The sequence below is a fragment of the Molossus molossus genome, unplaced genomic scaffold, assembly GCF_014108415.1.
Source record: "Molossus molossus isolate mMolMol1 unplaced genomic scaffold, mMolMol1.p scaffold_m16_p_1, whole genome shotgun sequence".
NCBI classification, from domain to species: domain Eukaryota; kingdom Metazoa; phylum Chordata; class Mammalia; order Chiroptera; family Molossidae; genus Molossus; species Molossus molossus.
Genome location: NW_023425344.1, coordinates 187,379,989 through 187,493,721, shown reverse-complemented (window position 1 = coordinate 187,493,721; position 113,733 = coordinate 187,379,989). Strand labels below are relative to the sequence as shown.

At 39.1% G+C, this 113,733-nt stretch overlaps 1 protein-coding gene and 1 long non-coding RNA gene across 3 annotated transcripts; one reads left to right on the top strand and one right to left on the bottom strand.

Moving 5' to 3' along the window:
* Window positions 1-13,217: 13,217 nt before the first annotated feature.
* LOC118626178 lies at window positions 13,218-46,910 on the bottom strand. The gene is made up of 3 exons (XR_004958872.1): window positions 46,870-46,910; window positions 14,487-14,558; window positions 13,218-13,231 (listed from the first exon to the last, which is right to left on the bottom strand). It is a non-coding gene; the product is annotated as an uncharacterized LOC118626178 (long non-coding RNA).
* A 700-nt stretch (window positions 46,911-47,610) lies between these two features.
* SECISBP2L (SECIS binding protein 2 like) lies at window positions 47,611-112,978 on the top strand. Of its 2 annotated transcripts, XM_036262615.1 has the most exons (18): window positions 47,611-47,790; window positions 56,850-57,028; window positions 58,976-59,300; window positions 60,746-60,875; window positions 66,749-66,978; window positions 67,267-67,291; window positions 67,636-67,751; window positions 80,294-80,428; window positions 82,917-82,997; window positions 83,940-84,107; window positions 84,282-84,423; window positions 88,096-88,265; window positions 89,066-89,198; window positions 90,823-90,985; window positions 93,062-93,282; window positions 94,471-94,625; window positions 101,610-101,829; window positions 108,819-112,978. In XM_036262615.1, the coding sequence occupies exons 1-18, from the start codon at window positions 47,767-47,769 to the stop codon at window positions 109,496-109,498; spliced, it is 3,297 nt and encodes a 1,098-aa protein (XP_036118508.1). In that variant the 5' UTR covers window positions 47,611-47,766; the 3' UTR covers window positions 109,499-112,978. The 2 variants fall into 2 exon arrangements, with proteins under 2 accessions (XP_036118508.1, XP_036118516.1); XM_036262623.1 differs by lacking the exon at window positions 80,294-80,428.
* Window positions 112,979-113,733: the final 755 nt, after the last annotated feature.

Here is a 113,733-nt window from a genome sequence, read left to right as displayed (position 1 = left end):
CCTTAGAGCCCAGATGGGTCTATTACTCAGAAAAGAAAATATATTTTGAGAACAAACAAAGGACAGGACACACTTTGACTTGGATTGCTATGCCTGGATCCTGCCCCCTCCAGGAGTTTGCTTCAGGAATGCTGACCATTCTCCAGCCCCAGGAGTGGGCAGAGCTGTTTTAGCATCATAGAAAATTAACTACCTGATATCAGACTTCAAGATCCTGGAAGGAGACACATGGACCACTGACCCTGTAGCCCTTACCCTGCCCCGTTTCCCCCTTGCACGCAGCCCCTTTCCTATGTATCTTTATATAATCAGCCAACTAATAGAAGAGGTTAGAGCAGAATTTATAGGATGGCCTGCTGTTCTCTACATACTGCCAGCATTATTAGAATAAATGCTCATATATGATTCAACCCTGTCTCTGCTTAATTTGGCTCAAGTAGTAACAGGTGGCCTTGGACCAATTGTGTATGATTTCACAAAGAAAGAAAATTATAGGCCAATATACCTGATGAACTTAGATGCTAAATACTCAACAAAATATTAGCAAACCAGATCCAACAATACAGTGAAAAGGACCATACACCATGATCAAATGGGATTTATTTCAGAGATGCAAGGTTGGTACAATATCTGCAAATCAATAAACATGTTACACCACATTAAAAAAAAGGATAAAAACCACATCATCATATCAATATATGCAGAAAAACCATTTGATAAAATCTAGCACCCATTTTTTATTTAAAAAATAAAAACACCTCTCAGCAAAATGGGAATTTTGTATGTTGACAAACCCACACCCAACATCATACTCAATGGGCAAAAACTGCAAGTGTTTACCTGAAGATCAGGAATAAGACAGGGAGGTCCACTTTTACCACTTATTCAACATAGTACTGGAAGTCCTAGCCACAGCAGTCAGAAAAAGAAGAAACAAAAGGCATCCAAATTAGAAGTAAAACTATCATTATTTGAAGATGACACGATACAGTATATTGAGAACTCTAAAGAAGCCACCAAAAAAACTAGAACTGATAAATGAATTCAGTAAAGTAGGAAGATGTAAGTATTCTGAAATCAATTGCATTTTTATACACCAATAATGAACTATCAGAAAGGGAAACAAAAAAACAGCCCCAGTTACAATTGCACTAAAAACAACAACCTGGGAATAAATGTAACCAAGGATGTGAAAGACCTCTACTCAGAAAATTATAAGACACTGAAGAAAGAAATTGAAGAGGATACAAATAAGTGGAAGCATATACCTTGTTCATGGATAGGAAGAATTAACATCATTAAAATGTCCATACTATCCAAAGCAATTTATAGATTCAGTGCAATTCCTAGCAAGATACCAATAATGTGTTTCACAGAACTAGAACAAATAATCCAAACCAATAAATGGAACCACAAAACACCCCAAGCAGCCACAGCAATATTAAGAGAGAAAAATAAAGTTGGAGGAATCACCCTACCTGTTACCTAACTATACTACAAGTATAGTAATCAAAACAGCATGATACTGGCATAAAAACAGACATACAGATCAATGGAATAGAATAGAGAGCCCCAAATAAACCCACATTGCTATGGTCAATTAATATTTGACAAAGGAGGCAAAAACATACAATGTGAGAGAAACACATCAATTGGTTGCCTCCTGCATTTGCCCTGACCAGGGCCAGGGATGAACCTGCAACCCAGGTCTGTGCCCTTGACTGGGAATCAAATCTGAAACCTTTTGGTGCACAGGCTGAGGCTGTAACCACTGAAAAACGCCAGCCAGAGCAAGTTTCCTATTTCTGTTCTAAGAGGTGCATGGGTTTATTTATTTATTTATTTTTATCATAAATAGGTTTTGAGCCTTATCAAATGTTTCTGGACCTAGTAAGATGAACATGTGATTTTTCTCTTTTTGTTTATTCATGTAGTGAATTATACTTATAGGTCTTCTAAAGTTAACTCATTCCTACCTTCTAGAATTAACTCACACTGATGATTATATATTCTTTTTCAATACAATGTGAGATTTATTAGCCAACATTTTATTTGGAGGTTTTTCCATCTATGTTCTTAAGTGAAACTGACCTATAATTTTCTCTTCTTGGGCTACCTTTAATCAGTTTAATTATCAAGGTTAGATTACATCAAAGAACAAGTAGGGACCTTTCACTCTATTTCTGTTTTTTAGAACAGTATGCATAATATGAAGATAATCTGTTATCTGGAAGAACTTGTAATGTTTGAACTGAAGTTGTTTCATTTGATTTCTTAGAAATAGATTTTTAAGTTACTATTTTAATATTCCCAGTGATTATTCAACCTTTCAAATATGATTAGTCATCTATTCAAGAGTTCTTTATTTTATTTGTTTTCAAAAATGTATCTATTTAGACTAGGTCTTCAAATTTATAAAGATATAGTTTATAACATTTTTCTTTTTAAATATCCATTATATTTATGATCATTTCTCCATTTTTGTTCTGTACTTGTTTATGTTGTCTATGATGAAAAAAAATTAACACACCAAGCAAACCACCAGACATATTTCTGAAAAGAGTGACCCCTCCTCAAGAAGAGGCTGAGGCAGGTCCTTCAGGAGGTGCTCCAGAAGACATTGTCGTCATAGTTGACAGCTTCCTGCATGTGACTATCTAAAGACTCTAGTGGGACGATGTGGAAGTAGAAGGCAGTAATATTGATGATTCTGACTCTGTGTAGGCCTAGGCTAATATGTGTGTTTGTGTTCGTTTTTAGCAAAAAAAAAAATTAAAGTGAAAAGAGAATTAATAAAAAAAAAAAAAATCTATGGCCTTGGCTGGTGTGACTCAGTTGGTTGGGCATCGTCCTATGCACCAAAGGTTGCTAGCTTGATTCCCAGTCAGGGCTCCATCCACGGTGGGAAGCATGCAGGAGGCAGCTGATCGATGTTGTGCTCTCACATTGATGTTTCTTTCTTCTCCCGTCCTTTCTCTCTAAAAGTCAATAAACTATTTTTTTTTTAAAGTTTATAAAATAGCTCTGGCCGGTTTGGCTCAGTGGTTAGTCAGCCCGCGAACCAAAGAGTCCCTGGTTCGATTCCAGCCAAGGGCATGTACCTCAGTTGCGGTTTATCCCCAACCCCAAATGGGGCCGAGTGGGAGGCAACCAGTCAATGTGTCTCTTTCACATCAATGTTTCTCTCTCTGTCTCTCCCTCCCACTCTGCCTGAAGATAAAAATGTAAAAAGATATCCTCAGTTGAGGATTTTTTTAAAAGTTTATAAAATAAGGATATAAAGAAAGAAAATATTGCCCTGGCCAGTTTTGCTCAGTGGTTAGAGCATTGGCCTGTGGTCCAGAGAGACCCGGGTTGCGTTCCCACTAAGGGCACGTACCTCGGTTGCAGTTTGTCCCCGGCCCTGGTTGGGTTGTGCGGGTGGCAGCCACTCGATGTGTCTCTTTCACGTCGATGCTTCTCTCTCTCCCTCCCTCCTACTCTATCTGAATAAAATATGGAAAAATGTCCTCGGGTGAGGATTAAAAAAAAGAAAGAAAAAAAATATTTTTATACACTGTCCAATGTGTTTGTGTTTTAAGCTTAGTGTTGTTACAAAAAAGCTGAAACTTCAAAATTTTTAAAAGTTTATCAGGTAAGCCCTGGCCGGTTTGGCTCAGCGGTTAGAGTGTCGGCCCGCGGACCAGAGAGACCAGGGTTAGTTTCCCGCTAAGGGCACATGCCTCGGTTGCAGTTCGTCCCCGGCCTCGGTTGGGGTCTTGTGGGTGGCAAAAACTCAATGTATCTCTCTCATGTTGATGTTTCTCTTTCTTTCTTCCTCTCTACCTCCCACTCTTTCTGAAGATAAGAGAGAAAAAAAAAAAAGTTTATCAAGTAAAAAAACGACAGTAAGCTAAGGGTAATTTATTACTGAAGAAAGAAAAAATTTTCATTTGGTGTGGCCTAAGTGTACAGTGTATATAGAGTCGTGTACACAGTGGGGCACCGTCATGCCCCAGCCTTTCCCTTCACTCACCACCCACTCTGCAGGCTCCTCATGGTGTACCATTTGTTATCTTTTACACCTTATTTTCACTGTACCTTTCGATGTTTAGAAACAAATACTTGCCACTGTGTTATCATTGCCTAAGTGTTCAGTACAGTAATATGCTGCACAGCTTTTCAGCCGAGGAGTAACGGACTATACCATATAGCCTAGGTGTGTAGGAGGCTGCACCATTTAGGTTTCTGTAAGTGTACGCTATAATGTTCACACGGTGATGAAATTGTCCAGCAATGCATTTCTCAGAACATGTCTCCGTCGTTAAGCCATGCATGACTAGTTAAAGATCTCAGCAAAAATGGGTGTCTTTATAAATAGCGAAAGATGAAGGCAATGTGAAGACAGAGGCAGACCCTGGGATGCTGCTGCTGCACTCCCAGAAATGCCAGGAGCCACCAGAAGCTGGAGAAGGGCAAAGAAGCATTTCCCCTAAAGCTGTTGGAGAAAGTGTGGCCCCACCAATACCTGGATTTTGGACTCCTGGCTCCAGAACCAAGAGAATACATTTCTGTTGTGGTAAGCCACCAGGTTTGTGGTAATTCGGTAAAACAATCCTACGAAACTAATATACACACCCATGAAATTATTCTTTAGGGCCCTGGCCAGTTTGGCCTAGCGGTTAGAACGTTGGCCCACAGACCAAAGAGTCATGGGTTCCATTCCGGTCAAGGGCACGTACCTCCACTGCGGTTCATCCCCAGCCCTGCTTGGGTTCGTGCAGGAGGCAACTGGTCAATGTGTCACTTTCACATCAATGTTTCTCTCTCTCTCTCTCTCTCTCTCTCTCTCTCTCTCTCTCTCTCTCTCTCCCCCCTCCTACTCTGTCTGAAAATAAATGGAAAAATATCCTTGGGTAAGGATTTTTTAAAAAAGAATAACTTGGTGTAATACAGGGCTAGGTTTCTGTGAACCAGTTCATCATCTGATCAAAACATAATCTTGTATTATTTGTGGTTTTGTTTAAATATACCTTATTTAATACATATTATTGATTACTTAACACTAACCCATCTCCAGTAACACTACCTCATGCCTGAACAAAGCTTTCCTAACATACATGATTTCTAACAAGCCTCGTGGCAGCCTTCTCACTCTTAGGAACACTAGACAGTACTTCAATACTGTGTTGAGGGCCATTTTAAGCAGCAAAGTCACCAAAAAAAAAAAAAAAAAAAAAGGCACAACAATATGGAAAATGTGGCACTAACTAGACCTTGAAAAGGACAGTTGTTTACAGTGTGAGCGCTGGAACAAGAAGGCAGAGTCATTTGTTTAACCTCAGCTGGAAACATGAACCCTGGTGACTCAAGTTTTGCATCATCCTGCACACAGACATGTCCATGAATGGCCACAAGCACACTGGGAGTGATGACTTTCAGGTTACAAATAAATTGTAGCAAGTAGCTGAATTCATACCGATGGACCCTTCCAAGAATGAGAACTGGCTGTAGAACTAGATCCAGGCATGCTTTCACCTTCCCGTGGGAAACTCAAGGTGAGAAGAGATGTTTATGTAACTTCAGATACAAAGTGGCAGGGTTATGTAGCATTCCCCCTCATCTGCAGTTCCAGTTATCCACTATCAACTGTGGTCCGAAAGATTAAATTTCCCCAACTATTGACATGGTCTACTCCTTACATTCAGCCATGGACATCATCATGGTTAGATGATTCAGGACCACCCAAAACAGATGATCCTTCTTCTGATGTATCCTAACATCCAAGCGTTGAGGCAAGGTTGCAGGATAAAAAGCAAAGTACGGAGCTAATGCAGGTCAGGGGATCCATTCCCCTCAGGATACAGCTACAGCCCTGGGAATCATTCTTCTGACTCGGTGAAGAAAAAGCGTGCAGCAGATTGGGACAGGCAGCAAAGACATGTCCAGGTGGACAACTAGGTAGGAGATCCAGGCTGTGGTCCCTGTGAGTCTAAAGAGTTTCTTCTGGCTTGAACTCCTCATTTTTGTGAAAATGCTGGGGCTCAACATCCCAGGTATACAGAGTAAGTCTGGGAGCGTTTGGAGGAAATCTTTAATGGGAAGGCTTTGTTCTCTACATGACTTAGGCTACAAGTAACCGACATATGTTAAAACAGTTTTGCATGCACATGTTCACGCATGCACAAACACACACATTTAGCTCTATGTTTGTCTTTTTTTTTTAATTGATTATAGAAAGAGAGGAAGAGAGAGGGAGAGAGAGATAGAAACACCGATGAGAGAGAACATTGATTGGCCACCTCTTGCATGCCCCCCACTCTGGGGATTTGGTCCACAACCTGGGCATGTGTCCTGACTGGGAAATGAACCAGCAACCTCTTGGTACATGGGTCAATGCTCAACCACTGAGCCACACTGGCCGGACTATGTTTGTCTTTTATCTTGAAAGATTAACATTTTAAAAACACAATTTTTATCCCTTCTTCCTAAATTATATCTAGGACATTCAGATCTACTTTTAACCCAGCAGAGTGGTTTTTTCCTGTATGCATTTTTATATGGCTTAAAAAATTATTCTGCAAATACTATATGTTCATTGTTTAAGAATTAAACTCAAGAGTGCACGGGGGTATATAATGAAAAGTAAAAGTATCCTGACCTTTGATATAATCACTATCAAAAGATTATTGTCTGTTCTTCCAGAAATTATCTGTGCATATAAAGGCATATAATTTTTGCATAAATGGTGTCCTTCTGCTTGCTCTGTTCCTAATGTCTATTTTAAGTCAATATAAAAAGGCACAGCAAGATAGTATCCACCATGCTACATACAATATGACATTACACAGCATTGTATTATTTTTTTCTTCTTGACTGTAACATAAATTGCCTGTAAAGTGACCTTTTGTTTTGCTATCTATGGCAGAAACACAAGAGTTCTACAATAGTATCTCACAATAATGACTCATTATCTGGAGAAAAAAACTCCAGCAAATATCTTGGGAAAATGTCACCATGCATCTGATGGTCAGCAATCTTGGAGTGGGATTCCCGTCTACTTCTACTGCATTCCATATTCGGAGTCACAAAGACTGGGATTGTGAAAAAACTCATTTTACCAGTGGGTTGTTTGATGACATTTTTTGACTAAGATACTCCCACCATTCAAGACCTATAAGCTAGTTTAAATGAGCTCCACAGAAAGCTTAACACATATTTTTAGCTCAAGAGATGTTTTCTCTTTTTGGATTTTAGAAAGACAACTTCCACCAGTTAATTATTTTTTCTTTATTGATATTAGAGAGAGAGAGGAAGAGGGAGGGAGAGAGAGAGAAACATCGATGAGAGAGAACATCGACTGGCTGCCTCCTGCATGTCCCCCAGTGGGATTTGGCCCACAACCTGGGCATGTGCCCTGACCAGGAACCAAATTGGTGACCTCTTGGTGCATGGGTCGACGCCAGTCAATGAGCCATACCAGCCGGGCACCAGCTAATTATTTTAATCCTACTATGTGCCAAACTTTGCTGAATGCTTTATGTGCATTATCTCATTTGATCCTCACAGCAACTCTTCTGTCTCAGGTTCCTTTTATTTAACGAAAGAGAGTACATGACGGCTGAATAATGTGTTCTCAAACTGCTGAGTGGGGAAGCTGAGGTTTAAATTAGGTCAGCCTGACTCCAAAGGCCAAAGCTAACCTTTGTGCTACCTAATTTCTACTGCTAGGCAAGACCTGTCCCTTCCCTTCCCACCTATTACCCTTGCGCTATTTATTGGTGCACCCCAATCAGCGTATCTGTAGTGTTAGCTTAAATAACGTAGTGTCTGTTTTACCTTTTACTTCTTTCTTTTGAATCTCCCTTCCAGAAAGCCCTGCCCTCACTCAGCCCAGACCACTCTTCTAGAAGAGGAGCCAGCCCTCACTGCCCATCCAAGTAAAAGCCAGGAGTTCACCCGGGCCAGGTGGCCTCTCGTGTAAACCTGAACAAAGACGATGCATCAACTCTCTATGCCACATATGCTTGTTTATGAAACACTAGTTTTTATTTGTTATTTTTTCTTTATTGATTTTAGAGAGAGAGGAAGGGAGAGGGAGAGAGAGAAAGAAACATCAATGAGAGAGAACATCGATTGGCTGCCTCCTGCATGCCCCCCGCCCCCGGGGATCGGGCCCACAACCTGGATATGTGTCCTGACCGGGAATCAAACTGACGTCTCTTGGTGCATGGGTCAACGCTCAACTGCTGAGCCAAACTGGCCAGGGCAGAGATCGTTCTTTATACACAATTTTTAATCCTGAATTTTCTGACCAAACATTCTACTATCAGCATTTAAGCTCATCATTCAAGCCTCTTAATAAATATCAGCATCAATAGCTGAGTAATATTTCATAGAGCTGTATTATAAATAACGTGCTAACCAGCTTTGTAAGCAAAAAATTAAAAACCAGTAAGGCTTGTTTTTCAATCTGGTTTATTCCTGGTCTTAGTATCTTACGAGTTTTGAATTTGGAAATATGGTCTTTGAAATATGGGCTTCTTTATCTTCAGTTGGTAAAGATAGCCCTGCTTAAGTACAGAGAGTCACTCATGATTTCAAAATAGGGCTTGGATGACAGCAGAATGAGGCTGAGCAGCTGGACCTGCTTGCAGCGGGGGACTGAGCCAAGCAGGTGTCAGGGTCTTGGATTCGTGCCCAGAGGGAGAGGACTCCAGTGCAGCAAGAGGTCAGCAGCAAGGCCAAGAGCTCCAGCCTGGAGCCAAGGCGGGGCACAGCCCCCCAGGTGTCAGTGGTTACCTGGAGTCAGGAATGAGCTTGAGGGGGAAGGGAAGAGAGGTCCAGAACCTGACAGGGATCCAAGTTGTAAGAAATCATCAGCTTTCCCAACTCATGACAGGATTTTAGGTAGGTAGATCAAAACAAAGCACCAACAATAGGAACCCAGAAGTGAGCCTGGCCCTGGGGCAAGGTCAGTTTGCTATCCGTGACCAAAAGAGAACCACCTGTGCCAGCAGCTGGGCACCACCGATAATCCCTGCACCTGCACCAGGGTTCAGGAATTAACGTTACAGGGCGTTACCAATCCAATGTCTTGTTTTGAGAGATATTATTTTAAATAAGTAATTGTAAAACTAGTAACAAATGAAAACACTGTTTACAATTTTTTTTTTTTTTTTTTATCCTCACCCGAGGACATTTTTTTTTTTTTTTTTGATATTTGGTTCAGATAGAGTGAGAGGGAGAGAGAGAGAGAGAAACATCGATGTGAAAGCGACACATCGAGTGGTTGCCACCCACACGACCCAACCAGGGCTGGGGACAAACTGCAACCAAGGTACATGCCCTTAGCGGCAACCGAACCCGGGTCTCTCCGGACCGCAGGCCGACGCTCTAACCGCTGAGCCAAACCGGCCAGGGCTACAATTTTTTTTAAAAGAAGGAGATTGACCACGAGGGGTTTCTCTTTCACATCCAGAACAGCGGTTTTCAACCTTTCTCATCCCACAGCACAACTACTTACTAAAATTCTGCAGCACACCAAAGAATATATTCTATTTTTTGCCGATCTGACAAAAATAGGTATAATTTTGATTCGTTCACACTGGACTGCTATTGTTGTGTTGCCTGTTGTCATTTTTTATTTGACAGTCTAAGGGAAAAGAGGTCAGTGCCCCTGACTAAACAGTCAGGTATCGCACGTTTGAAAAATTCTCGCAGCACACCGGTTGAACATCACTCATCTAGACAACGGAGCCATGAACTTCTACCCATGTTCATAATCTCTACCCCATCTGCTTCCCAGCACACCCGCGGTTTTGACACTGATGACTAATCCCTCTGTGCCATCCCATTTCTTCATCCAACCCTCAAAGCACCTGAGGAGACCCAGCTTACAGAAATGATGGTTGAGAAAACGCTGCCACTATCCCTGGGGATTAGCACACAGCTATTCAAGGTCCTGTGGAAACAAGAAAGAACAAGACGTGCGATCCGCACGCTCTCCCATTACAACCGGGGAGGGAAAACCTCTGCAAAGTAAACAAGTGTAATTAAAACGGAGTGAGAAGACAGTGAGAGTGAAAAGTCGTGCTTCTCTCACAGTTTGCTTTCCGGTGCTCCCTTGCCTGCCAGGGGAAACAGTCTGGTTTCTCGTGATGAATTGCCCTGGGAAAGACAACGCCACCTCCATGTCTGCTCAGAGAACTGGCTCTGCGAGGCCTGCTTCTTCTCTGTGACACGAGGAGTCGGGGAAATGTGGAAACTCAGAGCGTCGTGAGGGCTGTGGGAGGGGAGAGGACATACTAGAGGGAAGGGGAGCAAATCCGGTTCTCTGTCCGCAGGCCGTTGCTCTAACCGCTGAGCCAAACTGGCCAGGGCAAATTTTTTTTTTTTTTTTTTTTTTGGTACGTGCCCCTAGAGGGAACCGAACCAAGGACTGTCTGGTTCACAGGCCAATGCTCCAAACACTGAGCCAAACCGGCCAGGGCAATCCGGTTCTCTTTTCTGTTCTTGTTTGAAGTTTGTGTTTGTTTTAACCATAGGCAAAAAGAAATCGATTTGAGATTGTAACGATGCAGGATGGCCTGATTTATCTTTTCTCAAAATATTTTCTCTGTGAAGATGTCAAATACTGGCTGCTAACTTTTTTCGCCTTAAAACCAAATACCAGCTACTACTCTCTTTTTTTTTTTTTCAAGGATATCTTGTACCGTGTGATCTAGAGTGCATTCAAATGTCTTATCTGCAATGGGAATAGCAAGGCCATACAAATACTACTAATAAAACACAAATGGAAGCCTTTATCCAGACACCATCACTAGCTTGATGGGGAGACAGGTGTCACTAGCTCCCTGGACATTTGATCCACTCTGGGACAGGTATGGTGTGGTGTGAGGTGAATTATCTGGTTCTGCGGCTGACAGGCAGTTTCAAGTCTGCTGAAAATGAGCAGGTGGTACAGTGGAAGGGGTCTCAACATTTACTTTTATTTTGCGAATGAGCCAGCTAATGCCCAGAGAAACAAGGTCCTATCAAAGAGCAGGTGGGTTGCAGAGTTGAGATCAAATGTCAGATCTCCCGCCTTGTGACCCAAGGCCAGGCCTTTCTAGAGAGGACCTGAAGCGCCCTCTCTCCTCTTGATTCCTTTGAAACAAACCTGATCCAAATCTGGATGTACCAGCCCAGGGCTGTCTGGCTTCAGAGGGAGCCAGGCCAGACCCGAGCCTCTGGGGAGGAAGGCCCTGGTGGGTTCAGTGCCTGGGCAGATCGGGCTAGCTAAGTCGTCACGGGATCATCCCGCATTTCAGTTTTCGGGGGTCAACAGCACCAACTCCCCTCGAAAGTAGTAAACATGAAATGCTGGGTCGTAAGCATAACACTAGCAGTCCCAAGAATCGTTGTCAGGTTTATTGATGGAACCAGACTGTTCATTTGAGAGACAGGGCTCGGGAAGACCCTGGCCCAGTCTCACAGCTTTGTGTCAGGGTGTGACCCAAAGAAGGGAAGACAAGGGGGCCTGCGTGGTAGCCGGAGGTGGAGGCGAAGGGCAGTGTGCCTGAGAGCCAGACTGGCAGCATGCAGCCGGGGTGCACTAGTGAGGGGGCCTTCAGAAGGAAAAGGGGCCGATGCTTTGGTAGTCCCTGCTCAATACCTCCTGTTGTTCATCAGGCCCAGAGCTGCAACATGTTCTACAAGTTCAAACATATTTTCCCAGCAAATGAGGTGCATCCTACAGTACAAAATCCAAATCCAAAAGCAGTAACAAAACACATCGAAGTGTTTTTATCTGTTTTCTTTCTGAGGATCAGCAAGGCTGTGTGTTCCCCTAGAGAGTGTTAGCTATTCTGATCTTTTGCTAAGGTTTAACTAAGGGTTAAGAGATAACTGATGTATTATTCGTGTCTAAAGAGAATTGCCTTCCTGTGAAAATTAAGGAGTCATCATTTAAAAGCATTTTGTTGAAATAGGATACATCAACTCTCTTCCAAAGGTATAATTCAGTGAGTAAAAGAATAGTTCTCCACTGGGTTAAAAAAAAAACAAAACAAAAAAAAACAGAAATAATCTTTAGAGATTACTTAACCTAACCACCTTATTTTTTTTTTTTTTTTTAAATAGGAATATTCAGCCTAAACTATTTCTGCAAAAAGTATATTAGAATTGTTTGGTAAAACTCTAAAACATACTCTTCAGAACTTAAAGATAGATGAAGATCTTATTTTAAAGCCATGAATATAGCCATGATAATTAAATATGTATCACTAGAAAATTTAATTCCTTTTATTATTCTGAATTACCAAAGTAGTGTTTATAAAATTACAAGAAAATATATCATCTCTAATTCATGAGCCTAATATGATTATTCAAGAAATATTTTTGTACAGTACGTCTGTCATTTTGTCTTATGAGAATGAAAATGAGTGTTTCAAATATTTTAAAAACATATACATACATACCTATGTATATATATGACTATTTTATGTATCATTTTAAAATTAAATACTTTTAGTGGATCCACATGAGAAATTTTAAAGATGGTTTCAATAATTTTATCTTCACTGTCCTTTGTTAATTACTCAAAAATTGGAAAATAAAGATGACTTCTGCTTTTATAATTCTTAAATGTTTTCTCAGTATATTTCAAAGGCAGGAAGACATAAACTTGGGAGCAGTGTTTAATGCACTGTATCCCAAAATAAATATTTAGATATCTTCATAGAGTAAATTAATTAATTAAAGTTATAAAGTAGAATTTAGCAGGGATTTATATAAAATCTTGTATTTGAGTTTTTAAAAAGTTGCATCACTTAAGATTTTTAGCTTAGACAAGAAGACTTAGGGAGGATAAAATAGCTACTTTTAAATACTTAACGCATATTTCGAGAGGGAAGAATTAGGATTGTTCCAGAAGTTAGAACTAGGAGAACAGTGGGGGGTAAATATTGGTCATAATGAGAAATATTTTTTTCAATACGTTTTTATTGATTTTTTTTACAGAGAGAAGGAATGAGAGGGAGAGAGAGATAGAAACATGAATGAGAGAGAACATCGATCGGCCACCTCCTACACGCTCCCCACTGGGGACATGGCACACAACCTGGGCATGTGTCCTGACCAGGAATTGAATCAGGGACGTCTTGGTGCATGGGTTGACATTCAACCGCTGAGCCACACCAGCCAGACTGTTTGAATTCCTTTTTTTTTAATCCTCACCCGAGGATACTTTATTCCCATTTATCTTCAGATACTGTGGGAGGGAAGAGGGGAGGAGGGGAGGAGAGAGAGAGAGAGAGAGAGAGAGAGAGAGAGAGAGAGAGAGAGAGAGAGAAACATCAATATGAGAGAGACACATCGCCTGGCAGCCTTCTGCACGACCCCAACCAGGGCTGAAGACGAACCGCAACCAAGGTACATGCCCTTGACCAGAATCGAACCCAAGACTCTTTGGTCTGCGGGCTGAAGTTCTAACTGCTAAGCCAAACCAGCCAGGGCTGAATACAGCAGAAAAATGTAATACAGGTTTACTAATAAATACATGCATATATACTACTCGAAGTATAAATATAGAAAAAATTACGTAAAATAAGAAAAAATACAACGTAGTGAAGTTCTAGAACCCTTCCATCTAGATTCTAAAGCATTCTGAGAGCATCACCATGTATTTGTATATTATGCAAAACAAGTAAGCAAAATAGAACTTTTGTTGTGTATTCAACTGCTCTCTTTTTCACCTAATGTTACAATGATTATATATACTTATTTTATTTAAAAACCATTCTTTCTTGTTCCTTGAGTTCTTTATCCTATGGCAGTGACTTTTAACCCTTCTCATCTCATTCTTTGGCACACCAAAATATATATATTTTTTGTCCATGTGACAAAAAAAATAGTTATAATTTTAATTCATTCATACTGGATGGCTATTGTTGTGTTGGCTATTGTCATTTTTTTAAAATTTGACAATCTAAGGGAAAAGAGGTCAATGCCTGTGACTACATAGTCAGGTAATGTAGGTTTTAAAAATTATTTCGGCACACCAGTTGGAAATCGCAGCCCTGTGTTATTTGGGTCCTTCCCATTTGCCACCACTTCAAATGCGTGTGTCCATCCTATTTGAATGCATTGTTTAAAATTATAGAGGGAAGATTTTGTAAATTTCTTAAAGTGACATTTAAGAAAATCTTCAACGTTGCATAAGTCATATCCTATCTAATGTCCTATTTTCAGTCTTTTTTTTTTTTTCAGAGCAGACAAATTCCCCAGAGTTATGCAGCGTTCCAGAGCATCCTCGTTTTTATTCAATTATTTTGGAGGATGAAAAGCTTTTTCATAGCACCCCCACAAAATCTGTTCCACCAAGCACCACGCAGTCACACAGAGCATTGAGCCCAACACAATGCCCGTGATTGTGACTTTCCTCCTCAGCTTCGTGGCTCTCCATTCTTCAGGCCTGCACTTTGTACACATTATCTCTTCTAAAGGCAGGTTTAACACTAACATACCCGGAAACCACACGCGTCCTCCTGTACCCGTATCGCAGAGTTGGGAGGGTTATTCCTTCAGCAGCAGTGGAACTGGGGAAGACAGAAGATGAAGTCTTCTTTAATACCATATGAACTGGTTGTTGTGAGATGATGGGGGGAGGGGCATATCAGCATATCACCATCCCAAAGCCAAAGCCATCCATTTTGATAACTACCTCTCAAAATATAACTGGCTTAAACTTACTACCCATTCAGCAAGTGATTTCATTCAGAGACCTACCTCCTTATATACCTTTGGCAAACAACTTTATCCAGAAGGCACTGCTCAAAGTTAGACTTCTATGGGTGCTTATGGAGAATTGTTTCTTGTGTTTGTTTTTGTGTTTTTAGTGAAACCTGTTTTTAAATGTTCCCCATAATGTTACTTCAGCTGCATTCCATGGCATGAAACATTTGGCCTTTGATCATCAATGTGTCCCATTGTTGACTATGATACCCTCAGTCAACCTATCACATCTGTCTAAAGTGAGATGACAGCCTCCCAGGCAGGTCTGACTGCCTATGTGTCACGTGAATACAAGCCCAGTTTCTCTCTCATAGATCCTATGAATCCTCTTACTGACCATGGCTCATCACTACCAAAAAGCGCAGAACCACATTTAGGGCCCACCTCTAGCAAGTATGTAGGACTTCAAAGTATGTGCACCAATCTCATGAGTGGCCTTGTATTATTTCCACTTATTTTGTTTTTAACTTCTTTTTTTTCCCCCCACATATGTCTTTGTTACAGTTCTCTCTTGGGTATTTTATACATTTTGTAAGTTGCCTAAAATTCTTTCCAAAGGTGTAAGTCAATAGGTAATTTTAAATTAATTTATCTTTCCATATTGAGTAGAAAGGATTCTAACTGATCTCACCTTGAAGAACTATTCTTATTCATGGGCATTTATTTCAGAGTTATAATGGCTGCTGCTTTCTAGGGACTGACAATACTTAATGTTCTGCTCCTGGTGCCTACACCATCCCTGACTTTTTGTAGAAGGAAGATTGAAAGGTGATTAGAAAGAAAATAGAGTATTAGACATATAAAATTGAACTCATTTAAAAATAAAGAATATAGAAAATAAAGAAAAGAAATATAAAAAAGGAAAAGAAAAGAGAATATTAGACATACAAGCTCAGACTTATTTGAGTTTATTCATAAATATGTCATGTATATTTAAAACACTCTTTCACTGAGGTAGGATTCTTATTCTGTCAAATTGCTAAAATTCTTATATAAATTGAAAGGAACTAAAGACTAAATGGACTTGACACTTTACTTGACAATATCTAGTAAATAAATTAAAATCTTGGCCCTGGCCAAGTAGCTCAGTTGGTTAGAGTGTCGTCCCGATACATCAAGGTTGCAGATTCAATCTCTGGTGAGGACACATGTAAGAATCAACCAATGAATGCATAAATAAGTTTTAAAAAATTGATGTTTTTCTCTCTCTCTCCCTTCCTCTCTAAAAAATCGATAAATTCAAAATTTTTTAAATTAAATTATCTTAAACACACAAAGAAAAGTAGGTTATATCCTATATAAAATTTAATATTAAATCATTTCCTCCTTTAATTGTCTGGACTTTTTAGAATATTATTTTGATTGGTGGGTGGTTTAAGAGTTTGGATTTGTGTTTGCTTAGAAAGTGACTGAGATGTTTAGTAGAGGAAGAGGGGAGAATAACCAACTGGTCATTACTACTTAGTGGTAGAATAGAGAATAGTGAAGAGCCCAGCTGCTGTGGCTCAGTGGTTGAGCGTTGACTCATGCATGAAGAGGTTGCCAGCTCGATTCCCGGTCAGGGCGCATGCCCAGGTTGTGGGCCTAAACCCCAGTGGGGGACATGCAGGAGGTAGCTGATAAATGTTCTCTCTCATCAATGTTTCTACCTCTCCCTCTCCCTTCCTCTCTCTCTAAAACCAATAAAGGAAAAATAATTTAAAACAAAAAAAATGGTGAAGAGTTCATTAAGATCAAACATGTTGATTATAGAAAAAGAATGCTGTTGTCCAGCCGGTGTGGCTCAGTGGTTGAGCACTGACCCATTTACCAAGAGGTTGCTGGTTCGATTCCCGGTCAGGACAAATGCCCAGGTTGTGGGCCTGATCCCCAATGGGGGCATGCAGGAGGAAGCCAGTTGATGTTCTCTCTCATCAGTGTTTCTATCTCTCTCTCCCTTCCTCTCTCTCTAAAATGAATAAAGAAAAAAACAATTTTTTTAAAGAAAAAGAATGCTGTTGTAAGATAACTGCTACTAAAATTATCATTGAAGAGAATGTTGTATAACCAGATCAACAGAATAGTATTGTTGAATATTATCTATAATTTTTATAATATATAACATATATTTTTGATATAGTAGGCAGTTAGACAGACATGAGCAGAGCAGGAATGATAGGCCAGGGTGGAAAGCCCCGGGTACCTAGCAATGAACAAAACTGCAAACATGAGTATAGTAGGGTGGCACCTTATCCCCAGGGTGACCTTTCTTTCCCTAGCATATCACTGGTCATAGGGTTTAGACTCCCTGACTTTTCATATCACTGGTCACACAGTTTAGATATGTCCCTGACCATTCCCTCCCTGGCATGTTGCTAGTCAAGTGGTAGACACTTTTAGAGGAAGAACAAGGAGGGTGGAGAAAAGCCTCCTATAATTCCATATAAACCTTCAAACAACTTCTTCCTTAAGCTTTAAGCCTGAAAGACAATGAGGTTCTGACTCACATCAAATAATCTTAGGAACAAAGCCTTGGGTCTGTTGACCACAGAGACAGAGTTTTTGTCAAACTAGAGATGACATTTAGGACTTAGTGGTGTTTCAGTTCCAGCCCCCAAAAAGCAGCAAGGCCAGGCAGGGCAACATCATGGCTGAAATCAGGACCAGCTGTGATGATTAATGGTGCCCTGCCCTGGCACTGCCCAATCAGTAGAGACCACAACCCTGAGAAGACACACCTGGAAATCTGATGAATATTCATTCTATTGAGATCCTCCCCTGAGACCTCCAGACAAAGGACCCAATGCATCTCTCTCCCTCTCTCTCTCCCCTCCTCCCTACTTTCCTCTCTCTCTTTCTCTCTCCCTCTCTCTCTCCCATGACTGAACCTTTCCCCTCTTCTTCCCCAGGTGCATTTTCTTTTTCTTTTTTAATTCTCACAGAGGATATCTTTCCACTGATTTTTAGATAGAGTGGGAAAGAGGTAGGAAGGGAGGGAGAGAGAGAGAAATATCGATGTGAGAGAGACACATTGATTGGTTGTTTCCAGCGCAGGGCCAAGGATCAAACTTGCAACCAAGGTGTGAGCCCTTGACCAGGGAATCAAACCCACCACTCTTTGGGCTGAGGGCCAATGCTCTAACCACTTAGCAAAACCAGTCAGGGCTTCTTTGCCTTTCTTTTTCCTAAGCTCCAATGGCCCTCCTTTTGCCTCTGTGACTTGTTACCTGAGCCCACGCAGCTCAGTTGGCTCACTTCTTCCATGACTCACTTCTACCTCTGTGACTTTCTAAGTAAAATCGGCTTGCCGTTGAGTCTTTCTTAGCCAACACTCAAGTACCAAAGTTTTACATTGGGTGCCATTCACCACTAACATTTCCATGCACATATATAATCTTTATAATGTCCTTACTTGCATTGATAAGTGGACTGCAAATGAAATAAACAGGGTGAGAGTTTGATGGAGAATAAAAACTCAGGAGATTCCAAAATTGCGGCAGAGTGAATGGAAGCTACACAGATCATCTCCCAGGACCAAACTGACATTATAACTAAAATCAAGACAAATCATCATGTAAAACCAACAGGAAACAGCTAGAGAGGACCTGTATGACCACCAACAGAAAGAGGACACTAAATGAGCCTGGTAGGAACTGTGGAGGCATGAGAGGGTGGGCTAGGAGCCCACGGACAACAGCTGTTTTAGCTGTGAGCAGCTCCCTAGGGATTAAGATCCCAAGCTGGTTCCACAGTGCAGAGGGCTGGGACAGAGCACTAAATTAACTACAGCCACTCACCTTGGGCTCCAGCAGAGGGAGGACAGACTGGACTGAAACTGTGGGGAGAGACTCAGGATTTGGAGGGCACTGGGAGTTTTGTGCTGAGTCACTCCCTCATAGGACAGTAGCCATCTTACTCAAAGAGCACCTTCCCAGAGCCCCTGAGAGAAGCAAGAGACCCTCCCTCGGGAATTTAAAACCATCTGGCCAGACCAGAGAAATGCAAATTCAGGCTCATTAACAGCCAGCACGAGTCTGTCCCACCCACTGAAAATCCTCTTACCCTAAACACCAGAAGAATTTTTTTTATTTAGTTGAGGACTACAAACCAAGGCTCATCAAGCAACTGAGACTAATAGCCTCCAAGCAAAAAGCTAGAAGATAACTGAACCTTTCCTGGCTTTCAAATCTACCCAGAAAAGAAACACTTGACAGTGGTGTTTAACTTGGGTCTTCCCACACTCATCCAAACCCAGTAGAAAGAGCCAAAATCAGTGGAACAGCAACACCCACAGGAAAAATTTGGCAGGCTCCAACACCCACTGAGACAGCCAAAATGGTGAAACAAAAAAAACATTCCAAATGAAAGAACAAGGTAATTCGACAGAAGATGAAATAACTGAAAGGGAACTGAGCAAGATATCAGAGGGAGAGTTCAGAGTAATAATCATGAGGAAACTCAACAGCATGAGTAAAGATATAGAAGCATTGACACAGCAGAAATAAAGAGCACATCAGAAGAAATAACCAGCAGAGTAGAGTAGGCCAAGGATTGGATCAGTGAATTAGAAGACAGGGTAGAAAAAAATCACCCAGAGAACCAAAAAGAAAAAACAATTAAAAAACAGAAAGCCAGCCTGAGAGAAGTGTGGGACAATATAAAACATAACAACATCTGCATCATAGGAGTTCCAGAAGAAGAAGAAAATGAGCAAGGGTTAGAGAATATATTTGAAGAAATAGTGACAGAAAACTTCCCTAACTTGGTGAAGGAAAGAGGTATACAAGTATAAGAAGCACAGAGAACCCCATATAAGAAGAACCCAAATAGGCACACACCAAGACACATAATAATTAAAATACCAAAAATTAAAGACAAAGAGAGAATCTAAAGGCAGCAAGAGATAAGCAACAGGTTACCTACAAAGGAACCCCTGTAAGGCTATCAGCTGACTTCTCAACAGAAACACTACAGGCCAGAACGGAATGGCACAAAGTAATCAAGGGCATGAAAAACAAGGATATGAATCCAAGACTACTCTACCCAGCAAGGCTGTCATTCAAAATAGAAGGTCAAATTAAGAGCTTCCCAGACACACAAAAAAAGGCTAAGGAAATATATTAGCACCAAACCAGCACTGCAAGAAATGTTTAAAGAACTACTGTAATTAGTAGAAGAAATATGAAGAAAAATAGAACCACACTAAACAAAAATGGCAGTAAATTAGTACGTGTCAATAATAACCTTAAATGTGAATAGATTAAACACTCCAATCAAAAGACACAGAGCAGCTGATTGGATAAGAAAGCATAACTCATCTATATGTTGTTTACAAGTGACCCCCCTCACAACAAAAGATTCACATAGTTTGAAACTGGAGGGATTAAAAAAATCTTCCAAGCAAATGGAAAGGAAAAAAGAGCTGGAGTAGCAATACTCATATTCGATAAAATAGACTTCAAAATGAAGGCCATAACTAGAGACAAAGAAGGTCACTACATAACATTGAAAGGATTTATCCAACAGGAAGATATAACCTTGGTAAACATATATGCACCCAATATAGGAGCACCAAAACATATTTTAAAACTTCTAGAGGACTTCAAAGGAGAAATTGACAGCAATACAATCATAGCAGGGGACTTCAACACCCACTGACATCTCTGGATAAAGCCTGTAAACAAAAAATTAACAAGGCTACAGAAACTCTAAATCAGCGGTTCTCGACCTGTGTATCACGACCCCTTTGGGGGTCAAACGACCCTTTCAAAGGGGTCACCTAAGACCATAGGAAAACACATATTTCCGATGGTCTTAGGAACTGAGACACTGCTCCTCTATCCATCTCCAGGCGGGTCCGCCCACATGCAGATATGCCCACATACAACATGAGGAAAGGTATTAAAGGGTCTCAGCATTAGGAAGGTTGAGAACCACTGCTCTAAATGATGCACTAGATCAAATGGATTTAACAGATACCTACAGAGAATTACACCCAAAACTGCAGAATTAGCATTCATTACAAGTGCACATGGGATATTTTCAAAGATAGACCACATTTTAGGACACAAAGTAAGTCTCTACAAGTTCAAGAAGATCAAAATCATATAAAGCATCTTCTCAGATCACAATGGCATGAAACTAGAAACCAATTACAACAAAAACATGCAAAAAAATGTAAACACATGGAGGCTAAATAGCATGTTATTAAACAATGAATGGGTTACCAGCAAACAAAAGCCCAGACCTGGATGGCTTCATGGGGGAGTTTTATGGAACATTCAAAGAAGAACTAACACCTATTCTCCTCAAACTATACCAAAAAAAAAAAAAAAAACAAGAGAAAGGAAGACTTTCAAACACATTTTTTGAGGCCAGCATAATTCTCATTCCAAAACCAGGTGAAGACACTACAAAGAAAGAAAACTACAAGCTAATATCCCTGATGAACATACAGGCCAAAATCCTTAACAAAATACTAGCAAATCGGATCCAGAAATACACCAAAAAATCTATCCACCATGACCAAGTGGGATTCATCTTAGGGATGCAAGGATAGTAGAATATTCACAAATCAGTAAATGTGATACACCACATAAACAAAATGAAAGATAAAAACCATATGATCATATCAATAGACACTGAAAAAGCATTCGACAAAATCCAGCACCCATTTCTAATAAAAGCGTCAGCAATGTGGGAATAGAGAGATCTTATCTTGACATAATAAAGGCCATATATGAAAAACCTACAGCCAACATCATACTCCATGGGCAAAAACTAGGAGCATTTTCCCTTAAGAACAGAAACAAGACAGGGATGCCTACTTTTGCCACTCTTATTTAACAGAGTACTGGAAGTCTTAGCCATAGCAATTAGACATGAAGAAAAAAATAAAAGGGATCCAAATTGGAAAGGAGGAAATGAAACTGTCATTATTTGCAGATGACATAATATTGTACATAGAAGACTCTAAAGAATCCATCAAAAATTGACATTTAACGTAGCAGGACACAAAATTAGCATCAAGAAATCCATGGCATTCTTATAGAGCAATAATGAACTCACAAAAAGAGAAACTAAAAAACAATCACATTTACCAATGCACCAAAAAAATTAAGATACCTAAGAATAAACTTAACCAAAGAAGTAAAGGATCTATTTGAAGAAAACTAAAGGTGATTGAAAAAAGAAATAGAGGAAGATATAAAAAAGTGGAAGCACATACCTTGTTCATGGATTGGAAGAATTAACATCATTAAAATGTCCATACTACCCAAAGCAATTTATAGATTCAATGCAATCCCCATCAAAATACCAGTGACATATTTCACAAAACTAGAACAAATACTTCTAAAGTTCATACAGAACCAAAAAAGACCCCAAATAGCCACAGCAATCTTGAAAAAGAAGGACAAAGTAGGTGAGGTCATAGTACCGGATATCAGGTTATACTACAAAGCAACTGTAATCAAAACAGCCTGGTACTGGTACAAGAACAGGCATATAGACCAGTGGAACAGAACAGAGAACCCAGAAATGGACCCAAGGCAATATGCTCAATTAATATTTGACAAAGGTGGCAAGAGCATACAGTGGAGTAAGGACAGCCTTTTTAATAAATGGCGTTGGGAAAATTGGACAGCTACATGCCAAAAAAGAAAACTAGACCACCAACTTACACTAGACATAAGAATAAACTCAAAATGGATAAAAGACTTAAATGTGACTTATGAATCCATAAAAGTCCTAGAAGAGACTGTAGGCAACAACATTTCAGACATCATACACAACAGAATTTTCACTGATACTACGCCTAAGCTAAGAGAAACAAAGGGAAAGAAATAAACACATGGGACTACATCAAACTCAAAAGCTTCTGCACAGCAAAAGAAACAACCATCAAAATGGAAAGGGAACCCACTATATGGGACAGCATAATTGCCAAAGATACATCAGATAAGGCGTTAATTTCCAAAATATATAGAGTGCTCATACAACTCAACAAAAGGAAGACAAAGAACCCAATTCAAATATGGGCAGAGAACCTAACTAGACACCTCTCTGAAAAGGATACAAATGGCCAAGAGACATATGAAAAAATGCTGAATGTCACTAATCATCAGAGAGATGCAACTCAGAATGACTATGAGGTATCACCTCACACCTGTCAGAATGGCTGCCATCAACAAATCATCAAACAACAAGTGTTGGTGAGGGTGTGGAGAAAAGGGGACTCTAGTACACTGCTGGTGGGAATGCAGACTGGTGCAGCCACTATGGAAAACACTATGGTATTTCCTCAAAAAATTAAAAATTGATCTGCCATTTGACTCAGTGATCCCACTTCTAGGAATATACCCTAAGAAGCCTGAAACACCAATCAGAAAGAATATATGCACCCCTATGTTCAAAGCAGCACTATTTACAATTGCTAAGATTTGGAAACAACCCAAATGTCCATAAATAGATGAGTGAATAAAAAAGCTGTGGTACATATACATAATGGAATACTATGCAGCGGTAAGAAAAAAGATCTCTTATCCTTGAGATGACATGGAGGGACCTGGAGAGTATTATGCTAAGTGAAATAAGCCAATCAGAGAAAGACAAATACCACATGATCTCACTTATTTGTGGAATATAATAAACACAAAAAGCTGATGAATGAAATAGACCCAGAGACATAGAAAGGAGTATGTTCAGATTGGCAAACTTCATTGGACGAGGCGGGGGGCGGGGGGTGGGGAGATAAACCAAAGAACTTATAAGCATGTTTGTGTAACGAGTGGACATAGATAACAATGCTGGGGGGGGGGGGGGGCACAGAACGGGATAGGGAGGAGGGTGTCAATGGGGGGAAAAGGAGAAACATCTGTAACAAAAATAAATGAATTGATTAAAAACAAAAAAAACCTCAAGATAAACCTCAATCTCCACCGCAGCCCTTAGCTCTGGTCTCCTACCTTCCCACCTTCTTGCTGGCCATCTCAGATGCCGAGGCCCCAGCAGGTCTGAATTTAGAATGAATTATGTGTTCACTCTCACCAGCTGCTTTGGGACTTTAATAAAATTTTCAGACTCTTTTGAATAGCTGTCATCTGGACCTCATTGAGCAGATATAGCAAAATTAAGACTAGAATTAACTGATATTGATGATTGTCATTACATTCTATTCTCAACAGATGATTCTTGTGGAGGAAGCAAATCTTGATTTTCCATATTACTGCTTGTTGGCAAGTCTTAACTCTGGTTTTCTATGATACCTTTGATCCAATTGCTTTAACTCTTTTCTTCACCTCTTGCTTAGAACAAAAAGCTTTAAGTCATTGTGTAAATCCACATTGTGCAATTATTTTCCTATTTCACTTAAGTTCTCTGTAATCTTACCTTGTTATCTATTACAAACTTTGCTAAAGTTGACATTTTAGCACTTTTTTTAGCAAAAAGTGCTCCAAATGCAATGTTCAGTCTCTCTCGTGCATTTTAGTGCGATCTCATTTTATTACAAACTATATTTCACACAAAATCTCAACTGCTATTTCTTTCTCAAGAACCTCCATTTGTTCTTTCGTCTACAGACCCTGCATTTACTTTGACAAAAAGACAGCATTTTGTTGGCTCTAATTACTTTGGCTCAACCCATTAGCTGCTCTAACAATAGACTCATTGTCAGTAAAATTAGCCTTTTATCTGTCACCCTGTCCCTTCCTCCACTTCCTAGCTAAGTGCAGTGGCAAGGACAGAGTCTGCTGACTTGAAACAAATTATCTCATCTATCCACGCCTGGGTTCTCTCCTTTGCAAGAGGAACACAGCAACACGCATCTTGGATTGTTGGGCAAGATGGGTCCAATTCCTCTGACAGAGTCCACACTCAATAAATGTGAATTTCGTTGCCCTCAAAAATGGAGCTTTTAGGAAATTACAAACATATATTGGCACATGAAACGTGTTTTTAAAAATCTCACTCCCAAACAACTCCCCAAATTTTGAAGCAAGAAGTAAATCCAAACTGAACCTTGGGAAAAAAAGTCTTTAAATGTGTCCCCTCTTTTAAGGTTAGCCTCAACTTGATATTCAAATGATCAATTCATTCATCGCAATTGTGATTAAGTGCCTTGGGTCCTGGTGGTTTTAGACCTCTGTCGTAAAGGGAGAGATTGTGCCTGTCTCAGCCATCTCTTAATCCCCAAGTGACACAATGTAGGGGATCTCAATAAATATTTGAGGAGTCAGTGTTTGTATTTCTTTCTTAGCAGAGCTTCTGAAAGACTGTAGGTAAATCCACCTTAACTTTATTTTTTTCTCTTTCTGGTGACTTACAGTGAAATCATCACTAATACTTTCTTCCCACACAGGACAGCTCTTCACTTAGCACTGTCTCATTAAAATATCCATTTCGCCCAGCCAATGTGGCTCAGTGATTGAGCATTGACCCATGAACCGAGAGGTCACCAGTTCGATTCCCAGTCAGGGCACATGCCCAGATTGTGGGCCCAGTCCCCAGTGGGGAGCATGCAGGAGGTGGCCAGCTGATGTTCTCTCTCATTGATGTTTCCATCACTCTTCCTCTCCCTTTCTCTCTCTCTTAAATCAATAAAGAAAAAAAAATCCATTTCTCATTGACCTTCCATCTGTTCTGTAAATCAATACTTGCATAGTTGGGGGGAGATAGGCTAAAAGGCAAAGGCTTCTATTCAAAGAAATGCTATAGCAAAATTATTTTGTTAAAGCAAGAATTTTTTTTTCCATTTTTTGCTCAGATAGAGTGGGAGTGCGAGAGGGGAAGAGAGAGAGAGAGAGAGAGAGAGAGAGAGAGAGAGAGAGAGAGAGAGAAACGTTGACATGAAAGGGACACATCGAGTGGCTGCCACCCGCATGACCCAACCAGGGCCGGGGGCAAACTGCAACCAAGGTACGTGCCCTTAGCGGGAACCAAACCTGGGTCTTTCTGGACCACAGGCCAACGCTCTAACCACGGAGCCAAACTGGCCAGGGCACGTGAAAAATTTGCCCTTATGTTTTTGTGCAGTAATGTAAGATTTTCACCTGCTACAACTTCATTTTTTTTTTTTAAAGTGCACTAATTTTTCCTCAGGGCACTCCATAGTGTTCTTAAAACATTGCTTAAAGGAGCAAAAATCATTTTTAGATAAATTCCATTTTAGTTTCTTGCTTATTCTAAGCACACAAGAAAATGTGTACTACAACTAAACATGACATTTCCATTCATTATTTAATTAAAAACTTATTGGAAATCTATCTTAAAATCTTATCAGTAGAGAAGAAGAAAGAACTGAATATTTCAGTCAAGTTGGGGACAGGGAATGGAAAGAATGTATAATGGGCTTGAATTCTTCAACTGCTTTTTTGCTGGAGGTGGGGCGGGGGGTAGGAGGCCTTTCTGTAAGAGTTATTGTAATAGGATCTTTTGACAAAGGCAGCTCTTTTTCATTGTTTTTCAGGCCCTTACGGGTCGGGTTAAGGACCTATGGGGATGGAATGCATGCAGACTAATCATTTGATCTGGAACCTTTCATATTTCAAAGAAATTTCTGAAGAACATGGGATTCTTTAGCTTTGTGAAACAGTTTGAAAAACATTCTTCTAAATATGAATATGAGCAGTTCTCGTCTTACCCCAGCCCTTAAGACAAGGTGTTCTGTGAAATTAAGCATGACCTTGGAGTTCCTGAAGAATGCACATCCAGTAGGGGTGAGGCTGAGCCCAGAGACCGCATGTTCACAGCAGGATCTGAGATTCTTCTGAAGATCGATAAACTATGCTTTGAGAAACACTAAGATAGGACTGGGCAACTGAGTCTCAACTGAGTTCTCCACTTCTCCTGTTTTTCCTTCTCCATTTCCAATCAGCCATTGCCTCAGATTACCTTCCCAGATGTTCTCCATCTGCTTCTCACCACGATCGGCCTATCCAGGGAAGGTCCATCATAGGGTGTAGTCCCCCACTCCTGCCTCATGTCCTCACCCTTCAGTCCTGTGCTGCATTTCCTTTTGTTCCCACTTGCTTATGTTGGTCTCGGAATAGTTTTCTATCCCACTGCATCCCTTTGTGTTCACAGGCTCACCAGTAATATTTCTCCAGGCATCTTGTCTTTTATCTCAAAAAAAACCACAGGGCTATCTAAGAATGAATCAAGAGTGAGGTAACTATGAAAACCAAATCCACAAAGAACAATGATAGGAACTGAGGTTTTGAGTTCAGAGAGTATGTAGATGTGATTTGATAGTTACCAGTGAGGGGATGGATGTCTAATTGAAGTTAGCTTAGGCTCATTCTGTGCAGTTCTACAAGTCCTAATGAGAACCACTGAGAAAAGCTTCCATAAAAGTAGATTTTGGCTAAAGATAAAGAAAAACTTCCTAATAAAGTTGTAGCCTTGCAAAGCTATAAAAATCCAGTCACTAGGAGTGTTCAAACGGGATGGATAGTTCCTATGAGGACTTGGTAAAGAAAAATATTTTATCAGTGAGGATCAGAATTCATTCATTTGTTCATTATGTAATGAATTTTATAGAGGAGTCACCGTGTGGATGATGCCCCAGACAGAGGGGATACAAAGATAAGAAAGATACGTTTTATATTTTGGAGGAGCACCAAGTCCAACAGACATATAAGCAAATACCCTGCAATACAGTACGAGTGCAATAGCAGAAGAGTAGACAGAGTTGCAGCCCACAGCTGGCATCAGTCACAGGCATGCCAGAGAGCAAGCTTCAGAGATTCTAGCTATCACATTTTATTATGTATTTTATTATATATATACATACATATGCTTTTATTTTTTTATTTAAATTTTTTTTCTTTATTATTGATTTTTTAGAGAGAGCGAAAGGGAGAAGAAGAGAGAGATAGAAACATTGATGAGAGAGAACATCAATTGGCCACCTCCTGCATGCCCTCCAGTGGGGATCGGGCCCACAACCTGGGCCTGTGCCCTGACTGGGAATGGAACCAGCGACCTCTTGGTGCATGGGTTGACGCTCAACCACTGAGCCACACTGGCCGGGTCATATGCTTTTATTTTTAAGAGCAATTTTAGGTTCACAACACAATTGAGCAGAAAGTACATAGAGTCCGCATATATCTCCTTCCCCCACAGATGTATAGGTTCCCCAACTCGGCACCAGAATGGTATATTTGCCACAAGTGATGAACCTGACTGACACAGCATAATCACCCAAGTCCATATTTTGCATTAAGGTCATTCTTGGCATTGTACATTCTATGGCTTTTGACAAATGTATAATAATATGTATCCATTCGTACACTATGCACTGGTGCATGGGTCAACCCTCAACCACTGAGCCGCAATGGTCAGGCCAGACTCCTAGTTTTAACTAACACTTATCTCCTTCTGGGACTTCATAACAATAAGCTTTTTTTCAGTGCTTAAAGAGACCATCCTTGCCTTCAAAGAGTTCATCATTAAATAGTGCAAAATTCAGAAACATCATCATCATCATCTTCTTCATAGACATCAAGTGTGATACACGCTATGATAGATGCTTCAGCAAGGTGAAGTAGCTATTCCCTGGCAGGGAAATAAAAGAGTAAATTGATCAAGAAACCCTTCCTGAAGCAGAGGGCACTTCAACTGAGATTGAAATTCAAGACGGATGTAACAAGTTGGAGATGTCTGGGGAAAATTTCCCAAATAATACAAGCAATTACCTGGATGTTAGAAAAAAAAAATAATAACAGGCATTCTTTTCAAAAACCAGAAACTGTGCTAAATGCTCTACATATTTTATTGCATTTATCTCTCACAACAATCTTGGCAGTGACGTTCTTTTAACCGAGGCACAGAGAAGTCACTAAGCTGGTAGGGAGCAAGCTGGGATTCCACGCCAGCGACTGCAGGAAACATGTACTTAGCTGCTGCACCAAGAGCAGAACCTTCAGAATTTACAGTAATCAGATATCAGTGCCCTGCCCTACGACAGCGGCAGCTCAGTTGAGACAGAGAACAGATTTGAGTCAAGTATTTTGTGATCGACTGAAAGAAATGAGGGAGAAGGGAAGAGGAGAATATCAGTCAGGATGCACTGAGCCATAAGGAACAGAATAAATGAACTCAATTAAAAGTAATGTAAACCATGCCTGGCCAGTGTGGCTCAGTGGCTGAGCGTCGAGCCATGCACCAAGAGGTTGCTGGTTCGATTCCCCGTCAGGGCACATGCCCAGGTTATGGCTCTGATCCCCAGTGGGGGGCATGCAGGATGCGGCCAGTCGATGTTCTCTCTTATCGGTGTTTCTATCTCTCTCACTCTCCCTTTCTCTCTCTCTCTAACATCAATAAAGAGGGGGGAAAAGTGATGCAAACCAGAGGTCAAGTGTCTGGGGGAATGTTTGGGGCTCCAGGGTGCCTTTAAGGACCATCCTCAGCATTCTGGTGCTGTAGCCATCACAGCCGCAGAACATCTTCTGCACTTTCTGGTGTCACAGGCAGAGCTGACTGCTCCACCCCTAACCTTTCTGGGCAAGAGTGCAAACAGAGCCTTCGCAACTCTTCCCATGCCTGCTGCCTCCTGTACATTTAGAGACCTTAACACATCTAGAGACTTAACATGCATGTGTGTGGATACCCTACAGCATTTCCCTCTGCAAATGATCACCCCTGGGGTCTCAGGATGAGCAGGCCAACAAAAGAGGCTCACTCAGGCCCTAGAGGCGGTTAGGATAGGGAATTTGGGGTCTTGGATATCCAGAGACTACTGCAGAAGGGGGCTGCAGGCTCTGACAGGGGTGGACGCCTCCTTGGTTCCCCAGATACTATTCTCTCAGGGGAGGGTGTCTTCAGAGGAGCACCAAAGGATCTTCTGTTACATTGTTTGGTAGTTTCCCAGAATCTTCCTCCAACCCCCACTCCCAGCCAACTTCCGTTCAGATTGCTGTAGCCAGGTGAAGCCACATGGCCAGGCTGCAGCTGCAAAGGTTGCTGGGAAAACAAATGTCACCTTTTATCCTTTGCTGTAGAAGAGGAAATGAAAGTAGAAAGTGGAGGTGGTTGTGAGGAAGGTAGCCAACCACATCTGCTACAGAAAGTCAAATAAAAACCTAGCTATTTCTTTAAAGATTAAAATTAAAACACACCTACCATACTATCCAAACATTGCCCTCTTAGAGACTGAACCAAGAGAAATGAAAGCATATGTCCATACAAAGTCTTGTACATGAATGTTGATACCAGTTTTACTTAAAATAGCCCCAAATTGGAAGCAACAAAATTGGCCATTCTTAGGGGAGTAATAAACAAATTATGATATATCCATACAATGGCATGCTCACCAAATAAAAAGGAATGAACTGCCCTGGCCGGTTTGGTTCAGCGGTAGGGCGTAGGCCTGCGGACAAAAGAGTCTCGGGTTTAATTCTGACCAGGGGCATGTACCTCGGTTGCAGTTCATCCCCAGCCCTGGTCGGACCCTGCAGGAGGCAGCCAGTAGATGTGTCCCTTTCACATTGACGTTTCTCTCTCTCCCTCTCTCTCTCTCTCAACCGTGAAGATAAATAGAAAAATATCCTCAGGTGAGGATTAAAAATAACAATAATAAAAATAAAATAAATAAATAAAAAGGAATGAATTATTAATACACACAACATGGATACATCTCAAAAGAATTTCGCCGTGTAAAAGAAGCCAGATAAAAGAAGAATATATACTATATGATTCCATTTATATAACATTCTAAAAACTGAAAAATAATCAATAGTAACAGGAGAGCAGATCGGTTATTTGCAGTTTATGGAGGTATGTCTATTACACCTCAAAAAGTGGTTTTGCAAATATAAAGACATTGCCCAGGTGCTTCTTGTTTTGGTGATTATTGATGGTTCATCAAAATGGAGGACCACAGGTCTGGAGGAAGACAGTAAGTTCTGTTTGGGACATACTGAGTTTGGGGCAATCATGGAATATCCAAATAAAGATGTCAGTAAGTTTTTGGATATGAGATGTCAGTAAGTTTTTGGATAAGTATCTGGGATGAAGCTTTTATTTTAACAGCTGAAATGTGCACATTGAATTTGGTGACATTAGCCATTAAGGTTGAATGATGACAGAAGCTAGGCTGGAGTAGACTGACAGAGAAGCAAAAAAATGTAGAGAGAAAAATATTTTGGCTGTTCTGGAAAAGAGGAAAAATAGGGCAATTACTGGAGGTGGTGTCTAAGCTGGGGAGAGGGTGTGTTTGTTTGAGTTTTGATATGGGAGATTTTGAATCATGTTTAAACACTGAAAGTAAATATCCAGAGAAGAGATGGAAATTGAAGATACAAGAGAGAAGAGACACTTGAAGGCCCTAAGAGCATTAAAATGTAAGAAGGCCTCGGACCCAGAGCGCTCTCTGCTGCACGTGACCTGTGCCCAGCACCTGGTGTGCAGGTGATAGCCACGCTGTGGTCACTGGGAGAGCACCTGCTAATGACTTTTCAAAAAGAGAATAATATAATCATTATAGTCTTCTTTAAAAATATATCTAACATATTCATTATGAGTCCACATGTACTTATCACATAACTTCAGCAATTATCAACTGATGGAAACATTTTGTTTCACCTATACCCCCCACTCTTCAACTCTCCTAACCTAATGATTTTGCCATATATATACAGTAAAAATTGATACCTTTTTAAAATACATATACTTACTATACCATTCTTAAAATTAATAACAATTCCTTAATATCTTCCAGTATTCAGTTGGCATAGAACCAGACTGCTGACCCTAGGAAGGGTCTTTTGGAAGAAAGGAGCGAACAAGGATCTGTGCTGACATGCGCACCTGGCTCTTCACTGCCATACTGTTATGAACACCTTCCCAAAGCAGACAAGCCCTGGGCACAAAGCAGGGCCACAGTTACAGTCCTGGCTGGTCCTGAAGTTCAAGTCCCAGAGCTTGACCTGTGGCAAATGCAGACTCAGCAGCACTTAATTAATCGTTAAATATTTACTAAGCACCTATTCTGCATCAGGCACTGTCCAAGGCACTGGGTTTATAGACATAAACAAACCAGACACGACCCTTGGCCTCATGGAGCTCCTAGGCTACTAGAGTGTTCTCCCTCTACCCTCTATGAATAATTCACCATTGTTCTCTTTCCAATTTGCATTTGTTGTTAAACAGTATTATGACACTGAAGGAATTTTTTTTTTTTATCCTCACCCAGGACATTTTTCCATTTTCTGCTCAGATAGAGTGGAAGGGAGAGAGAGGAAGAGAGAGAGAGAAACATCGACGTGAAAAGGACACATCGAGTGGCTGCCACCCGCAGGACCAACCAGGGCCGGGGACAAACTGCAACCGAGGCACGTGCCCTTAGTGGGAACTGAACCCCGGTCTCTCTGGACCGTAGGCCAACGCTCTAAGCGCTGAGCCAAACCCGCCAGGGCTGATGGAATTTTTAAGGGAAAAAAAGGTCATCTAAAATAGTTTGATCTTTTAATAGTGTATGTTTACATATTAAAATTGGAGGCAACCTAAATATCTAACACAACTATTAAAAGTGATGAATTACTCCTGGCAGGTTTGGTTCAGTGGTTAGTGTGTCGGCCTGCAGACCAGAGAGACCCGGGTTCAGTTTCTGCTAAAGGCATGTACCTCGTACCTCGGTTGCAGTTTGTCCCTGGCCCGGGTTGGGATCATGTGGGTGGCAAGCAGTCCATGGGTCTCTCTCCTGTTGATGTCTCTCTCTCTCTCTTCCTCCCTCTCTCCCTCCCCCTCTATCTGAAGATAAATGCAAAAATGTCCTCGGGTGAGGATAAAAACAAAAACACACAAATGATGAATTAGATCTACATATGTGTGCATATTATAAATACATAGTCAAAGTTTGCTTAAATCAAGGCTTCTCAAACTTTAGCTTGCATAAGAATGACCTAGAGGGCTCTCCAGAATAATAAAGTGTGAGAAAACAGGGAAATTGGGGGGGAGAGAAAAAGAGGCGGGGGTGGGGAAGTAGGGGGTGGGGGATAGCTAGAGAGAAATGGCCAAAGGGACTTTGGAACAAACTGAAATACTCCATTTTAGTTCTTTGCTCTCGTCTATTGCATTAGGACCCTTTCAACTGTCTCTAAACATTTTGGTATTGCTTTGGTCAATAGTATTTTGAGGGGGGAGGGAGCAGATGTGTGCAGTAGGCAGTGATGTGGTGCAGAACAGGGACAGCACACCCAGAGGGCGAGCCCCAGGACAAGAACTGAGAATTCAGTAAAAGCAGGACATCAGAGCCAGAAGTGACTCACAGAGATGGAAAACCAAGAATCCCTGCAGAGGGAGCGAGACAAGTGCTCAGAGCCATTTTTCTTTAAATATTATGAAAGTGGTTGTGCCCATATGCTGGTGATAACCATCAGCTGGCATCCAGCTACGGACCCGTATTGAGCATAGACAACAAGGCCAAGTGTGACAACACTTGAACGTTGCAAATAATGGGGGCAGAGGCATGACTGTAACAGAGGGTTGAGACAGAACATAATTAAGAGAATATACTTACTCTTAGCATAGAGGCTCTCCAAAACCTGTGATGAATTTGAATTGTTAAATGATTTAAGGAGAAAATACCTCCCTCAATATGAGCAAAGATGTCCTAGTCAATACACATCTGTTCCAAATAATAAGGAACATTATCCTTAGGTTGCAATCTGTACCTTAGTGCCACCTGGCATCAGTGGCCAAACAGAAAACCAGTCAAGTAAGAAGAAGCACCTATGGTAATAGTGCTCTTTTGTTATGATGATAAATTAGCACAGGCCCCAAAGTCAAAAACCATTTAATATTCTAAAATGTATTGCCTCATAATGCATAAAATTTACTTTCCCACTTGCATTACAATGACTCAGCCTTTTGTGAGAGAGAAAGATAAGAGTCTAAGGATTACCCCTTCCAATGCCTCCTGTAGGGTTAGGTTAGGTCCTTCCAAATGTGCTGCCAAGGCACCCTGTGCTTAATTCAGTTACAGACAGCACTTATTATATTGTATGTCGATGTCTGACCATTTGTCTTTTTTCTCCGTGGACTATGAGCAGCTTGAAGTCAGAGACTATGTCTTTCATTAGGCCCTAGCACATTATGCACTCTCCTTAGAGAAACTGTTTTTAAATATGTGCATCAGGGATTGTGTGTGTCTTATAGTAGCCAAAGAAAATACTAGGCCTTAGAGTCCTGCTCTATAAAGTGACGAGGTTGAACTGCACCATTGCCAAAATCTCCAGATGTACAAGGCATCATTTGTTTAAGATACTTGGTTTGTTGAAATGATTTAATTTTCTTAAGTTTTCCCAAGAATCTATCCACTACTGTTGACTCAAGCATTTCTTGAGAGAGGACAGAATCTGCAGTCCTAGAGAACAGGGTCTCCATTAAGCAATAGAAAATTCCGAGGATATCAGAGATAATGGGATGATAGAATGGTGATTCTTTGGGGATCTGCAGTTTCATCTTCAACAATAAGTCACTCTAAGTGAAAGAAGCTAGACAAATAGGTCACATGTTGTAGGATTCCATTTATTTGAAAATCCAGAAGAGGTAAATTCATAGAGACAGGAAGCAGTTTAACGCTTACCAGGAACTGGGGGGACAAGGAAATGGGGAATGATTGCTAAATGGGTAGGGCTCTCCTTTGGGTGTGACAGAAATGTTCGGAATTAAATAGAGGTGATTGTTGCACAATATTGTGAGTTTACTAAATGCCACTAAATTGTATACTTTATGTTATATGAATTTCACCTCAAATAAAAAAAAAAAATAAGTCACTGCTAAGGCGGTGTGGCTCAGTTGGCTGGAGCACCGTCCTGTATACCCAAAGTGGCAGATTTGATTCCTGGTCAGGGCACATACCTAAGTTGTGGGTTCAATCCCCAGTTGGGATTCGAGTACAGGAGGCAACCGAACAATGTTCCTCTCTCACACATCAATGTTTCTCTCTGTCTCTGTCTCCCTCTCTCTCTCTTTCCCTTCCTCTGTCTAAAAATCAATTTTTAAAACGTCACTGACAACCTTGAAGATTTATGTCAAACTTTAGTCCCTTAAGTTACCAATAACATGGTGTTAACTAACTCCCGAAACTTAATAAATGTCTACTCAAGTATCTAATTTGTATTGGGTCTATAGTTCCAAAGAATCTCTTTGATGATAGGCTTTAAAAAAAAATGATCTTATTGCCCTGGCCGGTTTGGCTCAGCGGTTAGAGCGTCGGCCTGTGGTCCGGAGAGACCCGGGTTCAGTTCCCGCTAAGGGCATGTACTTCGGTTGCAGTTTGTCCCTGGCCCTGGTTGGTCGTGTGGGTGGCAGCCACTCGATGTGTTCCTTTCACGTCGATGTTTCTGTCTCTCTCTCCCTTCCTCTCTTTCCCTCCCACTCTATCTGTACAAAAAATGGAAAAATATCCTCGGGTGAGGATAAAAAAAAAAAAAAATGATCTTATTGTGTGCTTACTATATTCTAGGCACTCTTTTAATGCTCACAGTGACCTTATAAGGTAGGCATTATCATTATTCCAATTTTACACTTGCTCAAGGTCGCTCGCCAGAGGTAGTAAGCGGCAGAGGTGAACTCAAAACTCTGACCTGGCTCACGCAAAGCCTCTGCCCATTGTTAATAACCCTACACCATTGATATAGTCCAGGATGGTACATGCAACTGATTTGAAGAGACCTATTTGGTAAGATAACCAAAATCTTTATATGTTTTTCTAATAGCAAAAATATACCTGTCTAGTCTTCAAGTGAATGAGTATAATAATGGGATCTAGTTGGTGAGTAACTCGCTTGAAGGAGGAGATGACAAACAGAGTTGACCCAATTAAAGGGAACAGGGCCAGAATGAACCTTATACGCTCCCAGTCTCTTGGGGAATACTTTGAGAATTCTGCTGACACCTTTTGCAATCAGACTTTCTAATAGTACCGATGTTCTGCACCTAGGTCCCTGTTTTTCATCCTAGAAACTTCTCTAGAAAGGACGTGATACCCTCTCCACAAAGAAGTCCTTGGCAAGATCAGCTGTGTGAACATTGTTATATTGAAGAAGTCCTGGCTTATTGAGTAATTGTGGCAAAACACCTTATGAGATAATATTATTTGTGTACAGCGATTTACTAACCCTGTTAAATACTCTGATGTATCCTGAAACATATTTCCTCCACTTACTGAATATGATGGAATCCTTAGGCCTCAGTGTTCTGTGAATAACGCAGATCACCTGATGTCAGGTGATGTGATCCTATGGCATGAACTCTGGGCTTCCCTCCAGCAGCATTTAAACAGTATGCTCTGTCAAGGTGCCCTTTTCTCAACCAAACTCCATTCTCCACATCTTTAATCTGTGATTCACTACATCCTCCAAAAGTGGTTAGTCTGTCTGAAAATCATCTGCAGATACTATGGGGCATGCATTCTTTGTGCTCAGTCTCTGCCTAGGTTATGGACAATATTTAAAGGAGCACACAGTCTCACTAGCTGGGGCCCTTTTGAAATGTTAAATATCAATTGCTCAAGAAGCACAATTGGAGGATTTGATTGGGAACTCCATAAGCCAAGTGATCTCTTCACATCTCATTTAGTATCCCCCCACCACCACACCCCACCCCACCCCCAGCAGCACAGAATCAGAGAGCAGGCTCTAACTATTGAGTAATAGTGGTGGTAAGATGTGTGTCTTAGTGAACATCACACTAAACAGCACCCCTCAATGAGCTCCAGACTTGCTTTACAACCACCTACTTGGTGTCTCCATTTGGGTGTCTGAGGCAATCTCAAATTCACTATGTGCAAAACTGAACATTGGATTTACCACCTTCCTCCCACACATTCCCAGTCTCAGCAAATGGCTCCATCATTCACCCATTGCTCAGGGTGAAAACCTAAAGGTGATCTTGAATTTTCTTTCCCTCACAACCCATATCCAAATCCATCACCAAGTCCTCTTATTTCTATTTACAAATATATCCAAACCTGAGCACCCTCATCCTCTTACTTTGGCTACTCTAAGAGCCTTCTCCTTTGCTTTCCTGCCCCCAACCCTGCTCTCCTGTGCCTATTCTGTACCTAGAGGCCAGAGTGATCTTTCTAAAACAAATTTAAAAAATAATAATTAGAAAAATCAGATCTTGTCATCTCTTGCTCAGATCCTTCCAATGATTTCTCATCACATTTACAATCCAATAAAGATTATTTACGATGGCCTAGCAGGCTCTGAACACCTCTGCGAACTTCCTGAGACAATTCTGACTGGCCTTCTCACTGTTCCCGAGCTCGCCAAGCACACTTTCGTCTCAGGATCACTGCATATGTTGTCCTTTCTGTCTGGAACATTTCCTCCAGGTGCGTGCCTGGCTCACTCCTTATTTATTTCAGAGCTCTGCTTACATGTCACTTTTTCAGTGAGGCCTCTCCTACATTTTTTTATCCCTTTACCAAACTTTAATTTTATTTCTAGCATTGATCACTTCGGACATATTTAAATATGTGTTGAATGAAAGAATGAATGGTCTAGCTCTCTTACCAACAGCACTAGAGAGTGATTTTCACCACCTGACATTGTCGAACTTTCTATAGCATTGCATTGTTTCCCTCTGCATACTTTCCCTGGCAGTAAAAAGAACACCTTAATGCTTTGGAAACTAAGTTCAAACTAATCACACTAACATATAATTTCAAGAACATAAAGGTACTGAGCCACCAACCCCATGATCTCAGAAGGATTAAGAATAAGAGCACTGAGTCATAGATTCCCTTAGCATGCAAACATCTTTCCTCTGCTGCAGCGGAATTCCAAGATGTTACCTGTGATGTAGTCCAAAGGCTGCCACAGGGTCCTGGGTGGAGTAGGCAAAGACTCAGAATTGAGTGACACCTTTGAAAGTGCTGCGATGCTGCTAACTGCTCCCCACAGCACCTGACCGCAGTGGGAGCAGGGACACTGAATGCTGTAGACTTAATGTGTCACTCAGTTCATAGCAAGCGCGGAATGAGTCACACTCCAGAGCCAGGGCTAGCGGCTTTCAGGGCTGCATGCTTCTGAGTAGAGCATTTACAGGGTGAGAAAACAGGCAGAGAAGGAAAAAGTAAAGAATGGAGAGATGGAAAAGAAGAAAGGAGTGGCAGAATGGAGAAGGAAGAGCAGGAGAGAAATAAAGGGAGACTTGATGCGGTGGGTAGAGATGAGGGATGGTAGGTGTGTGTGGGATTATGTCAGAGCTCCCCTCCACCTCCAATCTCCCCAACCCCTTCCCTTGTCCTGTTGATGGTCTCAGGGGCTGGCTCTGCAGCCAGATGTTGGTAATGGGCAGGTTGAGAAGCAGAAGAGCTTCAGGCCATGCCCATGATGACCATGGTACTTCCTGAGGCCTCTTTTGACTTCACTCTTATTGTTCTTATTTCTTCTCCTCTTTTTTGGTTTTCTCATTGCATATTCCTTGTCCCCTTACCCTTTCCCCCTCACAAGCGCACTGGTTTTCTATTATTTGTAATGGACACATTTATTGCCTGTAAAGGAGACAACAGATTTTTCTTGCACCCTGGGGAAATGTATTAACACGCAGATGGACATCTGAGTCCCTGGAGCAGCTCTGTGGCAGCAGCCACCCCTTTTCTTTAATCCCGGGTGGTTGGGACATCCAAAACCATTTCCCTGTGACAGGTGCGTGAACTTGCCAGAAGGACCTTGTGCCCACAGACCCTTCGTTCCTCTTTCTGTCTCAGTCTGATCACTAGGTTTGAGTTTATTTTCTACTCCAGGGCATTTTGGGCGGGAAGGAGGAGCAAACAGTAGGACTAGAGTTATGGGCAGGGCCAGGGCACAGGTGAGGAGATGCAGCATTTGAGGCCTTGCCCACTTCAGCACCAAACAGGGCTGAGATCCAAGGCAAACTGTTAAGGGTCTCCTGCCTCGTCTCAGCATCAGGAAGGGGTGAGATCTTTAAGTACAAGCTCCTTTGCTTGCTGTATTCAAATTCTTTATGCCATTTCTCGCTGGACTGGATCTTAGTTTCCTCTTTTGGGGAAAAAAAAAGACAATGATTCCTACCAAGGATTGTTGTAAAGATTACTTGAGATACTTTCTGTAAAGGGCTCAACACTGTTTCCGCACAATAAATGTCAGCTACTATTACTACTCAGTAGAGGATCACTGTGAAACACCTTTACAATCAGTATTCTTGGCCGCTGGTGGGTGGGGGTAGTTTTTACTGTTTCTCTTCCAGAGACCTTGACCAGTGCAAAGCTCCTGAAGTGTAACACGTTAGGACTCAGCTGGGACTCTAGAGACCCAAAGGTCAGCTGGCAGGTGCAGGGCTGGCCTGTCACTAGTCAGAAGCAACAAGCCTAGGATTGCTACAGTTGTTTCCCTTACGAGTTCCACCAGCTCAGACTGTGAAAGAACTGGGTGAGGGGGTGGGGTTTAACGAGCAGGTGAAACAATAAAAACAGTTTCTTGTTGACTTTGGTGTTGATGGGTCTTCAGGGATGAAATCACTCCAGGGAAATATTAATGCCTTCTCTACCTCCAACACAATTTTAAGATTTTATATATCCTAAAATGTAATATATTATATATTATCTTTTTTCTGTCAATATTTATCTAGTACTACCTTCTACCCACAGGCTGAGATAACACAGGGCCTAGATAGTTTGGCGAGAGAGTATGGATTTGATATAATCATCAACATGAAGATTCCAGTTATTGTTTAAAGAGGTGGAAATGGTTTGTGACGTCTTGTGGAGAAACCCTGATGCGTTCTAGGGTCATGATGGGTCTCTGGGCCACTTGGGTCATGCATCAGGCTGACAGGCATCAGAGGCATACCTTGGGATCAGTAGTCATGGTGGGGTCTCATCTCTCAGACCCCACCCCCCTCTGCTTCAGGTTCCTCCCAAGCTCCCAGACCTCATTCATAGGGGTAGGAGGTGGGGGATGGAGGGGAATGGAAAGCAGTGATTTCTTCCTACCTCATTTCTAAGAGTGGGCTGGCACTTCAGAGCCTCCAGGGTACCTGAATACAAACTATGCCACATAGAAATCTATGCATACAGATGAACAAAGACTAGGAAAAAAAAAAATCTTTCATATGTTAGAAAGGTCATTTTGTGGGTGATTTTCTTTTTTCTTTTGCTCCTATTGATATGATCTTATTTATGCAAAAACATTTAAAACTCAAGAAAAGGGATAAAACCAAATTCTCTCATCTGCAATGTACTCTTCTTTGGATGGTGTTGTGTGGAACAGGGATTTTTTCCAGAGGCTTTATTTCTGCCAGCTTTAGTCAGTTAACTAGCACTTCTCATTTTCCCTTCTGAGGCTGGTGGTCCATGTCTTGCTTAGTCAAGCTGCTTGGAAGCCTTAGGAAATTTGGTAATAAGAGTTACACAGGTTGAACTTCATAACCCCCTGGCTCCAAAATGCAGGCCCTGTTGATAAAGTGAGTTCCTGGAGGTTCAGAAAGGACATTTCAGAAAACACCTAGGTTTGGGGAACTGAGGATATGAGTCACTAACTTGGAAAAGCTAGACAGCTCATTAACAAAAAAAATTTTTTAAAGCAGGACAGAAAAACATTGAGTTGAAGGAGATTTTTATATTTCAGATTATATAGCATTTCCGAATGGAGAGGAAGTATCAAAGATTTATTGTTTTTCCTATCATAAGATAGTGTCCTCCAAAAAAGACCAAGAATTGGAATAGTTCATGAAAATAATCTGAAGGACATCATAATAAATCTGGGAAGTTATTTCCTGTTTTTAGCTGGCTTGGCCGGAAGACCTCACTGCCATAAAAATAAATGCCATGTCTGACTTTTTATCTGGCTCTCGGAATCCGTTTATGCAATAAACTCATTAATCTCCAACTCACTCTTACCTAAACCAGATTATTCATAAGGCAGTTTGTAGTTGTTGATCTTTCATGTGGTTGATCTTACCATCCACAAATTATTTTTGGATGTTATCATCTTCTAATTTTATTTTACTCACATGCAGCCTGTATTCTCACTGGCGCTGAGGGTTTGCTATTTAAATCTACCATTTAATTACCTCTCTTCTACCCTGGCCAGTGAGGCTCAGTTGATTGGAGCATCATCCCATACACCAAAAGGTTTCGGGTTCCATTCCTGGTCAGACCACGTATCCAGGTTTGGGGTTTGATCCCTAATTGGGCCACAAACAGGAGGCAACCGATCAAAGTTTCTCTCTCATATTGATGCTTCTCTTTCACATTGATGTTTCTCTCCTTCTCCCTTCATCTCTCTAGAATCAAAACAAAACATATCCTCTGGTGAGGATTGAATTACTTGGGAGCTATTAAACATCTTTAAAATAACAATAATAATGATAATAATTACCTCTCTTCCTTCTTCTGGTGACTGTCTCTGTCAGCGACAATGGCAAGCTCATTCATGTTCTCGAGGAGTGTACACTCAGGGAAATAATTACATAAATAATTATACCCAGCACACAAACAATTTAAGGCAGGATGTGGCACAACAAGCTAGAGGAATTCTGAGAAGAATTCTTTTCATCCAGGAAATGAGTTGCAGGATGGGAAGGGTATACTAAAAAAGAAGAACCTTATGAGCAAAGTCAGGGAAGGAAGAAAGCACAAAATACATTTGAAGTAGGTAGTGAGCCATCACTAAAGTTGTTGGGCTGAATAAGGTGCATGCTCAGAGTGTCCATTGGGAATAACAATAACTATTAGGGCTTGCTATATGCTAGGTAGTGTTCTAAGCACTGGAATTACCCAGAAGTAGATAAAACAACAAACAAAATCCCTGCCCTCATGGAGCATTCATTCGAGTGGAAAATGACAGTCAACAAACATGGACAATATATAGCATTTTAGATAGTGATCAGTAAAATGGAGGGGAAGGGAAAAGGAATTGTGTATATGCATGATATATTAAAGAGGGTAGTCAGGAATCAAACCTCACCCAAAGGTCACATTCCAGCAAAGGCCTGAAACAAGGGCATCAGCCACATTGGAAAACCAGGGAAGGGGGTTCCAGGTAGTGGCAGCAGCTAGGACAAAGGCTCCCAGGTAGAATGTTAGGGGAACAGCAAAATGACCTGTGTGGCTAGAGATGAGTGAGTGAGGGTAAAGAGTAGGAAATGAGACCAGAAGTAGGGGCCTGCTCATGGGGCCTCAATCACTACTCTAAGGACTTTGGTTTTTACTCTAAGATGGGAAATTTTATTGGAGGGTTTGAAAAGACAAGTGATATGATCTGATGTAAGATTTTATGGCAACTCTGGCTGGCTGTACAATGATTTACTCTAAAGATTCTGACTTAATTGTTCTAAGGAGGGGCCTTAGTTGTTTTTTTATTCCTCACCCGAGGATATTTTCCCATTTATCATCAGATAGAGTGGGAGGGAGGGAGAAAGAGAGAGAGAGAGAGAGACAGAGAGAAACATTGATGTGATAATGCCACATCGACTGGTTGCCTCCCGCATGACCCTGACCAGGGCCGGGAACAAACCACAACTGAGGTACATGGCCTTGACCGGAATCGAACCCACAACTCATTGGTCTGCGGGCTGATGCTCTAACTGCTGACCCAAACTGGCCAGGGTGGGGCCTTAGTTTTTAAAGTGCCCCAGACCGTGAACCACTCCTCTAGAGCGCGCAATGTGTTCTCACATTTATTACCTTAACTTGAGTCTCTCACTGACTCGGTGCAATGTATAGATGAAGAAACTGAGTCTCAGAGGCTGAAGGGACTTTCAAAGACACGTGGCCTAGAGGGGGTATTGCTAAGATATGCTAAGAAATGATGATTCAGTATTATTTATCACTCATCTCCCGCTCGTACAGGGTGGGGGTGGGGAACTAACGACTCAATAAGAGTATTGCTTTGGAGATACCTGATACCTATCTACATCTCCAATGGGGAAAAGGGAGATGCTTACTTCAAGCTATAGTGAGAGGAGCTTGCAGGGAAGCACTTGGAAAACTTGATACAAGTCATCTGGGGTCTGGAGGAATACAGGGACCTGGGATATGATACTTTCCTGAGAAAACCAAAGGCAAACTAGAGAGAGACAGAGTTGCATTTGAAACAAGTTGCATTTTTACCAAATGTGGATACATAAAATTTTCCCAGGGGAAAGTGTGCTGTTATGCACCAAAAATAAGATGGTTTAATGGGCTGATAGAGGGATGGATGGATGGATGGATGGGTAGATGGATAGATATGTGATAAATCAAGTGTAGCAAAATGTTCTCAGGGATGGTGGGAGAGAATTATTTCTGAAGCCAGTTTAAAAGGGAGTCTAGCTAAGAAGACAGCTGGCCACACAAGGGATCAAGCAGAGGACTGAAACCTCAGAAGCTCAAGGGCTGAGGGTTAGGGTCATAAGTGGTTGTCTGGAAGTGACTTCCTGCATGTCATGCATCTAAGGCATCTGAAAAGCTCCACCACCCTTCCCACCACAACCCCAAAGTGGAGGAATCTAAAAGCATAACCAGTGAGTAGTGAAGGTGGAGGAGGTAGAGATGAAAGAGGAAGAAAGCAAAAATAAAAGTGGCCTGTGCCACATGCCCCCACTGCAACCTTTTAGCCTGAAGCAAAACTGAGCTTGGGAAAAGGAAAAGCTTTAACTTGGAATGAAGTTTGCAGGACCTTCATGAGACTTCATCCAGGCCAGTAGAAGAAGTAGCCCTCAGAGTACTTGAAGAGACAGTGGAGTAAAATATACAAGGGTTTAGTTCTTGCATCCTATGCAATCCTGCTAATTCAGTAACATGCACATACCTGACAAAACCCAACCCTGAAAGAATCCTGATTTAATATCACATCACATGTTCATTTTGTCAACAAATATTTATTGAGCACTTGCTATGTGCAAGGCATTGGCATAGGTAGTGAGGATACAACAATGAATTAGATAAAAATTTGATATAAGTAGTGAAGTTTAAAAAGCCACAGGTAGTAATGGTAACATTCTATATCTCGATAGAAATTTGGGTTACATAGGTAGTTCAATATTTATTTACAGGTTTTTTTCTTTTGATGTAAAATGTATATATAAGTACCTGCATAAGTCTTAAATATATATTTGCTGAGTTTTGACAAAGGTATAATCACAACTCTGCCTCCTTACACTGTCAGCAGATAACCTTGCCTCCTGCTTCAGGGAAAATACAAGCCATTAGACAGGCCTTCCCTCAACTTATAAATCTCCCTGCAGCCATATCTATCCTTTCTTCCTTTCCTTCTGTTATTGGGGACAACATGTGTCTACTGCTATCTGAGCCCATTACTGCCCCTAAGTTTTATAGCCTCCGCCCTTCGACCTTCTCAGAGGCCCTGCTCTGTTGGATTATCTATCTCATCGTGAACTCTCATTTCAAGGAATAACCTTCTTAAATATAATGCTGGATTCTCTCTCTTACCTCAGAGTCCTCACACATGTCATTTCTTTTTCTCGGAACTACTTTCCTACTTCTTCACTATCATAATTCTTACTCACCCTTCAGGTCATTGCTAGGATGCTATTTACTTAGATATGACTTCCCTGACCTTCTACCCCACAACATGATAGAACCTACTGAACTCTTTAAAAAAAAATTTTTTTTCATTTATTGATTTTAGAGAGAGAGGAAGGGAGAGGGAGAGAGAAATAGAAACATCGATGAGAGAGAACAGCAATGGGTCGCCTCCTGCATGTCCCCCACTGGGGATCGAGCCCACAACCTGAGCATATGTCCTGACCAGGAATCGAACTGGTGACCTTTGGTGCATGGGTCAACGCTCAACCACTGAGCCGAACTTTGAACTTTCTTTTTCATGGCACTCAGCTCACCTGTAATTTCTTGTTCTGTGCATGACTTACCCAGAAGACAAACATGTTCTCTGCTCTCACAGTGTCTTGTTAACTGATATACCTTCAGTACTTAGCATAGCACCTGTCACATTAAATAATTAAAGTATAGTCATATCATCTATAACATGTAGTAATTTTTTTTATGTCTTCTTCTTCAGCGATTTTATTTTATTTTTGGTTAATCCTTACCTAAGAATATTTTTCCATTGATTTTTAGACAGAGAAGAAGAGAGGGAGAGAGAAAGAGAGAGAAACATTGATGTGAGAGAGACACATCAATTGGTTGCCTCCTGCACGACTCTGACCAGGGCCAGGGTACAACCTGCAACCCAGGCACGTGCCCTGGACCAAGAACCAAACCTGAGACCCTTCGGTCCACTGATGGATGCTCTAACCATTGAGCAGAACGGGTCAGGGCTAATTTTTTTATTTACTTTTTTGGTACGTGCCCTAGCGGGAACTGAACCCAGGACTCTCTGGTCCGCAGGCTGACGCTCCAACCACTGAGCCAAACCGGCCAGGGCCAGGGCTAATTTTTTATTCTAATAGCTATTGCAGTCTTTTCCGGGATTGTGTTTAAAAAGAAGGGCACTATCACATTTTGTTCTTATAATTTTGTTCTTAAAAATTAGCCCTGGCCGATTTTGCTTAGCGGTTAGAGCTTTGGCCTGCGGTCTGGAGAGAACCGGGTTTTGTTCCCACTAAGGGCACGTACCTCGGTTGCAGTTTGTCCCTGGCCCTGGTTGGGTCGTGTGGGTGGCAACCACTCGATGTGTCCTTTTCACATCGATATTTCTCTCTCTCTCTCCCTCCCACTCTAGCTGAACAAAATATCGAAAAATGTCCTCGGGTGAGGATAAAAAAAAAAAAATTAAATAAATGTTCTGTATATAGAAGATTCTCAACAAGAACTATTTCATAGACATAAATATACTATATATGGAAAGATCCTTAGAGATCCTATATTTTAATTTCCTCAGGAAGCAAACCTAAGTACTGTAGTATATTTATGACTGAATTATTACTGCATTATTATTATCTTTTTACTCAGACGGAGTTGTCTTATGGCTAGAGACCACCAGTGGGGAGACATTCTAAAAATCCAGAGTTCTTTCTATCTGAAAATTGTGAAGGAGGATGATCATCTGTTAGTTTACATAACTACATCTTATAAATAGCTTAGTTTTTCTGAGCAAACCTAAAATCATTTAGTATTCATTGATAGACACGAGGGACCTAACATTACATGAATTGCTCTTGTATGTAACATTCATACATACATGTGCCATTTAAACACATAAATACATATACACACACATACACATAACTTAAAGAAGCAGAAGAGTTAATAAAAATTAAAAAAATTAAAAATGAGAGATCTCCTTACAAAGGGTTTCTACTGCCAACCTTGCTGTAAGTCTTTTTCTTCAAAAATTAAAAAAAAGGTTTTTTTCTTTATTGATTTTTAGAGAGAGGAAGTGAGAAGGAGAGAGAGATAGAAACATCAATGAGAGAGAACATCTATTGGCCGCCTCCTGCATGCCTCGCACTGGGGATTGGGCCCACAACCTGGGCATGTGTCCTGACCAGGAATGGAACCAGCAACCTCTTAGTGCATGTGTCAATGTTCAACCATTGAGCTACACTGGCCGGACTTAAAAAAAATTTTAATTGATTTTTAGAGAGAGAGAAAGGGAGAGGGAGAAAGAGAAAGAAACATTAACATAAGACTGAAACGTTGACTTGAGAGCCAAACACTGATCGGCTGCCTCCTGCAGGATCCCCTGACCTTGCAAGAAACCCAGCAACCTTTTGGTACACCAGGGTACCTGGGGACAACGCCCAACCAACTGAACCACACCGGCCAGGACATTGATGCAAGTCTTGTTAACCCAATATGGTATCTGTGACCAGGTCAAAATACACTATCGACTTAAGTACAATACAGTTAGGGACTTCACAGACCAGCCTCTTCTTGGAATCCTAACCCAGTAAAACCAGACCAACAACCTAGACTAACTGAAAAGGCAATTCAACTCTTTACTGATGTCCCCTGAAGCAAGACAAAGCAAACTTCTTAAATTCTCTTTCCCAGCTTGAATCTCCACGTCCATCAGTCCCCCAAACAGGAGTAACCTCTACTCTCTTCTTTCACTTCAGTATAACTTAGCTTATTTAGGTTTGTATTTTTCTTCCTCACCCTGCAGCTGGCCAGCAAGCAAGAACTTTTCTGGGAAGGGGTGTGTGTTGAGGGTGTGCCTGCCGAGATGCCCAGAGGGGCCCTGCCATGCTCACCAAGTGTCCAGTTACAGCGCAGTCTCTCTCCTCAAGGAGCTAATGAACTGGAGAGGAAAGGAAGGATCAGTAAGGGCAGTGGAATACATCATTATCTGGTGGGCGGTGTGCTAGCGGCTGGCAGGAAGGTCAGGAATTCTGAGACAGGCGGAGGCCTGGAGGGGAGCCCGGGGCCTGCACCTGGACGCTGCATTCTGTAATCTGTAATCCGTATGTGTGGAGACTTCTGACTCGGTTTCTGTCTGGTGGCTGTTCTTGGTATTTCCCTTTGCAGTCATGACTCCCTTTGGCTGGGTAACATAAGAAAGAATCATATGTCCAATGAGCAGAAAAAACTCTTACGACTTCACTAAGAAGTGGTTTGGATAATGACATTGTCTCTGAGGTCCCTGAAGATGGGAACCCGCGAGTCCCGAGTCCCAAGTGACTCGGTACCCCTCCAGTTTAACTGTCCAGAGGCATGGCTAAGTCCCATGGGAAGCGCAGGGTGGCTGGGGCACCTGTTCCTAGCACTGCCCACCTGGCCTCAGCCTCCAGGTGAGCCAACCCAGGTTCCCCTGATGGCCGGCGCGGGCCGTCGGCCCTCGCTCCGCCCGCTGCACCGCCAACCCCGCCCGGCCCCCGCGCGCCGCCATTTTCGACTACGCCTCCCGCGCATTTCGGCTCTTCTCGGCTTCCGTCCCAGATGATCCCTCCCCGAAGGTGCCACCGCCTCCTCCATCGCCCGGAGCTGGAGCCTCCTCCTCCGCCAGTGGCGTAGCCGGACTCTGTGTCGGGGCCAGACCGAGAGGGGCGGAGGTCTGGAGCCCGGTCTAGACCCGAGCGGGGGGCCATGGAGAAAGCGGCCCGAGGCGCTCTCCACACCGACTAAGCGGGCCCGTAGCGACTGCAGGCGCCATGGACCGAGCCCCAGCAGACCAGGTACGCGGGCTCGGGCCGGGCCGGCCGGGCCGGGGGCTAGGGGCTCGCAGCTTCCTCCCAGGCGGGCCCTGCCCTCGGATCGTGGGCCTCGGCGGCCGGAGCGCTCGGGTTCGCCCTCGGGCTCCTGAGGCCGCAGACCTACCCAGCCCGGGAGCCTGGCGGCGCCCCGCTCTCCTGCATTGTTCCAGATGCTGCCTCGGGCAGGGGGACTTTTTCCGCCCTGTTGACGGTCTCGCTTGTGCCCCTCCTCCCGGGTCTGGTGGAAGCGGCCAGAAGACTCCCAAGTTGTCCGTGCTCTGCCGACTGGAGGGTTTATAACTTACGGCGAATGTGCACCCCACTTCCCTGCAGTTCTGGAATGTGTTTTCAAGGTGGAAAGGCTTTTGAAGGCTTCTCACCCAGAAACACTGTCGGAGAACGTGTGATAAGTGCAGAAGGAGGGGGGGTGCTGGGCTACGTTCCATGGAGCGGAGCTTTGTTTTTACAGTGGTTTCACGGGGGTGCTCCCTTTAAGATAGGAAATACTACGGTTTCCCCTGGCCCTTCTGCCTAATTATTTTGCAAAAATTAGTGTTTTCTATAGATTAAGCTTATATCTTAAGGGTGTGGGACCCGAAGCATTGAATTCATTCTCGAGATTCATAAAGTAGTCCCATTAGTGTCTGTTTTGTTTTTAATTGCACCGAATCCTTGATTATCCATGCTAGTAGGTGCTGAGAGGCAGGGATTTTACGATGTCATCGCAACGTAGAAAATACCGTTTTATATCCCCCCCAAAGTTTCAGTGTTTTCCATTCTTGAGACCTCTGTGAAATGACGTAAATTCCATCAAGTCGAAGTTTATTCACTATCCATTCCCCTCTTCAATTGAAGGCCTTGCCCAGTGATGAACTAGGCTAACAGATGAAGGAAAAGGAGAGATTAGTGATTTACCTAATTATTTTATAAGTGGATAATTAGCACCTTAATAAATGAGACAGGATTTTCCAAATTCCTCTGTGTGATTGATTATGTGTAGCTAGTGAGAACCAGTTTAGATTTAGGAATTGGGCTCTTTCAGGAGGCAAAGCACAGTTTCCTCGTTGTGTATATTTCTTTTTACAAAACCTTTAATTGTTTTTTTAAAAAAACTTTATGTGACTATGACTCTGAAAACACAAATAAATTTATGAAAAAATACGTGGATTTACCAAAGCAAAATTGATTGGAGCTTCTTGGCAGACACATATGGGCTTTCCTGTTACCCAGAGTATTCTATATAAGGCCTGTATCCAGTTTAATGAAAAACTGTTTTAAGGTATCTATTAAAAATACCTGAGATTTCAAAGTCTGACAAATTAATAGAAAATTTTCTTGAATGACTTTCTTGTTTGTGTGTTACTAATGAAAGGGTTAAACATTTTGGTCCTATTCCATGATGCCAGAACTATAACCAGCAAAGCTACCACATGTATACTTAGGGTTCCTTTCATCCTAGAGGAAATGTAATTAACTGTTTAGATAACTTTTATGTGATTATCTTTTTTTTTAGTCTTCACCCGAGGATATTTTTCCCACTTATCTTAAGATAGACTGGGAGGGAAGGAGGGAGGAGGGGAGAGAGAGAAACATTGATGTGAGAGAGACATTGATTGGTTGCCTCCTGCATGACCCTAACCACAGCCCTGGGCAAACTGCAACCGAGGTACATGCCCTTGACCAGAATCGAACCCTCAACTCTTTAGTCTCCGGAGTGCCAGTGCTCTAACCACTGAGCCAAAAGGGCCAGGGCTGGATGTGATTATCCTAACAGCAAGTGCTATGAGCAAATTATTTGAACTAGAGAGCCTCTTCTTTCATCTTACATTTTTCCAAAGTTCACAGCCTATTTAAAAGTCTTGTAGAAATTTAAGAATTAGAGAAAACTCAGGAATGTAGTTTTTCCTTTGAAGAATTTTTTCCATTTTTTTCCCTCCAGTACCTCCTGCCTCCTCCCCAGGCTAATCTTAAATAAAGAGAAAAATTTCAACTGTCCCCACATAGAAATTGAGATCCCCAAAAAAGTGATGCTATTTTGCCTAGTTCATGCAATAGGCAGTTAATTCAGGGGTCCCTGGATGATCTGGAAGGCGGGTGCTTCATTTTATATTAGCATTTTTCTTGGGTGAGACTCTGTTATTTTCATAATATTCTCAAAGGGATCCATCATTGAAAAAAGGCTAAGAACCATGGTAGATTGGGGCTAGAACTGAGATTTCTCAACTTTGTGGAGTTCTCGATAATTTCTACTATACCATAGTAATGTAATGGCTTTTCCAAGTTATTGGGAATATAGTTTTATATTTTTACTAATGAAGTGAATTTAGGTAGGTAAAAGTCATGAAAAATATATGTGATAATGTGCTGAATTTCCATTTTTCCTCAGAACATTTGTTTTTTCACTTTTATTTTATTTTTTGGTATGTGGCCCTAGTGGGAACCGAACCCGGGTCTCTTTGGTCCACAGGCCAACGCTCCGACCGATGAGCCAAACCGGCCAGGGCTGTTTTTTTATTTTAAACCAGTGTTGGTTTATATTCAGAATTCCTGGCAATGCCTAAGGCATTATAACTTATTATAATATTGAAGTGGTTAGCAATTAATAAAAGTTAGATTTTTTAAAAGTATTTAATACAAATTTTCTACATTTCATGTTAATTGAAATCCCTGGAGTATTGCACAGTGTAACTGTTTTAAACTGTGTTTTGCCTAAAGGTATTCATATTGCTGTTCTTGGAGTACCTCTTTTTAAAAAAAACGTATAAAATCTTTGATTAAAAGGATAAATTGTGTATGTTTGGTCAAGATTATAAAAAGTGAGTTAATAGGAATACGTGCTAGATAATAGTCTTAATTGCAATAATGATTATGTGAAAAAATATGAAAGAATTTCAGGAATATTATTTTTTAGCAAGACTGTTTTAAATAAAAACAAATAGCTTAATTTTAACTGCCAGAATTAGATGTTCTAAGAACAGATATGGCTTGGTATAATACATTTTATTCGTCCTTAAAGAAAAGAAAAAAAGCTGGTGTAAAGCGATGTGAAGAATAAATCATGGAGTTCATTTGTTTATAAAGGCTTTAGTGTTTCTATTTCTTAGGAAATTTAGGACAGTGTTTTGAGATTTCATTTTTTAAAAAAATATTTTTTCTTTATTGACTTTAAAGCAAGAGGAAGGGAGAGGGAGAGATAGAAACATCGATGAGAGAGAACATCGATTGGCCACCTCCTGCGTGCCCCCCACTGGGGATCGGGCCCACAACCTGGGCATGTGCCCTGGTGGGGAATTAGAACCAGCGACCTCTTGGTGCATGGGTCCACGCACAATCAGGGAGCCACACCAGCCGGCTGTTTTGAGATTTAAGAAAAAATAAACAATGGCCTTAGAAGTGACAGAACATTTGAGGTTTACATTCTCTTTTGTATCATCAAGTAATTTAAACATTGGCTGTATTTTTAGTATATTAACATTAGATAGGTGTTTAAAAAATAATTTATAAAATTATTGATCAATAGTGTCTCTAATTTTTAGAAAAGCAAATATATAACAAATAGACATGAGTTCATACAGAGTTGTTATTCAATAAATATACAAATTATCTGGCTTAAAATTTTCTCCTTTAAATAATGTATAAACTTCAAATAATATCAGCACTGTAACTAAATGTATTCTAAATAAATTACTATAAATAGTTATACATAATACTTACAGTTTGCCTTTATGGATATAAGCTAGTGATCTGTCTTAACAGATTATTAAATAATATTTTCATAGTCCGGCCGGAGTGGCTCAGTGGTTGAGCGTCGACCCATGCACCAAGAGGATGCTGGTTCATTTCCTGGTCAGTACACATGCCCAGGTTGTGGGCCCAATCCCCAGTGCGGGGCATGCAGGAGGACGCCAATCGATGTTTTCTCTCATCGATGTTTCTTTTTCTTTCTCTCACTTCCTCTCTCTGAAATCAATAAAGGAAAAAAAAAAATTAAAAAAAAAATTTTATAATCAAAAAAGAAAGTAAACAATGCTCATTTAGTGAAAATGCCATTTGGAAATTTTAAATGGCTTTTTTCCCTAAGCCTTTAAATCAAAGAGGAAGTAAAGTAGAATTACATGTTATTGAGAAAGTAATAACATACTACATGTGAAAACCTATGGATGTGGCTATGCTCTGAGGAAAATGCATAGTCATAAATGCTTTCATTGTTAAACATTTTAAAAGGAAAATAAAAATTAAGCATCCAAGGCAAGGAGCTAGGGGGAAAACCCCAGAAAAGCAAGGGAGAAAATAAATGTAAAAACAAATTAATAAAGTAGGTAACTGGTTTTAGAAAATACCATCAGATTTTAGCAGGATTAAATGCAGTTCTTTTTAAGAAAAGGGGGAAATGTTTGGATAGCAAAGCAAGTGGGCAGAGTAGAGTCTAAGTTAAATGTTCTGATTTTTTTCCACCTCAATGTTTTCTGAAGTTTTGCAAAACTTATATGTGTAACTGCAGCTTGTTGTGGCAAATGGTTCACTTTCAGTGTAAGCCATTCCAATCAGAAAACAATTTAGCCAGCAGGTATTCTTAAACACTAACTTTTTTTTTATTATTCAGAAGACATTTATTTATTTTAATTCTCACTGGAGGATACTTCTTTGATTTCTCAGACAGTGGAAGGGAAGGAGTGGGGGTGGGGGAGAGAGAAACATCGATATGAGAGACAGCGACCGGTTGGTTGCCTTCTGCTTGACCCAACCAGAGCCAGGAATCAAACTGCAACTGGGGTACGTGCCCCTGACCGGAATCGAACCTGAGATCCTTTGGTTTGTGGGCAGACACTCTAACCTCTGAGCCAAACCAGCCAGGGCCAGAAGATATTTATTTTATCTTTGGCCATAACATATAAAATATCTTAATATTTTGATATATCATATTTCTGCCTTCACATAGAACATGGAGGCTTTCCACGATCATATTTTTTGTGTAGGAGTGTGGTACATACTGAAATTTCACTGTGGGAGAATTCCTTATTTTAGTCCCATTCAGTTTTGATATTAAGTGGGTGACATTTTTCTGTTGCTTAATCTGGGAAGATTATTTATACTGTTCTGGAGATTCTGTCTTGGAGGGATTTAGTGTACATTTCCTACTGATGGGTGCTTAGTAGTAATGTTTACCTATTTTCCCTAAACTTGTCTATACAGTGCTCTTTCCAGAATATGTGCTCAATACATATTTATTGAATTATATGTAGGCTTTCAGTGATCTAAATGCTTTTAATAAAAATCTTATTTTAAAGAGTTTTTAACAAGGTTATTATAGTTTTATGTTTTGATAAATTCTTGGGTTTTCTAGATTATTCACATCAAAGAGGTTTTATTATTGACATTTGTTTTAACGTGCAAAATTTTAAATGAATGTGGAACTCTTTCTTTCAAATACATGCTTCTGGACATGTAAAAATTATGATTTTTCAATAATTTGGAAAATTCTGAATTAATTTCTGAAAGAGACAATTTTACTGTGTAGTTCTTTTTGCTTTTTTTAGGCAAATAGTACAGAAATTTGTTGTTTGTAGTTTATAGATTATACCATATTTATATTTTCTTTTAAGAGATAACTCCTTGCTATAAAATTTCTGATTTCTAAAAAAATAGATTTTGGCAAAGGTAGAGACTAAAGACCAAAATTCAGACTGAAAAATGTTATATGAAGTAACTAGTCTAATTTTCTCATAATGTTTTTGTGCTGTACTGTATAAGACATTTTTTATTTCTATGCTAATATAATTGAAATATTGATAGACTCTGTTGCTTACTTAACATATTATCTATATGGATTTTGTTATGTGGAATTTTAAGAATAGTTCAGAACCTTAACATTACATTTCAGGTCTGAAAACAGCAGATGCTGCATTTTGATGTATGATACTGTAGGCCTCAAAGTCACAATAAACAACTTTTAAAATAGTACAGAATTGTAACTATAGGGGAAAGTTTGCCAGTCTGTTCCTACTAGTGACATCTTCTGTTTGTGCAGCTGTTGACTACAGCAGCTTCTCTTTTTTGCTGAACACAAAGGATCATTTTAGTGTTTGTGAATTTTATTGTTGAACTCTGATATCTAGAATTGCACTTATCGTAGAAACTAATACAAACTTTAATATTTACGGGTATACAGGGGTGGGTAAAAGTAGGTTTACAGTTGTGAGTATGCAAAACAGTTTTTGTATTATTTATATATTAATTGCTGTATTATTTATTATTAACCTATTTTGTCCACTCCTGCATACTGTATATGTGACGACATGAGTTATAATTTATGCATGACACTTTAAAGAAATGTTTTTCTTTATTGATTTTAGAGAGATAGGAAGGGTGAGGGAGAGAGAGAAATATCCACGAGAGAGAACATCCATCAGCTGCCTCCTACACGCCCCCTACTGGGGATCAGCCTGAAACCTGGGCATGTGCCCTGAAGGGAATGGAACCAGTGACCTAGCCACACCGGCTGGGCTGTGCATGACACTTTTTAAACAGTGACTTCCCTAAGTTCATAAAATTCTTAAAAGTATAGATGAAACTAGGTATAAAAAACTTACAAATTTTGACTTGAGCAAGAATTTGAATTTGTTGTTACCAAAGTAATTTATGACATTTTTTTTGAGGGGGATATTAAGAAAACTGTTATTTAAAAATGTTATTTCTTTATACTTATATTAATATTGCTTCTTTTTTTATATTAGACTGAGAATTTGATGTAACCATGTTCCTTGTTTTTTTCAGAGTGCCATGATATAATTTAATTTATTTATATTTTTATTGTTGAAAGTGTTACAGATGTCCCTCTTTTTTTCCCCATTGACCCCCCCTCCTTCCCGCTTCCACCCCAGTCCTTCCTTCCCCAGCCTAACGTCCATGTGGATTTGTTGTGTATATGTGCATATAAGTTCTTTGGTTTATCTCTTCCCTCCCCTCCCACATCCCACTTCTCTGTGGTTTGTCTGTCTGTTCCGTACTTCCATGATTCTGGATCTCTTTTGGTCGACAGCTTATTTTGTTCATTATGTTCCACAAATAAGTGAGATCATGTGGTACTTGTCTTTCTCTGACTGGCTTATTTTGCTTAGCATGATACTCTCTAGGTCCCCCTATGTCGTCTCTAAGGGTAAGAGAGGTCTCTTTCTTCATATTCCTTGTTTTAAAAGAAATCCTAATGTCTTCTAGTTTAGATTTATAAAGCTGTTCAGAGTTCTTATATATTCAAAAGGACTTTTTGATTTTAAAAGTCCTAAAAGTTACATTTTTAGTATAGTTAAAATCTGATATGTTTTCCTTCTTATGCATATGTATGAACTATATAAAGCAAGTTTCCATTATCTGTGCATTATTGTTGAAAAACCAGCTTTTTTCTCTAATTGGGAAAACATTTATTAGGTTGATTATTTTATGCCTTAAATAAATAAGTTTGGAGTTCTAGTGACTATCACAGTGAAAATTACTGACTTATTCTATTAGCATTTGAAGGAGTTTTTGCCTCGTGTTGAAATTCAAGAAACTGAGTTTAGTTCACAGATACTTGTAAGTGCAGTAACTATATCTACTTCAGATTTGGTTAACAGTATAAAGGTAGACTTCAAAGTTAAATCAGATTTGAGGAAAGATAGGGAGTTAATACTGCTATATAATAGTTCAGATTATCTTCTCCCTCTCTCTTTTTTTTTTACATGTACTTCTGAATGTCCAGTAGAATCTTTTTAGAGGAAAATTTTTTTAAAGACTATATATTGAGCATGTCAAGTCTTGTCTTTAGCTTTTCTTGGATTTGTTACTGATTACTTTTCTGAGAAACATGCCTGAAATTTATTCTGAGAACTCTACCTTGGTGAGAGCTTCTAATAAATGCAATCCTTGTGTGTTTGTTGAGGGAAAATTCTGGTTAGGATTGTTGGTTTGAGGTAATTGATTTGAGTGGTTGAAACATTGGATTGCATTTCACCTACTGTAGGTTTATATTTATGTGGTTTTTAACGTCTGCTTTTCTAGAATGTGCCTATAGATTTTTCTTTTTATAATTAAAATTTTAAAAATTTGTTGTTAAATATAACAGATGCAGAAAGGAAACTGCCTAAAACCAATGTACAGCTAATTGAATTATAAGGTGAATACCTTGGATCACTAAAGTTAGGATACAGAACTTTGCCAGGCTCTGCAGTATCTCCTCCCAATCACAGCTCCTTCTTTCCTAACAGTAATTCCTATCCTGACTTACGGATCTTACTTTTCTTTATAGTTTTGTCACCCATATGTACATTCTTAAATACTTTAGTTTTTTTTTTAATCTGTCTTTTAAATTTCTAGATTTTTTATAAGAAAAAATATGAAATAAACTAAATCAGAGTACATATTCTGAATTACTTTAGGTTGTTCAGCTTGTCTTCAGGGAAACTGAAGTACTTATTTTTTTCCTAGTTTAAGCATGAACCAGAAGTTTTCTCCCTCTTATATCTTTTTTTTTTTTATTCATCTTAGACATTTTCCTTCCTTTTAATTTAACCATACTAATCTAATTTCCGGAAATGGACAGAAATAGACTATTTTTTTATACTATTCAAACAAACATAATTATTCTTCAGAGTGTGGTTTAATGATGTTTTTTTTCCTGTAACAAAATAAGTTAAAAACATATTGTTATATGTGAAGAGTTAGATTTCTTACTACTCCCAGCTTTATTTTTGGACTCTGAGATATGACTTGACTTCCTTGTACTCTTGATTGTTTTAACAGCTTTGGTTACGTTAAGACATGATTTCATGGAAATGTAGTAGCCTTAGATAAGTTTTTCCCATTTTATTTAATGACTTTGTTTAAATAACTTAATCGTATTTAATTATTTTTATTTGTCATTGTGTTCCTTTGGCTGTTTTGTGAATACTGAAAAGAGACCTACCCAATTACTGTTTGTAAAAATTGACTCATTGTTAAATTGTGACTTTAAATTATTTAAGTTTTTTGCTTATTTGTTAATAATATGTTTTACCTTTTCTTTGAAGAATGTCAAACTGTCAGCTGAGGTAGAGCCATTTATTCCCCAGAAGAAGAATCCCGATACATTTATGATCCCTATGGCACTCCCAAATGATAATGGAAATGTTTCTGGTATAGAACCAACTCCAATTCCCAGCTACTTGATTACTTGTTATCCATTTGTGCAGGAAAATCAGTCCAATAGGTAATGTGCTTATTATTTTCTTTTTTTAGTGGTGGTGGGGGGGTGGGAAATACAGAAATTCACAAAGCACGCTTCTTAATTGTTTCCTTTTACAACTTGTAAACATGAACCATTTTTCTATTTTTTAAGAGGAGTTAATAAAACCAAATGATGTGGAAAATTGAAAATTATTAACATGAATTATTTTCTCATTCTTTCTAAAAGGATATGGAGTTCTTTGGATATGTCTCTTATAATAAGTAACAAAAATTTGTTTGAAATAAATTGACATAAATGGAGGATTAAATTACTCAGATAAATAGAAACCTTTTTTGAGATTAGGCATCTAATCATAATTGCCAAGATAGTCTGGCATAAGAAAATGTCAAGGGATAGTCCTTAACTTTGAACATTTTTTGGTTAGTTAGCATATAACTCTAGACTCTGATTCTAGTTCTGAATTTAGCTTCTGTGCTATTGTCTACAAAATGATTTAACCAAATGCTTGCAATTCAGATAATGTGTGATAGTAACCACTAGGTTGTAACCTATAGTCATGGTAGCCTTTCTAATCCTGCTTAGATGGTCTGGATGATAAGCACTTCATTGGTGCAGTTTATTGTATTGCTGTATACAAGTAATTTTAGACTCTCTCAAGTTATATCACACACAGAAAATTATAGTTCTCTAGTACTGTGGAATGAATAGATGAGGCAGCTGGGCTCTAGCCTCAGCCCAGCTGCCCTCCAGGGCTAAGGCAATCAATATCTCTATACATCTATAACCCATTGTGATACACTAGTGTGCCAAGGCACATTCTTTGAGAAATTCTGGATTTATGAGATATGAGACCACTAAACAACTCTCAGAAATCAAATGTTCAAGTTAATAATCTGAAACTCTTAATAGTTTTGGAGATTGGACAGATAGAAACTAAGGGATCCTTCTCAATTAAAGTTAGCATTATATATTAAAAAATCTTTAACCTATATGGACTATGTCCAAAGTGATTTGTAAATTAAATGTAATAATAATTTTTTTTTTGACAAAATGGTCAAGTGTATAGTATGATAAATTTAATTTTCTTACTTTACCAGATAATCTTTTGAGAATTCATGAGTAAGCCAGCTAGCAGATTATTTAAAAATATTTTTAGAATTATAGCAGTGAACATTTTTCCATTTTGCTTTGTCATAGGAGTAGTGAGGAAATGTTCTATGCTCCAGCTCCTCATCACCCCTTATTCGTCAGAAGCAGCCTTCTCTGAGAAGGACTGCTGAGACAAGAAGAATCTGCTGGTGGTGCTTTATAGGAACTGTACTAGAAGAAGCTCCAATGCTAGGAATAGGACGGCAGTGGACAGGCTTACCTTTTCTTCTCTTCTTTCCCTTGGACCTGAAACCTTCTTCCATTGCCAAGGAGGGAAGCCAAGAAAAGAGCTGGACTTGGCCAAGTGTTAAGGGGAATATGGGAGAGGAGTAAGAGGCCCTGGGTCAGAGTTAAAGAAGGAGATGTGGAGGAATCAAGTCACCCGTTGTAAAGATCACTTTACATAATGATCACCTTACACTGCTCTTTGCAGATGGCTGTCACAGTTATTAGCGTTGGGTAGGAACGTAGGACTGTTGGCAGATCCAGCAACTAGGTGTTTAACTTTTAGGTAGAAATATTGTGAGGATGTTGAGGGAAGAGTTACAAATAAGAGGGGTATGTACTTATAAAATTTTGGAATGCAGTAAAACTATCAGGTTGAGTTCCTTTATACTGTCATTTAAGTTGTTCTTACACATACACAGTAATTTCTACAGCAAAAAAATTTATAAGATCATAAGTTTATCTTGTTTTTCAGAATTATTATGAAGCCACTATTTGTTGTTGTTGTTGTTGTTTTCATTAAAATGAGTTGAGACTTTAGCATTACTTTTATAATTGTCAATAGATTTGTTGTTTTTTTATTTGTTTGTACAGGCAGTTTCCATTATGTAACAATGATATACGATGGCAACAGCCCAATCCAAACCCTGGTGGACCATACCTTGCCTACCCTATTATATCTGCTCAGCCACCTGTTTCTACAGAGTATACTTATTATCAGCTGATGCCAGCACCATGTGCCCAAGTTATGGGTTTCTATCATCCTTTTCCTACACCTTACTCCAACACCTTTCAAGCTGCAAATACTGTAAATACTATAACCACAGAATGCACTGAGCGTCCAAATCAGCTTGGACAGGTCTTCCCATTGTCTGGTCATCGAAGCAGAAACAGTAACAGAGGACCAGTAGTACCAAAAGTAAGTGACTGATTTTGATTGTCTTTTATGTTTGATATTTGTATTGTTAGTAATAGTATAAGTAATCTGCCACTTGGATTGATTAGCTTTTAATGCTGAATTTACTATAAAAACATTTCATTCACTATCATAAAATAGTTAAGGGTATAATATTTATGAAATAATTTTTTTTTTGTTTTTTATTCCTCATTTTTAATTGATGATGATTTATAGTCATGTCCAAGTTCCTTCAAAGAGTTTTACATAAACATAATACACAAATATTTCCAAATTATTTTAATTTAGTGATAAAAATTGCATAGTAATACCAGTATTAATAAGTGGTTAGTTTGGATCTCATGCTAGCAGTGTTGAGTGGCTAATGCACTTCAGGTAATTTTAGTGTTCAGATATCAGGAGGAGATATTATGGAAAAGAACATTTGTGATTCATTAGATCCTTCAACTTCATTGTTTCTATCCTGTGAATTTTTAGGAGGAATACCATTTTGTTATTCAAAGGGTTACTTTTCTATTGAAGCCTTAGTATCAACGCAAATAAGTAAGACATCTTTCTTCTCAGCACTTTTGAGCTGATGGAAAGCGGAGTGACTTCTTAGGTGCACCTTATATCTATATCATCAAGAGTTGGTGCTTTCGTAGATTCCATTAGCCCAGCTTCTTCAGTGAAAAGCCTTTGTTGTCTTCTGGCATACATTTTATAAACTAAAATACAAACAAGCAGCAGAGGTTGTTTTAAAAGACTTGTTTTTCATTCATGGGAACACCCTGGGTCAAGGGAAGTCTTTTTTGGGACTTCTGAGAATGAAAAAAAATAAGTATTGGGAATAAAACAATGGTATATAACTTTCATATATTGAAAAAACATGATTCTCAGAGTGCATTTCCAGCTTGAATTGAGGAAGTTAAATTCAGAATTCTGTTGTGTAAATTGAGATTAGTGAATACTCATATTTTTAAAAATGAAGGCAAGGATCAGATTTTAATATTTTCTTTGTAAACTCCAAAGCAGAAATTTCCTTTGTACTTCATTCCTGTCATGAAACTAAAATTTGGCTTTTAGATAAGTTAGCACCGTTTTTATTATCCTTTTAGGTAAAAATTTACAGTCTCTTATATGACATAATTATATGCCTATAATTTATTAGTTATTGATTGAGAAAATTAAAAATACAAGTAACAATTAAAAATGAATTTATATTTTCTGTAGTGTTAATGGTTATTTGAAAAGTAGTGTTTAGATGTGTGTACAGTACCTTATATGATTGGCTGCAGATAATTTCATGAAATCCAAACACAGTAGCCCTGTTTCCCTGTGAATTGGGAGCCACTCATTTGGAGCATATATTTAAGTATATTGTGTAAAGGATGTGTATTCTATAATGTTCAGTACATTGAGTAGAATCTTAAGTTTTTTTTGTTTTTTTTTACTTAAATTATCAACAGCTTTTACAACAGCACATAAAAAGCAAAAGGCCACTGGTGAAAAATGTAGCTACTCAGAAAGAGACAAATGCAGTAGGTCCTGATAATCGATCAAAAATCGTGCTTCTGGTAGATGCTTCACAGCAAACCGGTAAGGCAAGGGTTCTTATATACAGTGCACTTCACTGATTTTTATCAGTTGTCACGTATTGTCTTTGTAATTATACCACTTTATGATTCTAGACTTTCTTTCTTCCATTTATCCTGCCACTTTGTGAAATTCTCTAAGGAGGATAAAATGGTTCATGTCCTTAATGTTCTTCATCTTGTTTGCTGGCTTATGTACAACTTTGAGCAGGGTTTGAAGTTTCCTTATAAAGTAGTGGAGCAGTTCAGAAATCAGAGATGGAATTTTTCAAAAATTGTAGAAATATGAGGGAGTCATTTTGGTAGAAATCGTAATTGTACATGTCTTTATAACTAGGTTAAAACTCTTTATAAAAACATTCTAACATCCTATACTTTTATAGAAAGAATTAGTAAGTTTTCATTGGGTATTTTATTTAGCACAAATCTAAACCAGACCTATGAGTTCAGACAAGTAAAAATTTTGGACTAGCTGGATATAATTTTACCAAAAGTTTTTTAGAGGATAGTATGAATATTAAATACAAAAGCTTTATCCTGGTAATAGATAAGAATTAATAGTCTCATAATATTCTAGCTACTTTCCAGTTTATATCATAAAATTCTACCTAATAGCTATAGAGTAGATAGATCTTTTACCTCTTACCCATTGTCATTGACACTAGTAAAAAAAATCCTTAATGATCCAAGGCCAAGAGTTAGATCTGTTCAAAGGCACATTCGTTTTTTACCCCTCTACAATCTCCACTCAAATGCAGTTTGGTTTAAAATGAATTAGATGGCACATACTTTCTTTCATTTGGGATGTACCTTTTCTTTTGGACTTCTATTCAGTTATCCTTTTATAATTGTTTATTTTTTCTTTTTTAAATTTATTTTTGTTACAGATGTTTCTCCCCCCCATCCCACCCTCCTCCAATACTCCCCTCCCCCACCCTCCCCGCCCTGTCCCCAGCTTTGTTGTCTGTGTCCATTGTTCATGCATACATGCATATAAGTTCTGTGGTTTATCTCTCCCCCCCACCCCCTTTTCTGGGGATGGTCAGTCTGTATGCTACTTCCACATCTCTATTCCTCAGACTGTTACGTTCATTATATTCCACAAATAAGTGAGATCATGTGATATTTGTCTTTCTCTGCTTGGCTTGTTTCGCTTAGGATAGTACTCTTCCCTTTTATAATTGTTTAGATCCACCAGGAGCACGAAAGGTTTTGGGAATCAGTTAAAGAACAATCTTGCTGACAGTACAGTCATTGTGTGGGTTGTAGGGCATAAAGCAATGAGGCTCTGACAAATGCTTGGGGTGGCTATGGAAAGGAATCACAATGTAATATATTACAGACTTTTCTGTGTTTGGGTTGTTCTAATCATAGTGACCCATCTGTATATGTTTTCAACCCTGGACTGCTTTAAATATTATCTGTACTTCTTTAGTTTGATCATCATGACCACAAAATCAGCTTTCTGAAGTATAAGTATTAGCAAATGAAAGGATGAAGGTATAATTTGAGTAGATATTGTCTATCACTATTCTTATTTAGTTTTTAAATTCTGAAGATTGTACATTCACTCTGTGTTTTTATTCTTTAGTTTGTTTTTAATTTCTTAGGATTAATTAGTATCAGTCAGAAGTGGAATGAAATACTATAATTTGAAGGAATTTGTAGCAGATTTTTACACTTGAGCACAAAATTTTATTATTTAATAAGAGTTTAGTAAGTAGGGTACATATAAAATAATATATAAAAGTGAATTGCATTTAGCCCTGGCTGGTTTGGCTCAGCAGTTAGAGCATTGGCCCACAGACCAGAGAGACCCGGGTTCGGTTCCCGCTAAGGGCACGTACCTCGGTTGCAGTTCGTCCCTGGCTCTGGTTGGGTTGTGTGGGTGGCAACCAGTTGATGTGTCTCTTTCACATCGAATTTTCTCTTCATTCTCTTTCTCCCTCCTTCCCTCCCGCTCTATCTGAGGATGAATGCAAAAGAAAGAAAAAAAAGTTAATTGCATTTAAGTGGGCTATCAAGAAACAAAATTTAAGAAAAGATGCCATTTAAATAGCAACAAAAATATAGTTTCTGGCAATGAACCTTATATAACATATACCAGACATTTATGCAGGAAACTATAACTTTATTATAGGACAATTTTTTTTTTTTTTTTTTTTTTTTATCCTCACCCGAGGATATTTTTCCATTTTTTGTACAGATAGAGTGGGAGGGAGAGAGAGGAAGGGAGAGAGAGTGAGAAACATCGACGTGAAGGGACACATCGAGTGGCTGCCACCCGCACGACCAACCAGGGCCGGGGACAAACTGTAACCAAAGTATGTGCCCTTAGCGGGAACCGAACCCGGGTCTCTCCAGACCGCAGGCCGACGCTCTAACTGCTGAGCCAAACTGGCCAGGGCTATTATAGGACAATTTAAAAAAAATCTAAATATTATGTTGATGCAGGATGATTTGATATTGCAAATGTAGTTTTTCCCTAAGTCTGAGATTGAATGCAGTTCCAGTGAAAATTCCAGTGGAAATTTTTTGGGGAACTTGATAAGCTAATTATAAAATAAAGGAGTACTGGTCTGAGAAGAGTACTTTTTCTCTGGATATCAAGACCTAGTAATAAAAAAGTATATATTATAAAGCTGTAGTTTATAAGGCATTGTGATTTTTACTTGGGGACAGACAAAGAAAAGAATGCTACAGAGGGATAGCATAGTAATAAATCTAGCTCAGGCCAGTAGCTCAGTTGGTTAGAGCATTGTCCCAGCATGCCAAGATTGTGGGTTTTGATGCCGTCAGGGCACATGCAAGAATCGACCAATGGCCCTGGCCAGTTTGGCTCAGCGGTAGAAATGAATACATAAATAAGTGGAACAATAAGTGAGTGTTTTTTTCTCTCTCTCTCAAATCCATCAACAAAAAAATAAAAGAAACACACACACACGACCTAGTAAGCCATCTTAATTCCTATTGGCTTATACAGAAATATAGTCTACTAAATGCAGTATACAAAAATTAAACAGAGAGCCCCAAAATAGTCACATATATGTAGAAACACATATTAAAAAATGACAGAAATAGCCAGGTTCCTAACTTGTACCTGATGAAGATCTATTCCAGATGGATTAAGGATTAAATGGGAAAACCACATGTAGAAGAAAATATAGGCAGATATTTTTTTGACTGCAGGGAGAGAACTCTGTACAATTCAGAATTTCTGTTTATCAAATGTAAGTGAAAGAACAAACTACAAACTTGGAAAAGATTTTTACTATGCATATAACTGACAATTTATATGAATCAATAAGAAGCTGATCCCACCTTACCCTCAGTGCCTCTAGGACACAGTGCCAAGGGGCTGAAACAGTTCGACAGAACTATTGGAATTTTTCCTTTGATCCAGTTGTCCCAATTCTGTGAATGTATCCAAATAGAATCTTTCCATGGAAAGAAAAGGGACTGTTTGATTAAAGATACACAACAAGCCCTGGCCGGTTTGGCTCAGCGGTTAGAGCGTCTGCCCGTGGTCCAGAGAGACCTGGGTTCGGTTACTGCTAAGGGCACGTACCTTGGTTGCAATTTGTCCCCAGCCCCAGTTGGGTTGTGCGGGAGGCAGCCACTTGATGTGTCCCTTTCACGTTGATGTTTCTCTCTCTCTCTCCCTCCTTCTCTATCTGAACAAAAATGGAAAAGTGTCCTCGAATGAGGATTAAAAAAAAAAAAAAGAATTTAACATATAAGAAAAAATATAGCTAAAGATGCACAACAAAAACACTGAAAATCTCCCAATGTCCAGTAATAGCTAACAAGTCTAGAGAAGGTCAGGACATCCGCTCAATGGAATAATATACAGTCTTCTTACATTATAATTATGAAGAACATGTACATACTTTTATTTTGTTTTGTTTTTGTTTTTATTTTTATTTTATTCCTCACCTGCGGATACTTTTCTGTTTATCATCAGATAGAGTGGGAGGGAGGGAGGGAGAGACAGAGACAGAGAGGAACATTAGTGTGATAGAGCCACATCGACTGGCTGCCTCCTGCACTACCTGACCCTACCTGGGCCGGGGACACCGCAGCTAAGGTACATGCCCTTGACTGGAATCGAACTTGCAACTCATTGGTCCGCAGGCTGATGCTCTAACTGCTGAGCCAAATTGGCCAAGACCATATACATTTAAACAGCACTACTGAAAATTATATTGAGGCTGTATAAAAATTATGTGTGGCCAGAAATGTAGGGAAAAGAAAATTTACAGTTGGTTGTGTTAGTAGGAGATTGTTAGGGTTTTTTATGTTTGTTTGTTTGTTTTTTAATGTCCTTGATTACAATTTGTGAAATATAAAAATAAGAAAAAAGACATCTGAGTAGAAAAATAGGTAGAAATCAGGCAATCCAAAAGTAAAATTAAAAAATATTTTACAGAAGGAAAACATTAGTGGCTAAAAGTATCAGTAGAGATATTCAACCTCAATTTTAAGCAGGAAAATCCAAATTAAAATTTACAAGAAACTATTTTTTTATACCCAACAATTGGCAAAAATTATAACCTAGAAGACAGTATCAAGTATTTAGTGAATATGTGGACCAGTGGGGGATACTTATATCTTGCTGTTGGAATGTAAACTGTTTTGCCCATCTTTGAAAATGATTTTACATTACCAAGTAAAGTTTAATATGTGTATCTTCTAGGCCCAGCAGTATTTACCTTAGAGAAACTTTCACATGCACACATATGCATTAATTTGTCTGTGTAAGAATGCTTATAGCAGTATTGTTTAATAGCAAAACCCCCAAACAACCCAAGTGTCCCATCAGTGGTGCAAAGGATGAGTACATAAGTGTAGTTACACACAGGCATTCTAGATTCCAGTGACATGAAGGAATTACAGCCACATGCATCAGAATCTCAAAACCGGTGTTGAAGGGGTGGTGGGGTGGGAAGCAAGTCACAGGAAAATATGGACAACACAATTTTATTTTTATAAAGTTAAAATTACAAGAGTACATCATTTATGTTTTAGGTATACAAAAATTTGTGGTAAATCTATTTTTTAAAGTGAAGGAATAATAAACACAGTATTCAGAATAGAGGATAACCTCTGAGAGAGGAAGAGGATGCAGTGGTAAAGGGGGTATGCATTGGGCCTCAAAGGATTGGTGATGTTCTTTCTTAAGTGAGTAATGGAGGGTTGTTTTCATATTTTAATTAAACTAATATTTTATTCTCTCTCTTTTTAAAAGTATGTTTTTATTGATTTTTTTTTTTTTTTTTTAGTGGAAGGGCGAGAGAGAAACATCACTGTGAAGAGAAACATTGATTGGCTGCCTCCTGCACGCCCCTTACTGGGGATTGAACCCGCAACCCGGTCATGTGCCCTGACCGGGACCTCTCAGTCCATGGGATGCTGCTCAGTCCATTGAGCCACACCGGGCTGGGCTATATTATTCTCTTCATAATAAACATGTTATAAACCAGCTTGTCAGGAATATCTTTTCAAAAAGTTTTCACCATTTACAAAATTTGATGTTTTTTTTTTTTTTTTTTAATCCTCACCCGAGGACATTTCTCAATATTTTGTTCAGATAGAGTGGGAGAGAGAGAGAGAAACATCGACGTGAAAGGGGCACATCGAGTGGTTGCCACCCACATGACCCAACCAGGGCCGGGGACAAACTGCAACTGAGGTACATGCCCTTAGCGGGAACTGAACCCTGGTCTCTCTGGACCGCAGGCCGATGATCTAACTGCTGAGCCAAACCGGCCAGGGCCAAAATTTGATGTTTTATTTTCTTCAACCTTAGTGGTAATTTAACAAGAATTTCACAACTTGGTCCTCACAGAGAGCTGTCACACTTTTCTTGCCTTGCAGATTTCCCATCAGATATTGCTAACAAGTCTCTCTCAGAGAGCTCTGCCACAATGCTCTGGAAGTCCAAAGGCAGGAGGAGAAGAGCGTCCCACCCCACTGCCGAATCCTCTAGTGAGCAGGGAGCTAGTGAAGCTGATATTGACAGTGATAGTGGCTACTGCAGTCCCAAACATGGCAACAACCAGCCCGCTGCAGGGGCTTTACGAAATCCTGATTCTAGCACCATGAATGTATGTAACATTGCTTTGATTTCTTTATCAGTCATCTATGTCAGTAGCATTCTTGTGTCCTCTGCTAAAGCTTAAGTATCTATTTTCATGAACAATTCCTATAGTTAATAAGATGGTTACAAATGCTTTGTATATTTTATTATTAATATGAAACATACTCATTTATGGAGAAGTATTTTTTGTAAGATTGTAATAAGTGTCCTTACACTAGATTATGAAACATTTTGCATGGTATATGCTATTGATTTTGAAGTGGAAAATAATTGTCTTTTTTGTTTCTGTTTTTAGCATGTGGAATCATCTATATGTACAGGTACTAATTTTTCTGCATAGTATTTTTGCTATACTTTCTTCTTTGTCCATGTCAAAGTTTTGCTTTTAAGCGTGAAGCTTGCTGATGTTGCAAAAATTAGAAATCTTCCAAAAAAATTCAAGTTAAATTAAGAGTACAGTCATGCTGATAAAATTGAGAAAATGCCAGCCGGAAGTATTCTGCAGATGACATTTATATAACTAAGAACTGGAATACCACTTACAATTTGTAGAAAATTTTCCACTATTTCTTTATAGTGACTGAATTTTAGTACGTAAAGTTGAGCAATTTAAGTTTTGGCATCTTTTATAAGTAAATCATATTTTAAATCTCATTTGTTACAGGTAGTGTAAATTGGTCCAATGTAACTTGCCAGGCAACTCAGAAAAAACCTTGGATGGAAAAAAATCAGACATTTTCTAGAGGTGGAAGGCAGACTGAACAAAGAAATAATTCACAGGTAATTTGAATTAGGTTGGACAAACCTGATTAGTATGAGATGAATTATTATAGATGGCATAGTGGTTTTTGAAGTTTCAGTGTCCTTAATTTTTAGAGATGCATGTTGAATTATTTAAAAGTAAAATATACCTGTAAGTTTAAAATGGCTTAGCCAGTAAAATTATTTAAGTAATAAAATAAAATGGGAAAATGTTGAAAGTAGGTGGTGTTCATATATGGGCGCATGTGGTACCATTCTCTATTTTTCTATATTTAAGAAATATATTTGGATATTTCATAATTTTTTAAATTTTTTTTTCCTTTATTGATTTTAGAGAGAGAGGAAGAGAGAGGGAGAGAGACATAGAAACATCGATGAGAGAGAACATCAACTGGCCGCCTCCTGCATGCCCACAACCTGGGCATGTGTCTTGTCTGGGAATCGAATTGGTGACCTCTTGGTGCATGGGTCGATGCTCAGCCACTGATCCACTGGCTGGTTGGATATTTTATAATTTTAAAATAGAAAAAATATCCCTCAATCTTACTTCACCTGACTTATCCATATAAAATTTTTAAAGAATTTTAATGCCTTAAATATTGATTCTTTGAACTTCAGGCAGGACTGCAGCCTTGACCGTGTGACTTTGCTTGGCTATAAACACCATAAGCCACACTCTGCTTGTTGCAGTGCCACAGTGATGACTGCCTCTTCATAATGTGGCCAGATTGGGCAGCTTCCTGTTCTTGGGGAGCAGGATCTAGCCATAGTAGGGCAGTGGAAGTTATATACTGCCACAAACTTCCAGTGATTGTCTTCCTGCATTGGTTGTTGATGAAATCAGGGGGTCGTAGATTAGTCAGTATTTTTCCTTTTCAACTTTTAGATAGACTTCCTGGTTTCCTTAAATCTAGTCAAGGAAGTTGCTAACCGATTAAATAGATCAAATACTTGCCTGTTTTCGCCTTCCTAAAATGAAGTATTCAGATGTACCCTAACTTTAATTAGAGTGTCAGGAAACCAAGAGGAATAATGTCCTCTTCATTATTGTTGTTGCAAAAATGAGCCATTATTTGTGGCAGGCTTGGGAAGCAGTCTAGCTTTATTTGATTAAAAAACAAAAGAGTTAAAATAAGAATTGTTTAAATCGATTAGATAAACAAAATCTATAAAATATTTAGTCAAGTACTGAAATTTTATGTTGAATTGTGTCTGCTAGACCTGCCAATTTTGCTGCCTCAGTACTCACTCACTACTGTACTGTTACTTTGGTATCAGTAGCACACTATTGAGGGAGTAATACTGATATGGAAAAAACATTTTCTTTTCTTCCTGAAAACTGGTGAGACATGGTGAAAGAACAAAAAAAAGAAAAAGAAAATTATGAAAATACATACAGTATATTTTGTTTATTTTGAATTTCTCTTCATTCCAAAAGAACTGGAGATAGATGTTAAAGAAGGTGTTTTCTACTTCTGATGCTTTGTTATACTTTTCTTAAGCATGTATTTGTCTGATTTTTGACATGCAGAATCTTTTTTTTTCTTTTAACTCAAAATATTTTCCTCTTTTTTTGCAATTTCTGATTACTTTTAGGCTTAAAAAGTCTCTCAGAAATCAAATACTCACTTTTATTTTCTGCTATGCTTTTTTTTTTTTATCAACTAATGTTTTAAAACGTCTTAAAGTCCAAGATTGATTTTGATGTATGGTACAGTGTAATGATGTAGATTTTCAAAGTAGTTAACCAGTTGTCATAACTTTGTAGTCCATTCTGTTCTCTGATTTGCGCTGCTCTTTTACTCATTTGCTAATTTCTTACATCTTAAGTGCTATCTCTGGGCTGTTTTATTCCACTTATCAGAAATTTGCGCCTGTACCATGCATGCTATTTTAACTATCATGCAGTGATTTTTAATATGCTTACCAGTGTTTTAACATTTGAAAAGGCATGTTCTTTCTGTACCTTGATAAAGTTTTGATTCTAAATGATGGACAGAATCTAAAAACTTAATTTAAAAAATGGTTTTATTTTGTGAATAGGTTGAAAAATGAGAGAGATTAAAATGGTTGTACAAAATCTCATTTTTATTTTTTTCGCATAGTTTTATTTCTGTTACAGATGTTTCTCCTTTTTTACCCCATTGACACCCTCCTCCCCATCTCCCCCGCCCTGTCCCCAGCTTTGTTGTCCATGTCCATTGGTTATGCATACATGCATATAAGTTCTGTGGTTTATCTCTTCCCACCCCCCACCACCCCCTCTTCTGAGGGTTGTCAGTCTGTACCCTACTTCAGTATTTCTGGGTCTACCCTATTCCTCAGACTGTTATATTCATTATATTCCATATATAAGTGAGATCATGTGGTATTTGTCTTTTTCTGCTTGGCTTGTTTCACTTAGGATAATACTTTCCAGGTCCCTCCATGCCATCTCAAAGGAAAAGATCTTTCTTACAGCTGCATAGTACTCCATTGTGTATGTGTACCACAGCTTTTTTATCCATTCGTCTATTGATGGACACTTGGGCTATTTCCCGATCTTAGCTATTGTAAATAGTGCTGCTATGAACATGGGGGTACATATAGTCTTTCTGATTGGTGTTTCAGGCTTCTTAGGGTATATTCCTAGAAGCAGGATTACTGGGTCAAATGCAGATCACTTTTTAATTTTTTGAGGTAACGCCATATTGTTTTCCATAGTGGCTGCACCAGTCTGCATTCCCACCAGCAGTGCAGAAGAGTCCCCTTTTCTCCACACCCTTGCCAACACTTGTTTGATGATTTGTTGATGGCGGCCATTCTGACAGGTGTGAGGTGATACCTCATTGTTGTTTTAATTTGCATCTCTCTGATGATTATTGATGTAGAGCATTTCTTCATATGTCTCTTGGCCATTTGTATGTCCTGTTTGGAGAGGTGTCTATTCAGCTCCTCTGCCCATTTTTTAATTGGGTTCTTTGTCTTCCTTTTGTTGAGTTGTATGAGTACTCCATGTATTTTGGAAATTAACCCCTTATCTGATGTATCATTGTCAATGATGTTCTCCCATACAGTGGGCTGCCTTTCCAATTTGATGGTTTCTTTTGCTGTGCAGAAGATTTTGAGTTTGATGTAGTCCCATGTGTTCATTTTTTCCTTTGTTTCTGTTGCCTTAGGTGATGTATCAGTGAAAATTCTGCTCTGTATGATGTCCGAAATTTTGTGGCCTGCATTTTCTTCTAGAATTTTTATGGATTCACGGGTCACATTTAAGTCTTTTATCCATTTTGAGTTTATTTTTGTGTAAGTTGATGGTCTAGTTTCATTTTTCTGCATGTAGCTATCCAGTTTTCCCAACACCACTCATTAAAGAGGCTGTCTTTACTCCACTGTATGCTCTTGCCACCTTTGTTAAATATTAATTGAGCATATTGCCTTGGGTCCATTTCTGGGTTCTCTTAGTCTGTTCCACTGGTCTATGTGCCTGTTCTTGTGCCAGTACCAAGCTGTTTTGATTACAGTCGCTTTGTAGTATAACCTGATATCTGGTATTGTGATCCCACCTACTTTGTCTTTCTTTTTCAAAATTGCTGTAGCTATTCGGGGTCTTTTTTGGTTCCATATGAACTTTTGAAGTATTTGTTCTAGTACTGTGAAATATGTCATTGGTATTTTGATGGGGATTGCATTGAATCTATAAATTTCTTTGGGTAGTATGGACATTTTAATGATATTAATTCTTCCAATCCATGAACAAGGTATGTGCTTCCACTTTTTTATATCTTCCTCTATTTCTTTTTTCCATGTCGTGTAGTTTATTGCAAATAGGTCCTTTACTTCTTTGGTTAAGTTCATTCCTAGGTATCTTAATTTTTTTGCTGCAATGGTAAATGGGATTGTTTTTTCAGTTTCTCTTTCTGGTGTATAAGAATGCCGTCGATTTCTTGATGTTAATTTTGTGTCCTGCTACTTTGCCAAATTCATTTATTAAGTCTAGTAGATTTTTGATGGAGTCTTTAGGGTTTTCTATGTATAATAGCATGTCATCTGCAAATAATGATAGTTTAACTTCCTCCTTTCCAATTTGGATTCCTTTTATTTTTTCTTCATATCTGATTGCGGTGGCTAAGACTTCCAGTACTATGTTAAATAAGAGTGGCGAAAGTGGACATTCCTGACTTGTTCCTGTTCTTACGGGAAATTCTTTTAGTTTCTGTCCATTGAGTATGATGTTGGCTGTAGGTATTTCATATGTGGCCTTTATTATGTCGAGGTATAATCCCTCTATTCCCACATTGCTGAGCGTTTTTATCAGAAATGGATGCTGGATTTTTGTCGAATGCTTTTTCAGTGTCTATTGATATGATCATGTGGTTTTTATTCTTCATTTTGTTTATGTGGTGTATCACATTTATTGATTTGCGAATATTGTACCAGCCTTGCATCCCTGGGATGAATCCCACTTGGTCATGGTGAATACTTTTTTTGATGTATTGCTGGATTTGATTTGCTAGTATTTTGTTCAGAATTTTGGCGTCTATGTTCATCAAGGATATTGGCCTGTAGTTTTCTTTCTTTGTAGTGTCTTTTTCTGGTTTTGGAATTAGAATTATGCTGGCTTCATAAAAGGAGTTTGGAAGTCTTCCTTCTTCTTGAATTTTTTGAAATAGATTGAGGAGAATGGGTGTTTGTTCTTCTTTGAATGTTTGATAAAACTTCCCTGAAAAGCCATCTGGGCCTGGGCTTTTGTTTGCTGGGAGAGTCTTGATTACCTCTTCGATTTCCTCAGTTGTTATTGGTCTGTTCAAGTTTTCTATCTCTTCCTGGTCCAGTTTTGGGAGACTGTGTGTTTCTAGAAATTTGTCCATTTTGATTAGATTGTCGAATTTATTGCCATATAATTGTTCATAGTAGCTGTTAACGATCTTTTGTATTTCTGTGGTGTCAGTTGTTATTTCTTCTCTTTCATTTCTGATTTTGTGCATTCAGGTTCTCTCTCTTTGTTTCTTGGTGAGTCTAGCTAAGGGTCCATCAATCTTGTTTATCTTTTCAAAAAACCAGCTCTTTGTTTCATTGATCCTTTGAATTATTTTTTTGGACTCTATGTCATTGATTTCTGCTCTGCTCTTTACTGTTTCCTTCCTTCTACTTGCTCTGGGGTTTTCTTTTTGTTTGCTTTCTAATTCTCTAAGTTGTGAGGTTAGACAGTCAATTAGAAGTTTTTCTTGTATCTTGAGGTATGCCTGTAGTACTATGAACTTCCCTCTCAGAACTGCTTTTGCTGCATCCCATAGATTTTGTGTTGTTGTGTGTTCATTTTCATTGGTTTCCAGGAAGTTTTTAATTTCTTCCTTGATCTCCTCGGTAACCCATTCATTCTTTAATAACATGCTGTTTAGCCTTTATCTGTTCAAATGTCTTTGCATGTTCTTGTTGTAATTGATTTCTAGTTTCATGCCATTGTGATCTGAGAAGATGCTTGATATGATTTCAATCTTCTTGAACTTGTAGAGATTTAGTTTGTATCCTATCATGTGGTCTATCTTTGAGAATGTCCCATGTGCACTTGAGAAGAATGTGAATTCTGTAGTTTTGGGGTGTAATTCTCTGTAGATATCTATTAGATCCATTTGGTCTAGTGCTTCGTTTAGAGTCTCTGTTTCCTTGCTAATTTTTTGTCTAGAGGATCTATCCAGTGGTGTCAACGGGGTGTTGACGTCCCCTGCTATGATTGTATTGCTGCCGATTTCTCCTTTGAAGTCCTTCAGAAGATTTTAAATATATTTTGATGCTCTTATATTGGGTGTGTATATGTTTATCAAGGTTATATCTTCCTGTTGGATAGATCCTTTCAATATTATGCAGTGGCCTTCTTTGTCTCTAGTTATGGTCTTCATTTTGAAATCTATTTTATCAGATATGAGTATTGCTACCCCAGCTTTTTTTGCTTTTTGTTTGCTTGGAAAAATTTTTTCCATCCCTTCACTTTCAACCTATGTGAGTCTTTGTTGTGAGGTGGGTTTCTTGTAAACAACATATAGATGAGTCATGCTTTCTTATCCAATCAGCTACTCTGTGTCTTTTTATTGGAGCATTCAGTCCATTTACATTTAAGGTGATAATTGATATGTACTTATTTATTGCCATTTTTATTTAGTTTGGTTATATTTTTCTTCCTATTTCTTCTACTAATTACAGCAGTCCTATTTACATTTTTTTAAGTTCTGGTTTGATACTATTGTATTCCCTTAGCCTTTTTTTTTTTTTTTCTGGGAAACTCTTTATTTGACCTTCTATTTTGAATGACAGCCTTGCTGGGTAGAGTCGTCTTGGATTCAGATCCTTGTTTTTCATGACCTTGATTATTTCATGCCATTCCCTTCTGGCCTGTAGTGTTTCTTGTGAGAAGTCAGCTGAGAGCCTTATAAGGTTTCCTTTGTAGGTAACCTGTTGCTTATCTCTTGCTGCTTTTAGGATTCTCTCTTTGTCTTTAATTTTTGGCATTTTAATTACTATGTGTCTTGGTGTGGGCCTGTTTGGGATCTTCTTACTTGGGACTCTCTGTGCTTCTTGAACTTGAATGACTTCTTTTTTCACCAAATTAGGGAAGTTTTCTGCCACTATTTCTTTGAATATGTTCTCTAACCCTTGCTCATTTTCTTCTTCTTCGGGGACTCCTATGATGTGAATATTATTACGTTTCCAGTTGTCCCACAGTTCTCTTAAGCTGTCTTTCTGTTTTGTAATCGTTTTTTTCCTTTTGGTTTTCTGATTGGTTGATTTTTTTTCTACCCCGTCTTCTGATTCGCTGATCCGGTCCTCAGCTTCCTCTACTCTGCTCTTTAGACCTTCCAATGTGTTCTTTATTTGTGATATATCACTCTTGATGTCTTCTGGTGGTTTTTAATTTTCAATTGGTTTATTTTCAGCATCTCTATGTCCTTACTCATGCTGTTGAGCTTTCTCCAGATCATGGCTCTGAATTCTAGCTCTGTTAACATGCCTAACTGCTCCACATTGATATCATTTTTGGTGAAGGTTTCTTGTTCTTTCATTTGGCTTTTGTTTCTGTGTTTCACCATTTTGGCTATCACAGTGGGCTTTGGAGCCTGCCAAATTTTCCCTGTTGGTGTTGGTGTTCTGCCGTTTGTGGCTCCCTCTCCTGGGTTTGGATGAGCGAGGGAGGACCCATGTTAAACACCACTGTCAAGTCTTACTTTCCTGGTTAGAGTTGCTAGCCCAGGAATGGTACTGTTATCCTCTAGCTTTTTGCCCGGAGGCTAGCAATCCTGGTTACTTGAAGAGTTTTGGGTTGTTAGTTGATTGAAAAACTCCCTCAGCTGCTCAGCATAAAGGGATTTCCGGAGGGTGGGGCAGATGCTGGTTGATAATGAGCTGCAATTTGCAATTCAGTGGCCCACAGGGTGGGGTTGGATCTTTGAGGGAGGGGCTGCTGCCTCTCCCCAGAGCCCTGGGAAGGAGCAATATGGCCACCGACATGTGTGCCTGCAGCTCAGCAAAAGCTCTGAGTGCCCTCCAAATCCCAAGTGTCCCCACACAGTTCCAGCCCAGTCTGCCCTCCGTCTTCTGGAGCCCATGGTGAGTGGCTGTGGATATTTTAGCCTCTGTCCTGGCTCTGCCCTGTGGAACCACTTGGGAATTTAGCCCCAGGCCGCTGCTCCCAGCTAAGGCCGCTGCCGAGCTGCTGACCTTGGGCTCCCAGCCCCTATCTCACGCCTTCATAATCCTACCGGGATCGAGTCAATTTCCCTGGTTATATGGTCCTCGCAAGCTGCTTTTCGGTTGCTTTTTCCTGTGGATTTGTCTGTGTTTTAGTTATAATTCCAGTTTGGTCCTGGGAGACGGTCTGTGTAGCTTCCATTCACTCCGCTGCCATTTTGGAATCTCCCCCAAAATCTCATGTTTACCAGTCTCCCCATCTTCGCCTCTTTCCTATATCTGCCCCTATCTCGAGATAAAAAAGGTTATACAGTGAAAAATCTTACTTTCACTCCTGTCTCCCCTTGTCGTCTTCTCTTCCCTGTATGTGTCCCTTATATCTGTTCCGCTTTGATTAGTATCTTGTGTATTTTCCCAAACTTTCTTCTTGTAATTATAAGTAAATGTAAGTATGTATCTTATGTTTTATCCACTCTGTTCTGTGCTCTCCTTTCATCACTTAACAATGTATCTTGGAGACATTTCCATATTATATGGAGGGCTTCCACACTTTTATTTTTTAATAGTTCCTAGTGTTGTATGGATATATCTTTGTTGATTTCTATAGTTCTGTCTATGGACATTTGAGTTGTTTGAAAACTGTTGCTGTTTAGACATGCTATATTGTCATTTAGAAGTATGTGTGTATGGTAGTAGAATGAATTCCTAGATAAGGGACTGCTGGGTGAAAAGTTAGTCATCTCTGTTACTTGGTAAATATTACCATATTGTACCATTTTACAATTTCAACAGTACTGTGGAGAATGCATGTCTATATATAGCTGAAGAAATCACACGTTTTCAGGGTTTTGGATTTGTGCCAGTTAGGTTAAAATATGTATTAATGTAGTTTGGCATCTTTCCATATGTTTAAAGGACATTTGTATTTTTCTGTAAATTTGTCTGATCATATTTTTTGCCTTTTTTTTTTTTGTCTTGATCTCTTGTATACATTTTAAAATCATTTTGATCAAGTTCTTATCAAATATTTAAAATTTCTAGGAGCCTTTAGTCTGTAATATCAGTTGCAGATGTTTCAGTGGGTTTTTTTATTTTGCTCATTGTTATTTCCATACATAAATTTTATATTTTAAATAGTATTATTAAGTCCGGCCGGTGTGGCTCAGTGGTAGAGCGTTGACCCATGCACCAAGAGGACGTCAGTTCGATTCCCAATCATAGTTTAAAAAACCTTGTTCCTATTCCAGGGTTATAAAGGAAGTTGCCTATTTTCCTCTAGTGTGTTTATGCTCTTGGTTTCTTACGTTTAAATCTTTATTTCATTTGAAGTTTGTCTTGGTGGATGGTGTGAGATATAGATACTACTTTCTGTTTTTCAGGTGGCTACCCAAATCTCCCAGTACCATTTATTGAAAACCACATACCTTGCCCTGGCTGGTATGACTTGGTTGGGCATCATCCCTCATACCCAAAGGCTGCCAGTTCAATTCCCAGTCAGAAGACATTCCCGGGTTTGGGGCTGGATGGGGGAGGCAGCCAACCCATGTTTTACTCTCACATCTTACATATTTCTTTCTCTCTGCCTCTCCCTTCCTCTGTCTCAGAATCTTTTTGAAAAAGAAAAGAAAATATATTCCTTTACTGATTTGAAATAACCACCTTTATCACCTGTTCAATTAATTTCTTTGTATATTGAAATCTATTTCTGGACCTTCTGTTTTGTTCCATTGGTTATCATTCTATGAATTTGGGGAGAATGGATTACCTTTATGTTGTGGCATCTTTCTATGCAAAAAAACAGTATGTCTTCCTATTTTTTAATTCTTCAGAAGCATTACATAATTTTCTGAAAATAAATGTGTACATATTTCTCATGTCAATTTCTAGTATTTCCTTTTTGGTTAAATATCTGGGTTATGAAAACTCAAATTTTTTGTTGTTGTTGTTGTAAATCCTCACCTGAGGATATTTTTTCATTAATTTTTTTCTTTTCGATAGAGTGGAAGGGAGGAGGGCAGAGAAACATCCATGTCAGAGAGACACATTGACTGGTTGCCTCTTGCATGACCCTGAACTGGGCTGGGGATTGAACCTGCAACCCAGGTATGTGCCCTGGACCAGGAATCAAACCTCAGACCTTTCAGTCTGCAGACTAATGCTCTATCCGCTGAGCCAAATCAATCAGGGCAAAAACGTAAATCTTTTAATATTAGTTTGGTGTTAGTCATTTAAAAATCTTGGTATATATTTGAAGCTGTGGTTTTTGCTTTATGCTATTTGTTATGTCCACTTCTAGCAATAAAACTCTTCTTAGAAGAAATGAAAAAAAATGAGGTTATTCTAGGTGGTAATTGTTTGATTCTTATGAACTTTGTTGGGACCATTAGTTTGGTGGTTTTAATTTAATCCTGGGGCTTTATGTCTCCAAGTATAAATATCAAGTTGCATTTGTTTATATAGAGAATCTGTACCAAAAAAAATGGAGAATTATAATAACTCAAGAATTATTCTCTTTTTCTTCATTTCTACCTTGGGGCTTAATTATTAGTACTAATTTCAGTATTAACTTGTGTGAATTAAGTTGTTTGTTTAGTACCTAGACATTATAAGTTGCATTTGTTTTACTACCCTGTAAGAGCCACTTTTCATGAGTCAATTTAAAAAATATTTCATTATGAAAATTCCTAAACAGACAGTAAAGTTGAAATAATTTTACAGAGAATATTCATATAGCTACCAGCTAGATGCTATCTAAAATTTTACTAATATTTGCTTCATCACATATGTCTTCCTGTCTCTCTATCCATATTCATAGGCCTATTTTATTTAATTTTTAATCCTCACCCGAGGACATTTTTCCATTTTTTGTACAGATAGAGTGGGAGGGAGAGAGAGGAAGAGAGAGAGAGAGAGAAACATCGACGTGAAAGGGACACATCGAGTGGCTGCCACCCGCACGACCAACCAGGACCGGGGACAAACTGCAACTGAGGTACACGCCCTTAGTGGGAACCGATCCCGGGTCTCTCTGGACCGCAGGCCGACGCTCTAACCACTGAGCAAAACCGACCAGGGCGTCATGAACCTATTTTAAAATGAAGTTAATATTTAAAACCAAGAAACTCTTGGGTATCTGGGAAATTGTCTAGTTTTTTGACAGGTACTTACAGGTTATAGAAAGTAGCCCAGTAATCATTATGCATATTCTAAGGAAGAATCAAATATGCTTATGTGACTATTGTCTTGGCCCATAGTTCTGCCATACAGCCTACTTCCCAAAAGAGTGTAAAAATTCTATTTACAGCAAGTTTTTTTTAGAGCAGTTGCTTAGCATGGGAATTGCCTGTGGTTCCAGGTCTTTGTGTACATATTTTTTATTTTATAGTCCAGAGCCTACATATTAGCATTGTCCATCCAGGTATCCTTCAAGTTCTTTCAATTATTAGAATTTTTAGGTAATTGATAATGAAGATTATACGTTCATGTCTTGTAAGTGTCCTGGGTAAGAGAGGCATTTTATTTTTATTTTTTAAAAATATGTTTTTATTGATTTTTAGAAAGAGAGGAAGGGAGATAGAAACATCGATGAGAGAGACACATAAATCTGCCTTCTGCACACCCCGCACTGGGGATCGAGCCTCCAACCTGGGCATGTGCCGGCGACCTCTTGGTCCATGGGTTGATGTTCAACCACTGAGCCACACCAGCTGGGTGTGGAGAGTGGCCTTTTATATTAGCCGCATTGGGTACTTAAGAGAGGGAATTTGAAATGTCTTAAGATTCTTCAAATGCTTCATGCTTTAAAAAAAAATTTTTTTTCTTTTATTGATTTTTAAAGAGAGGAAGGGAGAGGAGAGAGAGAGAAACATCGATGAGAGAGAACATCAATTGGCTGCCTTCTACATACCCCCTATGTGGATTTGGCCCACAACCTGGGCATGTGCCCTGACGGGAAATCGAACCAGCGACCTCTTGACGCTCAACCACTGAATCACACCGGCCGGGCTAAAATGCTTTTTTATAAATGTTTTTTTTTCTTGCTCCTGTGACAGTTGAACATTTTGTAAATTTCTCATAGGATAATAATTTGTGCTGAATGAAAATTTTATTCTCTTAAATCTATTTTCTTGGAAACAAGGTTCTTAATTTTTAATCTTTCTTAGGAATTCTTTAAAAAATAAAAACAGATATTGGAAGACTTACAGTAGTTTAATAAAAAGGTAATATTCAGGTTCTCCTAATACTAATATCTTACAAAACTGTAGTACAGTGTCACAACCCAGATATTGACATTGATACAGTCAAGATGCAGAACAGATCCATCATGGCAAGGATCCCTCATGTTACCCTTTTATAGCCACACTCCCTTGTCCCCAACCCCACCAACCTTTCCTTAACCCCTAGAATCCACTAATATGTTTCCCCTTGCTATAACTTTGTCATTTCAAGACTGTTGTATAAGTGAACTCATATAGTCCTTTTAGTTTTCTTTCACTTGCATGGTTCTCTAGAGATTTATCTAGATTATTGGGTATGTCAATAGTTCACTCCTTTTAGTGGCTGACTACTGTTTACAGTATGGATGTACCACAGTGTGTTTCACTATTTTCCCAATGAAGGATATCTAGGTTGTTTCCAGTTTGGGGCTTTTATGAATAAAACTGGTGTTAATGTTCATGTATAGAGGGAAAAGTAACATGCATTATCACATTTTCCTATTTCCTTATAATGACCTTATTTCTCAAAAGTTTTAACCTTTCATAATAAATTATGCACTTCTGTGAAAATTCATTGAGTTGTACATGTTTGTGTACTTTTCTGTAAGTATGTTATCCTTCAATAAAACATTTACTTAAAAACAGTAAGACATGTTTTTCCCCCCTCTGGGGTTTACTTAGGTTGGATTCAGATGCCGAGGACATAGTACTTCCTCAGAAAGAAGACAGAATTTGCAGAAGAGACAAGATAATAAGCAGTTAAACCCCAGTCAGTCTCATAGAAGCGACCCAAATTCTGAGTCTTTATATTTTGAGGTATTTTTTACACTCTTTTTGTAAACTGTTATAGCAGATGTTCCCATTAAGAAATTAATTTTCTTCTATTATGATAATACTTTTTATGTCTTAACCTGCGACTCTACTATTAGATTATAAATTACGTAGAAGTATTAACTGATTTTTGTCTTGGTTATATACAGGGTGGGGCAAAAGTAGGTTTACAGTGGTAAGTACGCAAAACAATTCTTGTATTACTTTATTTTATTTATTTCTAGAGAGAGAGGAAGGGAGAAAGAGAGAGAGAGAATCGATGTGAAAGGGAAACATTGATCAGCTGCCTCCTTCGTGCCTCCCCACCCAGAGATTGAGCCTGTAACCTAGGCATGTACTCTGACCAGGAAGCAAACTGGCAACCTTTTGATGCATGGGACAGTGCTCAACCAACTGAGCCACATTGGCCAGGGCTTGTATTATTATTTATTAATTACTGTATTATTTTCCATATGAAAACTGTAAACTTACTTTTGTTCCTCTTTTTCCGCCCCCCGTATAGTCTAACATTAACCTCACTAATTTTACTTTCATAAATTTTTGCATAAATATTCATCATTTTGAGGTAACATGTAGAGGTAGAACTTGATTTTATGTGGATTTCACCTAGTATAAAACTTTCTCTGTAGTTTTTGTTATTGCTCCATCTGTTGGTCACATTTTCAGATTTGAATAGTTCAGTCTAGTTAATTTGTGCTGCTAATCAGGAAAGTCTTGGAGAAGGAACAAGAAAGGTTATTTTACTTTCTCTAACAGGCAGAAAGTTTATAATTGTATTGTTTTTTAAAATACTTTTTCTTTATTGATTTTAGAGAGAGGAAGGGGGAGGAAGAGAGAGAGATAGAAACATCGATGAGAGAACATCGATTGGCTGCCTCCCGTATGCCCCCCTCTGGGGATTGGGCCCACAACCTGGGCATGTGCCCTGTTCGGGAATTGAACCTGTGACCTCTTGGTGCATGGGTTGATGGTCAACCAGTGACCCACACTGGTTGGTCTAATTGCAGTATTTCTGTTGTTTATTCATCTTAACTGACTCTAGTTGGAGGCCTAATTATATGTGTAAAAGAAGGTAGTCTGATACATTAAGATGAAAAAACATATGCTACACTTACGGAGGTTGTTTTGTAGTAGAGGAATGTAGACATGTACACTCCTAAATACTTGTTTGAGTATGGTTGGAGTTGAAAGGAGAGACAAGTCCCTTTGGACTGGGGCAGAGTAGGAATAACATTTGGAATAGATTTAAAAGAATGAGTAGGATTTGGTTGTGTTGAGATGGTGAACAACATCCCAGGTAACTCATTTGAGTAACTCATTTTTGTTGGCTCATAGTTTCTGTAAAAAAGCTTAGTAGATGGAGATTAAGCTGGAAAATGTGCTTGAGCCCAGAGGCTAGAGATGAATATTATATTAGATAAGCCTAGTAATTGACATAAAAGACTTGAGAGTGTATCTCAATTATTCTTTCAAGAACAGTACATGTGGCAGATTTATTATTTGCATTTAACCATGTGATGGTTCCAAACTTATATTTAAAGATATTAGATTTTTAATGTAAAGGAGGATATTGATTAAGAAATTACTTTGGGAAATTAAAATTTTTTTAAAGTTTTTAACTTTTAACTGTGATAGATAAGGTGTGTATGGTAATACAGACAGGGAATATATTAATGAATGTCATATTTAGCCATATGATTAAATTTTTCCAAATTATCTTAAATGTAATAAAATCCTCTTTGAATTTACTTGCTATTACCTTATCATATCAAGGTAGACTTATTAATAAAAACTAAATAGTAGATGCAGAAATCCAAAGTATGGACATGTGTGAATATGCCCCCAATCCTTGAATAATTAAATTAGCTGTTTTTGGGAGAAATGAGATTTCCTTTTTAAAATCCTCACCCAAGGATATGTTTTTAAATTGATTTTAGAGGGGGGGGGGAAGGAAGAGAAACATCGATGTGAGAGAGAAACATCGATTGGGTGCCTCCCCTACGTGCCCTGACTGGGGATTGAATCCACAACCTAGGTATGTGTCCTGACCAGGAATTGAATCCGCAACCTTTTGGTGTTGGGACAATGCTTCAACCAACCGAGCCACACAGCCAGGGTGAGATTTCATTTTAAAGACTGATTTTAAATAGTTTAATATTAGTACTAAAAATGTTACTTCCCCATTTTTTATTACTCTTAAGCATTATAAAAAAGTTTTTCTTGCCCTGGCCACTTTGGCTCAGCGGTAAGAGCGTCTGCCTGTGGACTGGAGGGTCCCTGGTTCAGTTCCTGCTAAGGGCATGTACCTTAGTTGCAGTTTTTCCCTGGCTTCGGTTGGGGTCATGTGGGTGGTTACCCCTTGATGTGTCTCACTCACATCGATGTTTCTCTCTCTTCCTCCCACTCTACCTGAAAATAAATGCAAATAATAATAATAATAAGAGTTTATTTCTTTGTAATATGAAACTTTCAGGATGAAGATGGATTTCGAGAACTAAATGAGAATGGGAATGCTAAAGATGAGAATATTCAACAGAAACTTGCTTCAAAAGTAGTAAGTGACTCTTTTTTTTAAAAAAAGAAAAAATTCAAGCAAAGCCCTGGCTGGTGTGGCTCAGTCAGTTGAACATTGTCCTGTGCATCAAAAGTTGCTGGTTCAATTCCTGGTCGGGGCATATGCCCAGGTTGTGGGTTCAGTCCTGGACAGGTGTATATGGGAGGCAACCATAGATCAGTGTTTCTCTTTCACATTGTTGTCTCTTTCTCTCTCAAAAAAATCAGTAAAAACATATTTAAAAAATAAATACAAAATATAAACAAAATATTTGAACATTTTTTGAACTATGGCTATATTGAAAAGAAATATTGCAGGTCAGCATAGCCAGAACAAAGACATTGTCCTATGAAAGTCATTGTTTCATTACAGACAAGAAAATACCATTAATTAAATGACATCACACAACATACATCCCATACTGAAACTTCCCCGATTGTAGCAAAACATTACTTTGGAGTTATTTTGTTTTCATTCTTGAGTGCAGAACAGCATCACCTATTGCATCAAGCTGTTTTGTCTTTCTATTATTTCCCAGTCCAGAATTGTCTCACCATCTCACTTTGTTCTTTATGTTCTTTATGACATAGAATCCTTTGATGTGTCTAGTTCAGTAATACTGTAGAACATCCCACATTTTTTTTTTTTTTTTTTAAAAACGTTTTTATTGATGTGAGAGGCGGGGAGAGAGAGAGAGAAACATCAGTGTGAGAGAGAATCATCTATCGGTTGCCTTTCATACACAGCCCAACTGGGTATTGTACCTGCAACCTGGGCATGTGTCCTTACTGGGAATCAAACTTGCGACCTTTCAGTGCATAGGATGACGTTTAGCCAATGGAGCCACACAGGCCAGGACTATATCCTGCATTCTTGATTGGCTTTCCTTATGATTAGACTTTTATGGAATCACTGACAAATATTTTTCTCTGGTTATTATAGTTGGATGACTTACCTGAAAACTCACCAATCAATATAGTTCAGACTCCAATTCCCATTACAACCTCAGTTCCTAAACGTGCAAAAAGTCAGAAGAAGAAAGCTTTAGCAGCAGCCCTTGCCACAGCTCAAGAATATTCAGAAATAAGTATGGAGCAAAAAAAATTACAGGTATGTATACACACACACACACACACACACACACGTTCATTTTTATGAACAAATGTAAGAGTTTATTTGGTAGGTTTGCAAGGATGGACAGAAGTAGTAACAAATAGAATCATCTTAAATTGCCACACTTTCATACTAAAAAAAAAGTAAATGTTTATTTTGCTTACCTTGCAGGAAGCTTTATCAAAGGCAGCTGGAAAAAAGAATAAAACACCTGTGCAGCTAGATTTGGGGGATATGTTAGCAGCTCTGGAGAAACAACAACAAGCTATGAAAGCACGGCAGATTACTAATACCAGACCTCTGTCATACACAGGTGATACCGGTAGTCTGAGCAATTTGCTATTTGGCTTTGGTAATTTACTTTGGATGTTGTTAATCTGAACTATATAAACCTTAAAGAATCCAGAGTATAGTCACTAGCTCCTCTCCTGTTCCCTAGTAGTCCTATGATTGCACTACACTACAGTAGCCTCCTACCTATCTTTCTTTCCCACTAACCCTAGTCTGTTTACGAGGAGTGATCTTTTTATTTATTTATTTTTTATTTTTTTATTTTTTATTTTTTTATCCACACCCGAGGACATTTTTCCATTTTTTGTACAGATAGAGTGGGAGGGAGAGAGAGGGAGAGAGAGAGAGAGAAACGTCGACGTGAAAGGGACACATCGAGTGGCTGCCACCCGCACGACCAACCAGGGCCGGGGACAAACTGCAACCGAGGTACATGCCCTTAGCGGGAACCGAACCCGGGTCTCTCCGGACCGCAGGCCGACGCTCTAACCGCTGAGCCAAACTGGCCAGGGCAGGAGTGATCTTTTTAAATGGAAGTTGGATTATATCACTCTGCTGCTCAGAACCCTCCAGTAGCTCTTCATTTCACTTAGAGTAAAGCCTGAGTCCTCCTAAGGCCATGTCTTAGCTTATCCTCTTATTTTTCTACCCTCATTGCCATTCTCTCTTGGTACTCTGTTCTAGTCACTTTAGCTCCCTCCCTGTTTCGCAGACATACCCAGTATACTCCTATCTCAGTGTGTTTGTGCTTGCTGTTTTCATTTTCCTGGAACTCTCTTTCCTTAGATATCAGTATAGTTGTCCCCTTAGGCCCTTCAGGCCTCTGTTTAAATATCAGTTGATGTACATTTTGAACCAACCAAATTTTTTTCTTCTTCAAAGGTTGAAATAATCAAAAGTCATTTGGCTTTCTAACTGTTAAATTATCCAATTTGAAAACAAATGGGGCCCTGGCCGGTTTGGCTCAGCGGTTAGAGCGTCGGCCTGCGGTCTGGAGAGACCCGGGTTCGGTTTCCGCTAAGGGCACGTACGTCGGTTGCAGTTTGTCCCCGGCCCTGGTTGGTCGTGCGGGTGGCAGCCACTCGATGTGTTCCTTTCACATCGATGTTTCTCTCTCTCTCTGTTCCTCTCTCTCCGTCCCGCTCTACCTGAACAAAAAATGGAAAAATGTCCTCGGGTGAGGATAAAAAATAAAATAAAATATAAAGAAAAAGAAAACAAATGGGAAACAGGAGTTTTGATTAAAGTGTGTAGGCGTGTGTGTGTGTGTGTGAGAGAGAGAGAGAGAGAGAGAGAGAGAGAGAATATGATCTGGCTTTCATCTGAAACAGTAACTATTTTAGCAAACCTTGTCAAATTTAAAACTCAGCAGCTCTGATGTGCTTCCTCATTTCCTTTCATAGTCTTTGTTTTAGAAAATAAGGAATAATATAAAGGGGAGGTAAAGGCACCAATCAAAAGCACTGATATTGAGAGGCTGAATTGAATTTTCTGTTTTTTTGTAAAGGATCTCTTGTGTTTAGGTGAAAAGATAAATGGCAGTGTATAACTTGAATCCCATTTGCAAAATGTTTAAATCTGTAGTTAGTTACCCATCCAGTTTGAAACTTAGCTTTGAGTAACTGTTAGCATAAATAACATGGAATGCATACTAAGCTTTAGAGTTGCATGTTGTTGAGATGGGGAGAGTGGTGGTATCATCTTACTAAGAGTAAAGTACTATAGGGAATGGAACTGACACTTAGCAGTGCTCTGGATCACCTGTACAGATACACCTGTAGAAAGACCTTTATATTCTAGTTAGGGAGAAAGACATATACAAATAACTTACAGAAACTAGCTCCTTAGGAAAGATACCAGCAGAGTTTCAGAAGAGAGAATACTTTATGTTAATAGGGAGGTATGGGGAGGATGTATTGAATGACTTCATATGTGATAGCCTTTAGACTGGGCTTTGAAGTGGGAGTAGGATTCTTGACTGATGGAAACGAGGTTAACCTATAATTTGTCACCAGTGTTTAAATTGGAAAACGTTGATTACAAAGAAATCAACTTTCTTGGGAAGTTCAAAAAAAGATGAGATGATGATAGAGATGTGAAAGGGTTGTAAGGAATGGATAGGTTTGTTTGTCTTTTGCTGATGAAAAACAGAAGCACCTCAAAGATGACTCCAAACTCTCTGTCCTGAGGGTGTGGGGATGGTAAAGGCTGTGTTGATAACCTAACAAAATAAGGATCATGAAAGAATTTTGTTGGGAAGAGCTGACTCTGACCTTGTTGTATTTGAAGTGCTAATTAGGGAGATCCTGGTGACTCCCATTTAACTTATAGTTATGTATGTATGTGCAGTTTAGGTTAGAAGTCTGTGAGTTTTAAATAGAGATGGTTGTTGCAGCTGTGGAAATACATAAGATTTTCAGGGAAAGAAAAGTTAGAAAAAAAGAGCTTCAGGGAAAGAGCCTTATGGAATGCTCAGATTTAAAGGACAACAGGAAGAAGAACCAGAAAATTAAGTTAGAGAAAGAGTTAGAAAATGGGAGAGTGTTACATTACAGAAAGCAGAGTTAGAATTTTGGGGAGGAGGATGTGGTCTTCAGTACCAAGTGCTGAAAGAAACAAGAATAGAATGAGGACTCAAGAGAATTAGGTTTGGCAATGGCAAGGTTATATGGGATCTGGACAATAGCAGTTTCAAGAGAGTGGGTTGGACAGAGGCCAGATTGTAATGATTTGGGAAACAATGATAAGAACGCAGACTATTCAGAATTTTAACAAGGAATGGGGAGTGATGGTACCTGAGCTTGAGGGGAAGCCAGTCAAGGGGAGGGGTTTATTGATTTGCCTGTTTGTGTTTTTTTGTTTTTGTTTTCTTTTAGATAGAGGAGATCTGAGGGTTTTTTTTGGAAGTTAGGGAAAAAGAGTCAGGGGTTAATGAGGACTTGAAAGACTCAAAGGGAAAGGGGATGGAGCAAGATCCTCGAGGAAATAATCTTGAAATGAAATTAAGAGCACAGGTGATTGGTGAGCCTTGGGCAAGAGTGAGAATGTCTGCTGCTTCCTCTCAGGTAGCTTAAGTTTATATTGGATATATCTTTTCAGAGAAGTAGCAGGAAAAAGCCTTGTGTTATAGAGTGAGAGGATTGAGATGAAAGGTTTAGGACTGGAAGAGGAATTGGGGATAGCCACTGGAGAATATCCATCAGGCATAAAAGACTTGCTGAACAGTACTGAGAATGCAGCTGAGGGAGAGGGGACCATTCTTTACTGACAGACTGCGATGAGGAGAGGAGTGATAGACTACATACACGGATAGTTCTGTAAGGAAGATTCAGTCAGAATAAGGGGAGGTGCAGAGTTCTGAAACGTCAGAGGTGCAGTGATTCTTATTGGAGACCAGTTGCAGGAAATGACATGCTTAAGGGTTGCTGCAGTAGAGTAGAACTAATAAATATTCCTGCTTTGGATTGCTAAATTAGTTCATTGCATTGGCTTTGTCTTTAGCTTATGGAGGCTAAAAAATTGGGTAAAAGCTGTATCTGAGGTGATGCTGCACGGCTATCTACTGCTCTGACATTTTGATGTCTGTTTTCCATAAGAAGAGGATGTTCTTGTTTTTGTAGATTTAGCATTAGAAAATGTCAAAGTATATAGAGTTGGCTGTATTAGTAAAACTAATGTTCTTATTTGTTTTTAGTGGTCACTGCAGCTTCTTTTCACACTAAAGACTCTACTAACAGAAAACCTTTAACCAAAAGTCAGCCCTGTTTGACATCCTTTAATTCTTTGGACATTACTTCCTCTAAAGCAAAAAAAGGAAAAGAGAAGGAAATTGTAAAACTAAAACGGCCCACAGCACTTAAAAAGGTAAACGAAAATTTGAGATGTTTATTTTACAGGATAAATAAGAATTTAAATTTGTTTTGCAAAAGTAGTGTTGTGGCATTTTAGCCAACAGATTATCGTGAAATGTTTATGGGCATCATTGTAAAGGTGATGACTAGTTAATTCAAGGTTGGGGATATGTCATCAGCATCATGACTATCTATGTTGAACAGAGCCCTTGAGAATGAATTCTTTCTATAAGATTTTTTAAAAAGTTAAACATTTAGCATCCAAAAACATTGGACCCTAGGAATCAGAAGTTCTGGATTCTAATACTGACTTAAGTGCTTATTATGTAGTTTTAGGCAAACCTTACCCTCATCCTCTTTATCTATAAGTGTTATATAACAACACCGGTCTATTTAACTCAGTGTTGTTATGAGGAGGAGATAATCCATGTCCAAATAATTGAAAACTGCAAAATATAAATCTAATGTAATTCTATGACCTGGTTTCCAAACTTTTATTTTATCCATTTTCGGGGAAACTCTAGGTGTTGCCAACCAGTATTTAAAGACTGAAGTGTAGATGTGGTTAGATAGTATACTATTATAGAGCATAATTGCCTCCCGTTATTTTAGATACAGTACTTCCTTCAGCTACAGTGCCTAAAATTACATTCACCTTTTTGCCATTCATTTTCTATGTAGCCAATTAAACAAATAGCCAACCAAAACCCCTCATGTCCATGAACTACTGTACCTATGTAATAGTGAACATTTTAATTATTCAGTACATACGTAAAGAGTGATCAGTAATTAAAGTCTGGTAATGACTTTTAGGTTATTTTGAAAGAAAGAGAGGAAAAGAAGGGCCGTTTAACTGTGGACCACAATCTTTTGGGATCTGAGGAACCAGTAGAAATGCACTTAGATTTTATTGATGATTTGCCACAGGAGATTGTTTCCCAGGAAGGTAAGATCACTCCTTTCCCCAATTTTCTCATGGAATGATTTAGAGTATTTTAATTGATAGGTAAGCCATCACTCAATAGCATATTATTCTCCTAATTGGAGGATAAGCTTTATATTTTATCTAAATTTCTTTACTTTTTTAGAGTGTTTTTTTTTTTTTTTTTTTTTTTTAAGATGCTTCTGTAGGGAGATATTTAAAAGGAGGGGAGTAGTGTTATATGGTAGGTCTTTGGCATTTTTGAGACTTAAATCTTGAATTTGTTGTAAATCTTCATAATTATGATCTCACCAATGCATCCTCTGTAACTCTTGCAGTTTTCATTTTGTCTTCCTTTATATCTGGAACACTGTTGGCTGTCCTTCTTCACAAGACTATTTTTAAATGAATTGTTTTCTTGATTCTCTTTACCTAAATGAATTAATGCATATGCCACAGTGAGTAGAGAATTGCACAACCTGTCATGGTGCACAGTCCATTTGTTCGGTAAGATTTAGTCCATACAGTAACCAGGGCTTAGGATTCCAGTTGAGACCTCAGCAGATCTATAGAGTTCCTCTGAAATTATACTACTGTGGAAGAAAGGTTTTAAGAGAGACCTGGAGAGGTTCTTTTTTCTGCTGGTATATATATATTCCTCAACATTTTCCAACAATTTAAATCTGATTTATTTATAGATTTAGTAGCAGTGTTCCATTGTGTTTTAGAAAAGTGAATTTACTTCTAAGGATTATACAGCTAGGACATATTTGGTTAGTATTCCCCTTTACGCTGAAATATGATTGCCTTTGTATTTAGGTGTATTTATCCTATCTGTTCATTCAGAAAGTGTTTATTGAATACCTATCATGTATGCTTTAGTAACTGGGGTGGGGATGGGAGGTCAGGAAATGTAATAAAGATATATAGTGGACTGGTCTTGCTACAAAAAAGCTTATGGCTTATGGAGATTGGAAGCTGTATGTATAACTTTGCTAATTAATGGACTGAGTATACAAATACTAACTCATTTCCTGAGTTTAGGTGTTTAGGAAAGAGGCAGTAACTGAAGGGGGCATTTGAGTTAGGAGATGACCTCTAAAAATGCGGCTGTCTGAGCACAGAAACAAACACCAAATGAGAAAGAAACTGGGGTGGTACCTGGAAACTCAGGAGTGGTGTGGAGAGAATGAGTGAGGTAGAACCATCATTGCCAGCAGCAGTGGGAATTTTTGTAGTTTCAAAAATGATTTCTAAGAAATGGGGGAAAGTAGGAATGTAGGAGATGGGTAATACAATCTTCTGGTATAGAAGTTAATACCTTTGTTCAATTTAAATACTCTAGGAATGCATGCTTTAGATAATTTGTCCTTCTCTTATCTCTAATGTGGAGACCTGTAGGCCATGCTTTTTTTTTTTTTTTTTCCCCTTTAGAGTATATTTTGAGAGGTAATAGGAAGATTTCTTTTTTGTAGTGTATGAGAAATGTTTGTGATATGAATAGTGTCCAACTTGTTAGCTTCTGGAGAATTTGGAAGTGATGCAAGAGATAACTGCCATTCTAAATTTTATTGATTGTTGATTTTAATATAGAGCTTTTAGCATTTGAAGTTTCTAAATTCTTTACTCTCACCCCACATCTCTGCAGATACTGGACTGAGCATGCCCAGTGATACTTCGCTCTCTCCAGCAAGTCAGAACTCTCCGTACTGTATGACACCTGTGTCACAAGGCTCTCCAGCTAGTTCTGGGATAGGTAGTCCAATGGCATCTTCAACAATAACCAAAATCCACAGCAAAAGATTTAGAGAGTAAGTTTTAGTCTCAATACTGAGATTGAATAGCTTTAGTACCTTGATTGTGGTTCTGAACATGGTTTTGTAATTATTACTTGATGGATTAAGCAGATAAAACACTGAAGATCTTGAAGTTGTTTCAGATTTTAACAGCTTGTTTTATTACATTTAAAATATTTGTCTTCCATCAGCTATCATTGTTCATGTGAAAGTGAGTTGACTGTGAATATATTCTTTTTATATTAGATAGTGCTTATACCCTGGAAATTTGGCCTCTTACATCTTATATATAAAATGCTGTATACTATGAGGTTTTTCCTCTCTGATTGCTTTCACTTTTTTATTTATATTATTGGCCCTTCAAAAAAAACTTCTCTAACCAATTAATACCAAGATTCTAAAACCCTATTACATGAAGTGAACCTATTACATAAAGCTATTTGTTTTGTGTTTAAAAAAAATTTTTTTTCCCTTGATTGATTTCTGAGAATTGAACCGGTGACCTCTTGGTGCATTGGTCAATGCTCAACCAGTGAGCCATACTGGCTGGGTTCTTCCTCTCTTTTTAAAAAAATCAGTAAAAACATTTACTAGGAAAAAAAAAAAAAAAGAAATGGACAAATAAATCCCAGGGAAAAAGTAAAATCTGTGTGAATCCAAACCACATTAGTTTGTTTTGTTCCTTTTCTTTGTACTATTCTTTTGAGCAAATACTTGCCTAGATTTGAGGAGTTAACTAAATGTCAAATAACAATGTGAAGCAAAGGAAACTCTTGGAGAATAAAATGCTGTATATATATGAAATAGAGTAATGAAAATTGCATTTTTGAAGTTCTGTTCTTTAATTGTATACTTTAAGATAATTTTTCCTCTGTCCAGTTTTATCATCCTTTCGGAAGTAGTGTCATACTTATTTAAACATTTTTCAGCCCTGGCTGGCTATCTAAGTGGTTAGAGCTTCCGCCTGTGGACCAAGGGGTCTTGGGTTCGATTCTGATCAAGAACACATACCTGGGTTGCAGGTTCGATCCCCAGCCCCGGTTGGGGTTGTTTGGGAGGCAGTCAATTAGTGTGTCTGTCCCTCTCTTTCTCTCCTTCCCTCCTTCCCTCCCTCCCTCCGTCTCTCCTACTCTAAAATAATAAAAAGATCAATGGAAAAATATCCTTGGGTGAGGATTAACAAAACTAAAAATAAACATAAACATAAAAAATATTCCCAAAGCAGATTTTTTTTTTTTTTTTTTTTACTAAAAAAGGGCCTAGGTTTTTTTCACTCTGTAATTTAGAAGTAGAAATTTGCTTGCCTGGTTATTCTTAGATTAGAAATTACACCAATTTTCCTTGTTAAGTACTTGCTGATGGTAGAGATTAGGGATTAGAATTTGAAAAGCAAAGTATACTTGGATGAGTTCCTTATTCCTGAAATTAAATACTATAGCGTCCTCACGCTTCTTTTCTTTTCTTTTTCTTTTGCATTGTTACCATATATATCACAAAGAGCCTCATTCATTTGCTTTGCCTAATATGTTTTGGCTTGAATTTAATTGCTGAGATCACCCTCCATAGCTGTAGATATTTGGAGTTAGAGGGACCATTGAGGTCATCTTTCTTTAACTCTGTATTTTTGTGGTTGAGGAAAACAATGGCTGGAGATTTGTGACTTATCTAAGAGTGGAGGGTGACTTGTTGGTGTTAGGGTATTCAGTAAGCATCTACAAAGTTACATTTCTTTTCTACTAGAAGCATCTTTAATATTCATTGGAATGAAATAACCTTATATCTCCTTACCAAAAACATTATATCTGTTTTTTATCTAATTTAGCAGGCTAACATTTGATTTATGTCCTTAGGAATTTAATAACTGGGAGCTTGGATAGTACTTCCCTAAAGTTGGTCTATCCTTTATGTAAAAGCCAATCTGTCGTAACTCAGAAAAACCCTATTTTTCTAACTGACTAAAGGAAGAAGAGATTTTAAAGATTTAATTTTCTTATGAAAACCTCTTATCTGATCTGTTTTTTCCTAAAGTAATTTTATAATTACAGAAAAATAAATTAGGACAAACTTAGTTATTTTTGGTTTCCTTTCCAGGTATTGTAATCAAGTTCTTAGTAAAGAGATTGATGAATGTGTGACTCTTCTTCTTCAAGAGCTTGTCAGTTTCCAGGAACGCATCTATCAAAAGGATCCTGTGAGAGCAAAAGCGAGGAGACGGCTGGTTATGGGTCTAAGGGAAGTTACCAAACATATGAAGTTAAACAAGATCAAGTGTGTAATAATTTCTCCAAACTGTGAAAAAATCCAGTCAAAAGGTATGGACATTGTACTTTTGAAGTGCTCTGATACTTATTTAGTATAATGGTAGGCTATACAGTGAACTTTAAAGTGGAAGTCATATGAATTAGCAGAGTTTAGGTATAAAATATAATATTGAGCATAAGGAAAAAAAAATCTTTCAGTAATAATTAAGTAATTACTTAATTATTGAAATTAAGTAATAAAATTGAGATCGGATTGTAAAGAAAAAAACCCTATCTATGGACCACTAGTGAAGGCTTAAAGTTGGGTTGACAAAGTGTACCCTCTGTTGTAATCAGAGTGGGGGAACAGTAAGAGTGCATTTCTTTACCTCTGCAAATGTTCTACTTTTTTACATTTTTACATTACCTTTCTTTGACAGCCCTTTTCTCTTGCCTATGGTGGAGATTTGCCCCTTAGAAACCAGCAGTTAATACAGAGGTTCTTGGGTGAGCCGGCACACAAATACTCTGTACTGTGTCATCCTGCTCCCTTATTTGTACTTTTTCATGAAGTAGGCACTTTGGGTATTTGGAGTAGACAGGTGCATCAGGTAGCAGTACCAGGTATGTTCTGAATAGGGGAGAAATACCACTAAAACAGTAATATACAATGTTATTACAAATGTGAAAGTTTGCGGCTTGAGCCAAGACATTGGATAAATGAATCAGCCACTATTAACAATTTTAATTAATTTCTTTTTAATATGTTTGTATTGATTTTTATTTTTTTAGAGAGAGCTAGAAACATGGATGTGAGAGAGAAACATTGATCGGCTGCCTCCCACACTTCCCCTACTGGGGATCAAGCCTGGAACCTGGCCATGTGCCCTGACTGGGACTCCAACTGAGACCTCTCAGTCCATGGGACAATGCTCAGTCCACTGAGCCACACTGGCGGGGCTTAATTTCTTTTAAACAAATGTTTATTGTATTGAAATTTGACTCCTGCTGTGCTACTCCCTATGGAGAGACAAAAATACTAGGAATTAGGAATTTAATTGGGGAGAAAGAAAATACATACATATATCTATATACAGTACAAATTCAAATAGAAAATGTGTGGAACAGCGTTAAACGCCACAGGCCTTCATAGAATCCTTTGCTGCTGTGTTTTGTGCTTTACCTGTTGGGTGCTGAAATAGCTCTGTTTTGGAAATAATTAAGTTAAATGAAAACCTCTACATGTGTTGACCTTCTCAGGTGGCCTGGACGAGGCTCTCTATAATGTTATAGCCATGGCACGGGAACAAGAAATTCCTTTTGTGTTTGCCCTTGGAAGAAAAGCTCTAGGACGCTGTGTGAACAAGCTGGTTCCTGTTAGTGTAGTGGGAATCTTCAACTATTTTGGTGCTGAGGTAAGACTTCGGAAGACACACCCTCCTTCACTCCCTCTACCCTGCCCCACAGAGTGCATTTCCTATTGACACATGCCAGTGTTATGTTGAAGCATTTGAAGAAGTGAGATGATAACTCTCCAAGAATGAGTGGAAAATTCTTGAGTATTATTTTCCTTTTTCAGTGTTGCAACCCTTACATAAGTTAACCCTACAGCATTTTGAAAAGATTATTAGTTCAAATTTCTACAACTGTTTTTTTCTTCTGGGTTCAACCATATAGTGCTTGATCATTTATTTAACTGCTGGGTAAAGATTATCCAATATTATAAAGTATAAAATAATTTTCTTCAATTTATATGTTGGGTATATTTTGTGCTAGGAGTTGAGAGAAAAGAATCCTCTAATTGGAGAGGATGTTACTTTAGAAAATGAAATTTCTAGCCCTGGCCAGTTTGGCTCAGCAGTCAGAGCATCGGTCCATGGAACAGAGAGACCCGGGTTCGGTTCCTGCTAAGGGCACGTACCTCGGTTGCAGTTTATCCCTGGCCCCAGTTGGGGTTGTGTGGGTGGCAACCACTCGATGTGTGTCTCTCACATCGATGTTTCTCTCTCTCTCTTCCCCTCCTCTCTCTCCCGCTCTATCTGCAAGATATATGCAAAAATGTCCTTGGGTGAGGACTAAAAAAAAAAGAAGAAAAAAATGAAATTTCTAAACTAATTGTCAGAATAAGTCTGTAACTGATAACCGTCATCTTCCTCTTGCAGTCAGCTAATAACAAAACTTTACCTATGGGAGCTGATAACATAAAAGTTACGTAGAGTAATGCTTATTAACATGTAATACTTTAAGACGTTTTTATGAAGTCGATTCTAAAGTATTTTGTGACACCACTGATGGACCATTTCCCTCTTCCTGACTATTTTTATGTATTCATATGTCTGTCCTTTCTTGTCTAGTCACCATGTTTGCATACCCTCAGTTCCCTCTTCATTCAGTTTCTTTCCCATCATGAACAAAATTATCTGCCCACCTGCTCTCCCTGAGTATATGATTAATATTTGTGCTTCCACAGTAGCCCTTGCTTTTTTCAGTTACAGATATCACACTGCCTTGCTGTAGTTTATGTGTTTTTTCCCCCTTACCCATGAGTTCCTTGGGGGCAGGCTTTTTATCTTTGTATCCCTGGCACCTTTCACATTACTTGAGCATGAGTAGCCAATAAATGGTTGTTTAAAAATTATGTGGTAGCCCAGCCAGTGTGGCTCAGTGGTTGAGAGTCGACCCATGCACCATGAGGTTGCAGGTTCGATTCTCGGTCAGGGCACATGCCCAGGTTGTGGGCCCGATCCCCAGTGGGGGGCATGCAGGAGACGGCTGATCGATCTTCTTTCTCTTCAATGTTTCTATCTCTCTCTCCCTCTCCCATCTCCTCTCTCTAATATCAATAAAGAAATAAAAATTTTAAATAACAATTGTGTGGTAGAAGTATACCTGCCTGCTATGCTAAATGATATGTGAAAATTAGGGTAATTAATACCTTTATGAAAAAGAAGTGTTATATATAAAGATACCTGATAAAAATGTACTGGGATCAGGGTCAGGAAAAGTTTACATGTTTTTTTTTTAAATTTTTTCTTTATTGATTTTAGAGAGGGAGGAAGGGAGAGGGAGAGAGAGATAGAAACGTTGATGAGAGAGAAGATCGATCAGCCGCCTCTTGCATGCCCCCTACTGGGGATTGGGCCCACAGCCTGGGCATGTGTCCTGACTGGGAATCGAACCTGCAACCTCTTGGTGCATGGGTCGATGCTCAACCACTGAGCCACACCAACCAGGCTACATGTTTATTTTTAATTGTATTGACTTCTTACTGACTTATATATATTAGGTTATTTGTATGATTTTATATTACAAAATTCTTGTCAGTTTTGTTTGTATAGTGGTTCACTTGCCATCAGGTGTTTTTAGTAGGTAAGTTATTGTTTAAACCAAAATACACTGTTAAAATGAAGGTAAAGGAACCCTGGCAGGTTTGGCTTAGTGGTTGGAGCGTCGCCCTGTGGTCCAGAGAGACCCGGGTTCGGTTCCCGCTAGGGGCACGTACCTCGGTTGCAGTTTGTCCCTGGCCCTGGTTGGGTTGTGCGGGTGGCAACCACTTGATGTGTCCCTTTCATGTCGATGTTTTTTTCTCTCTCTCTCCCTCTCACTGTATCTGTACAAAAAATGGAAGAATGCCCTCGGGTGAGGATTTAAAAAAAAAAGTGGAGGTAAAGGAAATACTGATTATATTACCAGTGTATCCATTTGTAGTAATGTGGTAGTACACTGATGTTATTTTTGCCATCTGATAAAACTACCCTTTGAATTAAGATTCCTGTTCTTAAACTGATATTCAAGGCCTTTATTCATTGATAGCTTCTCTCTTCAATTTTATTTTCTTCTTTCATTCCCAATAAGTACTATGTTTTGTTTATATTTAAAAACCAGTGTTAATCTCAAAATCACATTATCTATATGCCTGTTTTTTGGTTTGTTTTTGTTTTTGGCATCACTTAAATGCATGATTTGTTAAACGTTGCAAACAAATATTTATGAAGTCTGTTACATGTAACATGTGGGGGCTGTGTTTAACAATCAGCCTCCCTCCTTTTATAGAGTAGATAAGCCCTGAATATATTTTTCTTTTTCCATTTATTTTTATTTTTATTTATTTATTTATTTATTTATTTTTTTAAATCTTTATTGTTGGATGTAAAATGTATTACAGATGTTCTACATTTTTCCCTCATTGACCCCCTCCTCCCCACTCCTGCCCCCCTCCCACCTTTTCCCACACTATTGTTTGTGTCTATTGGTTATGCATGTAAGTTCTTTGATTTATTTCTTCCCACCCCCCAACCCCTTTCCCTTTGAGGTTTGTCAGTCTAGTGATGAATTTGTACTTCTTAATCTCTTCACCTTTTTCACCCATTCCCCCAACCCCCCTCCCAACTGGCAACCAACAAAATGTTCTCTGTATCTATGTTTCTGTTCTACCTGTTCATTTTGTTTGTAGATTCCATTGTCGATAGATTTGTATTCATTGCCATTTTGTTTGTTCATATATTTTATCTTTTTCTTCAAAAAGACCCTTCATCATTTCATATAATAACGGTTTGGTGGTGATGAACTCCTTTAACTTTTTCTTGTCTGGGAAAGTTTTTATATGTCCATCAATTCTAAATGACAGCTTTGCAGGATAGAGTAATCTTGGTTGTAGGTTCTTGGTTTTCATCACTCTGAATATTTCTTGCCACTCCCTTCTGGCCTGCAAAGTTTCTTTTGAGAAATCAGCTGACAGCCTAATGGGAACTCCCTTGTAGGTAACTAGCTGCCTTTCTCTTGCTGATTTTAAGATTCTCTCTTTGTCTTGAACCTTTTGCATTTTGATGATGATGTGTCTTGGTGTGGGCCTCTTGGAGTTCATCTTGTTTGGGACTCTCTGTGCTTCCTGGACTTGTATGTCTGTTTCCTTCACCAAGTTAGGAAAGTTTTCTGCCATTATTGTTTCAACCAGGTTTTTGATTTCTTCTTGTTCTCGTTCTTCTCCTTCTGGCACCCCCAAGATGCGAATGTTGGCACGCTTGAAGTTGTCCCAGAGGCTCCTTACACTATCCTCATTGTTTTGGATTCCTTTTTCTTTTTGCTGTTCTGATTGGACATTTTTTGCTTCCTTATATTCCAAATCGATGGTTTGCTCCTTGGATTTATGCACTCTATTATTGAAGCTGTGTAAATTATTCTTTATTTCATTTAGTGCCTCCTTCAATTCTAACTGTGTATCCATGATTTCTTTTTTTTTTATCCTCACTTGAGGACATTTTTCCATTTTTTTGCACAGATAGAGTGGGAGGGAGAGAGAGGAAGAGAGAGAGAGAGAGAAACATCGACGTAAAAGGGACACATCGAGTGGCTGCCACCCGCAGGACCAACCAGGGCCGGGGACAGACTGCAACCGAGGTACATGCCCTTAGTGGGAACCAAACCCGGGTCTCTCCGGACCGCAGGCCGATGCTCTAACCGCTGAGCCAAACCGGCCAGGGCTGTATCCATGATTTCTAACTGGTCCTTTTTTATGCTCTTGAGGCCCTCCCTAAGTTCACTGAGGTTCTCACTAAGTTCATTGAGCATCCTTATAAGTAGTATTTTGAACTCAGCATCTGTTAGGTTGCTCCATTTCGCTTAGTTCTTTTATTGGGGTTTTGTTCTGTTCTTTCATTTGGGACCTGTTTCTTTGTCTCCTCATTTTGGCTGCCTCCCTGTGTTTGTTTCAGTGTACTACTTAATGAGAGGTATGGGGCTCACTGAGACCAGATGCTGCTCGTTTGAAAGAATTTAGGAAAAGCCTGAAGCAGGATCCAAGACAGGCCAATCCTATGGTTAAGCAAGTGGCAACAGCTTGGGTGGGCTTGAAAGCTGGGCGGGGCGGGGCCTCAGGGAGTCACCAGGGCGGGGCTACCAGTGTGAGCCAGGTTGCTGGAGTCCCAGATATGGAGACTGTCTACCGCCCCAGGGAAGGGCTCACCAAAGGAACAAAGGCCTCTGACAGCACGTTTGTCCTGGAGAAAGCCCTTGTTCCAGTGCCAAACAGCTCAGTTCTTCCCTGTATGTCTCTGGTGCCCCTTGAGCTGCCTCCCCTCCAAGCTTAGAGGGAGAGAGTCCTATAAGTTTGCGCGGTCCCTTTCAGGAGCTGCCTGGGGCTCCAGCCGCTTCAGCCTCCCTGAGCCTCAGTTCCTGCTGGTTTTTCCAGCCAGAAGTTATGGGGATTCTCTTCCTGGCACCGAAACCCTGAGCGGGGCACCTGGTGTGGGACGGGGACCCCTCAGTCCTCAGGAAGGACCTTCCCAGCTGAGGTGTCCTCCTGATTTTCATCTGCCACACGTGGGTGTGGGACCAGCCTGTCACGCGCTGCCTCCGCCCCTCGCGACTCCGCCCCTCCTACCAGTCTGGATGTAGCTGCTTTAATTCTGTAGTTGTAGGACTTCCATTCAGCTTTATTTCAGGCGGTTTTGAATGATGGTTATTCTGTAGTTTAGTTGTAACTTTGATGTGGGTGTGGGAGGACGCGATACCGCGTTTACCTACGCCGCCATCTTGACCGGAAGTTGCCTGAATATATTTTTCATATTAGTAGTAGTTAGCACCCACCCTCTGAAATAATTAACACAGTTAGCAACAGCGTTTATTGTACCTCTACTTCAAACAGGTTAAAAACATCAGCTGGGTAAAGCAGGTTACTTATATTTGTCTTTCATAAGTTTAGTTTTCAACGATACATCATTTCATAGCAATATGATACTTCTTGCCATGCTTTCGTCTTGCTGTGGTTTATACTTAAATGATGGCAACTTGGTAAGAAGAAAAAATTATGCTATATTTCTTCTCCCATTGTCTGAAAACATAATTTTATATATAAAATTAAACATATTAAAAATGTCAGGTTATGTTTACTATCTGAAATTTTTTCCTCACTGTGTGGGTGTGTTGCATTGTGTTGCTAAATCAAGACATTAAACAGGAGTAGAAGCTTGTTGAATTATGACGTAAGAAGTACTAAAAGTAATTGTTGTTTGTCTTTCTGGTAGCTGTGGAAACTTCATTTATTTTTGGACATCTTTAGACTTCATGGTCATTGAAGACCTCATGCCCTTTTATTAACATGAGTATGCTCTGAAAGCTGCTTAATACCATTCCTTTTCTGTTTCGCTGATGGAAGAACTTATGGTTATTTAGCTCTACATTCTACTTTCAGGCTCTTTATTCTACTTTTATAGTTTGCCTTTGTGCCAGTATCTTTGGCTTGTCTATCATATACGTGTCATATTTTCTTCATCTTCAAGACCCCAGCTAGCTATACAATCACTGACTTCTCTTTTGGTCTTCAAGTTTTTCCAGTAAGGAAACATTAAAGGTAACTTTCAGTTCCTGTGGAGACTGCTATCTTCTGCATCCTAGGACATCACCCTCCAACACTCATTCCCTTGCATTCTAACTCGTAAGATTCTTCAGTGCCTCCAAGCATGTTTTGTACTTTTTTCATTTTAACTAGGTATATATAATATGTCCCCAAAAAATATATACACAACTTTGAATAATTATAAAGGCAGTGTTTATTAAAATACATTTTATTTTCAAAATGTAATAGAATCTACAGACACCCTGTATTCATTTTTTGGGGACCACCTGTAGATGCATACACACACACACACACACATTTATTTTAGCGGAAAGGAGGGAGAGAGACAGAGAAAAACATCAATCAGTTGCCTACCATACGTGTCTTGACCAAGCGAATGTGCCCTGACCAGGAATCGAACCTGCCATCTCTTGATGTTCTGGATGACACTCCACCAAATGAGCCACACTGGTCAGGGCCATGCCTTTTACTTTTAAAAGTCTTTATCTTTATTTTTGATTTTACCTGCAGGAATAAGAATGTAGTCTCCATCTCTCAAAACTACCTGTTTTTCAAGGCCTAGCTCAGATGTCATATTACTTCGTGAATTCTTCACTGATGCCCAGCAGTTAGATTTGATATTTTCTCCAAAGGCCAAAACACTGTGTACATCTTAAGGCAGTTGCAGTATTTTGCCTTGAATCATAGCTGTCTCCTGTTCTCTCCTAGACACATGGAAGGTTTCTGGAGAGAGGTGTGGTGTTCCAGTGGTCTTTGTACCCACTATAGTGCTACATGCTAAAGCATGCAGTTGTTGAATTGATAAACTCTACAAGAACTTTTAACATATCACATTTAGTGACTAGTGTTGAATCAGGAAATTTCCTCAGTCTGTGAGCATTAAATAAATAATATATGTAAGTTGCTAAGTATTTTATAAGGTTCTGTGGTTGGCATACCATTTGGATTTTGTGCTGATTGAAAGAAACAGTAGAGATATTTAATGCTAATAATAGAAATAGAAAATATAACAAAAAATAGACCAGTAACATTTATTTCCCTTTAGAGCCTGTTTAATAAGTTGGTAGAACTCACTGAGGAAGCCAGGAAAGCATATAAAGACATGGTTGCAGCAATGGAACAAGAGCAGGCGGAGGAAGCCTTGAAGAACGTGAAAAAGGTGCCACACCACATGGGGCATTCTCGGAACCCCTCTGCAGCGAGCGCCATCTCTTTCTGCAGTGTTATTTCTGAACCCATCTCAGAAGTAAATGAAAAGGAATATGGTGAGTGGTTACATACCATTAACATTTTTTTTTTAATTTTGAAATATTTTGATTAAGATAATTTGAAAATGACTTCTTATGCTACTTTTTAAAAAAATCTTAAGTGATTATTCGAATTTTGCTTAAAATTTTGGTTTAAAAAATTGCAGTAAACACAACCATTTGAAATTAGGAGACTCTTTGGGACTGAGGTTTCCTATGAGACCCTGAAATTTAATAACATTTCCATAATCTTAAAAAGAAAAGAAAGACCAGCCGGTGTGGCTCAGTGGTTGAGCATCGACCCCATTGACCAAGAGGTCGTCGGTTCGATTCCCGGTCAGGACACATACCCAGGTTGTGGGCTGGGTCCCCAGTGTGGGGCATGCAGGAGGCGGCCAATTGATGTTCTCTCTCCCTCTCACTTCCTCTCTAAAATCAATAAAGGAAAAAAAAATTAAAAAAGAAAAATCCCAGAAGGATTTAAAAAGCAAAATGCACCGTAACCTGTGGCCTGTAACTTAGTAAATTCTGGGATGTTTTATTCTAATACTTTATGCTCAGTTACTGAAATTTTGTATTTATTAAGTAAACAGAAGACGTGAATAATATTCAGTCTGCGTTTATAAAACTTAGACATATGACATTTATTTATTTAGAGTGGAAAGTAGGAAGGGAGAGACAGAGACATCGATGTGAGAGAGAGACATTGATTGGTTGCCTCCTGCCGGTGTGGCTCAGTGGTTGAGCATCGACCCATACACCAAGGGGTCACCGGTTTGATTGCCTATCAGGACACATGCCCACATTGTGGCCCCAGTTCCCAGTGGGGGGCATGCAGAAGACAGCCAATCGATGTTCTCTCTTCATCGATGTTTCTATCTCTCTCTCCCACCAATAAAGGGGAAAAAACTTTTTTTAAGTGAAGAGGGTTTTGTCTAGGTCATCTATAAAATGTCTTTCCCAGAGACAACTCGGTGAGCTAATTGTTGAATTTCAAGAATGGATTTAGAACTTTAAAGATTCTGGCCTGCTGAGCTGATTTATCAGAACACCAACAAAATTGAGTGAAAGTGTCCTGGCCGATATGGCTCAATGGTAAGAGCGTTGCCTGAGGACCAGAGAGTCCCAGGTTCGATTCTGGCCAAGGGCATGTACCTCGGTTGCAGTTTGTCCCCGGCCCTGGTTGGGGTCATGTGGGTGGCATCCAGTTGATGTCTCTCTCTCACATCGATGTTTCTCTCTCTTCCTCCCGTTCTCCCTCTAGCTCTATCTGAAGATTAATGTAAAAATGTCCTCTGGTGAGGATTTTAAAAAAAAAATTGAGTGAAAGTAATCATAATAACATTAAGAGCAAAGCATACAGTTATTGTTTGTATCAGGTGCATTCCATAACAAACAAAACCCACTAATGTGGCCTACGAAATTAGGTTGTTTAATTATTTCACAATGTCATCAAGGTCTCTAGCTCTTCCCTTCTTTCTATTCTTTTCATTCTCAGTCTGTGGCTTCTTACGCTGATCATCTTCATAGCTGCTGTGGCTCCGGGCATCACAACTATAGTCAATAGCAGGGGGTTCAGGCAGTGTGCTCTTTTTATCAGCGAAGGAAAATTTTCAGACTTGTTTGACTAGAGCTGATCATGTGACTGACTCCTTTTAGCTGCATGCAAGGGAGACTTGGGCAAGAGAATATTTGGCAAAGCGGAATGGGGTAACCGTGATGGTCTAAGAACTATTTTAATTTACTCCCTAGGACTGGGTTCAAGTCCATCCCAGGTTTGGGAGTTCTATTAGCCAGGAAGAAAATGGATAATGACTGTTGGGTAGACAGCAAACAGTGTCTTCCATGTCGTCCTAGTGCAAGATTTAAAAAATGTTTTCATTTCCACAGTTTAAAGTAAAAACAAATCTGGGAAAGGGATGCTAATGCTTTGGAAGAATAGAAAGGCTTCTGTGATAGTCCAGTCTTATTGTCCTCTGTGTGCCCCTTGTTTTCTTTGTTTGTTTTCCTTCCACCTGAGCCGAGTCTCAATTCTATCATACTGAACATGCAACCAATAGTTTCAAACATAAATCCCAACTAAACTGTAAGTTTTTTTGAGAACAGGGACTTGGCACATAATGGGTACTTGGTATATTATAATAATAATAGCTTGCCCAGCCAGTGTAGCTCAGTGGTTGAGCAGCAGCCCATGCACCAAGAGGTTGCTGGTTCGATTCCCAGTCAGGGTACATGCCCAGGTTGTGGGCCAAATCCTCAGGTGGGGGCATGCAGGAGATGGCCAGTTGATGCTCTCTCTCTCATCGATGTTTCTATCCCTCTCTCTTTCTCTCTCTCTCAAATCAATAAAGAAAAAAAAAGTAAAAAAAAAAATAGAAAAATAATGGCTCACTTTCTGAATTCTTGCTACATGGTAGGCATTTTGTCAGCACTTCCCATTTATTAAGGCATGTAATCCTCTGAGCAACCCTATGAGATAAGAAATTTTGTACCATCTTTTTTTTTTTAAGAAAGAGAAAAAAATATCCATGTGAGAGAGAAACGTTCATTGGCTGCCTCCCACACATCCCCCAACTGGGAATTGAACCTGAAACCTGGGTATGTGCCCTGACTGTGAATCAAACCTGCCACTTTTTGGTGCATGGGATGATGCTCCAACTACCTGAGCCACACCAACCGGGGCTGTACTGAATTTTATAGATGAGGAAGCTAAGACACAGAGAGATTGTATAGACCTTATCGCAGATAGTAAGCCCAACTCGAACCTGCACTATTAGCTACTGTGATGTGTATTTCCTGCCTGTTGAATGAATTCTCAGTAGGACCAGCCAGTAGGTATTCAATAAGCAGTTAGAGGGGAGGACAACCTCAATGTCTAGTCCATTCGTCCTGACTTTCCTGCTCACCCTCTGCCACCACCTCTGCTCTGTAGGCTCTTGAACTCATTTGCTTGTTCCTCTGCCATGCACAACCGTCTAAGACGGACAGCTTCCTTGTGTGTGCTGACTGAAGGGATAAATACACACACCTTATGCTGTGGCAAACCTACTGGTGACTTGAAAATTTTTAAAAAGATAATTTCACAAAGAACCGGTAAACAGAACAGAAAAGCATAGAAGGGATTAATATGCAGAGAACTTTTTTTTTTTTAAGGGTTAATAATGTTTTATTTATTTGTTTTTTGAATCCTCACCCAAGGACATTTTTTCATTTTTTGTTCAGATAGAGTGGGAGGGAGAGAGAGGAAGAGAGAGAGAGAGAAACATCGACGTGAAAGGGCCACATCGAGTGGCTGCCACCTGCAATACCCAACCAGGGCCAAGGACAAACTGCAACCGAGGTACATGCCCTTAGCAGGAACCAAACCCTGGTCTCTACGGACCACAGGCCAACGCTCTAACCGCTGAGCCAAGCTGGCCAGGGCACACAGAGAAGAACTTTATTGAGTAAGTTCTGGAAACATAAACAATTCAGAAGCAGGGTAGATTTGGATCAGAACCATTTTCAGGTTTGTTGAGATCTTTGATTCTGTCTTTAACTTGCTTCCTAGTCCCTTCTTTGAAAGGGGACTTCTATCTGTTCCTTGCTCCCCACCTCTTCCCTCCAGTCAGATCTCTTTTGTCCCCTAGAGAAAGGCAGCACTTTTATACCTGCTGTGTCTCTCCCTGTCATGTTCATGTGTTTGTGTGCTCATCAGTTGTTGATCAAGCTTCACCCGTTACTTTAAGGTGGGAGCCTGGGTCTTCCCCTGTAGATATGTGATCTCAGTGGCTCTTTGATCATTGTGACGAGACTCTTGATGGCTAATTGCAGAGTTCCTTGTCTGCTTCCAAGGTTGTATCCCTTTCCTTTCCAAGATGACTTTCAGTTCACCTACTTAGTAGTGAATGCCCAAGAGTAAGTCTTGAGAAGAGAGGTCAGCCTTACTTCGTCTACTGACCTCTTTTTCCTGTTTCTTGACTCATTGTCAGGGAAGAGGTGGGACTTTTCCAAGACCCCAAGTGAATCCTTGTAGTACTCTTGAAGGAGAAACATTGTTGGAAAGAAATGTAAATGTGCACCTGAAGATTTAAAAATTGTTATGCCTTTTAAAATGTCTTTTTGCATAATGTATGTGTGAAAATGTTTGTTTAATAGGATCCCTCCCCCTCCAGCATTTATTATGTGCCAACCATGGGGACACAGATGAGCAGGAGTGGGAATGAGGAGGGAAGAAGGGGTAAACAGCAAACACAAAACAAGTGCTCTGAACTGTGTATGCAAAAAGTGTCATTGGAGTTTAGGTTAGTGACTGTCTTTCTGAGAAAAGTCAGGAAAGGCTTCACAAAGGAACTGACCTTTTAGGTGGTTATCAAGGAGGAGTAGGAGTCTGAAAGTAGAGGAGGAAACAGGTTTTATACAGGACGAGCAGCTTATGCAAAGCAAGGAGTTGTAAGTAGAAAGAGTATGACTTCAGGGAGCAGTGAGAAATCAGTGTGATCCTCAGCATGGCATGCATGGTTGGGGGTCAGAATGAATGGGACCAGAAAGATAGATAAGGGTCACATATGAAGGGCTTGGCTATGGCAAGCTGAGGAGTCTGTCTGGATCACTACGGTAATAGAAAGCCCATTAGACAGTGATGTGATCACTTCTCAGACAAATTGGGAAGACATAGATGTACAGCTAGGTAAAGAAGGCTAATGCTGAGGCAGTAGCGACCAGGTGTAGTAATTTTTGAGCTAGAAGTGACATAGTACAGATGAATTCAGTGGCATGAAGGGATATCGTAAGGGAGAAAGATAGGATGAAGGATTACTATAAAATTTCTTTTTTGAGACTGTGAAAGGATAATGTTATTAACCGAGAATGAGAATAAAGGAGAAGTTTTTGTTTGTTTTCATGAAGTAGGAGTGAGAATGGAAAGAACCTGTTTTATACTTTGAAGAAGCTGCAGAAAAGATGTTCCAAACCATGTGCCCTGACTTCAAGTACCAAAAATAGGGTCTATATTATATAGTTGATAGGTGACAAGTTGAATGTATTAATACGAATAGGCTTGCTTTATCACTATAGCTTGATCATTATACCTGTAAAATGTAATAGCAGCTGTAATGCAAATAGAAGGGGATTTTTATTGAAAACAAAAACAAGTGGAACTACATCAAAGGTTCTGCACAGCAAAGGAAACCAACCACCTGCAATAAAAAGTCACCCTACCAAATGGGAGAAAATATTTGCAAATCATTTGTTCAAAAAGGGGTTAATATTAAAAATATATAAAGAACTCATTCAACTCAATAGGAAAAAAAATACAGTCTGATTGAAAAATGGGTAGAGGATCTGAATAGACATTTTTCCAAAAAGGACATACAGATAATTAACAGGTACATGAAAGATGCTTTACCACCACTAATCATCAAGGAGATGCAAATCAAAACTACAATGAGCTATCACCTCACACCTGTTAGAATGGCTATTATCCAGAAGACAAAAAAATAACAAATGTTGGCGAGAATGTGGAACAAAGGGAATCTTTGTGTACTTTTTGTGGGAATAGAAATTGGTAAAGCCACTATGGAAAACAGTATGGAGGTTCCTCAAAATATTAAAAATAGAACTCATATGATCCAGCAATTCCACTTTTGGGTATTTATCCAAAGAAAATGGAAACACGAACTCAAAAAGGTATATGCACCCCCATGTTCACTGCATCATTATTTACATAGTCAAGATAAGAAAACAACCTAAGTATCCATCATTGGATGAATGGATAAAGGAGATGTGTTATATTTATACAATGGATTATTCAGCCATAAAAAAGAATGAAGCCTTGCTATTTGCAACAACATGGATGGACCTTGAGGGCATAATGCTAAGTGAAATAAGTCAGACAGAAAAAGACAAATACTGTATGATCTCATTTATATGTAGAATCTAAAAAAAAAAAATATATACAAACCCACACTCAGTAGATACAGAGAACAGATTGGAGGTAGCCCGAGAAGGGGGTTTGGGGTTGGCGAAATGTGTAAAGGGCGTCCAAAGGCACAAACTTCCAGTTATAAAATAAGTAAGTCACGGGGATATAATTTATAGCATAGTTACTATAGTTAATGATACTGTGTAGTGTATTTGAAAGTTGCTAAGAATGAAGATTTAAAAATTCCTCATCAGAAGAAAAACAATTTTGTAAGTATGTGTGGTGATGAATGTTAACTAGACTTATTGTGGTGATCATTTTGCAGTCTACACAAATAGAAAATTGTAATGTACACCTGAAACTAATATAATGTTATATGTCAATTATACTTCAATAATAAAAAAATAAAATATAAAACAGGAGGCAAAGAGGTATGAGAGCTGTTCTTTTGTTTTCAGATTATTGGTACATTTTTAACTCTAAACTGACTGTCATTAAAAATAATTTAGATTTATCACCACTGTATTATATATAATAATTCTTTGTTTTGGTCCTTGTCACTTGGTAAGCCAAGCCATGTATATTATAAAACAAATATTCAGAAATATTAGAAATGTATGGATGGCTTCTTTGCTTATAAGTAGAAACCCCAATCCTGTTACAGACTAAGACAGTGCTTGGGTAGCTTGCCAAGGGTGCATGGTATAGTCCTGTTGGATCAGAACTATTTCTGCTGGACATCTTGGCTCTGCCATCTGTGTCTTGTGGGTCCTTGGCCCAGTACACCTCAAGGCCAAAAAGTTAGGAAGTTTACTGAGTTTCATGAATATTATATATGAGTATCAGTGAGCTCCTATAGGTATAAGATCTTCTGCATTCTCAAAACATTAATATATTTATTTTTGTCTCCTTATTTTTTATCTTAAATGCATATTTTTGAAACTTGTTTTCTCTTTATTACATTTACACTAGTACTAGAACAACTTTAGTGTTCAATTTTTCCAATTAGTTGGTAAGCCAGTAAGTTTCTGTACTTTGTTCTTCCCGCTTTTATGGGTTGCATAACTCTGAAACTGGCTTTAAAAAATCTATTTGATATTTGCAGAAACAAATTGGAGAAACATGGTGGAAACTTCAGATGGATTGGAAACATCAGAAAATGAGAGAGAGGTTTCCTGTAAATACAGCACATCTGAAAAATCCAGTAAACTTCCATTTGACACAGCCCCTGTTGGTAAGCAGCCATCGTTAGTGGCCACAGGCTGTACTACCTCAGCAACAAACCCTGGGAAATCGGCAGTGAGTGACAAAGAGGAAGCGAAGCCAGATGACCTGGAATGGGCCTCACAGCAGAGCACGGAGACTGGCTCTCTGGATGGCAGTTGCCGAGATATTTTGAATTCCTCCATCACTAGCACCACCAGCACTCTTGTACCTGGCATGCTTGAAGAAGAAGAGGAGGAGGAGGAGGAGGAGGAAGAAGATTATACTCATGAACCCATATCTGTAGAAGTCCAGCTCAACAGTAGAATTGAGTCTTGGGTCTCTGAGACCCAGAGAACGATGGAAACGCTTCAGCTTGGGAAAGCCCTTAACGGTTCTGAGGAAGACAATGCAGAGCAAAGTGGGGAAGAGGAAGCAGAGGTGCCTGAGGTGCTGGAGCCGGGGATGGACAGTGAGGCCTGGACTGCCGACCACGCCGGTCTGGAGCAGCCGAAGCCCAGCAGCTGCAGCTCTCTGAGCAACGAGCACTCGGATTCTAGTTGTCCGCCCCCAGGTCTTTAACTCAGGAAATGCCAGCTTCTGTCTCCAACGTGTAAGGGTTATAGCCATTCTCTTTTATGCTTCATCTCAACATTTTGCACTGTTCAATATTTAATATATGTATTTAATTCCTGACAGAAATATTTTTGTAGCTTTTACTTGTTTTGTTATGATCTATAACTTAGCTTTTAATTTGCATCTAAGTGTATTTCTAAGAACTGTGTGGAAAATTCAGAATTGTTTCAGCTTATTTTGTTATGGAAAACCATGATTTAGAAAAGAACAAGACCAAGTTTTAAAGAAAATTTAAAATACTTACTTAGAGTCATTTTGAAAGTTAAAGATCAAGGTTTTACAGATAGGAGCAGTTATCAGTGTTTGCTTCAATACTATGCTTCTTTGCTCTAACCTGTCTGGCCAAAACATTTGGGTTTCTTTAAAAAATTACTGGCAGTAGAGTTAGAAAACTAAAAAAAAAAGCTGAGCAGAAGTAAGTTCACAAAGTGTTTTGTGTTAAGAATTGATGCAACTTTTTGGGGGGTCCACAAATGCTTGTTTCAGAAGTCATTGATCGTTGTAATCTATCAAAGTTGGGGTAGGCTGAAACAGAGCCTCCAGTACTGAGGTTAGCGTAGGGGCCGCCATGATTAGAGATGGCCTTATTTGTGAAAGTGATAGATGTTGTATTTAATAGTGAAAGTCAGCCCTGATAGAGCCTTCCAGGTTCCGTCTTATATTCTTACCTCAGGAATGCTTTTGTACATACTAATATTTACATCAAGTTAGGCATATTTTGACATTGAATAACTGATTGTATGACTGCAGCTCTTCATGTAAATGGTCCAGAAACAAAGTCTTATACTGGTATGTTCTCTTGCATGCTTCTGATTCAGGACTCTCTAACTTTGAGATAGGGATTTGATGGGTATCCAAATTTGTCCTGAGTGAAAAACCATTTCACCTTTGAAAAATATATATATTTTGCCCCTAGCCTCAAGCACATGCCATTGTAACACTAACCCTAGTTACTGATAGGAGGTTAGGGAAAGGAACTTTACGTAACTTATAACCGTGTATCCCGATAATCAAGGCTTGGAAGAGGAAGTTTTGATAACAGCAAGTTGTTTTAATTGTCCTGAAACTATCAGATGATTTAGAGTATGCAGCTATACACAGATATTACTACTTGATCATTATTTATCCTTGCCCTTCTCTAGGAATGTGTGTACCTGCTTGGGAAAATAACTGAGCTAAATGTTTTATTGCTAGTCACCACCTGGTAGTGAGTGACCTTGACAAGTTTATGTAGTGGTTGGAGAATTACAAATTACCTATTTTTCTGTCTTCCCTCCAACCCCACCCGACTGACTGACCAACACACACACAGACACTCCATCTTTACACTTACAGGCTCCCAAAAAGCAGGCACAGAACTGAGGAGGAAGGGGTATTTTCCTTGCCCTGGTTTTATAGGGCAGGCTTTGCCTCACAGAGGCAGGAGGGAAGAATTGGGTGAATTCTTGACTGAACTCATTGGGACTACTGTGCTAGTTTTAATGTTTTATAATGCCGGCATTTAATTACTGGAGAGATCAGATTCTTGATTGATGATTTAGTATTTATGAATTGTGAAAGCTTTAAGAGCATTGCTGTGTAGAAAATTTCAGTCCATCAACTTGATTAGTGTGCTGAAAGGGGATGTACTGTACTGTCCTGTCTAAACTGTTCTCCAGAATAGACTTTTAAGCACAAAGTGCCCAGTACTTAAACACAGCATGTAAGGAATGAAGCCTCTGAAATAACACCATGGATTCACACGTGGCAGATCTTACTGTCTCTACACGTTTGGAAGTGTTAGTTGGTTTAAAGAAATGATAGAGTCTTTGAACTACTGACAATCTTAAAACTGAACTTAAAAGCTTTTCATACTTTTTAATGGTGTACATTTCCTTTGTTTGGTGTCAGTGATTCAGTAACTCTTGATCAAGGTAAGGGCTTTTCAAAGATTTCTTATATTTTATATCTCTTCTGAATGAGGATTGTCATTTAGATTTTTGACATTTGTATCAAAAGAGAAGTTGAGGAAATCTTTGGAACATCATAACTTTTCATTTTGCTATAGACTTTAGAAGTGCTTGATGACGTGTTCAATAAACTCTTGCAGTATCTTCTGCCAGCAGACCAAGGGACCACAGCCTTGTCACACGAGGCAGGCCACCCCTAGAAGACAGCCCAAAATTTATTAAAGGAAATGTTATGTGTTGAAAGTATGCTAATAAGTATTAATAATGTCTTTATAATCTGTTTCCTTTAGATAAGTCTGGAATGTGTGTACATTATATACAGGAGAAGGTGTGGACATTAAGGAGAGGGGTGGGAGTTGGATCTGGGGTGAGTGCCTCTGTGGAGACCGGAGAGATCTGAGGGCAGGGGTGAAGGTCATTGTCACAAGAAATAAAAAACATGGTGACTTTTTTCTTAGTGTGTAGAGATGGTTTTACTGGCAATAATTAATATTAGATTTCTATTTCAATATATATTTATCTGAATTACAATATGAATTGCACTCCCAAAACTAGATTTCTGCTTCAGTAGGTTTGTTTACTGTGAAGATTACTTCTCAAAAGACAAATGTTCATATTAGCTTAATTTTTGGTTTAAATATATTTGTAAATGATGTAATATATTTCTTTTGACTAAACATGGGAAAAATAATGTTATACATTGAAAAATTTTTAAAGGCTTTGTCTGGAGGTCATTTTTGCAGAGATGGTATTTTATATGCTTCCAGTATTTGGAAAAGAATTAGTCAAAAGGAATTTACATAGTTTAAATATTGAGAAATTAATATCCAAATAATGTACTTGTCTGATTTCTTAATAAGCTGGGGAGGTTGGGGGGGATAGTAATTATAATGTGCAAATGAGTAGTGAACTCGACATTCATTTTCAACTCTTTAACCTAAAACTTAAATCTCCACATGTCGTTACTTTAATATATGTATAATTGAGTATTACTGTTTGTAAAGCTGCTGTTTGCTTAAAAAAAACCCTGTCATTTAAGTATTTTCTGTATGTTGTGCCAACAGGTTGGGACATTAACTTACCCATTTAAGAACTTTATCTTTCTTTGATTTAAAAATTTTCTGTGAAATAATTTATTTACAGGCATCTTCTCCCTCCCCTTTCAACCTTTATACACATCGCAGAATCAGCCAGACTGTTTGCCTGATCTGAAATCTGAATCCTAATTAATCATAAATTTTAAACTTAGTTGGCACATCACACCTTAAAAGTATTTGTATTGTTTTGTAATTTAATTTCTATATATACCACATGAATTTATAATTTAATGTCTTAATTGTAATGCTCTAATTAAAAACTAGCAAAATCAGTATGAATTATAACATAAAGGGATTTCCCTCGTTAGTTCTTTTGCTGTATGAAGGATACTTGTTATATCACATTTTAGGGGTAATAATGGCTTTTTTGCACTATGTAAATACTAGTGAAAATTCTTCTGTAACTAATAAAATGATTATTGAAATGCAGTCTGTCATTTCAGAATAGGTACTTAATGAACTTAGGACTTGCCCAACACGTAAGATAAAGAAAAAAGTCTAGCTTGTAGTATTGCTTAGTGTTCTCATGTGTTTGCCAAAGAAGGTTATAAAATCTGCAGGAAGACGTTATTAGTGAAAATACCCGTTTGGGATGGTTGCTGTAATCTGTGGCAGAGGCCTAGGCATCTGTCCAGAGACCATCCTAGTGTTAGGAGAGGGCTCCGTTAGCTTCCTTTTTGTGCTGCCATGTGCCAAGCATTGTTCTAAGCCTTTTCTCAATATTAACTCATTAATCCTCACAGCAGCCCTCTGAGGAAATACATTTTCTTGCTGTTTAGATGAAACAGTCACGGAAATGTTAAGTAACCTTCCCCAAGATCCCACAGATGTGAATGGCAGAACTGGGATTCACACTCATCCCCATGGCAAAGTCCAAGCTTCCACTCACTGTGCTTTGTGCTGTCCCAAAATGCTCAGAGAATGCAAACCGAACACTGCTTTCCCCCACTTCCTGAAGTGTCTTCTGGGGTGTGAAATGTGCCAGGGCTGAACTGACAGCCTCACCTAATCTCTCTTTCCCTAAAGGCATCCCAGACCTTGTCACTGCGTCACAATGAAATGTAAGGAATCTGAAAAGAATAGACTCACCTGTGAGAAATAGGAAGATCACTAATTTTCATAGTGAGAAGAAATC

What these genes read in the sequence shown, in the direction of transcription:
- SECISBP2L (XM_036262615.1), top strand. Translation starts at nt 47,767, where the DNA reads ATGGACCGAGCCCCAGCAGACCAG. An exon ending in GGCCCACAGCACTTAAAAAG is followed by an intron (nt 88,266 to 89,065) that starts GTAAACGAAAAT and finishes AATGACTTTTAG; the next exon opens with GTTATTTTGAAAGAAAGAGA. An exon ending in AGTAAATGAAAAGGAATATG is followed by an intron (nt 101,830 to 108,818) that starts GTGAGTGGTTAC and finishes TGATATTTGCAG; the next exon opens with AAACAAATTGGAGAAACATG.